This window comes from Adelges cooleyi, unplaced genomic scaffold (assembly GCF_023614345.1).
Source record: "Adelges cooleyi isolate 19-005CV unplaced genomic scaffold, UGA_ACOO_1.1 ACOO_flye_CR_arks_rails_tigmint_CR_PRNA_8, whole genome shotgun sequence".
Classification (NCBI taxonomy): domain Eukaryota; kingdom Metazoa; phylum Arthropoda; class Insecta; order Hemiptera; family Adelgidae; genus Adelges; species Adelges cooleyi.
In genome coordinates, this window is record NW_026096513.1 from 902,106 (window position 1) to 1,046,284 (window position 144,179).

General features: G+C 30.2%; 9 protein-coding genes across 21 annotated transcripts; 3 read left to right on the forward strand and 6 right to left on the reverse strand.

Moving 5' to 3' along the window:
* Positions 1-2,467: 2,467 nt before the first annotated feature.
* Positions 2,468-38,252, reverse strand: LOC126845732 (C-Maf-inducing protein-like). 3 transcript variants are annotated; one of them, XM_050584591.1, is made up of 16 exons: positions 37,999-38,252; positions 17,388-17,909; positions 9,909-10,037; positions 9,689-9,739; positions 9,543-9,614; positions 8,875-8,964; positions 8,587-8,802; positions 7,521-7,624; positions 7,238-7,414; positions 7,016-7,108; positions 6,042-6,198; positions 5,184-5,444; positions 4,719-4,913; positions 4,529-4,634; positions 4,343-4,463; positions 2,468-2,769 (listed from the first exon to the last, which is right to left on the reverse strand). In XM_050584591.1, the coding sequence occupies exons 2-16, from the start codon at positions 17,859-17,861 to the stop codon at positions 2,763-2,765; spliced, it is 2,253 nt and encodes a 750-aa protein (XP_050440548.1). In that variant the 5' UTR covers positions 17,862-17,909; positions 37,999-38,252; the 3' UTR covers positions 2,468-2,762. The 3 variants fall into 3 exon arrangements, with proteins under 3 accessions (XP_050440548.1, XP_050440547.1, XP_050440546.1); XM_050584590.1 differs by lacking the exon at positions 37,999-38,252 and adding an exon at positions 33,106-33,622; XM_050584589.1 differs by lacking the exon at positions 37,999-38,252 and adding an exon at positions 28,912-29,182.
* On the forward strand, positions 12,966-46,653 carry LOC126845733 (UDP-glucosyltransferase 2-like). 7 transcript variants are annotated; one of them, XM_050584598.1, is made up of 6 exons: positions 33,750-36,439; positions 43,005-43,848; positions 44,580-44,796; positions 44,875-45,094; positions 45,210-45,286; positions 46,105-46,218. In XM_050584598.1, exons 1-6 carry the CDS (start codon positions 36,333-36,335, stop codon positions 46,113-46,115), a joined length of 1,476 nt encoding a protein of 491 aa, XP_050440555.1. In that variant the 5' UTR covers positions 33,750-36,332; the 3' UTR covers positions 46,116-46,218. The 7 variants fall into 7 exon arrangements, with proteins under 7 accessions (XP_050440552.1, XP_050440556.1, XP_050440555.1 ...); XM_050584595.1 differs by lacking the exons at positions 33,750-36,439; positions 45,210-45,286 and adding an exon at positions 12,966-13,199 and having other exon boundaries at positions 46,105-46,649; XM_050584592.1 differs by lacking the exon at positions 45,210-45,286 and having other exon boundaries at positions 34,798-36,439; positions 46,105-46,653.
* Positions 46,497-64,052, reverse strand: LOC126845734 (xaa-Pro dipeptidase). Its single transcript, XM_050584600.1, has 11 exons — positions 63,789-64,052; positions 63,535-63,727; positions 58,241-58,432; positions 55,486-55,533; positions 51,906-51,967; positions 51,798-51,842; positions 48,232-48,501; positions 48,008-48,156; positions 47,619-47,914; positions 47,402-47,553; positions 46,497-46,797 (listed from the first exon to the last, which is right to left on the reverse strand). The coding sequence occupies exons 1-11, from the start codon at positions 63,800-63,802 to the stop codon at positions 46,749-46,751; spliced, it is 1,470 nt and encodes a 489-aa protein (XP_050440557.1). The 5' UTR covers positions 63,803-64,052; the 3' UTR covers positions 46,497-46,748.
* A 3,844-nt stretch (positions 64,053-67,896) lies between these two features.
* On the reverse strand, positions 67,897-68,265 carry LOC126845867 (uncharacterized). The gene has a single exon (XM_050584856.1). It carries the CDS (start codon positions 68,263-68,265, stop codon positions 67,897-67,899), a length of 369 nt encoding a protein of 122 aa, XP_050440813.1.
* Positions 68,266-78,727: 10,462 nt separating this feature from the next.
* On the reverse strand, positions 78,728-82,654 carry LOC126845794 (heterogeneous nuclear ribonucleoprotein L-like). Its single transcript, XM_050584694.1, has 2 exons — positions 80,852-82,654; positions 78,728-79,847 (listed from the first exon to the last, which is right to left on the reverse strand). The coding sequence occupies exons 1-2, from the start codon at positions 81,784-81,786 to the stop codon at positions 79,499-79,501; spliced, it is 1,284 nt and encodes a 427-aa protein (XP_050440651.1). The 5' UTR covers positions 81,787-82,654; the 3' UTR covers positions 78,728-79,498.
* Positions 82,655-89,461: 6,807 nt separating this feature from the next.
* LOC126845641 (PAT complex subunit CCDC47) lies at positions 89,462-92,347 on the forward strand. The gene is made up of 8 exons (XM_050584423.1): positions 89,462-89,828; positions 89,916-90,195; positions 90,530-90,654; positions 91,081-91,239; positions 91,316-91,506; positions 91,569-91,743; positions 91,817-91,951; positions 92,023-92,347. Exons 1-8 carry the CDS (start codon positions 89,634-89,636, stop codon positions 92,122-92,124), a joined length of 1,362 nt encoding a protein of 453 aa, XP_050440380.1. The 5' UTR covers positions 89,462-89,633; the 3' UTR covers positions 92,125-92,347.
* Positions 92,348-95,056: 2,709 nt separating this feature from the next.
* LOC126845699 (serine/arginine repetitive matrix protein 1-like) lies at positions 95,057-106,570 on the reverse strand. 3 transcript variants are annotated; one of them, XM_050584531.1, is made up of 12 exons: positions 106,317-106,570; positions 106,041-106,191; positions 105,200-105,289; positions 104,966-105,112; positions 103,994-104,178; positions 98,843-98,911; positions 98,568-98,760; positions 98,071-98,498; positions 97,153-97,259; positions 96,878-97,088; positions 96,046-96,079; positions 95,057-95,746 (listed from the first exon to the last, which is right to left on the reverse strand). In XM_050584531.1, the coding sequence occupies exons 2-11, from the start codon at positions 106,151-106,153 to the stop codon at positions 96,051-96,053; spliced, it is 1,572 nt and encodes a 523-aa protein (XP_050440488.1). In that variant the 5' UTR covers positions 106,154-106,191; positions 106,317-106,570; the 3' UTR covers positions 95,057-95,746; positions 96,046-96,050. The 3 variants fall into 3 exon arrangements, with proteins under 3 accessions (XP_050440488.1, XP_050440487.1, XP_050440486.1); XM_050584530.1 differs by lacking the exon at positions 95,057-95,746 and having other exon boundaries at positions 95,810-96,079; positions 106,041-106,188; XM_050584529.1 differs by lacking the exon at positions 95,057-95,746 and having other exon boundaries at positions 95,810-96,079.
* A 3,644-nt stretch (positions 106,571-110,214) lies between these two features.
* On the forward strand, positions 110,215-111,491 carry LOC126845840 (uncharacterized). The gene is made up of 4 exons (XM_050584774.1): positions 110,215-110,324; positions 110,432-110,587; positions 110,667-110,825; positions 111,224-111,491. The coding sequence occupies exons 1-4, from the start codon at positions 110,226-110,228 to the stop codon at positions 111,401-111,403; spliced, it is 594 nt and encodes a 197-aa protein (XP_050440731.1). The 5' UTR covers positions 110,215-110,225; the 3' UTR covers positions 111,404-111,491.
* A 1,579-nt stretch (positions 111,492-113,070) lies between these two features.
* On the reverse strand, positions 113,071-114,911 carry LOC126845762 (DNA-binding protein Ets97D-like). 3 transcript variants are annotated; one of them, XM_050584643.1, is made up of 3 exons: positions 114,727-114,911; positions 114,397-114,597; positions 113,071-113,915 (listed from the first exon to the last, which is right to left on the reverse strand). In XM_050584643.1, the coding sequence occupies exons 2-3, from the start codon at positions 114,568-114,570 to the stop codon at positions 113,340-113,342; spliced, it is 750 nt and encodes a 249-aa protein (XP_050440600.1). In that variant the 5' UTR covers positions 114,571-114,597; positions 114,727-114,911; the 3' UTR covers positions 113,071-113,339. The 3 variants fall into 3 exon arrangements, with proteins under 3 accessions (XP_050440600.1, XP_050440601.1, XP_050440602.1); XM_050584644.1 differs by having other exon boundaries at positions 114,708-114,911; XM_050584645.1 differs by having other exon boundaries at positions 114,692-114,911.
* Positions 114,912-144,179: the final 29,268 nt, after the last annotated feature.

The following is a 144,179-nucleotide window of genomic DNA, read 5'->3' on the forward strand; positions in this document are numbered from 1 at the left end:
AATTACTCACGACGGTCACGGCAAAGACGAGTTTTCTTTTGAACTCGCTTGTCACAACGCACAGGCATCTTTGGGGTTTAATATCCGGTCGTATGGCCTAACCACGAACGGCACGATGTCGCACTCGTCTTAAATAATTCATTTTTCAGAACGACCTAACGATCAACAACGCATCATACAACGCAACATGCAAACGTCAAAGACCGCATTGCATTTTTGCCGGTGTACCCACAACGGCCATCTGCAATCTGGAATTTGATACAGAGCTTGAAACAAAGTTAAAATTATTTTTTAACGCCGCGCCGGTTAAAGTATTTATAAAATTGAAATCGTAACTTTTACGAGAAAAAAAAAGTACAGATGGTGTTTAAATCGAACTGGAAACCAAACACTGTGTAAAAATATTAATTACGATATTATAAATTTAAAAAAAAAACCTTCGACACCTCTGTAAATACTTTTAAACAACCCTGTTTTGTAGATAGAAATTGAAATCGAAAGTAATAGGTAACGGTATCGTAGATTAAAATCAAAACCGAATAAAATGTAGACAGGTATTTTTAGTCAAAATGAAAAATGTAAAACGGTACCTATTGTAAATCAAAACTAAAATCGCGAAAACTCGTTGACCTGTTTTAAGTCTAAATCGAAAATAGTGTTGCACTTTATGGAATCGTACTCTGCGGTGGGTTTAAGAATAGATTTGTTTTTAATTTCACAAGAACAACCGTGGAATAATTTATTTATCGTTTCCCTAACCTAACCGGATCAGAATCCGGTAAAACTAAAAACTTGGAAATAAGAAAAATGTCCCATATCGAGTGCGTTGTATCCCGTAACGCACTGTAGGTATAATATTATGGTGGTTTGTACAGAAATTGTGTCCATCCGTTCTTCTGGGTTCCACCGTCGAAAATCATGACCGCGCTAACGTGTACCGTACATAAATACCAAATTGCCAATCTAATAAACGACAAAGGGTCGAACACCCACAACAAAAGGACCTAACAACGTAATACGATACACGCCAACTGTGTGTGTTTGTGAGCAATGAAGCTGCGCGTAACGGGCGCATTCAACCGAACACAAAAGAATGGGAAAAAACAATTTTGCCGTTGCCTGGACAAATAAAGAAAAAAAATTGATAATTATAATGTGTATAATGCCCGTACAGGACCGAGTACGGTATTAAAAGTTAATATTTAACAAAAGGCGACTCGATGGAACGCACACTGTAATAATAACAATATTGTTTATTTTTTTAACTGTTAATTTTTCCCGAATGCAAAGTTAGAGTATGATGAAATTAACCGTTATAGAAACGTTTTAAAAAATTGCCAATCATAACGACTTTTCATCGTTTTTAAAAGCAGTATTTTCAGCGCATATTTCAGCGCTTGCAAATTGAATATAATATTTTGATAAGTGTCATTATAACATATTATATTATTACTTGAACGTTTCACACTGTCGAACGATCATACTGTCGGTATGAGATCATTACAATATACAACATCAGGTTAGGTACATGTGAGATGTGATTATTAAATTTAGTCAAGCAAACTTCGTGCCACGCCGTTAACAATAAAAGGCAATTTAAATACCTAAACGTGTACAAAAAAAAGTGAAAAGCACTTAATTTATGTTTTTTGATTACTCACGTTTTCCTCTTATACTATGTTTTTCACGAAATATGTATTTTGATGAATTTGTACTTATTTAAAAGACTGTTTGTCAACAAGTAGCTTCCAAGTATAACGTTTAGTAATAAAATTTTAAACGACGTGGCGTAGTAAGAGAAAATACTTCAAACCAAATCTTTCAAAAAAAAAAAAAAGTATGCTGCCTAAATATTGACCCAAAATTTTATAATTTTCTTAAAATTATTTCAGCTTTTTACACCTCACACTCTCCTGTGCACCTGTACTTTCTTCGGTAATGTAATCATTCATATAAACTAAACTAAATTAATTTGATGCTTTCAAAAATGTTTAATCAAACAATTTTTAAGTCCTTAGTTGTAGGAATTGCAAACCGTACTAGCAAATTTGAACACGATTATTATCTCCCAAGCTATAAAATTGTATATAAAAGAATTTTTCCATTGAAGTTTATCAGACGAATTTGAAAATGTCTTACCTGCACATTATTTTTAAAGATATTTTTAGATTTAAACATTTGTATTTTAGGACATTTATAATCCGGATTTGAACTCATAGAATACCAATGATAAAGATGTCTATTGTTTTGCTAGACAGGTAAGAGTCGCTGTTTCAACGAGCTCTTTCTTCGGTTAAATATTCGATTAAATACACAGTAATGACAATTAATGTACCTCACTTTTTCATATTATAATATTTTCTAAATTGTTAACATGGTTTCAGAATAATTTTTAGAGGCGATTTTTAAACAACAGCGTTTCTAGTTAGGTTAAGGCAAAATAAAAACAGAAATAAAAAACAGCGTGTCAAAATCCATGAGGCAATTTATTTGTATAATAGTTATTATATGTATATACCAACTGATTTAATGTTTACACTTATATTCTATCCGTCGAGGTATGATTAAGTATACAAAAACGAAAAAAATAATACATTAAAGAAGACAAAAAATAACATAGCGATATGTACTAATTAGTTTAGCACTTAACATATAAGTCAATTTAATTTACATCATATTAAAATCTTTGTTCCGGCGTAACGCACGTGTACTACTAATTAATTACGAATATAAAGGAATTATAATTTATTTCAAATGTTCCATTACAACCTGTAATAGTATAATAATATATTATAATAATTATTTATAAAGATTATAATATTGTTATTGTACATTATACCAAAATTATTATTTCACCTACTTTGAAATGGCATTTTAATTTTGTTTTTATTTAGGACAGAGACAATCTATACGTTTTTGTTTTTTAAATATACTTTTTTTATTCGATTATTGACTATTACCCGAAATTTTGCTAGATTCGTTTTTGTTAGATAAAATATAAGTCTTTACCCTTACGTTTCGTACCCTTTATATTGTTTTTTTTTCGTTGGACTTAATGTTTCACAAAATGATAATAATGTATTAAAAATGCGTGCAAACATATTTTTTTATTTATACATAATACTATTATGATGATAACCTAACTTACTGAAAGAGAACAAAAATATATATATATATATATATCAAAGAACCAATTATAGCAATAACAAACCACACTAGCTCAGAGAATATTGATCATTGAAATTCGTTAAAATTACACAAGTTGTTTAAGCTGAGTACACTGAATAATAACATAACAAGTAAAACGATTATACTTAAAACGTTTTCGAAAAAGACAATAAATAACAAAACGTTCAAACGAAAATTACACAAATCAATCTGTGTAATTGACTCTCTAATAATAATTATATTAATATTATTAATTATTTAAAAGATTAAAATCGTAATAAAAAAAATTTTTAATATTGAGCGTTTCTATAATAATAATATATTATAATATTTTAATCGTTTATAGTTGCATAGGGCGAGTAACACTTATCTTTATTTTTTTGGCAATTTAATTGGAACAAAAGGCATTTATAAAATTTGAATTCCACACTGTGATAATATACGACTTATAGATTACTAATTTAAAAAAATTTTACGTGTCGTATTAAAAGCATTTTACTTAATATTATTACATTATACATTATTATATATAATCGTATTAAACGAAACGGCTTTTTCCCCTTAAAAATGATTTCCTTATATGTTTAGAACGTGTGGAATCATATTATCTACCGACTATATTAACTCCTCGCATTATCATTTATCACATATAATGTACAATTCATGACCTAGTTAAAAAAATTATATCGTTATTAGTAGTAAAATAATGAAGGTAATAAAAGTAAAAATGATATATAAAACGAATACAAGACACAGTCTTTTATTTTACATAATAATATTTTAATAAGGTAAACGATGCACTTTCGCTTAGGGGCAAAGCGCGCAGGCGTGATCTTGCGATAATGGAACTTTATTTTTGTCTTTTTACAGGTATACCAACACACGGTGTACAATTTAACAAATTAATATAATATTATAATGGAACCTAAGTGAAGGTAAAAATGTCACGCGCCACACTTGCGCGCAAAGCCATCGATAATATCCATATATTCTTCAAGTATATTATTTGTATTTTATTAATAATATTGTTATTATGAACGTTTGGGGTTTTCCATTTACAAGGATACGTGTAAATTATTATAATATATTATCAATCGGATTGTCAACAAAACTAGAATGTAAAACAATAGAATATTGACGCTGAACACATTGTAACAAAAAAAGTATTATCTACCATGCGTCCGTGTATCTGACGTCTACCTCGTGGAGACCGGGTATTTTCTTTTTCAAAACGTCTACTGACCTAACCGTCGCCCGAGTGCTGTTCAAGTTAAGTTTTTTCAAATTGACTAAGCCTGCAAGGTAAACCAACAAAATTTAATGTATAGCATTAAAGTTCTATAAATCTGTTTCGACTTACTTATCAACGAAACGATTCCTCTGTCGGTTACTTTTGTCTCGCATAAGTTCAACACTTGCAGATTCGTCAGATGATCCGCAATTATCAGCAGTCCGAAATCTCCAAACTAAATAGCGTTATCATAATTAAATATTAATATTATCTAAGGTATTGTAATTATTGTGAATGTGAAAAATTAAAAACAACGCACTTGAGTGCCCCACAAGTTAAGAAGCTTCAGCGAAGGCAATTTTATCAATGTTTTGGCGCATGTATCCGTCACGTTGGTAAATGACAAGTTGATCGATTCCAAATTTCCAAACGGACCGCAACCGAAAATGGCACTGAGATCCAAGTCTGTACCGCGGTAGGGTAAATCCAGTTTTTGCGGACCTCCTTTTCTTTGCTGTAATCGACAAATCACATGATTCAGATTCATTTTAAAATACTTGACAGGGAAAAACATGAGAACACATCAGAAAATCGTATACAACTAGGTTAGGTTGTGAAAAGATGGAAAAACTAGTGGTTTGATTATATTAACTTAAATCAAGTCGACGAATGATTTAAATAAGCATTTTTTACGTGTAGTTTATTACAATGCCGATTTATATAAATCAGAGTGTCATCCAGCACTATAAGGTTGATAAACGTAGATCATTCAATTTGTTCTTACCAAATCGTGTAACTGACTTTGCCTTAACATGTAATCGTCATAGACTTGACGACCAAACTCTGTGGACTTGAGCGTGTCGACGATCTGTTGTCTTTGTTGTACGTCGTCCACGACCATCCACTCGAGCATCAAGCATAGCACGTCCATTACAATCTTATTGTTTTTCAGGGCTTCTGAAACGCAGGTACCCAAGTGCTTGGCTTTGAGATTTTTCAGCAACTTCTTTTTCTTGCAACGTTCACAGTCCATCAAGGTCTTAAGCTAGAACGACAATTGAAATACATATGTAAATCGGTGTACATTATTATTGTGTCCGTTAACTATGAATAGAGTTCAGAACTCTATATTTGACAGATACAACGACGATGTAGTCGTCGAAAATAACAATAAACTCCATTATCTTATCGACACAAATCCTAATAATGTCATGTATCATTTTTAAAATTTTTTTTAACGGTACCAATTACAATAGCAAAAGATATGGTCGATTTTTTACGGATATGCTGTTGGATACACCACTGACAAAAATCGTATACTTATTATATTCATATTCGGCTCAGACGCAGAAGCTATGCTGTAGTATGATTATATTGTAACACGTTTGTCTTCATTCGATTTAAAAAAAAACCTATGCTTACTATAAGACATGGATTGAGCTACAGAAGTAGTCCAAGCTAAATTGAAGCTATAGATAATTATTTATGCGTCACAGAGATAGGACGGCTTTTTCGCGGACAATGGACGACAAATTAAAGTAAAAATCTAATTTTTCGAAGAGGCTTCTAGAGTTTTCTGTAAAACCACTAATCAAATACTGTATAGTTTGATAAATTGTACACTAATTATATTGGGTTGTACCAGTTCAGTCCAGACGTATGAACTTCCGCCGAACACAGCTCCAAGTGGGGAACACAAGTCGAACCAGCCGTCTTTTGTTTCGCGGACAGCCAATACTTGTTTGTGAATATTACAATTTTCGTGCAATCCTATTTTTAATATCACAGAGGACATGTCCCTAAAAAACACACAAAACAACAATGGTTAGTTTAATTTGCGTTAAAGTAGCACGCAGTCTGATTTTCATAAGCTGTCAACGTGAAACAATATGGGAGACAATATATATTAAATGTTTCTCATGAATTCCCATCCGGCAGTTTAAGTGTCCGGGATGGCGATGTCATACATTTTGGCAATTGTTATTTTATGTCGACAAAAAGTGGCTAATTTACACAGTTTTCATTTATTTTTGTTAATATTAATGGTAATAAACGGGTAAATCTAGGGCACGGTTTTTATAACACACAATATTGTATTTGATATTGGTATAACTATTATAGGTAAAACGTCTGCTTTGAATATAACACATTAAATAAATCAACAGGAAAGTATTCCGAAATTATATTGGTATTCTTTCCATTCAAAATATATTACATCAATTACATACATAAAAATTGCACTATAAGGTTTTTATGTTCAATTATTAAGTTATTAAGTAAATTATTGACGCTGTTTTTATAGGCAAAAGTGAAAAAGTAATCAACTGAAAGGTCGTAAACTTTTAAGAGTACCTATCTTTTAATAATGATTATCAAACGTTTTCAGCGAAATTTGTATTTCTACTTAAATATAACCAACATGGATAACACCGAAAAGTTTAAAAAACCAATAAAATAGATAATCAATACAGCGCAGCGTTCGCTTTCTAACCTTTCCAAAGGTAAGGTATAATAACTTACATTTATTGTATAGTTACTACAAATTACGACACAAATAATACAATCCGATTATAGGTATTAATAAAATGATTTTCTAAAGTAACATGTTGTACTCACTCCATAAAAACTGAACGAATTAACAGCAAAACGGGAAACGGCAACGGGCGCAACAATTGAGCAAGTCCGTATAGCCAATCGCTGTATTCTGATCTGTTGACAAAAAATAATTTAATATAAATGTATTTGTACTTGTTGGCTTTGTAATAAAAAATATCTAAAAATGTTAGATATTTAAATTATAATAGTTCTATTGTTTATAATAAAATTTGTTCGTCATACATGTTTTGAAGAACAACAATGTAGCATCTCAAGTGATTGGTGTAAAAAATATTGAATTCGGCTTCTGTGCTATTAGCTGGCAACTCTTCTGAAGCAGAGAATATGGCAGTAATGCAAATGGACACTAGATTCGGTAGTACCCTGTTATGGGGACACACAGCGCTAGCACTGTGGACTCTGGAAAATTAATAAAAATGTATTTTTATAAGCAAACAAACAAAAAAAATACATAAGCATAATAATATATGTATGTTGCTGTACCTAATATATTTTATAATATTACCTTGATAAAAACAATTTAATAACTTCGCCTTTTTGGTCATCGATGTATAGAGCTTTGATATAATCTTGGACCAGAGTTCGAGCCGTTAACGTCCTTGCAAAGTCCTAATAAAATATTAACAATTATATAGTAATGTATGTAAATAAATGTCATGAGTTTTCATATCCCAACTTTCATTAATTGTGACTTAAATGGAGTGAAATACAAAATTGTCGAAGGCTAAAGTAGAACAACTAAAATAAACAAAATAAGTCTATGTTCATGTTTGGTTAATATGTAACCGTTTTAACCTAAATCGATTTCAGATTGAGCGGAGTTATAACCTATTTAACCATGACCTCAAATTGTATAACGATGCATTAATAAATTAACAAGAGAAACCCGGTCAAGATATCCTGGTGTTGTTTAGAGAACGAAATAAAATTAACTATGGAATAGAGAATAAGATCAGAGATCAAATTAAAAGCGAAGGTAGATTTTACAAAAGTATTATTAACGGAGGCATGTGGAGTAAGCTTACATTAAAACTCGAAAAAAATTGATTTGCTTGATGCGTTGTTTTGATTTTGTTTTAATTTAACTAAGAATTCCTATACAAGAATGACAAATTCTCCAAGGATACCATAATATAGAGGCCCGATGATCATCCTGTAGGTTTTCTGATCTAGAGCTTCTTTAGATGAGCACGGTAGGTTACATTTTGTGTTCCCTTCTCTCGTTTAGGCATTTCACATGAAACCCCAATTCTACTCCCAGCATTGTAGGGATAAATACGGTTCCCTATGGTTCGGTGCCTAGGAACAAAGCACCAACTCCCAAAATACTTAAACGGCAACCCTAGTTGATCCGATAAGACTTTCTATACTGACCCCTTAAGACAACTTATGGGAAAATCGTATAGGCCATTCGGTGTCGTAAGAGGATAATGTTGATTCGTTAACAGGAAAAATTACGTCCTAAATAAATATATATTATCTCGGTTTGGGTCGTTCAAGTGTGCTTATGCTTATGCTAACGAGTATCAATAACAAATGTATTTGTAAATAACACTTAAATGGATACTTACGAAATTATGTTTTAGTATTCTAGTAATAGTATAGGACAGCGAATCTTTTATGACGGGCAGCCTACGCTGGTCTTTGCAGTGGTGCGATAAAAACGAACACATTTCGGCGGACGGGGGACTATCTTCGATCAAAGGGCCTACGGTGCTGATCATGTCTTCTTCCCACGGTTGCTGATAGTACCTGTCCTGATCTTGGACCTTGAACTCGGGTAAAAACTGAATACACAAAAAAGGTCACATTTTCATTAGTTTTATATATCTTCAATAAACCATTTAGTCAAGACGTACTTGCGTTACAATCGTGTGTACAATGTAACAAGGCACGTGAAATATTTCATCGTCGATCAACGGAATGTCTCTAGCAAATTCAACTAAATTCTAAATTCAAACAGAAAAAAAAACAACATAAAAGTCAAATGTTTTCTACTGAAGTTTTTAATTCATAGAAAAAAAGTTAGACGAATGCTCAGGTACTAGAGTACCTGTCGAATATATTTTTTCTGTGCTGATATGACCCCAAATGGGGGTCGAGACAGACACTAATTTTAAATGTAATTAAATCACTGTCAAACGATGTATATATTGTGATCGGCTTATATGTGTACTTCACAGTGCACTAGATTTATGCTGTACTGATTTGACAGTATTTAAATCACTTTCTAACTTAGTGATTATCTTATACCAAATTAAGAAACATCGTACTGCGCTGGATTTTGGATCTATGTTAAATTTCATTTTTTAAATACTGTCAATAACGTTTTTCGACATACCATACGGCATACCCTATACATTTGAAGTCAGTCATCTTTGTGGTTTCCACTTATCATTTCACACTCCTCCATACAACATACATAATATGTCCTCCACTTAAAAGTTTTTAGGGTAGAAGAATGTACCAAATGGCTTTTTAAAAATTTGACGCTTACGGAATGCTATTATAAAAAAGTCATATTTACATGTAATTCTTTTAACATGTCCTCCGGGTCGGTGAGGCCTTTTAACAGTGCTTGATAATCATAAACGTTTTTCTGTACAAACAAATAACATACACTTTATAGAAATAATATACAATATCGTATGGTAGAATAGATTAAACACTAACCTTCCACAAAATGGAGTAAAGAATTTGATCTCTCAGATGTTGAGTGGTAGTCTGTAAACAATTAAGCAAAAACATTCATTAGACGGCGTTTGGGTTATGCAAACTAATAGCGTGTACGCTACTATGGCAAAACTACTAGTGTCGCACGGAGAAAGCAAGAAAAATATTTTAAAGGAAAACCAGATAGTATTGTTATAATGTAAAAAAAAAAAAAATTTACCTGAAGCAAATACGACCCGTTGGTGACAACAACTCGAAGGCAGTACCTGAAGTTCGAATCCCACCTCTTCACCGGGTACAAATCCTTTATGGCTTCGTATCCTATGCATTTGGCTAGAAATCCGGTCGGCTAAAAAAAAAAATATTTATAATTATGTTGTATTCAACATTGTATATAAATATGAAACAAAATATTCAAACATGTACAATAACAATAATTACAATTGTTTTTTAATGAATTCACTAACAATTACTTTAGTTTTACAGGTACAAAGTATGATTCTAATCGGCTGACATTCAAATAAATATTAAATCCATCCATCATTAGTTCCCATTTACATGGTGGCGTGAAACCCTGCGATTTGCCTTAACCAATTCGAACGTTTAATCAATTTCGATGTATGTATTAGTCTTTTTGAAGTTCGGTACTACATCACAAAATAAACGAGACAATGATTTGACATTTCTATTTGCGCTGCAATCGTATAAATTATTCCACCTTTTATTAAACGCAGTCTTTCGCCTATTTATCAACGACATAATACAAAATAAATCAGATTTTATATGCTTGCTTCATTACTTTTGTAATGTGTGTACTTTCAAAATTGATTATTGTGGCGAGTGATTTCAATTAAAACCAGTAACAGGCAATGTGATTTGGAAAACAATACATTGTTACATCTATTAAAAATGTATACATTTTAAAATGTATTGAATATTAAGACAATAGTAATAATATATTTGAATTTGACTGTTGTATATTTTCTTTTATTACACCAGTGGCGTACAAATTACAAACACTTTGCAGTGACCTTTCAATACCAGTAGAAACTTTATTCGTTCATTGATACTAAAATGAGCACAATAACTACTAAAAAAATATAATTAAGACAACTTTACGTCATGTGTAACGCGTAAGAGCTTTTATATGAAACTTATTCTAATTTTATGCTGAGTTATTAAATATAAATAGAACATTTCTAAAATGTATTGCATATTTTTAGAAATTTGCCTGTTCTTATTTTACATTTCAAGGTGCGTTTTATGTTTCAAATTGAACACACCCAACTGTGTTGGAATTTTACAAAATATGTATAATATATATAAAAAAAATTAAAACAAAACGTTTTTTAACTAATTAGTAATAAGGGTCCTATCACTGGATAGTTTCCCTACTCATAGTCTCCCAGTAATTTATTTACTTTGTTAGCATATTTGCCTATTGTATATGTACAGATTGTAAATGTTATTTAAAATTAAAATAAATAAATAATAACTAATTAGTTATATTTAAAACTATTTAAATAGTTGATTTTAATAATATATTTAATAATTATTTAAATGTAATCTTTTTATTATAATTTATGCTGACTTTATTCTGTCGACGTGTATTTTGTTACATGTTATTAGATTAAATGCTATCCTTGAAAAATGTTATAATGAAACAAAAAGGTGTGCTCATATTTAGCTCATTTATGAAAGGCATTTTTTAATTAGTATAGTTTTAATTTACCAATGAAAAAACTGGTTGTAACTTTTTATTTTAGTGAAGACGTGAATGTTTGGCTTATAACATTCATAACATGAACGGAACAAGTTGTTGGTTTTATCAAAACAACCAGCACAATTCGCTTTTCACAAAAATAAATACACTTATATTTAACACATCTGATATTAAGTTATTTAAAATTAAACTGTAAAGTAACCAAAAAATTATAGACAACTATAATATATAATATAGCTAAAAATATATTATATAATAATATATATAATAGTTAAAAAAATAATATTTGTGAGAAAGTAAACTTTTTGTAGTTAAGGTTCGTTTAAAATCGTATATGTTCCTAAAGACTAATTACAGTTGATGACTTTCTAATGAAATATAATAGAAAATTGGCATTAGTCAATATTTTATGGTGTAGTTTCTTTCAAAAAATATATAATTATATAATAATATTTTTACACTTAATGATTAAAAAACAGATAACTAATTTTCCAGCGTCTGTGAAATTGCAATTTTACATTACTCATTTCAGTTTCAGAGTATGTTTAAAATCTAAATAAAATGCGCAAAAAGTATGCATACGGTCATTCCTCATGTACACAACTGTATTAAAAGTAAGATATTGCTGCTTTAGAACAAGTACGATTTTTTCTTTTAAATCATTTTTTTACATACAAAAAAATTGTTTATTCGTCTACATAATTTGGTCTTGAAATACATGATGATAAGGTTGTTTTTTCCAATTCTTGATTCTTTATTTCAATCTTATAAATTAACTTTTTCTCACACTTCCAATAAAAATCACCAATATAATATATTATACTCTTAAGAAATACATAACGAATAACTAGAATTTGTTTTATTATTTATTTTGTTTTTCCTTTTATACATTTAGATTTATTGTATGATATTGATACCTTACAAGTAAGTATTATTGATACTTTATTATTATTATTTTATTACATTTAAATTACTGATAATGAATCTTTATATGTATGAAAAAAAAAGTTATTTTGTAACTGGAATTTATTTCCGTAATAAAGAAATATTATTATTAATATTATTTTAGACGGAACTGATGACGGAATATTATTTTTGGGACAGCAAAAAATGTAAACATGAATAAAATTCTACAACTCGTATAACCGTAAAATATGTAAAAACATGATTTTTATACCCTACTAGAACGCATAAAAAATTTAATTAGAAAGCCATAATTGTGCAAACACATTTACTGTAGTGTTTATGATGAAAACATCCAACGTTTTAGTACAATTTCTAATGAGTGACATAAATTACTACAGTGGTGGTTTTGAACGGAATGACCTTATATAGTTAACTCTATACTATGAACAAATCTGTTAAACCCAGCGAGTGTCAGCAAATAACCTTGAATCGCCGTCCAATATCAAATGTGTTTTCGGCTTTTTATTTATAGGACCGTCGCGGGATGGCGGTTAAAATTAGCCAAAATAACACTGTAGTAGCGAAGGCAGTAACGTTAAAAAACTAAATAAATCATTTGAAAAGATAAAGTTCAATTGCAGAATTGTTGTCGACCGGTTAGGACGACCGCGAGCTGATGCTAGCGCTGCTCTAGTAGTTGATATTTGATACGTATATCATTTTTAACAGCTGGAAAATTATCTTTTGTATTCATATTATAAAATAGTCCGCTTTTAATACGCGCGGTCACGGTCTATAATAAACGAGCATAATATTTTTTCCGTTTTAGTTCAAACAAAAACTATAGAGCCGTTAAAGTCGACAACAAAGTTCACCGGAAAGGTAAGTAAGAAATAACATTAAATTATTTTATTCGAGACAACGCCAAACAAAAGGCGTACCAGTTACGAAGCGGGTGCTTCAATTCTTCAATTTTTGTTTCAACCACTAGCCATATAGTTATTGGCCGTTAAAACTGACATTACTGATAACACAACATTTTTACAGTTATGTGTTGATTGTACATGGGTCTTGGATCATTAACGATCTAAGGTACGAGTTAGCAAATATAATTCTATTTTGTACTCTATAATATAAAAAGTATATTTTATAGATTTTTTGTATATTATAATATAACATATTGTACAGTCGTACTTAGTACAATGATAAGCTTAGACCTTCTAGGCGGACAGTCAGTTTATCGGGGTAAACAGTTTTCATTGACGTCGTATCCATTGACAGCGTTTTTAATTGCCCAATACACTTTAATTTTATGGTATGATTCATTTTAAAACATTTATTTACTATATTTATAGCATTAATCGTTCTACTTTAGTTATTTTGTTGCAGCTGATAAACAATATTAAACAATACAAACTCGTTAATCGAATTAAAAACAGATAACATTATTGCGCCAACACTATCAGCTGAACAGAGTCGGTTATAGCTTGTATTTTATATATGCACGGTTTTTTATGTAGATGCAAGACAAAAATTAAGCTAGACTTAATATACACTGTGTATAATATATTTAATAATACTTATTAATTAAAATAAATAAGTATTAATAAATATAATATACAGATTAATTTGCATATTAACTATTTAAAAAAAATCCGTTTCCTGCATAACCTAGTAAAATATCCAAAGAAATCGTATATCTTTACAGAATTGAAATTGGACCGTCCTAATTAGTAGAAATGTTGTCAGACTTTTAGTCTAAAACGTCAAAAACAGACCACTTTCTATCCCCTTAATTCTTGTTCTGTCTTAAAAAAATAAGCCAGCACCTAATTACAAACAGCAAAAGTTAAAGTAGATAACTTTTCTGGCAATAGAGGATTTCAAAAATATTTACCCATTAAAAAGTTCAAAAATAAGGTGATATGCTACCTATAGAGGACATAAGAATACTGGGTAACTGCGAGGAGATCAATGGCATAGATCATAAATCACCATTACATAAATGAAAAGAAGAGATTAGAGATGAATCTGAATGACTCTTCAAACTGATTAAAGAACTATGAAAAAGTTAAAAAATATTTTGATCTTTAGTTGTATTAGCTTGCTCATATTTTTCAAATCTAAATTCTAAATACGGTCGTTTATGAAAACTGATATATTGGAAGCTGACCATTATTTAATTAATATTGTTATTTAAACTTTGCCTATAGGCTATATTACATTAAAAGTTTAATGGACTCCCCAACATTAAAAGACAATATTTTTAGATTCAAAGGGTTCCCGACAGAAAAAAACCTTGCACAGAACCGGTTCAATTAAATAAACTGCAACTTTTTATAAAAATGTGTAATGTAGTATGAACGCTGTCACGCAAATCATACGTCAAAAATGTTCAACTTAATGACCTTTCGAGAGTAAATTTAAATTTCATTTGACAGATAAGCGAAACCGTCCGTGGATAATCATGGCAACCGGAAAGCGATCAATTGAAATAGGAGTTGTTCTAAATCGATGAACTCTTTCTGCTCGTTTGTATTTTGTTTGTTTGTCAATATTGGCAAACGTATTGCCCGTGCATTTATATTCAGTGACAGTCTTATTGTTTATATAAATTATACTTGACATTATGTATAATTTAAGTACAATGTACATATGTATATATTTTGTTATTTTTAGATGTTTTTTTTTTTTATAGCTCAGGCGCGAGAATAAATATTCAAACGTTTATATTGTGTTGGCGAAAAATTACAATTCCGTCCAAGACCACGGACGTCTTAAAAGAATACCTTATAGAAAATGAAAATAAATATTTATCACGCGAAGCTGAAAACTTCATTAGTCTGCTTACCAACAATTTCGAGTGCTAGTTGTGTATGCTGAATGTATAATACTCTCAGACCATTTTAATTACGAGTAGGTACTTGGAATTTACCATGTATACGGATCTCACTGAAATAATAAGTACTAACATTTTTGTTTGTATTTTTTTTTATCAACAAACAATTTTTTTATTGGCAGCGTAGGTACATTTTATATAAAAAAAATACATAATTTGAATAACTAAATTCAATTGGTTACCTAGTCACCTGATAAAAAACAATAGTACTTTAGTCCTTCACCTATGTCTTATTCAATAAAAATCAAATAGGCATCGACGATTAGTTTGTGAGAATAAGGCTGTCTCAGGATGAAGGGACCCGCAGGTACTACAAAACGCAGTCTACACTGCTTGTGTCAAGGCCTATGATCTATGTGTACTCTGGTTATTACCATGTTAGGAATAACCAACAAAAACAATGAAATTTCACAGTTATTGTTTTTGTTAGATCATTATATTATTAAAAAAAACTTTGCCTTTAACACTAAATCGAATGAAACAAATAATGTTCAGCCATAATTACTGTCTATTAATTAGTGTTCACACTAACATTAACCTAATAAGAATAATTAAGTTATAATTATATATCTCCGGAAAATAAAGAAATGAAGGATTCTAGGTACATTCCTGCCGACCTCCATGATGAACTTGACCCAAATCACCCTCTATAGTCGACTTCTTTGATCCGATCAAAGTTGTGCAAATTCTTATTCGAATAAAACATTATTTGAATATTTTTTCCACAATTTATTCGAATAAAAAATTGTCTTCTTATATAATATACTGTTTTTTTTATATTTTCTAAATGTAGCTTATATTCGATTTATACGAAATAATGTTTTAAAATATAATTACTTGAAAAAACACTTACAAACTATTTAAATAATATTTTTAAAAGTTATTCGAATGATGCACAAATCTGGTTTCGATCTGCTATTAGTTTAACTACTTAATTTCAGTAATACAGTTTTCCATCTAAAATTACTCGCTAACGTTGATAATAATTGATTCGGAAGTTTGGCTGGCTTCCTAGTTCCGGCGATGAAGAAAGCAACGGTGGAGCCGGAATGAAGTAAGCAAAATCAATAACAAGGAATTTCTATTTTCATGATAAATCATGTAAGAGCTTGAAATTGGGATTTAATTGATAAATTGTAAGACGCTATTTTAAAACAATTTTCATTAACTGTACAGACTCACGTGCTACACTCTATTGAACTAAGCGCCTATAGAGTACTACTGTTGGCTTCGATGCGGAAGCGAAAAAGGTATTTTTAAAAGGATTTTTCATAATGCTTTTTAATGCACATACCTACCCTCGGACGCCTGCTAGTACCATAAAAAACATATTCAGGCTAACTTCTTGAAAATTCGTACACTTTCCCCACCGTTGTCTATCATTAGTACCAGTGGCGTAGTTATGGGGGGGGGGGTGATAGGGATATATCCCCCAAGCGCCTTTTTTTTATGTTATGATACAAGTAAAATAAAAACATAATACCTTTAACCTACCAAGTCCTTATCTTGGTTTTCACATTGTACCTATCATACAGTTCCGAAATCAGCTCTTCAAGCTCTAACTGAGTGTGATGATCAAATGTTTCCCAATTTATTTAAAATTATAAAAAATGTATGCACATTGACAGTATCAACCACCACACCTGAGCGGATGTTTTCCATTCTAAAAAGAGTAAAGATATATTTGAGAAACACCGTGTGTGAAGTAAGAACAAAAAATGCTAACATTTTATGCATTGTGATTAAATAATTGTCAATACATTTTAATAATAATTAACTATTATTTCTTTTAAAACAGGATAGATTGAATGGATTAGCTATATGCTGGCAGTTCATAAAAATATAGAACTAGATACTGAGGAAATAATAGATGAGCTAGCCAAAAAACCTAGAAAAATAGATCTAATTTTATAAATAAATTATGACCCCTCTAATAAAGTTAATTTGTTTCAAATGTTCAATGTATTTTATATTATAAAATATTTAACTGTGTACAGAAGTATATTAAAAAAAATGTAAATTTGAATAAGGGGTGTGGGGGTCGTTGCCCCCCACTTTACGTTTACTCAAAAATTCAACTACCCCCCCCCCTCCTAGAACAAAATCATAACTACGCCACTGATTAGTACCATAATATTATCGTCATCTAATAATATGAATTTGCCACTTACCGTGTTGGATGACACGCAGTCGTCTTGTATGCGAACGAGATGATTCTCCCAGCGACGCAAGTATTTCGAGCTGAGTATCTTGCTGATGATGGTGTTGGTGTGGTTGAGGTGGCAGACAGCCACGTCTACCTCGCGAACCATGCGCAACCGTTTGCGAGCTACTTTGGTCAGCTCGGTCTCGCCATTGAACAGGCTGCACGGCGGAGGGCTGTCCGTGCCGTCGGACCGGAAGTCGTACACCGAACCGGCACGCTTCAGCCCGGATGGCGAATCCGGACCTCCGAATCCGCCGCTCTCGTCCGACGAACAGTAGTCCCGGTCGGTGTGGATGTCCGAGTCAGACGCTTTCAACTGGCTGCCTCCGCCCAGTCTGCTGGCCCCTACGTCGTTGTCGTCACTTATAGAGCTGCCGCTGCTTGTGCTACTACTGCTGCTGCTCTTCCGCACCGACGGTTCGACGGGTGGGTCGTCCATCGTGGTCCGTTCACCTGATTGTTTGCAACAACATTTCCCCGTTGTCTCCTAGAAAAATCGTTTACAAACTATAAGTACCAAAATAAAAATACTGCCGCCTAAATGACCGCTGAAAGCTTGGCAGGACAAATGGTCCTCCCTACCTCCTAACTTTTCCACTTGGCATCGCTCAATCTGCCCTATCATCCCTCGCAGGCCTTGGTTTCATGGCCTCAATCTCTCACGTAAAGAAATTTCTTCCTTTTCCCGTTTAAGATTTGGACACAACCTTCTTCCCGCTTTCTCGTTTTTCATCTCCTTGAACTCCTCTCCTCATTGTACCTCGCATGATCTACCAGCCATTTGTGATTTTTCTCATCTCCTTTTTCATTGTCCCACTCTCTCTCCCCATAGAGGTATCCTTTTTAACCTCCTATCCTCTTTGGGTATTAATGACCCTAACTCCTATACTATTCTTAACTCCCGCTCTGTTCCTATCATCCAATCCATCCTCAAATTAATCCTTGATGCTGGGTTTCATATTTAAGTAAATAATTTTATGTTATATTTCTATGTAATTATGTATATAGTTTTTTTTTTTTTTTAATTTTAGTCTATATTAATGTTATTCTTATAATCGTTGAGCTATTATATTTTAAATAAAAGCTATAATAAATTTTTTTTAAAAATGATCGCTGAAATATTTCATTTAATCATAACGATCTAAACACAAATGAGCCTATGTCGGCCTCCTCTTTGTTGGTGCTCTTTCATGGGGATTGGGATTCAAAATGTTTTAACCGAGCCATTGTCTTAACGTAACGATAGTGCTAACTCGAAAAGAAAGTTGCTAATCGTTTGCCGACTTTGTCTCGCAATTTCCGCAATTTAATCGACAAATTGACGCTATTGTTGTTTGTTGTCATTGTCAATAATTTCATTAACGTTATTTGTTTAAAATGGCAACGACGACAAATCAAAATGCCAATAATCACCCGAAATTATAAATTGCGAGTTGGATTTAAATTAATGAAACGCTTCAGCTAAAGAACCATCATCTACTCAATTCTAATTACGGTTAGTAAAATGTATAGTTTTGAATTTTCCGCAGTTATTATCCAATACCCATTTGGAATTGTTTTGCTTAGCACAGACAATTCATTTGTGTTTTCAATAAAAAACAATTTCATATTTTTGTTTGATATTAACACTAATATATCCAACAACTTCCTGGTATAATTTTAATCGCAATGCACTAAGGTCATTAATGAATAACGTAGTTCGCGTGCCGTTCAACAATTATAATTATAATTACTTATGGTGTTTTGCTCATTTTAATCATTCTTGTTTATGACCTTTTGAATTTAACATTTTTATGGGGTCTTGACACCAGAACATTTATTATTAGGAAGGAGTCAGTTCTTAATTTATTTCCAGAAACTTAGTTTGAATACAAAATGATATTATTACGCGGCACGGTTAAGAGTTTATAAATAAAAATAATAATTATTAGTTTTATCTTATTCGTTTAATGACACATTGAACCAACCTGTTGATATGAGTTTTTTTGTTGCGTATGATTTATCTAATTTCTTTAAACTTTAATAAGAACCATGTTACAGCTCAACCCATTTGTACGCATAATCTAACCTTACCAAGCCTACTTATAATACCCTAAAACTGTATAGAATACACTGTAATAATTATTAACTCTTTTCGAGATAGACTTTTCTTAAAATTGTAGTACAACGAATATTGTATGAAACAAACAATTTTTTTAACGCTGCACCTCGAGTTTAAAGGGTTGTTTTTAATATTTTCGAGCTCAATGTTGCTAACAGAGTGTGTGATTTTCAATCCGTTTCACGCGCTAGCCGCCGCTTTTGCGCCGAGTGGTCGAATAATTATTATCATTGTCTTTCCCAGTCAGATTGTCAAACACAATTAACCACAAACGGGCCCGGTGTGTCGTTACGGCGTTTATTTTTCTCAAAGTCGGCGACAATAAAAACATGACCGGTATGCCGACGAACGTGCAGAACATACTTAAACAGCACTCGACGCATGTATAATAACATGGACCGTTAAAAACGTCTTAAACTGCATACCAAAAACGAACGTGTGCAACTTTAACGACACCAGTAAAAACCGTGTAATATATCGTCTGTACTCTGTAGGCACTATAGCTTTTTATAATGTATTTGCGTCCTATACCGGCACGTATATTACACGGTGTTATGCAATAACCGCAAACGGTTCCCAAAAGAAAAATAAACACCATATTATAAATTGCAATTAACCCAGATGAATTTGGTCTGTCTGAACACACTACCGAAGGCCCGAAAGAAATCTCTCGAGGCGAGTCGAATAAGCTCCAACAAATATTCCATTTTCGACGAAAAAGTCAAATGCTGAAGTATTTATTGATTTAGTGGGATAGGTTAGGTTTCTATACTAAATACGGCTAATGAGGTCTATCAGCTAGAACGTGTCCACAAAAATAGTGTAATGTAATCTGATTATTAAGAGCGTTCCAGAGACTTCATTACTTAGTTTATATAAAGTAATAATGAAGTAAGTCCAAATTGTGTACACTTCTCTATAATGCCTCTTAATTAAGAACTGCATCCGACTAGGAGCTTGTATGCATTGGCGATTAGTAACTTTGATGATGCCAATAGCATGTCACAATCCTGGATTGAATTTTGAGCTGGCTTGACTGCTGTTTGTATTTTTTTTTTTATTGGTTTTCTTGATTTTATCAACATTTTTCTACAACAATTTGGAATGTCATAAATTATAGCTAGACTCATCGTTTTGGATGTGAAATTTTGGTGGGTAAATCACAAAACAAAACACACGGATCAACAGAGTAGAGTAACAATGATGAAGGTTGTTTTAATTTTTGAAGGCACTAAGTACTAACGATAAACAGGTCAAAACTAGTTGGGGTGCAAGAAGGTTACTTCCTTTCCGTGTTAATGCTAACAACTGATTTTTAAGATGGCTTTAATATTTATTATTATTATTTTAACAAATTGTATCACTATGGAAAACTGATCTGATAAGTTGTACAACTGAAGTGTAATCATACATATATTATTATATTAACACGTTGAAAATATTAAAAATGTGTTTTTCTCTTGGTAGGCTCATGATAAATCAGATCAAACTACAAATCTTATAGCCCCCTCTCCCCCCAAGAGCACCTTTAAAGAAACAACATTCATGACTATTTTAACGACTTGTTGGTGAATCAAAGGACTGATGGTTGAAACGATAAGGAATTTGTTCAATTATCTGAATGTCGTAAAATGTGAACATTCCATTTTATCTTAGATAACTCGTGCATTTTCTTTTTATTGATCCGAACAACAACAATATTATGTTTTTTCAGAGTTTTTCGATCGTTATGGTTTATAGTCTACTCCCAGTAAAGCGGTTTGCCATACTGGATAGCGTTCATTACAAAAGAAAAAACATGTACCTACACTCATTTAATAATAACATGATGATTACAATTAATTAGATAATTAATTTTATATCATTATAATAAATAATGAAAAGGTCAGAGTACATAGAGAGAGAAAAAGATAATAATAATTTATAATTTCTATTATTAGGTCATGCTATAATGTTTTTATTTTCGGCGATTAAACCCGCGCTCGGTTTATGGATTAAACGAATTTTGGATAAGCATCGGCCGCCATAATACATTAATAAGAGCCGCCCCCGTGCGATACCCAAAGCGATGCGTGGGCGGATGTGGACATGGCGCCCTAAATTTTGTGTTGTTTTTTTCCTCTTGTCACCGACAATATAATGGCAGTTTTTTTTATGAAATTCCACGGTTTTTCTTTAGCGGGACTCCTTTGGGACTAGGCCAATGACGGTTTATCGCATGTATGAATGCAAAAACAAAATCGCCAAGTAATTATACAACCTAGAGATACCGAATTTGCCTCGGACATTTGTTGGCTCAAACACGTAATAATTATTTGTAAAAGGCACACCTGCCAGTTAAACAATAACGCATTGTGACGGTATTTTACACATTCCAACACACTCACACTCGGTCGTCGGCAATTGGACGTGTAAAACCCATTCACGATACCTAAACTTGCAGCTGTTAATTGTCAAACAATTGAATTGGTCATTTCAAAAACGACACAAGTCACAAAATTGGAATTCTTCGCTAGCCACAAAAAACTTCATAACTTCATAACTAGTTTTTGCAGTGATTCTAATTTTTTGTGCTCAACATTTGTATTAAATATGAGTCTGACAAATTTAGTTTTCACACAGAATACGTAACTAATAAACAAAGTATATAATTATCAAATTTGACAAAATTCATTTTTGAAAAATCGGTGACTCATTTCCTTTTTAAAACGACCTATTCAATTATATCGGTTGAGCGTTGGTCGAAGCGAAGATAACATTTTCGATCATTTCACTAAGAGGAGTCCACATATTTGATCTAAATAACAAATCTCGGTTGTCTTTTACAAAACACGTTGGTTCGATTAATAAATCTATATTTATAGATTGTAAATAAAGAAAAAAAAATCTATAATATGCACTTTATACTTTATCTCGGAAGGTGGTTAATTGCTCACTGGTCTATTGAACGACGATATAATTAATACATTTAATTATTGTTGTATAGCTAAGAGGATAGTTTACCTCAATATCTACATTGGATTTTCCTTTTCGCGTACCTTCAGGCATTTATTTACAACCCCGTTCACTTATAGTGGAGCTGTATATCGAAACTACTTTTGAATTCCTCTACTGTATTTTCAAATTACTCGTTTTACAATTTTATTTCTTATTTTACATTCAACTGGCTCAAACAATCTCAATATTTTGTCTACCGTTTTATCTGATATTGGCATAATTATAATTTACTCAGTGCCTACTCATTCTTACATTATTACAGTATTTAACTCATTCTAAAAAGAGATACCCGACAGGACTGTCATTTATATGACATGCGGTGAGGATAATCACTTCGTGAGCGATTGCACGAGTCCTCTAAATTGCGTGTAGTATGACAGTAAAATAAAAGGAGTATCAGATTTACCAGGATACGGACAATTTAGGTCCTATCAAAGAACCAGAAAGAAGCTAAATTGAAGCAAAACAATTAAAAGAAGAATATACTATAAAAGATGTATTGTCTTAGTATAATTTATAAATGAGGTTTTTCATTGATCAATAAATGATCATAAATAAATTATGCTTACCACAAAGAAAACAATTCGAATAAAATCGCATTCCCGGATAAAGGTTTTGTTAGGCTAGTCCCAGAAAACGCTTTTAAATCTGTGCTAAATTACTGGACTGAGGCATGAGTTCATGCTATACAGTATACTGGTAAATATTTTGTTGGATTTATTACTGTGCTAATTTATTTTGTGTCGGTTTCTTACTATCTACAGAAACGCATCAGAACGTTCGACAGTTATTAAATAACTATTAGATTTAGTGTAGACCTCAGCCATATCTATCTCAGTGGCGTCATTTGGGGGGGGGGGGCGAAAGGGCATTTACCCTACCCTTAATTTTTATAGGCTGGGTGTGTGTTCCAATCCCCTTAATGGTGAAATGATGAATACAAAAACTTAATAATCCATACATCATACATGCATATCATTGCCATTTAATTATTTAAATGAGTACTTTTGTTTTAACAAAACATTCTTGCTTGCAAATCTGTTAAAGTATCTGTTTTTTTATGCAACTACCTACCTTTACTAATAACGAACCGGCTGAACTGACTACCAAGTATAATAGGTGAAGGTTTATAATATTTGTGTTATTACTGTTTTGTATCTAAGTGTTGTGGAAAAAATATTTATATTTGTAAATGAACATTGGGCCGTTAAAAACTTTGCCCCGCCCTAAGAAAAACTGAAATGACGCCCCTGATCTATCTTCTTAGTGTACAGGTTTATGGTGAGCTTAGTGTATTTTGTGCTAATTTTTTATCGTTACACTTAACAATCGTTACGTGAACAAAAATGCGATATGAATTCTAACAGTGAAAATTATGTAAGTAATATATTAATTTTAACGAAATACTACATAACGTATGATTAAACTGGTAATATTCAGCGACCTCGAGTCAGCAGTTCGCTATAATAAAATATGATATACTGCATAATATTATAATACTGTTTTACTCGGCGCAAAGATAACAATAATAACTTGTTTTATTACGATATATAGCTATCGCGCGCTAATATTATACTGTGAGAAAAAAACCTTAAATTAATACATTTAATAAAAAAAATTGTCAAATATTATTTAGACGAAACGCGTGACTGCAAGTATTCCTTTTTCGTATAAGACATAATAGAATTTCGAATATCGGTATCACGTTAAATACGGCACGTGTTAAATATTCATTAATTGGCGGCGCCGGCACAAAGTAGTAGTTTTTTTTTATTGTCGTGAATGATAAAAAAAAAAGTACAACGTCATTGTGCATACCCATACATATTTGCACAAGACATACAGAGCGATTCAATATTACTATTAGTCGACTTTTTGGTTTTAATAACGCTTAAGATGCAATTATTCGTTTTTAATCATTATTCACGTACATACATGACTCGTCCGTGTTTAAACATTGTGTTTCTATACATATTTTTTATGTTCAAAAGATAATAATTATTGTTTCAGAAATGACAAAAAAAAAAACAGATTCATTGTATTATTTTTAATGTTAGTTAAATTGACCAAATGTGTATTAAATCAAACATTATTAACTATGCGAACTACAAGTGATACTAGGCAGGTTATTACTTATTTTTACTAACTTCATTTAATAGAACATTATCAAAATGGGTTAAAAAATTGATTTTATTTTCAGTTAATATCCTTCTTCCTTTTTTAAAAGCTTGTCACTGTCGTTGAAGCCAAATGTAGCGATCTTTAGCAGTTTATATTAGTGTTTTGTAATTCGTACAACTAGTGTGTAATGATGTTGAGGATAGATGTTCTAGGGGTTCCTCTGGTTTGTTTCAGTTTATTTAGTCGAGTTAATAATTAGTACTAAATTAACGAATTAACTGAAGTCACTATAGAGCATCAATAGTTAATTATTAAATATAATCTAAAAACTAAAAAATTGTATTCAATGGTTATTAAATTATAGCTAAAAGCTAAAAACTAGTGTAAGTCGGTCGTGGGTGTATTTTACTCACCGCACTGCACCGTAACACTAGTTATATAAACAAGTAAAAATGAACTTCAAATTATTGACTATTGATCGATTAAGTTGCAAAAGTTAATATCAACTATTAACTGTATTTTAAGATAGGTTTAAAAAAGTTTACAAAAATAATTCGTATATCGTTTTATTATATAAACGCATTATAATTTTATTTTGTATAGATTAAAGTACTTAACAGTTAATCCGAAAACGTAGAAGTCTATAATTGAAATTTATGAATTAGCTGACAACAGTTGAACAATTAGTCGAATTACAAAACAAAAACATTGACTGTAATCCTTGTCCTAACTTTAGCTCGTTAACGATATACTACTGTCGAGTATTTTTCAGTGTTTTGTTTCTTTGTTAAAGTTACGGTCAAATAGGGTTTAATTGTAAATCAATAAGACGTAGTTAAATTCTACTTCGAAAACTGGTCGGTCAAAACAGTTCTACGGTGTTTGAGCAAAACAGATAAGCCAAAATAATATATATTTAATGTAAGTTTGTGATTCTACATAACTTCTTATCGTGTCCGGAAGTTTAAACGTTGAGACATTTTATCACCATTTTTTCTAAGGATTGTTTGATGGAAGTTTATCCATCATTTATAACTCCACCATTACAGTAGCGATCAATTCTTACTTATAAATTACAATCTTCGAGTTAGGCTCCTTTAAGTTTTTGATAAGAGATACTAGCCATATAAATTAAATAAATGTAGATACATTTAACATTTTTTGTTGTTATAATTTATCTAACAGTATAATTTTTTTTTTTTATTATTATCAGAAAATATATTTACAATCTATACAACAGTGAGTACAATAAGTAAATGCGGTGAACATTATATACATGACATTAAGCAATTGTCGTTAAGGGAAGACACTCAGCAGTATCACCCGGCTAGAAATTTATTAATTTAATTTGTTTAATTTAATAGGAAGTTATTTTAGAAACCAGAAGGTCTCTGGGCCATCTTCTTTTAAGTCTTCCGGGAGCGTTTTCAGGAAGGGAGATCAAGGGTAGTTGCTTTGTTACAGGATTATAGTGGGAACTTAGATTTAAATGGAAATTTGAGTATAGAGAATTTGCTAACTGGTTGAGTGTTGGTACGTTTAGGTCTTTATGTAGGTTTTTGTTTGTGATATACCAAGGGGTATAGGTTAATAGCCGCAAGCAGATCGACTGGAACGCCTGGAGAGTTTTAGTGTTGGAGGGTTTGGCTGTGCCCCAGAGAACAGTATAACTATTGTTGTAATTAAAAACACACCACTTATAATATTTTATTTTTTTTAAATGCTTATTTCTTTTATAAATTAACAAGCTGTCCGGACCTGGCGGCTTTGCCCGGGATTTAGTTTGCCAGGGCTGAGTAAAATAATTTCCATTCCCCATTCCCACCCCCATCCCTCATCCCTAATCTCTTATCTCTTACAAGATAACAGCGTGACAGCGTTTTTGTGGCACTTTTTTCGGTTATGATGTCCTCCTCTTACTCAAGGGTCCCAGTCCCGGCCCCAGTCTCAGTCCTAGATCCAGTTCCAATCGTTAAAAGCTTGTCCAGAATCGTGGTACACAGAATCGACCTGTTCCTTTAATCATCACCTATCGAGTACCGTGGTTACCATGGTTACAAACAAAGTTTTTATTTTGGGTTAGCAACGAAAATATTTCGTATTTAAAGTAGAAAATTCGTGTTTGAGGCCATCCTTAGCGCTTAGGGGTGGAATTTTCGAAAAGTACTATGCCATTTACCTTCACAGGAGTGTACTCAACATTTTCCCAAAATGTCATGGCGATCACATGAATGGTGTACCTACTAATGCATAAAGAACATGCATACAGACATTAATTTTTATAAATATAAATTTAAGCTACATGGAATGTGACTTACATTAATATTACCTGCAGATACTTATATTTTAATTAATAGAGGTTAGCCATTTTTGGTTACCTATCCTAACTTCAATATGAATTTCGAGTAGGCTAGTTCTAGTTGTTAATTTTTTATATATTTGCGGTTAAATCACGGTTTATCATTAGTGAAAACTAAAAAGTAAGGCTAATGATTACGATAGAGTTAAATGATTACGGTAAAGTTTAGGTTAGGTTAAACTGAACTATTTTTAAACAAAAGAAAATGCATACAATTTAAACTTAACCCCCTTTACTCAAAAACCACAGAAACTTAAGGTTATTATTTAAAGATTATTGCCTGCAAACGTATCTCTACCAGCTTTTGTACTAGAAGGAAAAATAAAATGTATAGAACAGCGAGAGTTATTTAAAAATCGAATACCGTTGACGATTCAGTTATGAAGAAAATGTTATGAATACAAAAATATTTTCGAAAAGAAAATCTACGAAACACGATTATTTTTAGAAAACGAATGTCTTTCGCACTGAATCACGCGGTATACACGATAGCCTTGCTATTCGGTAGCACCAAGCACACACATACATACATACATACTACATAGTATAAATATATACACATGTACTTACTTAATTACTTACGTCATTGGAAACTCACCAAACGACGATCGCGCAGATATTATTTTCCAAATATCATTTGAATATTATATTTTGTTACACGACGTCGCATTTGTGTGTATCTCTCCATCATTACCATAGCCGGTAACGGTGGAGGGGTACTATTTTAGACGTGCATGTAAATATTTTAAGTATAAAATAATATAATAAAGTATTTTATACAACATGACGTCCGAGAATTTTCCTGATACGCATAAATTCGACGGCGTGCGCAACACCAAGTACCTTATTATATTCGATATTTTAGTTATTAATTTATAATAACGAGTTAAAATAAAATTGTAAAAACCCCAAACCATATAAACGCAGTGGTAATTATTTATACCGGCAATGCGATTAATTCGACGGATATTATTATGTTAAATATAGACTCTCAGTCTACCGAACAATAAACCATGTTAATTTAATACATTTGATAAAAGTTTTTTGTTTGTCAAAAGTTCAAACGCTTCACAATTGGACGTATTAGGTAACGGTGACGTTAAAAAGTTCTGTGTATTTTTTTTTTTTTTTTGTAAAATTCAATTATTATGTATGTACACTGCCAAACGCGCCGCAAAAATATCTAACGCTCAACACATCACCAGCAATATAATATAATAACCAGTATGAATTCCGACTAAGCTAAATGGCTGAATTTATAATTTTTTAATTATTAAAAAAACCATAAAGTATTTGGTAAATCAGACGTTAAATTTAAAAAAAAAGTTGAATTGGTCTTTTTAGAGAAATGTACCAAGTTAACCGTTTTCAACTAAAAGTTTGCTTAAGATAATTAGTTAAATCACTATGGCGTCAAAAACGAGTATGGAACCTAGTCAAAAAATCATAAACGTTTTCAGACTCAAAAAATCAAAAAACAACTTTTTCTCTACCCGAAGCATAAAAACCGAAATGCTTAGATTCGTTTAGACTCCCGTTAGTCAGCATGTAAAATTTCAAAAAAAAAAATTTTTATTGAAATCAAAATTTATATGCATTATATACATTTAAATGCATTTATTTCCAACCTTTTCAGTATCACACTTAACCACCAGGTGTGATTAGATCAAACATTCGTTTCACGCTAATGTATAAAACCAAAATCTAAACTTAACAGCCATCAAAATCAAATTTGTAAAATATATTTTAAGCGTGGGAAGACTATCTGAACACAAATAGTAGAATTCTAAAATAAAAATCAATTTTTTAAAAAATGAAGGTTAAGCATTGACGCGGTTGGCTGGCCTTTTTCCAGTAAATTTCAAAATGACATATTATGCAGAACGCTGTTAATAATTTTATTCTACTCACCACAGTTTGGATTATTTCCTTATCTTGCATAATCGATCCTATAAAGTATTGTTGCTGATCGTTGACTGTCACCAGTGCCAGGAAATGAAATAATGATATTATTACTAAATTGCCAGAGCATGTGATGGTAAGTGTCTAATCTAACAACTGAAACGTCCAGTTAATGAACCACATATAATATACACCGATTATTCACACAATCATTACTGCATTACTGACGTTGTCTATTAATATAGTCATTACATGTATTACAGGTGACGGGATTTTTGACATTATGACTCTTAACACAACACACGCAAATCGTATAATTATTATAATGATGAGTGCTTATTGTCGAATTTTAACTGTTCCCGTGATGCCGTCATTAACAATACACGAGAAGCAGATAGAATCACGAGTGCCTATCAAATACTAAATCGATTCAATTCTGAAGATCTCTTTAACCATTTACGTCAACTGCCAATAAGATTAAAAAATTATCGGTTTTTTTGTCCAAGTTTAACAATAAAATCATTAACACAACTTTTACTAAAAAAAAATAAGTCAAGAAGAATATTGCAGTTCTAATTGAAAATATACTAAATTATTTATTAAGTCGGTCAAAAAAATGAGACAGTTTTTACTAACCAACAAGTACTATTGCAAATTGATTAAGACTTGTGTCGATTAAAAAAAATATTGACAGAAATTTAAATTCATTAGACACTTTTTTTATTATAAAAGACTATCATTTTTTTTTTTTAATGTTCATAATATCAAATATGTAAAAATTACAACATAAATTATCATAAATTAAATTTGTTACGATGATGAATTGACATTTATTAAATTCCATAAAATATCTAAAAAAAAGTACTTTTTTTTTATTTATCGAGTTAGGTTAGGTTAATAAAACGTCATAGAACCTAGAGAAAAGATACAACAAAATAAGTGTAAAACTAAAGAAAATGTATTATTATAATAATTATTAGGTGTAAAAAGTCCAAATTTTAAACAAGAGAAGAACCACAGATAAAATTTAGAATTCCACAGTAAACCCTTCCAATAATAACATAAGTAGAATAAATAAACTTCGCAATAAAATATTGATGTACAACAAAATAATCATTTTGAAAAAAATTCAACTAATTCCTTAAAATTGGACGCCCACTATGGAAGGTATTATGTGACTTAAATTGTAATTATTTTTGTTCGGCGGAAATTCTTTCTTATAGCCCACATCTATTCTAAACAGCCATCGATTAGCGACGGTGTGGGTGTTAAAAGTAATTTTAAAACTCGCAGGGTATACTAGTAATGTTACTCTCCAACCCCTCGTTTGTGGAAGAATCGTCGATACCTTAAAAACATAGTAGGAGGAATTTGCCGTCCTTGCCTATCGTCTAGCGATAATAATTAGCCGCAAGAGGAGGGTGTAAAAATAAAAATGCACACTTCGTTCTTTGGTAAATCGGCTTCGAGCCTTTTATTCGTTTCCATTCAAAAAGTATATTTCTCAGAGATAGAAGTATACGATAAAAGAGATAAAATGTACAATAGACAATTCTACTGAGATGTACAAAAGCTCTTGCGAGCCCAACCTAAATGGGTACCACCGACTTTGTATGCCGGCCACGTGGGGCTAATAGAATAATTGGACAGCGTTTGCACTTAACCCTTTTGGCTTTTCTTGTGTTATTTATTACTTTTTTTTTTTCTGATAAGTACTTTGCGAGAACGGAGTACGTGCGATTTCGTCGGTCGACCGACTTACCGGTGACGACGATGAGAGTTTTTTTTTTTTTTGTCAACAAAACGAATATCAACTATCATAATTGAAAAGACTTTGCCCGGAAAGACAATATTTCAGTGTCCGGTTACTTGACGACTCCGGGTCGTTGTGTAATTTTTTTTTTTTCATTTTCATTTATTTAACATAAAAAACGTGCTACTACACAAAGACCGATGGGATGCATAAAACATACACGAGTGGTCGGTATATATACATATATATATATATAATAATTACCATTCGACAGAAATGTGGTTACTGTCTCTGACGTTAACAACAACACATGTGTAGCGAATTCCAAACGTTCGCACGCGCAGATAACGATAACGAGCCGGTACCGTATACATGTATTTAAGTATACATCCAATATCTATATATAAATATTATAATAATACTGTCTATTGGAAACGGCGAAGTCTGTTTTTGTTTTGTCAAAAGACGTAAACACACGCTTGTGCTATCGAGCGTGATTCATTAGGTCAAACGCCGCAGCCGACTGCCATATTAATAGTTTAAATATGGAAAATATTTGTTCAACGCGTTCATAGAAAATGTTAAATTTGAGTGTTAAATGAAGTGACAATGGCCACGCAAAGTTATCTACATATTAAGAATTATTGATTTGGGCATTTTAAGTGACCAACTCCTGAGAGGTATACTCGTACTTGTCATCCAATGATGTTTTTTTTTTTTTTTTATATGGACCAACTGTAACGTATTAACCATTGGATATGTTTCTTCATACGTATTACAGTCTATAAATCAAAATTAGTTCACCAGAGGTTATCCCTGCAAGCCCAAAAGTTGAAAAAGGTCATTCTTCCTAATTCCGGTTTTATATTTCCCCATTAGTAACTTACAACTTATAGCGAGTTACTTTTTCCCGGCAGTAATTAGAAAGTTGCCCAGCTCTGACTCAGCCTAGATAAAATTTAGGAAACTCTTAAAATAAAAATTACTCTGGTTTTCCAAGTTTCAATTTGGATACGCTATAATTTTCCGAAAATTACCATAATAAGAAAATGTACTTCTTTTGGAATTTTAATTAGGCATTTCTTATTTATCTAACAACGGTCTTAAAATGGATTTCTTTAACTTCGCTAAATAGATTGTTTTTAATTATTATATAAGGTATTTTGAGACCTAAAGGGTGAAATTAGACCATAGATAGTGTCATTTTAGTCGTACTGTTTAAATAAATTGAATTTACATCTAATATCGAGTTATTATAATCGAATGGCGTTACGCAGAAAGCAGCCATCCCAGAAATCTCTATTTTGGAATAATTTGATGTTTTACAACAATTCATATCATTTTGTTAGATTTAAAACATTGATAAATAGCTCCCCAATTAAACATTTTTATATGCATTTTCCAGATGTGCAAAAAGACATTTTGTATCAAGTAGTATCGAAATCTCATTTGTTATGTTTTTGAGGATTTATGCTTTTTGCATAACGCCATTCAATTATTGTTTAGGGTCCTACCTATTGGTGCCCATTAAGAAGTGGGGCAAGTGAGAGACATGTACTCTATACTAAAAACGTACAAATTTACAAATTAAACCATTCTGAAACGAATTTGGCGAACTTGAATTTATGAATATAAAATTACTTATAATCATAATTTCATAACACGATGAAAATAAAATCAAATGTTTGTTTTAAAAATTGACGATGAGATACTGACGCTACTAATTTAAAGTGTGTACGTAAAATGTAGAAAAGATAAAAATATTTTCAGATCGTTAGTTATAGGACTAACAGTTATTGAGAATTGTTCTATAGCCTGATGGGTATTTTATCTAGATATGGTTCAACTTCGGGTATGATACCTAAATACAAGAACAATTTACCCAATCCTAGTTTATTCTCACTATGGAAATCACTACAGACTTCTATCTGTGGCACGGCGATGATCAGTTAAATTGTTATTTTATTTTTATATTTGTTTAAGTTAAAATTTTTGCTGTGTAGTGTCGCAATAATGCATGGTTTTATGGTTGAACTTAGTGGAGTGAATAAAAAAAAAGATTATACAGTTGTCCCAAATAGCTAATAGTTCAATCCGTAAGGATTTTTTCGACCCCTGGATTTTGACAGATGGCCAAAGGGTGACTTTTGGAAACTTTGCAGACCCATAGACATTAAAAAGATCAGTGTGAAAAGCTAATGATAGACATTGACAGTGAGCAAGACATGGCTGGTTTGGGCAAATTCTATCTGAGTATGAGAGGAACAGAAGTGTCTCTTCAGAAGTCAAGACTGAATGTGAGATTTAAGTGTTCAATTTTTGGGTTTCGTTTTCAATTTCCTTGATGTGTTTCGACTGCAAGCCAAGTGTTGAGTGCAACGTTTGCCGCGACGCGCAATAAAATCTAACAATCTTTTGCGATTTAATGGTTTTTAAGCGGTAGGACTTACGTTCTGTAAATGGATATATGGTCAGTTAGACGGTTTGATTATCCACAAGACTTGCAGCACTCGTTTACCACCGTTTATCATTTACATTGTAATAACACATTATGTGATGTACACTTGTTACACTTCTACACGGATCGACACAGACGGAAGAGCGATCGGGGCCGACTTGGGTGACGGCGGGTGCGAGAGGGAGAGCTATGCTGCGACGGCGGTGGTGGCTGAGCGCAGGTGGTCCGAGAAATAATATCGTATTGGGGGGATTAGCGACAGCCGCGCGCCGACAACCGATTGCCTGCGGGCCGGACACAACACACCGTGGACGCGTGGATGCGGATGGCCGCTGGCTTGAGCCGTCGTACGGGCGACGGTATGGGCGCGAGAGATGCGGCTGATAGTACGGGTATTATTATTTTACACGGGTGACACGCGAACGATACGCGCGCGGCTGCGTTCGGCGGCGGCGGTCAACAAATTGTGGGAGAAAGACTTGCTCTATGCGTGCGTGGTGGTATGCCGTGCGCGCGTTTAACGTGTAAGTGGCGCCCGCGATCGGGTGTGCGCGCGCGCGCGCCCGCGCTCTGACACACGGGTCCGTACGTGTGCTAGTCTGCGTGTGACGCGGTGGAAGCAGCGGAGGCGTCGTCGTCGTCGTCGTCGGCGGCGGTGTTTCTATGCGGCTCTTTCGCGACGACCGCCGCCTACATCGACCGCGGACACCGCTCGCGCGGTCGGGCGAAAATCGATTGACGCGCATACGGCTGGCCCCCGGGGCGGCATGGGAGGTTCGCTTGGCGAGCAGATAGCGTTCCGCTGTGACCGAATGACCCCGGCACGTACGGACGCTAATTGGCCCCTGTTGTCCTTGCACCCGTGTACTAACGCGTACGGCCGCCGCCGGCGTTTTACCTCCACCGGGAACAAGCCATACCCGCCACAGCCGCCACCCCGTTAACCCAAAAATCGTCCGAGCCGCACACGAACGGGGTCAACGTACAAGAAAATGCAAAATACATGTACCGACGAAGGACGGTGGTATACCCGCAACCAGTGGCGTCGTCTCTCATCTCGCTCTTGATCCGTTGACCCCGAAAATAAATTTAAGTATTTATTTGACAATAATGGTTTTGTACTTTTGTTGTTCTACAATTTCTACCGCATAAATAGCGGTAGAAAAGAAGCGAGCCAGACAGCGAACGGTGATTATCGCTTTGTAGATGAACTCTGCAACGATTTCAAAATGTCAGCAATTATTAATCATTTTCTTATCTATGACATAACTGCAAAGTATTCGTGATTGAGTGTTCATAAATTAAAAAATAAAATATCTAACTTACCTACCCGTTTATCTTTTGTTAGTTTTGTTAATTCACGTCTGACCTTTAGTCTACGCGTTAGCTATTGCACGCACTATTTAAAGCAATACGACGTTACAAAATAATAAAAGTAATTTTCTCTCTCTCTCTCTCTCTCTCTCTCTTATCGACACGATAGGCGAGCGTGACGCCAACAAGACCGTGAGGGTTTTGATGAATACAAGGAAAATCCTATCTCCGTGGCGTATAATAGGTTAAAAGTGATACCAATCTGTAACACATAATAAAAGTAGGTAATACAGCGTTGGCCCGAGTCCATGAAAACTGCGATAAAATTTATACGCGCCAAGGTCCGTCGCGGAAAAACGAATAAAAATTAATTGAATTATTTTTGTTTAGAGTTATTTAGCAGTTGTGTGCGTTATTTTCGGATCGAATCGATTCAATTGCATTTGTAGGCATTTTAACGACTTATGCCAATAACGTTCTATTTCCGAATCGCCTATCGACAATCACTGGGCGGCACCAATTCAACTCTCCGACATTTATAATCATGTTAGATTAGCATAAATATTAGAAAGATAAAAATTCAAACAATTGTTACCACGTTACGGGTATGGTGAGTTCAAATAAAGAGAAGACATCTCTTCTTACCCATTTTACCACTTCTCCAAACCATCATAACCCTCAACTAATACCGAAATTAGTATACGATTATACTGTCATTTATACATACACCAGCCTCTCTGATATAATTTACAATTACCTCTTGACATCTCTTTCCGAGTCTGCCATCTACATTTGCTGGGTCTTGATCTTCTCTCCTCGTAGCATAGCCACACCTAATAACTACCATTCATTATATCCGCTCTAGTCGTTTTGCTCATCATTTATCAAAATAGTTTTGTTTATATTCGCTACATTCTGATACCAGCAAAAGTTATGACCAATGATCATACAATTTGAACTTAAGTCTCTACATTTCATCCATTCATTTTTTTCTTATCATTTGTGCCCTTTGAAATCCATTATTTTCTAGCAGGGTTCCTACATACTTTCACATATGAAACTCACCCTGCCATCTCCTTGTTTGCTCTATCCACAATCATGGTTGTTTCTAAACCTTTTCCGCGTGGTTCTCCTCATCTCTGGTCTATCAGTACTTCGTCATCTTAAATCGGTAGATCTAGATAAAACTGCTGGATACTGTTCAGAAGGACATATAAGGCCAGCGGACAAGATAAAAGATACCAGTGTCAAAAAGAGATATGAAAAGCTGATGCCAAAACAGTGTGGAATCTTGATGGGTATTGTATAAGCTCAGAAACAAGAATGTTAATTATAACATAAAAGCCTTGTCGTTGGTTGGAAAATAAAACACGCATTAGGTTATATTCGTACTAGATGGTAGATGGAGGACAGTCATATTATTACTTTGTTCGATGAGATCACTAGCAAAACAAAGTCGACTAACAATCGCCTGTAGGCCTTTTTGACTCCGGATTAATTACTTCAGTATTCGTTATCTCGTTGAATTTATCTTGTCTTTATTTAGAATAACAGTAACAATGGAACATTTTGCGCTCGCTAGTACTATCTCTGATCAGTCTAGTAGTCACTGCCACAATCATTCAAAAACAAAATGAAATATATTGAATGCATAGTGTATAACTAAAATATAATTAAAATATTTTTTTAAAAACGTCATCTAGAACGAGATAATATTAAACTTCACTCAAATATGCAGTTCGACAATCGAGCTGTGTTAAGTGATTGTTTATGTGATGGGTGTAATAATTTAATTGCTTGTATACAAGTTTACTAGTTTGTGATCCCAGTTTTGACATTTTTACTCTTGTACTGAATTTTGAGTGCATCTGTAATAACTGTGGCGTGGTTTAAATGTGAAAGTCAATGCCCTATTTAAGTCTTCTTCTTAAATGGTGGACACTCTTGCAAACACCAATAAGGAAATTTCAATATTTGGTTTCGTATCAAGAGCAAATCTTGGATCGAGTCAGGTAAAATTCAGTGTAATTAATATTGTCACCGTTTATGAAATCTATAAGCTTCAGTGCACATATTACTTTAAATACACCTTTATTGGCATTCTCGCGGGATCTGTTCCATCGGCCTAATTTACCAACTACAAGTTGTGCCAACAAGAGGAACCAATTGAACGCCATGACCATTCGCAACTTTGGCCGTTGTCTCGGCTCAATTCTTCAGAATTTTCTTATTTCAGAACACTAATCATTTCCACTGTAGAAACTATAGAACCATAACGTTTTCCAACACTGGTTTTCACTAACATGACTGGCCAAGCTGATATGAGCTTGTAACGGTAGTGCGCTTATCCTCTTTTCATTTTGTGTGCATGTAACACAAACACAACTGCAAACTTAACGATTATACTGTTTTACATTCTAAACTTGACTTGAGATTCTTTACTAACTACGACAAAAAACAGATAACCTGTCTAATCTATACCAAAAAGTAGAATGTTTAAATGTATTAGATTTGAGCGACGTATTAATGCCACATCACCGTTCTTCGCTAAAACGAACCAACACACTCGTTGTTAGCCTTGAAATTTTCTAAGTACCATAAATTATTTAAACCGTCAAAATAAAAAAACCAAAATCTAAATAATAATTAATGGGTATATTTTTTGACGTAAAAATAGCTTATGTTTCAGTCAGTCGAGATATATTATTTTTAAAAAATCATATTGTTGTGGTATTTTGTTGCTTAGATTTTATAAAGTGTCGAATACACAAAAAAAAAATTACAATTAGATATTAACTTACATACATCAAGTAATTTTTTTCTTATACATTTTTACTTAAATAACTTCGTTTAATCATGATTAAGTTAACGTTTTACCCGTAATAAATCTCTTAATCGTTACTAATTTAACTATTATCCATGGCATTATTTAATAAACTATAGTGCAGTATTCGGATATTTTCATCAAATTTTCTTTAATTTGTTAGTTACTATGGCATTTTGTACGTTTAAACCTTAAACATTAACGCAATATATTGGTGTAAACCCTAGAAACGGCTTTATTTGAAAACACATTTGATGAAAGATTATATAGCTTATGATTTTTTTTAATAAAAGATAATTTTTAATTTCGCAAAACATTTTTTATTTTGAAAGTAGTTATTATTTGTTTTATCATGCTACGCTGATTCATATACTTTACTAATTGTAGATTTGGCAAGAACCTGTTTTATTTTTTAACCATCGACTCGATGAAAGTATTTTTTTTATTTTTGTGTTACAACCAAACGTTTTCAAACAATAAAACCACCAACCTGTTTTTTTTATATGGGTATTTTTCCAATTGTTTTCTAGAACTAGATTTCAACAAAATTTATAAAATTTATTTTAGGACTAAAATAATGATTTTTTTTTTAAAGGATTATTAAACGTTTATTTATGATATATATATATTTCAGAGTTCAGATTTATTTTTGCCAACCCTTGGTTTACTATTGGTTATTACTATAGTGTGTATCTATTATTATGGATTTTTTTTATCGATGTAAGGTATTATCGTTGAACGACTCACCTCAAACAGCTCTTAAAGACTTCCGTGCACTCTCATACCGCGTAGTCGACTACCACACAAACGTCTAATAGTAATATGTGTTATTTTCGGATAACATACGAGTATAATAATTATATGTACATGATATGATAATAAATGTTGGCCATGTAGGAAACGTCGGTTTATCGAAGGTATGTATAGAAAAAAAACATGACCCGCCCGTCGGACGTCACACGAACAACGTAAGTGTTGTAGAATTACAGGAGGACAAGCGACTGACCGCAAATTATATTATAATATTATCGCAGACTAATAAAAATCATTTTTAAAGAAATACACTACTGTAACTTTTTTCCCGTTTAATTTCTTCAGCTTAATGACGTAGGCTATTTTATCACAAATGCGTGTGTGTGTGTATACACGCCACACGGAGTTCATCATAACACGCATTGATTTTAAAAGGCTATACGTCAGAAAAGAGGGAGGTAAAGTATAGAGGACTTGGTTCCTTAACATTTTTAAATCAGCTTTACTTCTTGGCTTATAAACATGTGATAACCATTCCCAAAAACTCGGTCAATGACGATAATTTCTAAGCCAATATGAATATAACAAAAAAAAAAAGTAACTATAAAGGCTCACAGGAGTGGGCACAGCCTTTGCTTTTGAACCGCCCTACTTATGGACTCTAAGCCCCCGGGAAGAAACCCTCCCCCCTTGAGACATAGCTCCGGGCAGCTGTGGACTAAGTAGGAGGGAGTCCCTTATTTCCTCCACTCGTATCGGGAAAAATAACGTTATACGTTTTCTTATTCATTTATTTTATCTTTGATATTTATGTATAAGGTTAAAAAATAAGTTAACTTTGATTTTTTTTTTAAATAGGTACTCATTATTACGTTTTTAATTTTTTAATATTAACCTATTTATAAGTATATCAATCACTGATCAGTTAACTGTGTCAGGACGACAACTCGTATAATAAGCAGCCTACTATCTGTATTTTTTCGAATAAATTTGTCAAATATCTCATGTCAAGTATCGAATATTCAATGCCCACCAATTTGATGAAGTAATAATGCTAAATATCTAAAACATTGACAAAAAAAAAGTTCAATATCTGTACCGATACTTTAAATTTGTTCCGAAATTTCAAAAGTACAATCTAAATTTTGATTTAAAAAACACACACATTGCATTCCTATTAACTCTTTTACTCAGATTTCCACCTTAAGTAGTTATTTTAAAACTGTATAAATTCAATTAAAAATCGATAACAATTATTTTTTATTATTTATCTTTTTTTGTCAAATTGACCAATATGTTTTTATTATCATGTTAAATTATAGGCTATAAGCACTTAGCATATATAATCAATACTTAAGTGTGTACTAAAGGCATTTTTTTTCAATTGGCTTACGATTATAAGTTTTAAAATTAGTTTATTTTTACTTTAAAAGGTAAATTAATTATAGTTTGTTTCAAATATAAACGGAATGGTTTTACGAAAAATGTAATTTTTATTTTAAGATGTTTAACATTTTTGATATTAAATGCATGACTAAATACTGGGTTTTAATGTTTGATTTTCTTGATGTAGAGCTCATCTTTTCCTAAAAAATGTAATCATTTTTTTGTCGATTCCCTTAAATAGTTCAAAAGGTATAAGCGTTTAACAGTGACTTACGCAAAGGTCATGTTTTTATCAAACATTCACCAAAATACACACAGATTTTTTTTAAATATATGTAACAAACATAAGTTAGGTAATGTTTGAAATAATTGTTCAAATAGATCAACTTCTGTCAAATACCGTCTATCATTTAACCACTTATAAAACAGCGTTCCCCTTAAGTTTAATATATTATAAATGCATTATTAATGTACTACAACAAGAATATAATAATATAATCTATGTATAGACACACTTTGTCGGTTACCAGATTAGTTTTTATTAACATTTCAATAACGTTTAAAAGTGTTGGCAGAGTTTGGGAGAGGGTGCGGTATTTATAAAATATATATTATTTTTATAAAAAATATCTGCTCGTACAACACATTCTGCCTACGTCATTGAATCCACTTACGCCCAACTCGAAAAGTAATTAATTTTAAATTTGTTAAAAACCGCGGTATTGTTATTTTTAGCACATTATATTCGTTTTAATAATTAATTTAAAGTAAAGTAGGTTGCCGTTTAAGTTTGAAATTTGAATAAAGATTATTGAAAGGTTAGGTTAGTAAAATATTCTTCAATCGGAAATATTTTAATATTTATTAAAAAGTTAACGGTAAATTAAAATGTAATAATAATAAAAGTAAGTTTTTTTTTATCTTTTAATAGGTAAGCGAAGCTATACTACAAATTATACAAAAAAAAAATACCGCCAACTCAGTAAAAGAAATAAAGACACCGTTTTCTATTTTTAATTAAATGGTAATTATAAATGCATTACACTTTGAGTGTAATAATGTTTTTTGAGTTCAATAATACATTTTATTTTGTAAACAAAACAATGGTGATATTACCCTTGATTATAAAACTATATTCATTATTATTAATAGTTATTATTGTTTAAAAAATAATGGAAGCATTAGAAGAAAGGTAGGTCATACTGGAAAGCCCAAGCATGGATTAAAGCACAAAGGCGCCTAAATTGTAATGTGACGGGGTGGTCGCATTACCAAAAAAAGATTTATTATTTATAATAAATGATATTCCATATTACTTAAAGTTTATTTCATACATTTTTTTAATTTAGAATAAAACTACACTTAAAATGTTTTTTACTTAATTTATAAACATATACCTAATTTGTAATAAGTATGCAAGGAACCTATACTTTTTAAATTACTAATTACAATGTAGTGCTACTATTAAACCAAATTACCTACACCTTTTTTGTTAAAAATTTCAAAAAAATGTTTTAAGGTAATTAGTTTTGAAATTAATGTGAATGGGAATATATTAATTTTTAATAGGAATGGTCCAAAAACCGGAACTACCAAATCATAAAACACAAAATCCTTTAAACACGCCCAATGTTCACAGCAAAGACACTTAAGGAACTTTCAGCCTTTTGATATGTGCAATATTAAGAATTTAAAATACAAACAAATTGACATGTACAACAAAAATCATAAAAAGTAAAATAAGATATTTCCAACATCTTAATTGATTACTTAACAACTATGTTTGCTGCGGTAATTTCTCGGGTAAAATTCCAAAATTAATAGGTATAAAAATTATTTTACTTAACTCTTCCCATCCCCAAAAAATAAAATTGTTTTATATATTATATATATATATATATATCCTTATACAAGAGCATCACAGAATTATCACAGAATAATTTTTGTAGCTATTTATTATTACTGCATCATCAAAAAATGTACTTCTCGTTTCATTATGACCTTGACCCTGTCAAAAAATGTTAACGACCTCTCGTCGGGTTACAGCTATTTTGCAATTGAGATTGTAAAGATATAATTGCTATAATATACTTCGGCCATACATGTTTACGAATATTGACCATAGTTGGTTTGTTTTTACGTATTAAAACAATAATTAGAAAAAGTATAATTCGTTTTTTTTTTTTTACAATACTTAAGTAAATATGAGTTAATGCGCATTTTTTAAAAAGTTATCTAGTATAATATATTTTTTTTTTAAGAAAAAAAGTTTTAAAAAAATGCAATTTTAATTTCCAGTTTAAGTTAATTTAACATTCTAATCAAGTTTAATTAAGTTTAATTATCGTTATTCCAATCAAGTCACTCTGGTTAGAGCAGTACACGGCGGTCGTCCTATGAGGATAAGTCGTTACTAATTGCAAGAGCATACATACATACATAGGTAAACAATTTGATTCAAATATAAAATAATATTAAAAAATTATAGTGGTTTTGTTTAGGGTTATCAAGAAAATATCATTAACCCTTTCCCAAGAAAAAAAACTCGAACAACTCATTTATAAATACAATAATTTGTTACCCGTTGATACATTTACCTAAATATTGTGTTTTTTGTTGATATCCATGATTATATTTACAAGATCTCCTACGACTTAATTTTTTTCAAAAATATAAATGACTTGATTCTTGAAAAAAATGCATAGTACATAAACAATATATATAAATCCGTATACACATATCAAAAACAAAACAAATCATTAGATCAGTATGACTACTTTTTACACGAGGCGAATATGTATTTTAGTTGTGTTGCTTAAAAGAGTATCGAGTTTTTGTTCAATGGTGATGGTTGAAATTAAAATGCTTATATTTTTTAGTAGTGATTATGGTTAACAAAGTAATAAGACCCCAGCTCCAGTCCCTCCCAGTAAGATTGATAAAACCATTTTAGGCCAAATATTAAGGACTTGACCTCAGTGCACTTATCCCGGGACTCAAAAATATGGTCAACACTTATTGGTTTTTAGGGTTTCTATAAAAAAAATATATATATATATATAAAACATCATCCGTGGACCTTGAACACATAATATTAATCTGAGCAATCCTGGTTGGTTGTGTTTTGTCATAGGATCCGAATGCCAATGCAACCGGGAAGTTAACGCGAAGAAGGTTACCGAGCTTCCTGAAAACCGGTTTGAACCTCATGATTCTTAACTATGTATCTTATTTGTTTAATTCAATATTAAACAGTGTGCCGGCAACGTCATGTGACAAACGTCGTAGTACTTCGCCTTGTCATCAACAACAACGGTTTTACTGAAAATAACAACGACATAGTGCACGGGCGTGATGAGTGCATTTTTAGAAATAATTTTTAAAAAATAACGTTTGAAAGTTTATAACCGTTCGACATGTTTATAACAAAAAAAACTCTACGTGGCTTCTATAAAAAAATAGGAACAAAAATTTGAATGTTTTGCGTCCAAAAATGTATACACAATGTACAAATATATTTATATTGCTTAGTAAAAAAACGTATTTACATATTGCTGTACAACATTTTATTTCTCAAAAAAATGCACATCGATAACAATTCTATATGTCCACAGACGAGCCATGACCGTTGGCAGTTGTTGTGTGGCCGCGGTGTTGCTGTTGGCGGCCGCGCGCGACGCCGGATGCGCCAACGTGTTGGCCGTGTTCCCGTTTAACGGCCACAGTCATTTCGCCATGGTCGCGCCGCTGATGGAGGCGCTGGCGGATCGCGGCCACCGGGTGACGGTGATCAGCCCGTTTCCGCGACGCAGCCCGCCGCCCAACTACGTAGACATCGACGTGTCGGACGTGCTGCCGCCGGTGATCAGCCAGCTGAACGTAACTGACATGACCAGTGTGACGGCCAACCCGGTCACCCGTTTGCGGAGCTTGTGCCACATGAACTACATGGTGTGCGACGCGGCGTTCGCGCATCCGCAAGTGTTGCGGCTGATCCGCGGCCCGTCTACCGGGTTCGACGTGGTCTTCACCGAAATATTCTCGTCCGACTGTTTCGCCGCGTTCGCCCATAAGTTCGGCGTCCCGTTGATATCGATGCGCACCGCCGAAGGATCGCCGCACGTCCACCAGCGGGCCGCCAACCCCCAGAACCCGGCCTATCTAGTCAACCACTTGCTCACGTACTGGCCGCCACTGACGTTCGTCCAGCGGTTGGTAAACGCGGCGTCCACACACTTGGGTGCCATTGGGTTCCACGCGTTCTCCGACGGCCCGTCCACCGAACTGGCACGTCGGTACTTCGGCGTCGACACGCCGCCAATGTCCGAAATCGTGGCCCGGACTTCGCTCGTACTTGTCAACAGTCATCACAGTATTTTGCAGGCCAGGCCTACCGTGCCCAACGTGGTCGAAGTCGGTGGCATACACATCAGAGACACTAAGCCTAACGCTACGAATGTAAGCCCAATTGTATTGACAACATTAATAGTTAACTAAAACAACAGAGGAAGCCTGCGATGATGATATTATGTACAAGTGAGCGTTCACGTCGAGTGACAGAGATGAAACTTGAAAGCAGATTGGTAAAACATGACATGTTATGCTTGGAGAGCAAATGATAATGACTAATGAGTAATTTAAGCATCAGTATTTCAGTAATGCGAGAGAACGAAGGAATGACCAACAATTATGGTATTTGCGTTGGAAATGTATGTACGCAAGTGTGTTGGCAAGGAGCCTTGTATCAGTTAAGCTGATATTGAATTATCGAGAGCGATAAGTGAAGTGAATGTGTATGTTATTAAAGACAGAGGTTCTAGAGTTGGGTCAATTTTAAACGAGGTCAAAGTTGTCATGAAATTAATTGTGCAACTGTTAACATAGACATACGGTCTGTGAAGTGACTAGTTAAAAATACTCAGTATAATATAAGACAGTTTGAGTGTCACCAATAGCAGGAACAACGAAACAAAATATAGATTGAGGTGGTTTGGTCACGTTAATTTCCTTCGATAGTTTGGAATCTCAATGATATACCAATTTTAATCTTTATAATGTAGGGTCATAGGGGAAAGAAACTCCTTACACGGTTTCTAGGAATAACGTGAGGACTCTTAATTGAATATTCGTGGCCCACGGCCTACCAGTCACGATTGGTGCGTGTCATGATCATTTCTTTGTCGTTAAAGGAATGGACCGAATTCTGCGACCGATGCGGCCAAGGAGTCATATACGTATCTTTTGGTTCTCTAATCAAAGGCGAATCGTTTCCTCGGGGTTTCGTGTCGTCGTTGGTCCGAGCTTTCGAAAAACTACCGTACTGCGTTTTATGGAAGTACGAGGGCGACGGTATTGACTCGGAACGCATCAGAGTGTCCAAATGGATGCCGCAACAAGACATACTGAGTAAGAACTAAGATCCACAGCTGCTGGTTAGGTTATTGATGACCGTTATCAGGCGTATCGTGTGACCCTGCTGTTTAGGCCACAACAACATCAAGGTGTTCATAACGCACGGCGGTCTGATGGGAGTCATGGAAGCCGTCCACTTCGGCGTGCCTATGATCGGCATACCGGTGTTCGGCGACCAACCGGCCAACGTGGCCAAGTGCGTGCAGAGGGGCGTGGCCATCGGATTAAACTACCGGTTGATCAACGAAAACGTGTTGATCGACAGCATACGAGCCATCGTCACCGACGACAAGTAATAATAAAAAAAAAATTGTTGATTATAAAATCAATGATTTAACATACATTCAATAGCTGATACAGATTATGTTTGATACGAAATCAACTTTGTTTGTTTTGACACAATATAGGAAAGCTGTTTCCAGAAATGTAATAATTGAGAAATTATTCAACATTTCCTGTAAACATTTTAAGGAATTTTTGAAAGGTGGATATTTTTTTTTCAAAAAATTAGAAAAAATAAATACATATTATATACTAGGTATAATATGTATAAGTAGTTTTATTGCTTAAGTGTAATTTTTGAGTATAAGGTTTTTATACATTTTTTTTTTTAATTAAGTGAATGCCATTTTGCTACATTATAATATAGTACTTAAGAATTGTACCCCCCAAATAGTTCCTATTCTTTCTTACCATTATTGAATTAATAGTAATCATACTACATAAATTATGAAAAATAATGTTTGACCAAAAAAAACAATTTTAAGTAACTAATAATATACCTAATATACTTTTTAACTAATTAAGTACATTTTTTGTAACTCAAAATATAAACATAAGAAAATTTAATAACTAATAATTATAACATTGAGTTGTAAAAAATCCATAAAAACTTGTTTCTAAAAAATCACTTTTCAACCAACAAATAGAAAAGAACTACAATATTAACAATAAATCAGACATAATGACACCACTGTATTCAGAATACAAATCTACATCAAACCTAACCTAAATTATAAGTAATAAGTTTTTACTTTCCTACCTTTTTGCCTTAATTTGCTGACATTTCACATTTATTTACACAATCTTTGACAAACAAATAATAATAATAGTAAAAAACTTTTTCTTTCTTACTAAAGAGGATTTAAGCTAGATTACAATGTTCAACATTCAAAAACATCCCATAAATTCGTTCAGTTAAAGGGCTATCAGTAAATAGGGTTGAACTTTTTTTACTTTTGGCTTCACAAAGTAGGACCATATATTGATTACAATATGCAACAATTTTTTTTTTTTTTTTAGATATCGGATAAACTCAATTGAACTGTCTGCAAGATTTCGAGACAGACCGATGAGCGCGTTGGAAACAGCCGTATTTTGGACAGAGTATGTGATTAAACACAGTGAAACGACAAGCACAATATCTTCAGCTGTAGAGATGAGCTTTTATGAACATTACTTATTGGACGTCATCACATTTTTCATATTCATCAGTTTGATTTTACTTTATATTGTCCATAAATTAAAACTAATTTTACAATCGTTTTTCTTATAATAACAGCAGTCGATTCTCAAGCCTAATACTGTATAAATTACAGGCTGTATAGTTAAGTTTTAACAGTTATCAATGTTCAATGGAATATTTGTAAAAAAAAAAAAAAGTTGAAACTTGGGTAATCAAAAACCATTGGCATTTATTAAAAACTTCACTGTTAAGATTGAATACAAGAATGAGTTTAAAATGTAGTTTTAAGGCTAGTTTTTTTTTTTAATAATTTGTTAACAAAATATTATGATTTAAGTATAATTATTCAATATGTATTTAATATGTAATGGTAAATAATTCATGTTTTTAACAATAATGTAATACAACAATTTCACAATATAAATAATGAATAATTAATGGTATAATATCAATAGAAAACGTATTTAATAGGAATCTGTGATTATACCGTTGCTTCTTTTTTACTCATCCACTCTTCAATTTCTTCAACGCTAAAAAAATAATGATATTTTTTGTTAAGAGGACGCCACACCGGCCATTTCTAAGGAGTAAAGTATAGGCAATTTTTCGAAAAATCTTAATTTAGAGTTTTAACTATAATGTATACTTATTTATACAGTAATGAGGATACTTGTTAATTGCCATTTTTTTTTGTCAGACTATCACAGTCATTTCTATAGGATAAAATACAATTTTTTTGCCATCAAAACTGCTCTGCGCAGATTAATTTTTATCAGGCTTCATACATAGTTAAGGAAAGAGAAATTCATACATATTATTTATGACAAAATTATCTGTGTTCCATCATCCGTATTTTTTCGATATACTAATACAACCAACGCTATATCATATTTAAAAAAGTCCTTTCTTTAATTAATTATTCATTAACTGTTTGAAATATTTAAAAAAGGGCGATGGTAGAACACCGACAATGTTGTTGTCTATATTATGTAAGAATTTGGTTTCTTAGTTTTGATTATAGCCTTTGTAAAATTAATCCGCACAAGGCAGGTTTTTTGAAGAAAATAACGGGTGTTTGACGTCCTCTTAATGAAACAAGTATCATCAAACACTTCACTGGTCGATTAAACTTACGTTCTTGGCACAGGCGTGTAGTTTTCAACTCCGTCTTCAGTAACGAAAACATTGTCCTCAATACGCACGCCACCAAATTGTCGAAATCGTTCAAGTACTTCCGTGTTGAAAAATTTTGCTAGATCATCATTTTTAAGTGCACGATCCAACACCTATCGGCCATCAACCAACATTCAATATTATTTCTATACACGATAATGTGTTTTTTCCGTCTTACCGGTTTGATGAAATAACATCCCGGTTCGATAGTAATTGCCATGCCGGCCTCCAACTTTCTAGCCATTCTTAAAGCTTTGAGACCAGGCATTGTTGGCCTTTCTGGACAACCGTCTAAATATCCGCCCACATCATGAACATCAAGACCTAGTAAATGACCGAGACCGTGAGGTTGAAACACAGCTCCGAGGCCCGCTTCATACATTTCATCAACGTCCCCTTGGAGTATTTTTATGTCGCGTAGTCCTTTCAACAACACTTTATTGGCCAATGTATGCATCTCCACCCAGCATACACCTAAAATGATTTACAAGACAAAACATTGAAACAATAAAATTAACGCTTTACTTGAAATATATTATATTACAGCCACAGTTGAACCAATCGTACCCGGTTTTATTGCTTTCATAACAGCCAGATTAGAAGCAAGTACGGCGTTATAGATAGCGCGTTGGTCTTCAGTAAACTTTCCGTTAGCGGGAAAGGACACTGTAACATCGGCAGTGTACCCGCAGTACGTAGCCCCCATATCAAAAAGACTACACAATAAATAATCATGGTCAAGTTAACGCCAATTATTATCTACCTAACAGTAATACAAACTACATACATACCACATATCGCCGTCGAGTATCAGTTTAGAATTTGGTTCAGTGGCATGTCCGTAGTGCAAGACGGCCCCATTTAACCCAGAACAGCATATATTGTTGTATCCCACATGTCTGCATCCGCCAACAAAATAAACATAGTGTAAGAAATTGGCTTCGCATTGGTATTCGAACAAGCCTGGTTTGCATTTGGCCATGACTGATTTGTGAGCGTTACACGTTACTTTGGTTGCATATCTCATAACTTCTTTTTCGTATTCTGTTTTAATGACGCGGCTAAAAAAATTAATAATAAATGTATAAAACAAAATAATTATTTTCAATTTTTTAACTTGTTAACGACTCTTCTTCTCTACTAAAGGCCTTGCCTTGTCGTTGCATATCTGGTTCTCCTCATTCTTATGTTTAACCTTCATTGCTTGATGTTTGGAAAAATTAACGAATGGGAATGTTAACGACTAACCAACATTTATTAATAAAAATAAAAATTGTAATTTCAAAGAAACCAATTATTGTAAACAGTGTCTGATGTCAAGCGCGTAAAGAATATCTAACACAAAATGAACGTAAACCTCGGAATTATTAAAATAAAAAATTAATTTGATTATTTAAATAAAAACTCAAATAATCAAAAACTTGAATTTATAATTGATAAATATCCAAACATTTATATCATATACTGAACGGATTAAGATACAAATAACAATCAATATTTAATTTTAACGAAATAACTTTTTTTAAATTAAAAATATAAATTAAAAAATTATTTAAAAACATTTTGTTTAAAATTATAAATAACATTTAAATAACATATTTTAAAATACAAATACATGTGTACTTAGCGTACAAATTATACTTTTATTAAAAATAAATTTGTATATGACACAAATCTTGTTATAATACATTTATTAACTATTTCAAATAAATCATTATTTATAATTTCAAATAATATTTACTAAAGTAAAGCTTTTTCTTTGCTTAGGTACACCCTGTAGTTCCGCCAATGACAATTACTTCCATTTGGATTTTAATTAAAAAAATATTTTATTTAATAATATAACACTTTTTTATTAGCTGAGAAACTAATTTTGTTATTTGAATTTGTTCAAATAAAAATACAATTTTAGTTAACTAATAGTTTTTATTTAAATATATTTTTTTTAATTTAAAAATGTATTTGAAATTGTATAAAAGTAATGCCTAATACCTAGGTTGGTTAGGTCTAAACTCAACAATAATTTATAAAATTCAAAGCTTCATACTACCAACGGTGCTAGTGGCTCCACCTACCTCTATAACATTGAACTACACATGAAAATGAGTTGTATTTTTTTTTTTATCATTATCAATAATCTTATCTAGGTGTTGCAAAATATGTGATAGTAATAATGGATCAATCAAGTCAACCATAATATCCAGATGTTAAAATAAACATTTTTTAAATTTGAAAAAAGGATATTTAATAATATAATATTTGAAATTTGTACAGCAGCGACAAAAGGGGAAATGTCTAGGATAGTACTCCGAAGTTTGCTAACCAACCGAGTGAGTTATTTTCATCTATTACAGTATATGAACATTTTGAAAACTCGACAGATCAGATGCAAATCAAATAAGTTAGGACATACTTCTGTACTTATACAAGAAGGAACCGATATCAGAGAATTACCATTGATCGTGCGTAATGTATGCGGCAGCGATATATGCTGTGATAATGATTGTACATCAGAAATCAATACGAGCACAATCAAACTAGTAGAAAAACTGAACGATATAAAAACTGAAAGTGAACGTAAGAAAGCCGAAGAAGAAATTGTTGACGTTATCCGAGGATTTAAAAAATGTTCGTCTGTAAAATCGTTAATGGACCTTCTTGAAATAGTCATGCTCGACGATGTAACACCAGCGGTTGCGCTTGTTGCATTGAAAAAAATTGTAGAACTAGAAAATTTCAAATTTCATGTGGCAACCAACAGACTTTCTTCAATTTTAGAGACTAAACCTAATATAGATTACACAAAAACGCCAATACTTAATAAGTTACTCGGTATAATTTCTAAAGGTGACGATCACTCGGCTGTCGTTGAAGCATTAGAACTAATACCTATTGATCGTGTAAGAGTTTTGCCATTGGACGTTTTCAAAAACATAATTTCTGAAGAAATATTATGCAGAGTCATCGAAAGTAAACTAGATATAAATGAGTTGTGCAGGTCAATCGATACGTTTTCCAAATTGAACGAAGTAAAAAAAGCAGATCAGCTTTGGGTTGGAATAATGGACAAGAGCGATCAAATTGACGAACAAAGCGTCATTAAAGTGTTCAGAATTTTATATCTACTCAAAAAGAGTCGCAAGACCATAATGAACATGTTGGAAAGACAATTTCAAAATTTTTGGCACAAATTAAGCGCCGACGATTTGATAGAAATTTTATACACCATGAGATTAACAAAATGCTATTCAAATACCATTTTAAAAATCACGTCTCGGTGGATCAACACTAATATACACACAATGAGCGAAACTAATTTAACTTCCACTATCAAAGAGTTAAATCAAATTAATTATGTCGACATAGGAATTATAAAGGCTGTAGAACGATACATTAAAGCGAAACATAAAGCCATTTACAGTCCATCATTAATGGTGGAAATTATGAACTACTGTTCGAAATTCAACATACGTTCAGAACCCATTTTCGAAGGCTGTGCAGAATATATAATAAACTGTGAGCCGAATTTAAGTTCATCTCAAATAAGGGATCTTTTTTGGCCTTTTGGCCAGTTAAATTACAAGCCAAAATCAGCTTATGAATTTTGGAAAAAAATTGAAGACATAATGAACAAAGAGTTTTTTAACTTTAGGTCTAAAGAAACACTGGACATGTTATTAGCTTGTGTTTATCTTGAAAAACATCCTCTGAATTTTATTCACAGAGTATTCAATGCTAGTTTCTTACAACAGTTGTATGACGATGATGGACAAAATGATCAAACCAAAATGAAATTAAAACTCATTGATCAATGCATGACGTTGGAATGTGAACACTACAATGGACCCGTTCTACCTAAAGACAATTCTGCCAAAAGCATTTGGTTAGATTTCCGAATAAAAAAAATTGTGAAACACATCAGCAAAAATATTAAGAATGTTTTCAAAGACTTGGATGTGTCTTACTCAGTCATCTTGAGCCAATTGCCAGTAATGAGTATTTATTTCATTGACGCATTAATACATCCAGAAAACTGTAAAATTGACTGTAGGTACATAAACTTCAAAGAAAACCCTGGAATGTGTACCGCCATTCTTATACATTTACCTGAACACTATTGTTGGGAAAGCAACCACCTAATTGGAATTGAAGACACGAGGATCAGACATTTTAGAAAAATCGGATTAAATGTGATGACAATGAATTATAAAAAACTAATTGAGCTACGGTATCCCGCTGAATTAACAGAGTATATAGTTGATCGATACAAAAATATGTTAAATCCTTTTTAAAAAAAAAAATAATTGTTGTCAAATGTTACAAATGTAAGAATATAATTTAAATAATAAGTACTTACCATTCTGATATTGTTTTGTATAGTATTTTGTTGTTTACTGTAAACCTTTGTAAGAAATAAAAATGTAAGTATTATTTTATTTAATACATTTTTATTGCAATAACTTACCTATCTATACCATCAAAATGGACTTCTTGACATGTTAATCCACTGTCGGAATTTTGTCCTTTCTAAAAAAAAATATGTAATTCAACAAAAAAGATTAAAATGAAAACCAAGATAATATTAGAATATAACATTATCTATAATTATTATAAAATAAAATACAAATTACAACAAATGATTTGATGTTATAAAACTAAATAAACTGGAGTATTTAAAACTTTGTTTCTCTTATTATTGATTTTTGAAAAAAAATAATTATGTTTATAACATGAGTAATGATACAGTTAAAACTAGTAAACTACCGTTTCAACAAAAAAAAATGTTATACATGAAATGAAAATATATATTGGTAAAAGTGTGAATTTATATTTTCTAAAAATGTAAGTGTCTCAAATATAATACACAAAATCGTACAGCCATAATATAAAATGTATAAATCTGTAATTTGGGCATAAAAAGACCAATCTCATTTTCTAGCCAAAATGAGTTGGATTACCTATCCATACGTATGACTAACACATACAATAATGTTTACTAAGCTTTCACTAAAAAAAACTTTAAAGCTCTGTTGTGTCTAAAGTTAATAAGTACTAAACATAAAATTGGAAATTTTAGGCTCAAGGTTTGTTGTCTGTTCTGTTTTAAGCAAAGTAAAGATGAATATTAATTACTATAATGCTTTATTGATTTATATGCATTTACAGTATTCATTAAAAAAGGATATTGTTTTAAAACAACATTTTAATAAATTCATTTATAAGCTAATTAGTATTTAATGAACAATTAATTTGAAATCTCACATGTGGTTTACGATTATATTTTGTTCACTTTAAATTAAAGCGATTGATTGTTGAGGTTTTTTTAGTTCAACCCATAAAATGCCCTTACCAGAACAATAATTATTTTCAATTATTTAGTTAAATTTGTATAGACGTATCGACTGGTGGAAATGAAGAGAGAGGTAATCGTCCTTTGGAATATATGAACTACTATTATTCTTTGATACTATGCGAGCATTTGTATTAAATATCAATGGACCAAAAATGATTAGTTTACCTAAAACAAGTTTATCTAACTATAAACAATTAACAATTATATGGCTGTATGAAAAAAAACTATATTTGCATTTAATAATAAATAATAAAATCGGCTGTTTCGTTTGTCCCAGTTTTCGTCTAGATTGTTATAGTATATTATTGACTATTGTCAGCATTTATAATCATCGGTAGTTTTAATATTTTTGTAAAACAAAACAAATACTATTGTTGAATGAGTTTTATCTATAGACGCAAACGTTCGTTTAATACATTTATATGATAGCGTTAAAACTGTTTAAATTTAAATCAGTTTTAAATTTCTTAAAACGGTTTAGCTCTATAACTATTTTATCCGTTTATACTAGTATGTCCCTAAAATTAAATAGGTTCAGTAAACATTTTTAACGAAAACTGATAATTCTGGTATGATTGTGATAATACAAATACAAAATGAAAAAGCCACGTTTATATGTTCAATTAAGAAATCGTTTTGTAAGTTTAAAACAGTTTTAATTTTGAAAACGGTTTGATGTTTGATTAAACCGTTTAAAAATGTTTACATGACATATTTGCGTTTTAATTTCAAACCGTTTTAACTTTATCATATAGACGTACTAAATAATGTTCATAATCATCTACAATTTAATTACACTATTTATATTATTATAACTACTTAAATATTTCTATATAAGCTTAACGCGTCAAAACAATAAACATCACAGACGTATCAGACGTTATAAACATAGACTAATGTGTACAAAACAGAATATTATATTATAAAAACAAAAAATACTAATTTGAATGAATCAAAACGATAGCGCAGCGTAAATAAGACAATATATAAAACGATTTATAATATTATGTATTATTGGGTTTATCTTTAGAGGAATACTATTATTATGTACTATAATTGTCTAAAGCTATAATATTATTTATATTATATAAATTGATTTCTGTGAATACTATCTAATTGCTGAATATTAAATATGCGGGTTTTCAAAAACATTGAACTAAGAATGTATAACATTATTATACAAACTATTGCCAAAGCAAATGCTCCTAGGCGGACCACATCGAGCTAACCATCAACTGCAAAACTGTCGACAATTGATAATAAGTAATAATAACAATAAAACAATATTATTATTACAATTCCATAGCCGCTAGATTATTAATTAGTGCACTTATTTGCCACCGAGTGTACTTGGTCGAATTGCGAAAGAAAAAACTAAATTAGGACACAAATGGTTCGTTTCAGTGTAAATATAATTTGTGTACACGAGTCACGAAGAAAATGTAAATAATATTTTTAAAAAATCGTTAATAGCCACTTTTGTAACTCTCAATGTTTGTTGACTGTTGTTATTATTCTTATAGTTGTTATAGCCAATAAAAAAATATGATAACGATTGTGTCATCTTATTGGTAAACAGTTTTGAAAGTAGAAAACCGAATATTTTAGTAAACAACAACAACGTCTTTATCACATGACTGGACACAATTGTTTTGGCCGCGACGCAATCGCGTCGTTACGCATAAGAAAAAATTATAATTATCACTGAGTTATTGCGAAACATACTCATACATTAGGCACATAGCATCGACTGCATAAAGAAAACAAATATAGCCCATATTTGTTTTCTTTATTGCACCTATATTGTATAGGTGTAAACAAATGACCTATCTATTGGTTTTGAAGTTATTGTTAAAAAAAAACCTTTATTATTTACAGTTTCGAATGTTTGATATAAAAATATTTTTCGCGATAACTGTTCAATTTCACTAACCTTAAGAGGATGTCATACCCTAGTCAAATAATTAAAAAAAAGTGTTTATGGAAAAGCATATGTAGATCGTTAAAATGGTCATAGAAAAAATATGTTGTACCCGTTAAAAGGAGAACTTTAAGGGGGTTGAAAGCGAACGGGTTTTAAGGACTCGTATCTCTTTACAGAATTGAAATCCAAATTTTGTCAGGCCTTTTGGTCTAAGAACAGACCGCTTTCAATCCCCTTGACTAGGTACTCTTGTCGTTTTTTTTTTAGAAAACTTAAATTTTACCTTAATACAAGCACTTAAAAAAGTAAAATAAATTGTGAATGTTAAGTTAATAAATATTAAAAAAATCCAACGATAAAGAAGCCAACAGAATAATGTTCTTATTGTTTTAAATATTTTTAAAAAATTGATCCACGATTATTATTTAATCAAATCTAGATTTAACTATAATAAACAACGACATACAATACACAGTTAACAAATTGCATAACTTAAAATTAATTTATACATTTTTAATACATAATATAGTTTTATGCTAAATAACAGACCTTGAGAACAATGCGTTTGTTGTACTAGACTGTATGAAAAACATAATATGTAAATAATAACATAAACTATTTAAGCAATTAACTGTTATTGAAGTAAATTCAATCAATTTGCCTCTTCTCTGAGTGTTGTTGTTTTGAAATTAAAATATGATGATAACTATCACATATTTATTGTAGAAGAAGCTAAATAATATTTATTTAAAAAAATGTAGTACATACCAAAGTCAATATCACGGAGGGTTTTAATAATTCCAAGGTTTCTAGCAGCTGAAAAAGAAACAATAAATTTGTATTAGCCTTCCTGTTAATTTTTTTTACAAATTTTGTTCTTTCGACTATTGAGAACAAAATTAACTTAATGAATATTATTTTTTTGATTTTATTATAACTATTAAACTGGACAATTGTTTATACGTTATTTAACCGGCAAAGGATTGACCTGTACCAGATATTACATCATGTTCGCAGACACAATAAAGATATATGTAATGTTGAAATATTACACTGTAAAACCGAAATAAATAATTTGTGACTAAAACTAATGCCTCAGGTATTTTAAAAAGGTTTAAATTCGTTAACTCTTTATAGTGAACACGTTTACAATAATAGTATTATTGCAGTGTGTTGCTTTTGTGTTAATAAAGATATGCGATTTAGATATAGTATAATGCAACGGCCAAGGTTCTCAAAACTTCCGTTGAATTAAAAACACCGAGTGTAAATGGTGGTTTGGCAACTATTCAATAATTATTATTCCGTCACGTTTGGATTTTTTAACATGGGTTCATCAAAACTTAACGCCAATCTACATTTCTATATTTTAGTAAAAAATTTAAAAAAATAATAGTTTTGCCCGACTAACAATGGATTAACAATGGAGGGATGTAGTGATGGCGGCAAAAACTCTAATAGAGTTGTAAATGCCAGTGAAGAAGAAGACTATTATAATAAACCATCAAATTCCTTAGGAAAAATTGTTATAAAACGAGCTGCAGTTTTAAAATGAGCAAAGCTTTTCGTTTTTTTAACTTCTCTAAATAATGAAAATTTGTAATAACATTTTTTTTTAAATCCCTCTTACCGCCAACGTGATTGCAAGTTGAAATCAAAATTAAATGAAAATAACAATATTTGTCAACCGTCAAACGTAACATCACAGAAAAAGCGCAACAAGAATTTGTCATCTGTCCTAAAAAAAAATTTGCACATGTTAGAACAGGTGCTATTTTTATCACATTTTTTTTTATCTTCCCCTTCCCGTGTTAACCGCCGCATTTAAACACTACTAAAACTGATTTTCGAATGTGTTCTAAATGTAACAACGTGTAAAACACCGTGACGCATACAATTAACGCTGCAATTTTAATAATAGTGTTTTAATAGGTACACACAGCATACTATGGGAAACTATAAACACAGTATGCGCTTATAGTTATTATTTATATAATATATACTCTGTTCTTATTCTGAACAGAGTATACATAGTATCATTGAGTATATATACTTATAACTATATATCATTACTATTATATAATGTTCCCTGTTCAATGTTTGAAAAATTATTTATAGAAAGTAATAATTTCGGCGTTTTGAAAAACAATTTTTCCCCATTATTTAGTTCTTTGCCAACCCAAGACTTAACACTAGCCAAATAGAAAACAACTGATAAAGCTATGTAACTTGTGAACAGAGATTATGTTCTATAATTTAAGTATTTGAAAAATCATGTGTATTTCAGAATCGTATTTTTTCTATATTCACTTTAAGCCAAGCTGTATACTTGAAGCCAACACTAACTTGTTTTGACACATGCGAGTTAAGTTCAAGCGTTTTTTTATTACTACCGGTAAGAATGCACCAAGTGTTTACCATTAAACAGCACCCAAGAAGCTACATAGTACATACGATAAATTAGTACTACATTGCCATCACTCAAATCAAATAAATATTGTATATTGGTACAATATTTAAGGTCAGAAGCCATTACACTTTTGTACTCGATGAATATTTATATTATTAGGCGTTTTATTATTTTTTAACTATTATCTATTCTTCTACTGTTCTACCTAACAAGTCACAACTATTTGTAGGCCACCTTAGTCCTCAAAACGGTCAAACCCAACCTTCGCACTTCCATCCACTTCCATTCACCTAATGTTCAATTATTTCTAGCTATTTTTTCTCCCATTGCTTTTCTTTCTACCTTTTTCACTGTTTCATTGTTGTCGCTCCTGGTTCTATGACCATCTTAAACTATTTTTTAGAGCTACTCCACCTAATCTACCTCTTATTTACTAATTTCTAATATCCCCCTCTCTCATTACACCACACCTTAACATTGATATTTTCACTACACTCCTTCGATATTTAGTTTTTTATCCATGTCCAGCACCCTGAAACCGCTGCACAACTGTCCTATCGACATTTTGATCTAATTAGGACCAGATCATCACACTAAACACTTCTTACCTCCCTCCACTACATTCGGGCACACTTTTACACATCGAGTCGTTTTCAATTCCCCCTTTTTCTTGCATGATAATTTCTCGACCATACTTACTTTCTTTTTGAGCATTAACAATTTCCCCACTTATGTTTTTAACCCTTTAATTATAAAACTCCTATAATAGACGAATGACTTTTCCAATTAATTACACGATCATTCATGGTTATCCAAGTTAATGTCTCACACTATTCACTATTCACGAGTTATTCCGAGTATAGCCGACCAATGTAGACTCAGCCAAAATAATCACTTAATGAGCGATTAACAGAGCACTTGCACTCATGGCTAGAATCTATTCCCATACAACTAGCGAGTGTCAACTAATTAATTGTCAATTAATTGAATCGTCCTTTAAACCGGCTTGAACGGGTTTTAATCGTATTTTTCTCAAGCTATATCTTTCCTACGCGTCCACACTAAGAATAAATAAAAAATAATAAAGCAAAAATATTGTTAGTGTTCATTTACCGTTTCCACGTAAGAGATGTTCTTGACTTGATAGCGTTTTTTGTATTCTTCAATGTCCAATGGCACTCCCATCCAAACGTAATGCTCTTCCGGGATTTTGGGAAAGAACAAATGCACATTCCCGGTCGACACTTGCAACAGACCGTAACAGCCGGGTTCGCAAACTCCAAATGTCCATAGAAAATAAGGTTCCTGAAATATTAGTTTCATAAATGTCATGCTAAATCAATCGATGATTGACAAGGGCAAGTTAAAATTAAATTTGTATCCTTAAAATAAAATGTTCACCCGTATAGCTCATAAAACCTACAGTAATAAAACAAAATAGAAAAGACTTTTTTATTTTGTATTAGTTCTCTCGATTAAGGGGGTTAAAATATAATTATTTTTAAACTCAAGACCGCTTAAGATACCCACTATACACGATTAGTATATTAAATTAGATTAGACATACTGTATGTATTTTGAAGGATTAAAAAGTTATGATAGACGCTAACAGCGTCAGGATAAATCTTAACAAATTTTCTGCTCTCACTGCTCTCACTAAATGGTTATTATTTTATTGAATAAAATGCTGCAATATGGAAACAAGAATGGAAATTATAAAACAATCAAACTTTAACACCAAAACTTCTAATTAATTGATTATTCTATTCTATATTTGTCATTCCTGTAGACTCCTACAATACAATCATATTATAAGGCACAAAACAACACAGTGAACACTAAAACTACATTTTTCTTCAAACATAAATTATTTTTATTATTTACACGTTTCATATCAGCTTTACTTTAGCAGTCATGAAAATAATGTTTTATTGCAGCGAAGGCAGTTTGCGTCAGAAATTAGTATAAAAACATGTTGAAAGCAACGCGAGTAATTATTATTACTCGGTGGAAACGCTTTTAAAATAATTTGTCTGAACCCAACGGGCCTAAAGGCTATATATCTATAACATTTTTGGCTGATAGCAATACTGACATTAACATAAATCACTTAGAACCTTGGATTTCAACACGTAGACAAATCAAACGTGGACTCACAATGTAATTAATAAACTCGAGTATATTGTAATCATTTATATTATTACTGTTATAATGTTGTGATTTTTATTGCTACTGTTGATGTTATTATTGTTGTTGTTGTTTTTATCTAGTGTGTTTGTGTTTTTGTACGCAATGAAAATTATAATTCACTCGCAAATATTGATAATAACACACAATATTTATTACACTACATTGACGAGCACAGCTATATTAGTAGTGTTTTGCGCTTATCCGCGGTTGATTAAGTAATTATTTATTGATTAAAGATGATAATAAACTCTATTTTATTAAGTTAACATACATAACATAATATACTATGTTAATATTATTATTTGTACACACCTTAAACATATATTATATAATTATTATAAAAATGATATAATATAATATATCATACTGTCAAAAAGCATTTGGATATTAGTTTTTTTTTTAATTTACTATCCTATGAGCTATAGCGTTTTTTAAATAAAAACAAACCCCCGCGAGAAAAACTTACGTTTTTAGTATTTAATATTTTTTTATAAAAAAAAAAAATACAAACTCTTAACAAACCACCCTGTTTTAATGATATTTTAAAGTGTCTAAGTATGGATAATTTTCTAAAAAGTATTTCAAATACCTAGTTTCTTTGCTGAATTCAATGCTATCCTCAGAATTAATGTACGATTTTTTTTAAACACAAAAAAATGAGAAAATAGTAATTTTTGGGTTATAAGTTGTTCCCGTCTATGAAATAATATAATGATTTAAAAAATAACTATACGTAGCAAAAAAAAAATGTTATACTTCGGTTCTTGTACAAAATTAATATTTTGTTATATACCTAGTGTAATTAATAAATTATAATACTGTAATACACTATTGACTAAACTATATCGTCTCCGAATCATTATTTCTGGGAAATCTTTTTTTTTAGGTGATAAAATTTCCAGTATCTTACCATAACATTTTTAGGAAATAAATGTATAGTATACCTTTAGAAAAACTATGTAAAACGTAAAAATCATAAGGTAATAGAACACGTTTTTTGTAAAAAAAAAGTTTCGTCTAAATAAAACTATCTTAACATTGATTTCGATCAATCGCTAATACTTGCCTACAAAGTACATATGTTCACTGCTGAAAACCTTGTAAATTGGAGTCATCCGCAGTGAACGTGTTACACATTCAAAAATATACAAAAATGTATACGATTAAGTAAGTGGTCACGTGTCCAACGTTATCTTAAGTAATATACAAATGTAAATGAACCCATGTGAAAACCTAACGCGAGGAAAAAAAACGTAATTATTAGACCTATTTGAAAAAAAAATTTTCATTGGATAATATTTAGAGGTGATTCAAAACTTTTTTGGCCATTTAATTGAGACGTGTAAGGATGATATATTTTTTTCTTTTGGCTATATATATCTTTTTCAATTATGAAGCTACTAATTACAATATTCGGAGTGGGCTCGCTGGAAAGATGACAAAAAAAACTTATACAAGTATATGAGAAAAACATTTTATTTATTTGGTTATTTATTAACATAAAAAAACAGATTTTTTTTTTAATGAACTTTTTAATAGTGCTAATAAATATTTTCTCATATACTTTTTTAAAGTTTTTTTTTATTATCATTCCAACTAACTCACTCATATCATATTCACACGTGTTAATCAATTGGAAAGACAAAATAACTTTGAGTAACCTCTAAATATTATCCGATCTAGTTCAAATTTCGATATTTTCTTTGTTTAACCCCAAAGAAACATTTTTCGGGTAAACAAAAAAACACTTTTTTTTGGTCGGTCTAATAGACGGTATTTATAGTAGACATAGGCGAACCTCTTATACAATTATTATGTTTTAGATATCATATACTTGAAACATGAATGTCAAACAACAAAAGTTATAATACATAAACCTGAAGCATATTAATGATACTTAAATTACGTTTAAAACTACTCAATTACTACTACCAAAAAATCATGTTAGATAGTTCATTTATTAAGCAGTAATAAATTAAATTATGCAACTTAGTCCTTTCCTGTAAAAACGAGTTATTATATAGTACCTATTTTCCCAATTTAAACAATTTTAAAAATGATCTTTTATTTTTTTTTTTACAAAAATACATCATAATTGCCAATAAATATGTTGTCTACAAGTCATACAATTCAAAAATATTTAATCAGGTTCTTAAAATATTAAATCAATAATGCATTAATGTTTAAACCATTTATATAAGTAATAAAATTGATAGAAATACTAATTATTTTATAAAATATGTACAAAATACACTTTTTAAATATTTGGCGATATTCAAAGGTTATGTCTTAATGCGTTAATACGTAATAAGGGTTATCAAAATTATTCTCACTTCTTTTAATTAAATTAACATTTAAAACGTTTTAAAATTGTTTTATTTAATAAATACATTTATTTGGATCTAAATAATGATAAATAATAAATATAGCATTAGTAATTAAGCTAATACATGATAAAACATGGACAATTTTTATAGATGATGAATTTGACCTCAAAAGTTTTAAAGCATGCTAATTATTTCATGTGCATTTTTGAAAAATTTAATACAAACATTTCTCCCGCACTTAACGTCTTTTTCTTCTAAAGTTTACGTTCCTACTGACATTTTTAACACTCTTGGTCAGAAAATGTTAACTCTTGATTATTTGTTAACAACTAGTCTTTGGCCTTACTTTTAATTCTTTAATTTCTTTTACTTTATACATAAAATAATTAATTTTTAAAACATTTTATTAACTCGCTTTCTTGTTTAATCGGTAAAAATTTTGGCAATTGATTTTAAACTAACTTCCAGATAAGCTAGAGACTTGAAACTTTAAATATAGCTCAGAACTGGATAACAATGCAATATAAACTCGTTTTCTTGCCTGTCTGTTTGTTTCTTTGTCTGTTCTGTACCATTGGTTGTACCATCTAAAGCCTTTCTACCTGTTGCTTTTGGTGACAACCAACTGCTAGAAATTATATACCTAAATCTATATGTTATACTTGTCTGAATTTATATTATATGTAATTTATTATAACATTGATGGTTTATTTGTGTAATTAACTTATGAAGTGAATAGTGCATTAGTTATAATTTTTACAATGTTCAAGAAGACTACCCAATGCAAGTCAACGCCTAGAGAAGAAGAAGCAAAAACGACAAGTTTCAACAAGAATTGGAAACAGGTAAGTCTGCAAGATTAGCCAAATGACGTAAACAAGCTTAATAAGTTCTCAAAAATCATCGCAATGTCAAACGCGCAAATGCTAAGGAACGAATGGCTCAAGCAAAATCGTTTGAGACTACCCTAACGCATATCTCTTAACTGGAATCAGATCGATTGAGACACTCTGAATTAATAGCTAAACAGACATGTCAGGAACGTGAAGCAAGACTACGACATCAACATGAGGCCTATGTTCAACAGGTAGCTGATAAGGCAGATTTTCATTCAACCATAAACACTTTTTGCGACAAGTGCAGTGATATCTGCCAAAAAAAATGCTACTCAAGCAGTAAAATATCGTTTGATCTCCCATCTTGCCACTAAAAATCATTTGCTTCTTTGCCATCAATGCAACATGCACTTCATTCCGTATATCAAAGTTATCAAAGGATCTAGTAATAATTTGTTTTATTATTGAAATAAAAATCGTATACAATTTATTTTTATTTTAATTAATTAAAATTTTCTATTTAAGATATGATCAGGTGAAGAGAAACTGAACTAAACCTGAAATTTCCCACGTGTCTCTGTCATAATTTCATCAAGATGTTTAAAATCGATTGCAAAATTATACACACACACAAAAGACTAAAAAAAGCAGAAAATTATTTTTTAATTAAATAATAATTTTTTAATCTATCGCGGACAAAAAATATAAAATAATTTCTCCTATAAATGATACATGAATAATTCATCTAAGTCAGTAACAATTTTATTGCACTGCAAATGATATAAACTGTTTTAAAAATGTGGTAAATTAAAAAATTATTTTTTAGCACCTACTTAGGCTGTATATTTTTCTAAAACCTATTTCACATTGCTTGGGTTTACTTTTCCTTGCTATGTTTTTCACAATCTGATTAGATAATTTGTTGAAACTGTATTATTTTTAACTGTATTATCACTAAAGATATTATACAATTATATTGACCCAGGACTTTTTTAATACACAGAGAAGTTAATTAAAACTATAATTATTATTTGATTTTTTAAATCACAAGTACCTGTCTAAAATCATATTCTATATCGGTAGAATAATGACTCAACGGTGTTCCGCCTTGTAATAACACGTATACATCCGAGTCGGTAAGTTCAGGAATTTTATTTAAACTTTTACACAAGCGTTCCTGATTGAGCTTGTAAAGATGTCTGGGCACTGACAGCGTGTGATCTCCCATTGAGTAATTTCCATCTTGGCTATTACAAACAACAATGAGTTTTAATAGAATTTACATAAGAACGTATTAAATATTTTTACCTAATACAAGTCATTTTAATTTTTTAAATTCAAGCGAAAAAACTGTTGATCTTTTTGCACTGTACTGAAGATATTCAACGTTATGTAACACTTATATTTAAGGAACAAAAATTTCGATATTTATTTAAGAACACAAAAATATTGTCATAATGAATATAATTACTACAACAATAGTTATTACGTTTAATTAAATCATTACAATAGGCGTAGACCGTTTATAAAAAAAAACGTTAAGTATGTCGACATAGCAGAACACTAAGCAATGACAATTATAGAAAAGACGTGACAACATTGTTTTTTATCACAAACTCAAACTTTAAAGTTTTGATAAAAAAAAAGTGATAACAATATCGAATGGTGACCTCATATCATTTTTAATTTTTATATAACTAATAGGTATACCGTATAAGTGTGCACTTTTTACTGCCTTTATTACAATAGGATTTGGGAAGGTTTAAAAAATAAAATATTTATATATATATATATACACTCCACAAGCTTTGCTTAAATTTTTTATGACTAATCGACGAATCCCAGGAAAAAAAGTTCCTAGGACAAAAGGTCGGGTGAAAATGTCCGGATAGCATACCGAAAAGAAAGTCCGAATATGAAATATAATAAAAAAATATATATCCAAGTATATTATATTATACAAAAATGAATAAATAATTATTAAACAATTTAGTCTAATTAATAATATCTTTTTCGACTTATTGATCTTTGAAATTTATTGGACAATATAATAATTATACCTATGTATATATACATTTTTTTTTTCTTAAAGTTTTAAGTGCTTAGATTAAACTTACTAATCTATGTTATTCAAGTCGCTGAGCATTTTTTTAAACTTGTGATCATTTCCATTGCACGGAAAAAAACAAGTTTATTTCGTTTAAACATATAACAATACATTGTGTACAATGTTTTTTTCAATCTTCACCATACACTGAAACTAAAAATAATGTATGCATATATAGAGTAGACGCCGCTTATTGAACTCACTGGGACCTGAGTATTTGAGTCCATTAAGTGAATGAGTCAATTAGACGAAAGGTCCATAAATACAATTTACAAGGATAAGAAAAATATACTCATTAATAATATTCAATATTATCGTTTTATTTAATTTCATATTTATACATTATATATTTTCTTTATATTATTATTATTATTATGCATTTTCGAGTTCCTGTTAGCATTCCTAAATACCTACAGACCTAACTTAAATCGATAACCTGTTCAATAATAAACACGATTTTTAACTAGACATGGATTATAAATAATTATTTATAATTAATGCTAGAGATAATAAAATATCCACCTTTTACACATTGCACAATGTGTTGACTGTTGTATGAAAGAACTACATTCGGACCGTTTTACCGTTTACTCTAATCAATATCGCCCAAAAGAACACATTTATTTATGTATTTATTTTATTTGATTGTTATTAGGTGACAAAACTTTAAAAATTAAAAATACGAAACCTAAATATTGTCTTATAATGATCTAAATATAGGGAAAATTAATTTGTTTTGTTTTAAAATATTTTTAATTTACTATATAAATAAAAACATGTTTAAACATTTTATTAAATGAGCCGCGCACAGAAATCAAACTTTTACCAAGGTGCAAGAGAGACAATAAAATTTGTTGTTAAAAAATTAGTTTATTGCCTACAACATTATCAGCTTGCCCCAACTAGTTCTGTCTCTCCTATAGCATAAGTAATGTTTGATTCATTGTATGAATATATATGTATGTTAAATATACATTGTGTCTGTTGTTAATGTTCACGGTCCAATATAATGTCGGATTTGTGGGTACAGTTGTGTAACAAGTAACAACATATTTCAATTTTTAGTGAAATATACAAAATACAAACAAGACGCCTATTATACAATATATTTACATACTTTTTACCTACAATTCTTCTTTACATTTTATCAGTTTTAAATAAATAATAATGCAATAATGACTGTTGTTTTATTTAACCATGACTCATGTCATTTGACTGTTTAGTTTTAATTTTGAAAATTGTATTAAATAAACAGTGTAAATAGCGTACCGCCAACTGTTAGCATAGTGTTACATTGAATTTTTTTTAATAAAGGCGATGTCGAATGACATTTTGTCATACTGCCATCAGCAGCCCATCACTGTTACAATTTTAAAACAATTAATGCATACCACTTTAACCAAAAAATGTTTAAACTAAAACACTCTTACCATAACCAAAAAAATTAAAATTGACTTTATCTTAAAATGTAAGCCGATGTAAACTCCGATTTAATGTTACAAACAATTGAGCTATGAAAAATCTAGCTTTTGACACATTGATTTTAATATTTACTTGTATCGACTATTGACACAAACAACCGATTATTATAAGACACTCTTCATTATTTATTATTGTACGCATATATATAAATAAGATGACAATGTATTTAATCAATTTGTTTTAATGTAGAATACAATGTCAAATTGATCTTTCATTTGAAAGATTATCAAAAACAAATTTTAATATTTAATAACAATTAAAAACATTTTATTTTCATTTTTCAATAAGTTTCCCTTACATTTGTTAAAACTAAAAAAAAATACAACTAAAACAAAAAAAAACAGTCTCCATTCATAACTAATTTTATACAAAAAAAAAATTCCTATTTTAAATCACCGTCAAAATGAAAATATAAATATTATACAGGGTTGTGTACACAAACATTAAAAAACAATACCATCCTATGACGACAACAGCATAGAAAAGGCAAATTACCATCTTAAAATTATGATAATAATATTTTGTATTATTATAATTATATAAAATTATAAATTATTAGGTATAATATTTACGTAGATATATACTCAAACAAAAACGATTAGGTAAATTTGGCATTTTATAAGTTAGTAAGTCTAATATCTAATTTTTTTTTTAAGTAAATTAATATAAATAAAAATAAAATCACAATATTATCAAGATCATATTATCAATATTGTTACAGTAGCCCTATTATTTATATACATTGTTATTATGAGAAAAAGGAGTCTGGAGTATTACAATACTTTCATTTTTACATGTTATAATGGGTTGATAAGTTAGTAGTTGAATATGTATATAACATCACAACGTTGATCTATTTACTGACTTATATACAAGAAAAAATAATTGGGCATGTGTACAATCATGAGTTTATTTAGATTATAATGAATCATATTATTTTCTAAACATAACAATTAAAGTTAACCAAAACAAAAAATAAACTATTCAACGATTTTACAACTTTACATTATTATAGAACATACAAAATTTAAGTTGCATGCAATATATAATTATTTAACATTATGTTATATTTAATTGTAGATCATATTTTCAGTAGAAAAAAAATGTACACAAATCAAAAATGAAATTATAACGAAATTTTAATTATCATTTCAACATGTTTCTTTGGATAATGAATATTAAATTTTTTTTTTTTTTACTAATTCTAATACAGATATTTTCTATAAATACCAATTTATCTACATTAATAAATAATGTCGAGGTAAATATAAGGTAACTTTATAATTCTATAAGGGAGGGTTTCTTATAGTTTTTAGGAGCATATCAAAAACATTAATAATTTAATAATTTTTGTATCGAGCATTTCAAAATTAAAAGTAGACAGATTTTTCTAAATTGCAAAACAAAAACTGAAAAAAACTATTTACACTATATGTAAATTCTAGAAATTATTCCAATCTTCTAAACAATTTTTATTGATACAAAATACACTTTTTTAAGGCAAAATTATGGATTCATATTAAAATGAATAACAAGAGCTATGTGAACATTATAATTTACCTTAACAAAACCTTACGAAAAATTGTACACAGAAAATGAATTTGATAGGTATTTAATTTGTCCTTTGAGGTAAGTTTATTGGTAAATAGTAGTAATTAAATTTCGATAATTCAAAATAGTAAATTGTTATAGACGAGTGGTATTCCCAGAACGTATTAGTTGTTTACTTAAATTATTTTCTAGTCAATAAATACTGAACATCTTATGTACACGCAAATGAATATCGTACAAAAGGAACCAAACGTATATAGATCAGGGAGAGTTTTTTCAACAGTACCGAAACTTTGGGCTTCTGGACGACTCTTCATCAGATTCATAGTAATACCTTTGTTTGGGCGAAAGACCTATTTGCAAACGTCGCACAGCTTCTTTGATGAGACTACCTTCCCGCAGCAACACTTGAAGCATCTCGTATGGGTCGTCGGGATCTTGAGTATCTTCGTCATCGTCGCATCGACATAGTCTTTTTTGTGAACACGATTCACATGCGACAGGTTTGGCGTACGGCTGAACTCGTGCAAAGTGCGAGCGGTGTCTTCGCGTTTTGAATCCGGAGAGTCTGAGGTTTTCTTTGATCTCGGACACTAAGTGCTCAACGTCCAACGATAGTAGTTTCGCTTCTTCAGCGGACGTCATCCTAGGCATCGTATCGCACATCACAAAGTCGTTGGTAAATACTTATTGATCGACACTAGTAGCATACATAAGTAAATTGTTTTAACAAAAAAAAAAAACCCCGACACAAAATTATATCACAATAATTATTGTTGTGCTGTATCTACTCGAACCACAGACAAAGTGAAACAGCAACTATAATAATATGTATTATTAAAACGAAACGAACTCGGTCGGTGTTGACGAAATGGCCAACTATCGCGTTAGCGGCAGTGATAAGTGAAAAAGCAGCACAAAAGGGCGTAGGTAGATATCGTCGTACGTATAGTGGCCAACAGCAAAGCAGATGAATACGATGAATACCGGCACAAGTGTGTTGTACGTGTGTTGTCTTTCTAAAATGAACTGTACCCGATGGTAGGGGCAACAGAAAAACGGCAATAGCGGCGGCGGCGGCGACAACAGCAGTAGCTCCGCTTGTTATTGTTTTGGTGCCAATACACACGCAGACAAAACACGGCAATTTCTACACGCGCCCGTGTGTGTGTGTGTGTGTGTATGTGTTGTATTCGTATTTGCTTACGACCAGTCGGCGACAACAAAAGGAGCGCAGCCGATTACGGATTTCCCAGGAGCGACTCGACGATTTTTCGATTTTACCGTCGTTCGGATCGGCGATGGATGTTCGTTGTGTGTAGAAAGTAGAAACCGAAAAAACTATATTATTATCAAACGTGCACCATGGACACGACACCACCGCGCAAATCGATTGGGCGACAGCTCAAGTCTTAAAACGCGCACGCGACAATAATAATAATAATAAAAATACAATAATATTATCACTTTATTAGTGGATGCGTCGGCGATAATATAATAAATATTTTATTGTAAATAATATATTATTTTGTTATTATTATTTATTATCGTGTACGCACCACCGACATTACGCTGGTGCCGCAGTGTAGTGATCGCCTGGTGGCGGACGTGCGTAAGGGGCCAAGGTTATTTCGTCAGCCTGCCAGCCAGCCAGCCAGCAGCCGCCGCGTCGACCGGGGCGGTGGCAGCAGAACTTGCCGCGACGGGTGTTGGCGACGGCGGCAGGGGAAACGTAAACACAACAGACGAACGGTATTATAATAATATATACATGCGTCGAGGGGAAGTGTGTTGTTTATAAACAAGGTATACGGCCCGGCAACGTCGCGGTTACCGGGACGCGCGCCGTTGCCGAATCGTCCGGTCGGTCACGAACCGCACGACGTCACGCGATACGCGAATAACGCGGGCGGGGTCGGTTGGGGAAAATTAGCGGAAAAAAAAACCTGTACCTGTCTGTCGGCTGTCTGCTGCTGTCAATTACGACTTGCCAGTCGCCGTCAATATAATATTGTCTATCGATTGAAATTTTATTTGTTTTTTTATTCTAAACCACCACAGTCGCTTGTTTCTCCTGGCAGCGCTCTCGCCGAATTTTGCCAGTCAGAGCCACCGCTTTGATCCCCAAAAATACATTTTTGAAACTGACAAAGCGTTTTTTATATAATAAAAATATTCCTACCGTTAGGTCTAAAAGAAAAACTTAAAACTAGATATCTTTTTTTTTTAACATTAAAAAGAGCCTATAGGACCAAATCCAGCTGAGACGGAGTTAAAAGCTATTTTCCTATTATTTCATGATGTTACCAAAATAAGTATTGGGAACGATATTAATTGTCACGCATTGCCGTCTGTCATTGCCCGGTGAAGCTCACAATCAGTGCTCTCCGGATGTAAAACTAGTTGAAAATGAATATATGTATTTATGTTAATGAATCAATTATAATGACTATCGAACAGCGGACTCTCTTAATCAGAGTATTAGCCAAGTCTGAGTATTGACGGATGCCGAGTAACCCCTTCTTCTGCCTAGTGCCTACATTGTTCTCTTCCGACCTGGTGTCCGTTCATGTAGTTGCCACGCATCAAAATTATAGTTTTAAATTATAATATTTTATAATAAGATGCATCTATATTTTAATACTGCGCGCATATTTTTTAATTGTGCTTTGGCAGGAAATTAAAATTAATAAAGCAAATGTTTTAAAAATATTCCCTTAGCATTTTAAAACATTATTTTAATAGGTACTTACGAACTATTATATAAATATTTGTTATCAGTAATATTTCCTGTCAAAATATGAATTTAAATTATTGTAATAATTATTATAAGAAATATTGTACTTTTAGAATATATTTTTGCTGTGTAGGATAAGGTTTACATATGTGACAGATTGCGGCAAGCATAAACAAGGAGAGATCAATTTATATTCAAGTTAAAGTTTTTTTTTAATCTATATATATATATATATATATATATATAAATGAATATCCTTTATGCATTAATACACCATTCATCCGATCGCCATGAAACTTTTGGAAGTTGTTGAGTCCACTCCCGCGAAGCTAACTGGCATGGTACTTTTCGAAAATTCCACCCCTAAGGATGGCCTCAAACACGAATTTTCTACTTTAAATACGATATACTTTTCGTTGCTAACCCTTAATAAACACTTTGTTTGTAACCATGGTAACCACGGTTATGAACGAGCGAATGGTAGGTGATGATTAAAGGAACAGTTCGATTCTGTGTACCACGATTCTAGGCAAGCTTTTAACTGTTGTAATGGGATCTGGGACTGGGGCCCTCGAGTAAGAGGAGGACATAATAACCGAAAAAAATTTGTGAAGTACATAATATACCTATGTGATTATTGTATACTATTTGTTTGTAAATATTCCTACACTTCTGTACTTAGCTGAACTATGTAAAAAAAAAAACAAGGTCTTCTCCTATACAATATACTTGCCAAATTTAATGGCGTATTTCAAAATTATTCTGGGTGGGTTCAGGATGTTACGAACAGTATAATAACAAAAACAATATTGTCAAATAAATATTTGTATTTAAAAGTTTGTAATTGTTTAAAAATCTTGAGTTTTTATTATCTTAACATGTTACTACTGATTTTGTATTTTTAGAATAGGATAAATATAATACACACAATTAAGAAGTTTGCAAAACATTACGGATTTTCACTTTTGTAAGTTTTTTTATGTAAATCTTGAAGACGTTTTATCGTTGGATAGATTTTGAACAATATAGTAACGTGACTGTGCAACACATAAAATAATTATGTTTTGACTCCCATAACAATAATTATAAGCGTCGAAAATGATAAAATGAAGACTATTTATTTACGTATAATATTATTTATGAAGTAAACAAATAAAATTGGTATTTAAAATGTAATTGCGATTTGCAATATATCTACTATATCGATGACTTATATGACATCAACCTACAAACGTTTTTTTTCCAATTTTGTTGAACTGCTGAGTATTCTAATCTTACAAAATACGCCCCAGTGACTTTCCAGTTAAACTGTGAAAACCCGTGGCTCGGATAACAGGCTTAAGTGCACTTGGTAAACCGAATAAGTATCGGTGATTGATAAAAATAATTAATTACTTACTATACTTCACAATCGTTATCAACTATCCTAGTGTTAAAGATAACTAAAAAACAACTAATTTTTTATCTTTTTTTTTTTAAGAATTTACTTCGAATTAGTTTTATTACAACGAATATCTACTCTATTTAGATAAATCTTATAATCATGAGGACTTAATACCTAACATATATCAGACATGCTCTTTACTGCAGTAGGCACTTTTTAAATTATTTATTAGCTTGTGTTATTTTTAAATTATAAAATTTTTATGGTACTTTATATGGTAATAATTAAACAATTTTTAACTAACAATTATAGAGTGTAAAGTTATAACTTACTCTATATTTAAAATAATAAATAATAATAATAATTTATCAACCGGTAAGCATAATCATATTTATCTAGTCTGTGGAAAATAAAAACGAAAAAATAAAAAACTGTATGCTTTTTAATCTGTTCTGTTAGAAAAATGTCTGGGCATTTGATTAAATTGATGGGATAATATGTGTGTTTATAATTAATTTATAGCTGTTGTTCGTTTATGTTATTAATATGAATTAGTAATACAAATTTTTACTATTTGCAGATTTCTATCGAAGTGTTCGATTGTAATGAAATCATTTTTAGATTTAATAATTGCTTTGATCTAACTTCTTACTGTACTCATTCGGGTTTAAAATATACTGGTGGATACAAAAGAAAAACATCATTGTAAAACTAATACATTCTCAGCTCCGCATCAAATCTAATTCTGGATTTAACTCTAAAATATTGGGTAAACTACATACTTTTGGGGTCGCTGATATCTAATTGAATATCAGATTTTAGCTTAAGTAAGTTATCTTCTAATTTTCAGCACTCAAGTTCTAAAACTGTGGCTAAAAAATACAAAAAACAAAAAACTTCGAAACCCGCCCTGTTCGGGGGACACCAAATAAATATTACTTATAAATTTCAACTAGATCTAACCATTTTACTCAATATTATAGAAAGTCAAGTTGACATTTAAAAAAACGTGTAATTTGTTTTTTGTTTTTCCCTAAGGATAGAAAATAGGTTGCCACTAAAGTTGTCACTTATTGTTTTGTTTAGGGGGTAAAGAGTAAAGACACATTATAAAACTAATACTTTTTCGGATTCGTATCAACGCTAGAAATAATAATAATAATAATAATTTAAAAAAATTCTATACTTTTACATTCTTTTGTACGGCCTCCTTTACTCGAATGAGTAAAAACAATTATAATAATTGTATTTTATACCCGTTTTAAATAATTTTTCAAAATATTTTTACTTAACCAGAACAAGACTAGAAAATGTATGTTGTATATATGTGAATACATGTGCGATTGTGTACCAAGTCTATGTAAATGGAGGAAAACAGAGTAGAAAATTTAATGTCAAATCTGATACTTTGGCCTTATAGTTTTTAATTACGCGCGCGTGTGTGTGTGTAAGTATTAAAAATAGCAAAAATTTATTAAATATATGTTATGTGACAGGAAAGCCATTATTTAAATGCTGTTTTTTTGTTAGCGGCCGTTGACATCGCGGGGCCTTCGCAGGGTCATAGTTTTGGAAGTGCTTATAAGTTATACAACTATAATTACTAATTTAAAATAATACTATTGAATATTATAATATAAGCATTAGGCATGTTTTACACATCCATTTTTTAATTTTCAAACAAATAAAAATATACATCATTTTTTTAATATTTTCAACTTTTTGTTAAAAAAAATATTATTTATTTATAATATACTGAATGTCCCGCCAATAATGCAATTACAGCCCGCTTTGTAAGAAGATATCTGTGGGTATTTAAACTTCTGGACTTTGATCTTCTTATATTAGTAAATCATAGCGATCATCTTGTACATAATATATCCAACATTTGTACTTAAGGTTTTCTCAATACTTATCACCCGCAGCTGTTTTATATATTTTTTAACGAAACTTTGATCCTATTTACGGGCTACATTGACCAACACTAGAACCTTCACGTTTGGTGGACTATTATTAAAATGTGACTCAATAATCCCGTACTACCTGAAACACTTGTACACGCGTATCCACAATATGGATTTTCACACACAGATAAATAACGAATAAATCAATCTGCTTTAATTTATTTACAGCATAAATCATTTGAATATAATCGGTTTAGAACGCACGTGGAATAATACCTAGAATTTATTTTTCCGTTATTGCTGCTGACTTACGATTTGTAAATCATATTACAAATCGTATTTGTGAAATGATTTAAATATCTTTTTTTTTTTTCGAAGGTTACTCATAATTAGTAGTTAATAGGACGACATACCCTTTAAAAAAACAATCGTAAAACGTGTTGGTCAGAGCGAAATGGTCTTAGAAAATAAATGTTCATACTGTTAAAAAGAGAAGAGCTTCAACTAGGTTCTCTTGTCAATTTTTTAGAAAACATAATTTTTACCTTAAATACAAGCACCTAATAATATAAAAAAAACCGACGAGAGACACTAGATAAAGTTCTCATTATTTTAAATATAAAAAAAAATGTATCTACGATAATTATTTTAGTCAATAATAGAGAATATGCGTAGTTATATTTAGATGAAAAACTTTTCTAAATCGCTGTCAATTAAAATTGTGTATTATTTTTTTACTTCATTAACGTCATGTTTATCAGCGGTCGTAGCAAACGGAAAAAATTATGTTTTGTATGATTTTTTGTTTTATTGTAAAAATAAATGCTGGTTTTTTAAAGATGTGTTTTTTTTTTGTGAATACTAGACTCCACTTTGGTAATTTCTTACTGTCCTGTTTTAGACTATTTGGTTTGAACTGTGCTTAGTTTTTTTATGATATTATTATTATCGTTTTAGTATTCATTATATGAATAAAAAAAATTCTAAAAAAATGTTATGGTTTGGTTATTCCATAAAAATATATACATAATTACCCAATATAAGATTTCCATTTTTTTATTTGTAAATTTGTCCTTGTTGTAAGGATTAACATAAATATATATTTTTTAAATAGTTGTTCCTATTCAAATTAATGCAAAACAAATTTATGTTTAGTATAATATGGAACGTATACAAATTGATTGATACCTTTTGCCTTGAGGACGATGAAATTCGCAAATATCATAGCAAGAATATATTTAAAAACTTATACGAAATTCGGTTGGTAAACGTCCGGTTATTGTGGTACAGCAGGAAGTGTAAACACAAAACTAGCTGTTTGTGTATTACAAAACATTACATAACATTACGTGATTATAAACAATTTTATGTATTCTTTATCTATTTGTCATAATATTTTTTTTTAATTTCAAGGGAATGTGCTTATATATTAGCTTTAATGTAATTAATGGTCCAATAATTTGAAAAGATCACCTCTTACCCTTTATATCGAGAAAAAACACCAAAGAAATGTACCTATTTTTCATCTTGAAATTATTACAGCACGTTATAAATCTTTCCTCAATAGTCAAACTAATTCTAAATTTGTATAGAATATTCTTCAGATAAAATACTATGGATATACTTAGAAAAATCAAAAAAATATTAAAATCCTTTCCTCCTAGAAGGGGTACAAACGTTTTATTTTTTTTTAAACAAATGTTTAGACTTACTGATGATGTATTTAGTTTGGGCCTAGATCTAGAACACATACAAATTTCTCAAACATTTGCAGTCGTACTTTTTTTTATTAAGGTAAAACAAAAAAAGGGGAAATTACAATTTGACCGTAGTAAATTTCTTGGTTACTATGACTGAATTGAATCAACATTTAACAGGTTTCTGAAAATAATTTTAATAAAACTATTAAATACGATTTTTAGTAATTACGACAAAAAATTATTATAGACTCAAAATCAATCCTAATTGTATCTTTACTAATACCTACTAAAAATACATTTTCAAGGACATTATTGACAATGCTTGTATATCAACAGATATGCATCGAAGCATTTATTTGAAAATGAATTTATCACTTTCAGTTATAATAATTTCTGTAGACTTATACTTTCCCCCTTCCCCAATATACTCTACTACCACTATGCCCAAACCTCACTGTATTGGCTTTGATTGAAAATTAATAAATTAAAAAAAAAATGAATAAAAGATAGTTAATAAAATCGACACTGTAAATAAATACCAACGTTATAGTAAAGTATACGTAGTCTAATGTTACTAATGTTTCTATCTATTTTATATACTTATAAGCTATATACTAAACAGTGTATTTGTCCTTCTAATGCATTCCTATGTACAAGCGTCAAGCAGAATAGCCAATAAAAAATTCTAAGTTGGAATTTTATATCATCAAAATGGATTTTTTTCTATGTATACATTTTTTTTTTTTAATTAGTGATTTTTTTAACATCTACCTATGTTTATTTTTTTAGCAGATGTACATAATTATGAGCACTTGTAGACCACCCATAACACAAAAATAAAATATACACATAATAGTATATTGGTAAAAAAAGTGTGTATTTATGTTAATGTATACCCTACCTATACTCTGTTCTTATTCCGAACAGAGTATACATATTTTCCTAAACTCTTGTCTTTTATAAAAAATTACATAATATGGGAATTGGGATTAATTTTGAATTTGTTGGCGTGACTGAAACACGTTTACATTCCACAAAGCTTCCAGCATTATAGTACAGTCGTTGCCTGATCATAGAGTAATGTATTATTTGGTTGAGGGAACCTTATACATTAAATGTATACATATTTTATCCATCAACCAGACAGTCCTAGTACTAAAGTGACTTTGGATCTGGATCAATGACCGAACGGTTTGGCTTCAAATTAGTTACACTCCTGAGATAGGCGAAACGTCGTCTCTATATTACTCTATGTGCCCGATAAATTGGTACGGTAACGACATAGAGTAATATTACTCTATGGGCGGCGGCGCGATAACGCAAAAACCAGTGGTTCACCGTATTAAATGTTATTTACTAAATAGATGATAGATTAATACAAACGAATAATTATTAGTAAATATTTATTAACTGATATTATGTTATTCATTTAAAATCAAATATTCTGCTGTCGATTTTTTTTATAAAAACATTTTTGTAGTAGATTTTATAATTTACCTATTTAGTTTGGGGTGGACTTACTGATAAATGCCGCCGACTCGGGCGTGGGGCGACGACTGTAAATATACATTCTACGTGAACCTTGGCGACAATGAACGGGTTTGTCGGCGACTCGTATTATCAATTTTTCCAACATGGCTACCGGTTGTCTTCCAATGAAACAACACAGAATAGATTAATTTATTACTCTCGTCCATGTATGAAAATATATACCAACCGTGGAAGCCGGCACCAGCTCAAGCAGTTATCACAATTAGCTATCATGCCAATTTTTTTTATCTATAATCTACTACTATACTACACATTATATTCTTTTATTGGATTTGTTATGCTAAACATAAGCATATTTCTATGATTAATGTATCATTCTTAACACATTCACTTATAAATTATTTCTTTACATACAATCTTTCTGCACGACATAAATAGTGCAGTGTCTATTGTAGAGTAAATAAATTAATTACAATAGAAGCGCTGATAGAAACCAGTAAATCAGTTAGTTTGGTATTTAGTTTCAAAAGTATATAGAGCTTTGGATAATACTAAAAAGGTATGTATTTACTATTTAGTAATTGTATGATATTGTTAAATAATATAGAATAACACCAATTATTTTCTTTACCTACATATTTTGATGTTTTCAAACAAACTTTGTATTAGACATAAACAATCAAAATAATGTAATTATTTCGAACCAAGCCAGCATAAAAATATGTTTTAATCATTTTTTGGTCAGAAAAATAATGTCAATTAAAAGATCACCTTGTACAAACTATATAATATGCTTGCTATTGCGCCAATATAGGGGAACAGTAAAAATTAAAATAAATATAAAACTGTAATATTTATTTTTTAATTTTTTAAATTTAATATGGCAAACAAAAAGTTTGATAATTTTGGGCCGACTAACATGGTCACGCTGGTTTCGGTGGAGTGCTTATCAGCTCACTATTTACTTACATCTTTAGTAATCAATCTGTTTTCATATGATATTCTGTGATTATAGTAGTAACTACTATATATTTATATATATATATATAACTAGTATTATAATTATTATTTGTATTATTGTTCAATCGCGTTTATGATAACAGCCGGATTATCAGCACTGATTCAATTGAGAATGAAAGTGACGTAAGTCTAATTTATAAAAAAATCCGTAATATCGCTAGAAGATCTCTACATCGTGCTATTAGTATACTCTAAAAGAGTCATTTAGTCAGTAGAGTAAGTCAAGTTGTGCCTTTGTCCGCGAGAGAGCGCCACCTAAAATTTCTTTAGCTAATGGACTTGTGTGAAATACAGAACGCAAACCCTTCGATTTCTCAAAAACAACATAAATGTGACTTACGCCACTTTTATTTTCACCGGCTTAATTAATAAACTGTAAACGAACAAATGAATACTTCATATTTTTTAAAGTATAGCTAGTAGTAGTATCTTTGTTTGAGAGGATGTGCAATGAAGAATTTACTCGGTGGCATAGATAAACAAGAGAAACAAAAAACTCAAATTTCGTACAATATTGGTTATTATAATAATAAAAATAAAATTGGAGAGTTTCATATAAAAGAAGATATTTGTTTTATATTTTTTATCAATAGACAATAATAAATTTAAGGTAACTTCCCTATTTATTAATTTAAACATTAACTCTTGAATAAATTTATCTATACCACAAAAAATTCTACAACAACGACATATGATAAAGTATTTCTAGGTGTAAAAAAATTAAAACATTACATAACAATAATGAAATGGTGTAACTTAATAGTCCTTTTAATCAATTTTATTCTAAATTTAACAATAAAATAAATACAACCTAATAATTGATATAATTAACTATTAATCTAATATACATTTTAAACATTCAACTAAAATAATTTATAATTGTTGCAAAAATTATAAAACATAAAACAACTATAGTTCTAGCTCTATAAAACAAATTAACTATAATATAATAAATGAACCGTCTTTACTTCATTATTAAATAGGTATTACATATATATATATATATCTATATGGTATAATAACAATCTACTATCAAGCTAATTCTCTGGAGGGAAATTATTCCCCCTGAAATAAATAGAACCAATACCATAATTAATTTATAACATTAATATTAATAATAGGAATCATATATTTCAGTATCGTTTTAAAATGTGCACGCTTCATTAGCATTTTGTGACAAAATATATAGTTTCAAAACATTTTTTTTTATAAGGACCACAGTTTTTATATTGGTAAGATTATGGTTTCGACCCACAACCCATTCACCCCGTCATTGAATATTTATTAAAACAAAAAATTAGACCGAAAACTTAAGGAAAAAAAAATGATTTATTCCTACACGGTAAAATAGGTTATAAAAGATATGGATAATTTGTTTATAATTGACAAGTCTAGATCATAAAAAAAACATTTAGAGGAAAAAGTAATCAAATAAATAAAAAATAATCAACTTTTGGCAGGCAATCGAAGGGGTGACAAGTTAATTATTATAACCCTAGTCCTTCCAAATATTTAAATAGGAAATGTGTAATATAATATAGTCAACGTCTCTTTAAAATATAAAATTAACCTGATAATATGCACTAAATTGTAATAATTGACAAACATGAGATACGGTAGTTAATTAAGCAGCAGCGTGATGTCACTGTGCAGACTCTGCGTTGCCTATTCCTTTGGGCAGCGATGAAAAGCATAGTCTTAGTAAGTACGGAAACTTGGATGACTCGCATTTGATAGGCCAATGGTTGACGGCCATGATTACTTCGACGGCTGTAGCTATATCTGAAAACTCAACGAGCCCTGATGAGCTACGGGCCTCGGATCCTTTGGGGGGAAACATTTTCACCGATATTTTAGTGTTTGAGTCTTTCAGCGCTTCAGTTATGGTCTGGCTCAAATTTACTTCTGATATGTTTGGTGGTGCGTTGAAGTAATGCAGTACACTCGACGGAGTCTGACGCCTGTTTTTACCATTGGAATTTGAATGGTATCTGCAAAAGTCATTGTTTATTTATTATTGATATTATTATTTCAATACAACATGGAAATACATATTTTTAAACAAGTACTTGTTTTGTATATCAAAATATAAAAATTTAACAGTAAATTTACCAAATTTTCACAATACATAGAGAAGAATCTTTGAGGTACCATTAAATTTTTTCGATATCTATACTTAATATTTTTTTATAAACAAATTAAAAAAAGAAAAAATAAAGAATATTTACGAATGAATAATTTTGATTGTGCTTAAGTTATCAAAAAACTAAAAACGCTATCCTGTAGACAAAGTTTTTCTCTATCCATTGTAAATATTGTATTTGGCTACTCCATGTATTTGGCTACTACGCAAAACCATTATTCATGGATAAATTACGGGTAGGTAGCGTCCTCTTAATGAAAAATAGTCAAAATTAGTTTCGGCACATTTTATTAATACACAGTGCTTGATTTGTCAGAAATTACAACTGTAATTATTATTACATATTAACAAAAAAAACTATTATTTAAACAAATAATCCTTAATTTTTATTTCAATAACATGATTAAGTAGTTAAATTTCCAATGTATTTCTTATAAATAAAGTATATTTTTAAAAAATTGTCGTGTTTTTAAATGTCAAAAAATCAAATTTCAAATTGTCTTACTAAATATTTAGTTGTTTTTCTATAGGTATTGTGATGAAAACAGACAACAAATTAAGAACACAAATATTTTTCCTTAAAAACTTGTAATGTTTTGTTTTAAAGAATTTTAGTTTTTTTTTTTTTTTTAAAGGATAATATTTTGTTTTAAGTAAAAAAAATTGTAATGTCATTTTTTTTATATTACTGTTGTTTACTTAGATAATTTTTTCATTATTTAATTTAGGTTATTATTGCAGCTATTTTAGTAATTTTTTTTTACTGATATTTTTATGGTCTTAATACCATTTCTAAATTAGTATGTTTTTTAGTGATAAATCGGAAAGTATACAAGAATTATAATGATTTACCTGTTATTTTTCGAATTGGAATAGTCTTTAAACGAAGGAGAACCATCAGGCAGATCGTACGGTACCATGATGTCTGATAGATATACCTGTTTGGACACTTGTAACGACAACATATTGCCGCTAATGAGCGTCAGCTTATTTAAGTTCTCCATGCATCTATCGACTGACATTTCGTTGTCCATCTGTACCATTGCACAACCTTCCTTGCTCTTCAAGAACTTGATTTTGACCACGTTACCGTACAGACAAAACAAATTGAACAGTCGATTACAATTGGCTTTGTCCGGGTCCAGTCCATACACCATTAGCACACAACGTCCAGAAGACGTGGGATAACTGTCCCCATAATTATTGTTGGGTAAATCGTGGGGTGTCGTCAACAGACCTGACCTACACTCATAATCGAACCTGGGGAATGTGGGTCTAGTCGATATCAACGGCGCTCTTGGTGGATCCGGCAACAAGGGCGTGGACTTTTTCTCTCCAGGAGTGGGCGTCGTGTAGTCCCATGTTTCAGAGTCGTTCTTGTAGACGTTTAGCTTTGACGGCTTAGCGTACTCCACTCTGAGCGTGCAGCACCCTTGATAAATGTCAGCGCCGTCCATGAGCTGCTTGGCACGCATCGCCTGATCCACCTCTTCGTACTCGACCATCGCCTGTACGCCGCGCTTCCTAAATATCACTATGCGCAGCACATTGCCGTAGTCCTTTGATATTGTGTGTATGACGTCCGTGTTTATGGGATACGTCACCTTGGTGACCGTCAAAAGCAGTATGTGGTTTGGCTGCGTCTCAGCGTTCTTGCGACGGCCATCTTCATACGACGAACCGGTACTGTTGGTCCGTGCGTCCTGGTTCTCGTAGTCGGTTCTCAGCCGCTTGTTAGACTGTTCGTTTCTCAAACTGCTGTACCCATAGTGGTTAAACGCCATCATTTTCTTCGATCAACGCCCGCTGCCGTGTGCGAGTAAAATTTTTTAAAATCACTCAACAATTAACAAAAAAACAACAACAAAATATAACTTTTAATTCAATGTAAATATTTTCAAAAAACCGTTTGATTAACAACAATAACAATTGACATAGTCCGGAGGGATTGCAATTAAAACATAATGGAAAAAAAAATTATACCGCACTTAAAAAACCGTTAAAGGACTACATGGCACTCTTTAGGTGGACGAAACGCGAAACGCGCCGGGGAGAAAACAATTGTTCGATTACACTAAAAAATAATTAACGATACACAGATTGATGGAACTCATTTTTTTTAAGTTTTAAACACTTATCGTTGCTAGAAGAGTAAAGAATTAAAAAAAAATTATAATAATATATATTAAGCAAATCGCTATCATCAATCTGACGCCATTTTGTCTCTCTGTATCTCTTCGGGAGTACAATACAGATATATACAATAGGTATATTTATATGTTAAAATGTATAATGTAGTTAGAGTGCGTGTGTGCGTGTATCTATCAATATTATATTATTGAACACGACGGAGTTGAACCTAGGAACAAATTATTGACGGCGGCACGGCAATAATTACTCAGGCGCCGTGCGCCGTTCGACTACCGGCACGGCCGTAAAGCACATAATATTATAGCGGCATAAAGCATTCGGCGCGCAGTACTTTTGCGGCACACACACACACACACACAGCTGTACTCGACATTTGCCGCCGTCAAGGCGGTGATGCAGATGGCGGGCCGCATTATTATTATTATAATAATATACGTATAACAATAAAAGAACAACAATATCGACCGTATTTTACGAACCCCTAGTAGCAGGCGGCGGCCGGTGATAATATAGATTATAAACCGCGGGCCATATAATTTATGAAGGAGCACATCGCGCCGCGGGCGTCCGCCGTTGACGCTTTTGAGTTTTGTGCAAGGGGAGACCCTCGCGCGCCGGGAACAAAGAGTTAATTATTTTATCGAAATTTGGCTTGAGCCCGGCACGGCATTCTCTGGACGCGTGCCACGGAGCCAAGTAGTAGCTGCCGGTCGGTATAATAATGTTATGCGGTGTAATATTATTATTATCGTTGCGGGTACCTACGCGGGCATGTCGATGGACGTCGAACGGGCGGGCGGGAGAAGATTTATTTATAGGGATATTACGGACTAACAAAGTGGATATAAGACAGCGGCCGAGGCAGCGACAATTTACGACGTCCTCCGTCAGGAATCGACGATCGTCCCGTGTATTCTCTCATTGCAGACGATCGATTGTGTCCGGCACGCTGTCTATAAATACATTTTTGAGGATAGCTCCGATACCGGCACGTGTCGCTTGCGCTTTGACCTATCGGCTCCCAATCACCGGGTCGTTCAAGGCTTTACGACAAAAACTACAGTAGGTAGAGCGTGTTTACCGGGATAGCTGAGAACAAATTTGTCGCAGTAACTTTTTTTTATAAAATATAATATAAATACCGAATCAAAACCAGCCCCTACTAATCGGGCTTGGTTTTAGCCATTTGAAGAGACGTTGGTCGATGTTCACAACATTCTTCTTAAAGATTGATCTGAAACAACTCGATTCATTTCCAAATTCCACTTCTCGACCAGGTGGATAATTATTGGAGAATGCACACAGCATAGTCACCCACCTTTACTCAGAGATTAGAGTATAGGCAAGATCCTTCGAAAAACTATTTACTAAAATCATCCACGACCAGAACATTGATTTTATAAATTTTAAATGTTTATACTTTGCTATTGTGTATTGGAGCCTGGGCTTGGGTAAATGATCGTCCCTGGCACCGCAATTATACAAGTTGGCCAACACTGTTAGCTTGTGCTAGGGGACTGTTTATACTCGGTTATAAAACCGCCTTGAAATTGACTTTCTTTAGTCAATTCTTTCTTTCTTTTCAAGTCCACTGACTTGAAACTAAAGCTTTGCGAGCTTTGTGGATTGTGTGTTCTTGCTGTATGATTGATAGAACACAACAAATAAAAATATTTAAAATAATACATTGAACGGTTAAGTTAGGTTACTCGTGATAATTGTGTAATCAGCATAAACAATGAGAATTTTGTTTACACATAGAACATGTGTAAGCAAATTTCTCATTTGAGCTACTTGCATTTTTCTTGACATAAATTATAAACTGCCTAAATTTGTCTCCTATACACTTGAACTGGCAATGGTGTCAATGGTGTACACTGTGCATCGTATATATAAATATAGTATGCATGTATTCTTGTCGTAGATTTGTCTATTATAAAAACATAAACACCTAGTAAAACATACACGCATGACTACTATTATAAAACAGACAGCAGCCAACTATAATTATCATTCATTACACCTGTTATCTAGGCAGACCACAAATAGAACTTAATTATATATATATGTTTTTATGGTGTTTATGTTTCTTTAATGGAAAAATCTAAGAAAAAAAAATACATGGAAATTATAAAATCAAGTAAAGGCGGGCAAACAATTAAAAATTTGGTAACATATCATGATATCCGTGTAAATGTACTTAAGCATATCTGATATCATGTATCAAGGCAAGGCGAAATAGCAATAAAATGTAACTAAAATTAGCAGAATTAAAGCCCACAAAAAAAAAAATGAAACAAAACGATAAAAAGCCAGTGCATTAGGTTCAGGGCATATTAAGGGCGGGGATCACAAGACTACAGAAATTATTATAACTGAAAGTAAAGAATATCTTTCAAATAATCAATTTAATTAAATTGATGCGAATCTGTAGATACTAGGTGGTACTTGGCAGAAATATAAATATAGTTAAAAATACATTGTAATAAATGACAATACAGTGCTTAAAATTATATTTTGAGTATACCGATGGATACAATGAGAATTGATCGTCATTCGCCTGTCTATAAATAATGTTTTGCCGTTGTTGCCTATAAATCGTAATCAACAATTTAATGAAAATATTTTTCGGATAATATTGTTGACTGCTGATTCAATCACACGCGACACATAGCAATCTAGAAATTTACTTAATATAAAATTAAAAGTATTACTACAGATTTTTGAGAAAACTGTGAATGCTATAGCCCACTTCAGGGCTAAGATCTAACATTTGTCTAATTTTCAGATCTTAAGTCGTTAAAATTGTATTAAAAATTGCGAAATAAGAGAAAAAGTGTTTAGGAGAAAGGGTTTTGTTATATTTTTTTGGTTTGTCAATGTACAGGGTGAATCACACTGTATATTGATAGAATAAATCTATATCTAAAAAATATTACATACAAATTTTATTATTTTTAAAAACCTTACAACGTGCCGTAGTTTTAAGTTGACAAATATGTAATTCTTCTATGTAATCTATGTATTTTTGGTTTTTCCTGATTTTGAAAGGGAAACGGTAAACTTTATACATTTTTGGTCTGCTATAGAACCTTTTAGGTATGATTTCTGATCTATAGGCTTGCAGAAATTAGGAAATATCGTTTATTAATTATTTAGATAGAAAAAAAATAAAAGATAAAAACAATATTTTTTCAGCTCCGTATCGAAGCTAATATAATAATTAATATATTATTAAATCAAAAATATATTATAACAAAAATGAGGCCCAAGTCGGAAGTCCCCACCACAAGAATATATTATGGGTGTAAAACCATTTTTTTTTTGTAGTTTAGATGTGAAACTGAGAAAGTATTGATTTTGCAATTATGGGTGTTTTTTTTTGTCATGTCCTATGTGCCTGAGGGTGCGTGGAAAATTCGGAAAATCTTTGTTAGAAATTATATATAACATGAAGAATATATATTCTTCATTTATTAGAGATGATTTCCACGTGGAGAGTTTTAGTTTCGTTTCTCAATTTGATCACTTATTGGTAATTGTACAAGAAAAATATCGTTTAATTATTATTTAGATAAAAAAAAATAAAAGATAAAAACTATATCTTCTCAGCTCCGTACCGAAGCTAATATAATAATTAATATATTATTAGATTGACGAGAAAGAATTATTATAATTTATAATCATCAAAACAGCTTTTGGTTGGAGTGAAACAGACATTAACGTCCAAACGACGGCAATTAATCAGAAAAACAAAAAGAAACCATCGCCCTGAAATTTTTGATTATATTAGATTAACGACAATTTTTATGTCTAATATAAATAAAATCTATTAAAAAAAAATAAACTTCACACATAAAACCGACCGAGCATAAAATATAATCTGTTGAGAGAAAGTTTTGTCAACATTTTTAATTGAACACGTTTCAATCAAATTGCTCGTTGAACTAATGTAACCATAATGAACTATTGTTATTAAATTATTAATGTATCGTCGCCGGCCTTGTCTTCGCGCATATTAAAGAGATAATACCCAATAATCATCAATAATGTAAAATTATTGCTCACAATAATGTACTTATTGCTATCAAGTTTACTCAAGTATATCGCTATTCGTGATACACAAAAAAAGTATTGTTTATCAGTACATACCAACACATAAATATATATATATATATATAATGTTACTCGGCGGTTCTATTTTTTAAGGAGTTGAGTATAGGCAATCTTTTGAAAGTCTTAATTTAAAGGTTTATCTGTGACGTTTAGTTATTAGTTCTGTAATTAGGACTATTTTTTTTGGTAGTTAATTTTTTTTCGGACTATCACAGTATCCTTGGCAGTGATTTAAAAAGAAAATCATCTACATATAGCTACGCAGAATGCGTTTTAATCGGTCCATAGAGGTTTTTGAGCAAAAATACCCATTACAAAATCAAAAGATAACAAAAAATGTCACATACAATGTCATATCCGATTTTAAATATAATAACGTACAAATAAGTTATAGTTATTTTAAAAAATTTAATTTAAATGTTAAATATTAGGTTTATGAAAAATAGGATATGTTATTGTCTCCAAAATCGTGGAACCTTTCATTTTTGTTATAAGTAGTTTTGCTCTTACACAGATCAAATAAAATGTAGGTATGCTTTAACGCTAGAAAATAAGAAGTACTCGTATAACATCTTCTTAACCAATATGAAATGTCCAAAGCTATTATCTATACATACATTATGTGACGATGCTCAAGAACAAAAACATACATTGTGTTTGCGCTAAAACCTAGTACCTACTTTACATTTTAGTATACAGACAAATAATAATAACTTTCATAATATTAATAATCAATAATCATACAATTTTACTGTGATCGTGTATGACATTTTTTTATATGGATTAATAAAAATAAAATGAGTAGTTTTTCTCGCAATGGCCAATGATTTATACCAACGTTATGGAGCTCATATTTATTAATAAAATGTATAACTAACAATGGCATTAATCTTTAAATTAAAGAGGATTTAGACGCATTTATAAGCATTATAGAGGCATGGATTTTGTTTGTTACACATTTTAAAATAATTCCGTTAACGGCCGGTCGGCTAGCTGTTAAAAAAAACAAATTTTATAATTTATTATTTGGAAAATTTCCAAATATTGTGTTGTTCCTAAATCCTTCTCAATTTGAGTTTGATCCAAGTTGATTATAAAATGCTATAAACGATAACGACTACAGACACGAATGGCTAGTGCCTGGTAGAATGCTTTGAGGTTTATGATAGATTAAATTATTAAAACTAAAGCTTACCAGAAGTTTAGAATGGCTGTCTGCAGTCCGTAGTCGTAGGATTTTATTTCTTTATTAGTCAACCGGTATCTGAAAAATAATTGTATTCTATTGTTAACGCGGTATTGCCTATTAGTAACCTTACCTAACAGAAAATAAATTGAAATACATTTTAAACAAATTTTGGCCTTTAAAATGATTTTTATCGATTTTTTTAACTTTTAAGCCTACGTCTCATAATGTAGGATATCAATTTGCAATAAAATTCAAAACAAAAAAAAAACGCGGCAAATAATATGGGACAATTCCTGGCCAAAACTTACATATTTTATTGCTTATATAATTTGTTTTTGTTGCTGGGGTAGGAACACTTTGATTCCTGTGCACAGTGCAAACATTTTTTCGCGATATTCCAAGACTACAAGTGTCGTTTAGCCTTCGGTGTCGCGAGATCAGTGAAAAAAAAAAACAATGGTTGTGTTATTTTTCACTTGTTTAAACAATTTTTTTCAAATGAGCTACATCGAATTATTTTTCAAATTTAATAACCAGGACACTGATTACAGAGTACAGAGTTTATTTTTTGTGGTCACATAGCACCCCAGTCATATCATTTAACCCCCATTCTCTAACTGCCATTCATCCATGTCTTTATTTATAAATAACAGCCATCCACATCCAAACCCCCCACAAACTGCGTCTATGAAGAGCACAATTCACAAGTGTTCCTCGAAGATTTGAATACCTTCTCTGTATTTGATTTTGCAACGCTTAAAATTGCCAAACAGCGATTTCTGTTTTTTTATTTCATATACCCTTAAAGACCTTACCTTCGCCTTAGGGCTGCATATCATATTTAATCTAGCAGGCGGTTAAACACGGTTACTTCTCGTCAGACTAGATCCACCTTTCCCTTCATTCTATTCTGCAAACTGTCCGTCCACTTAGCTCTCATTTGTCTAGTTTTATGCGTGTATACCAAACACATACAATTCGATATTTAGGCTAAAGTATTATACGCGGTTTTTATACTACTGATTATTTTCTAAATTAAATTATGGTTTTACAACGATGGGTTTTCTATGTGTTTATAGTGAATCTAAATATTTGATCTCGGACGAAGTCGGATAGTTAAAGCAGTAAAAGTATATCTATACAAAGAACAAAGGTCATACTTACCCCTCCCTCCCCCTCTTAAATCAGGATATCTTTTCCTGTAAAGTATTTTTTATATAATCAACCGTCGTAATTCATAAAAAAATATTAGTTTAAACTTTAAAATCATTCGAACACATAATTATTAACAATTCTAAAGCTTCTTAGCACGTAGCATGTTTGACAAATTTTGTCTGTCGTTAGCCCCTTAATAATGTTGCCGGCATTGGTATTAAGATCAATAAAAAGTTTGCCTACATTTTACTCCTTAAAATAAATAGATAAAAGGTACTTTAGTCAGACAGACCTCAGAAAGCTTATTTGTTAGTAGAGTAAAATAATTAATTTTTATTAAAAAATTAATCGATATAAATTATATAAATATAATTGATACTAAAAAAATATCAAATTTTGACTGTTTTACAAATAAAGTTTTAATTTTTTGTTATTTATTACTAAAAGTTCCGGACAAATATTTAAATTTAAATAAAAATATAAAAATCGGATTTAAACAGGTACCGATTCTAGAAAACCCTGGTACTAAAGTAATTTATTTACTATAGTTTTAAATAAAATAAACACATTTATTTAATGAAAATCCTAAATTAAACATTTATTAACAAACAAATATTTGTCCATGCTTATTACAATTAACAATATAATATCACCATAATTTAGCCTACATTTTTTATTGAATATCGAAAAAAAAAATTTTAAAACCGGTCTATGCGATTTATATGCATTTACTTTTATTTTCCATGAGATATTTTTTTAACGATAACAACTGTGATAATGAATGAGATAGAAGCTACACGCAGCACGAATCATGGATTGATAAATCATTAATTAGTACAAATCAACCGCAACACTATGATAAAAGAACAAGTTCTTCTATCATGGGCAACACCTTACAGCGAATATCAATGCAAACTGGAATGTATTAAAAATAAAAATTAAGATCCTATATATATTTATCAAATTGTAATATTAATTATAATTAGTTTCATTACATTTTACCAGTATAATATTAAATCGAAAATGAAGTATTATCTAGTCATATTTTTGTGTGTGTTAATAAGTTATTCGAATTGTAAAATTGATATTGAAGTCGAAGACGACGACGAGTTTGGAGAATTTGAAGATTCGGCTGGCATTAATAGAGACAGGATTCTCAAGGATGCTACGTTTTCAGTAGCAGACAAAGTCGAACCCGATGTTACGATTACCGTTGAAGTAAATTAAAATTAAATTTTCCCAAGTTGTTATAAACATTTTTATATGTACATTGTAATATTAATCTAATTTGTTGAAATTCTACAGGACGATGATGAATTTGAACATTTTAACGATGAAGAAGAATTTGAGGGATTCAACACAGAACGGATACGTGTTATTGATAAAGATCCAAAAATCACTATTGCTTCTGTACCTGTACCTTTCCATGCTAACTGGTCCCATTACATAATGGAAATTATACTAGTATTGGGCATCATTGGATATTTTGTTAATTTCTTCTACGGCAAATCTCAAAATGCTCGTTTGGCTGACATTTGGTTGAAAACTCACAAGTCATTGTTGGAAGATAATTTTTCATTAGTTGGTAAGTGTATTATTTATAAAATATTATAAATATTTAAATAATGACAGACTTGTGAGCTTCTTCTGAACCACTCTTCAGGTTCTTCTATTTTTTTTTAAATTTGTATTTATTTTTAGAAATTACCTCTTGAATTTTCTCTACTCATGACAGGTTTTAATGTTTTAATACTTGTATAAAATGATTAATATCCTATTTTTTTATATCGCCCGACACATTTCTTTTGTTTAACATAATATATATATTTTTTATACAACAGTAATTATATCAATTTACAATTGATAATATTTTCGAGTTGAATTCGTGACATTCAGTAGTAATTTGGTTTTAAATTTAGGTGATGATGGCAAGATTGAAGTCGAAAATAGTGGCCTAATCAAAGAAACTGAGAATTTTTATACATTATGGTGTAGTGGTCGCACATGCTGCGAGGGAATGCTTGTCGAACTAAAATTTATTAAGGTACCTATTTAAGATGTCATAGTTAATTTTAAAGTTCTTTCTTGTTCCAGAAGATATTCTAATTTAATTTTCTATTACTCCTCAACTGAGTGAATCTAACATCCTTTTATATTCCCTCCCTCGCCATTATTTAGTCTAAATACTTCTTTGGTTTCAACATGCTTATATCATCTATATTCTGTCCAGTAAGTAAATGCACCTACACAAAAGCCAAAATATGTTAATTTCATATGCGCCTGCACAGCTGGGAATGGTGTTTGGTATCTGCGAAGACACATTCTCTCCCTGGGCAGAGTATAGACTTATTTGCATAACCCTTTTTTTTTGCCGAAACTTCCTAACTACACAGTCTTATGTATTCATTCCTAGTTCTATGCTTGTACATGTTAATATTATATTTCATAATACTTTTTTAACCAAAATCAGAGACAAGACTTGGCCTCAATGTTTTGTCAGTTATTACGACCAGCTCGTGATGAAGTGCACATCAAAGTTGATATGAACAAAGAAGATATGGATACCTTTGTATTTTGTGTGGCATCTAAGAAGACGGCCACCCGATTTTCAAAAGAAATGGCTGACCTTGTAGGTTGACTTTTGTTTATTGTCAGACAATAAAAGTTTTGAAAACAAATATTAAAAATATATATGTATTTTGCAGAGTGTATTTTGTCCAGAACGTAAACCTGGTGCCAATTACGGCTTGACTGATGGATTTAGTGTTCATAGTGAATTAGGAGAAGTGGCTACTACCCTATTAGATCCTAAGACTGTTAACTATTTAAACAAGTACTCTGATGTTTTTGACTACTTGCACTTTTCCGATAGATACTCGGGACTTAAACTTCAGGAGTGAGTAAAATTATAAGTACATTCTATTTGAATATTTTACAATTTGTAATGATATTATGTAGTGAGGCCGCAGTACCAACAAAGTTACCGCCTGTAAAGAAAGTGTTAAATTTCACATTCGTTATTCCGACTGATAAATACGCGGATCCACAAGAAGCAATCGGTGCCGTGTATCCATTGCTGTCTTTTGTATTCCAGTGTATGGAACGTGTAAAGCGACTGAGAATTAGTAAAGAGGTGACAAAATTAAAAAAAAAAAATTTTAATCAAAATTTTATGTGCAACGTGTACATTTATTACATTTTCTAAGGCTAAAAGTAAAGCTGAGAAAAACAGACTACGCGTAGAAGAAGCATTTTTAAAAACGACTCATGCAGCCCGAGCCGAGGCCGCTGCAGCGAGAAAAGAAGAGAAGAGAAGACAAGAAAAAGAGAGAATTTTAAAAGTAAGAATTATATAAAGTCTGATTGTCAGTACTGTTGCTGTAATTAAGTAATTTTTTTTTGTCACAATTAGGAAGACCCAGAAAAACAGCGAAAATGGGAGGAGAAAGAAATGAAACGGCAGCAAAAAAAAAAAGCACCAAGAATGAAACAATTGAAAGTAAAATCCATGTAAAACTAAAATGGTGTTGTATAAACTATTGTGTGTTTTGATTTGATTTTTTTTTGGTTTGTAAAGTTGTGTACCAATTTTAGTTTTACTATATAATATTATTAGGGATCAAACAAAATGTAGATATACTAGAATTTTTTTTTGTTTTTCATTATGTTATACATTTTATATTTACTGCCTACTTATTTAATATATTACTTATAAAATAAATACATTTTATGTCAAAGTCAATTTGATTTAGGTTACACAAACGGAATTAAGGTCCTTTTCCCTACTTTCTTACTTAAAGTAACTGATTTTTTTTTAACAAAAAAAAAATCGGGACTACCGTTGTTTTATATTTATTGGTTAAAAATAATTGTAATGTACTAATTGTAATAATAACAGTACTTGGTCGTTGTACATGACTAATTGCAATGGAAATAAACAATAATCATTATTTTACGTCAACTCAGAACAGCATGTATCAATCAATCGTTAATAGTTATTGACTTATACATTTAAACTATAACTTCTAAAATATATCCTATTGTATTGTATTGTATTGATACACACTTAAATAATACCACACATTTTTTGGATCATTATTCTTTCAGAAGGTTTGATTATTAAATAAATGTACAACTTCAGAGTTAAAAAAAAATAATAATAGTTTATATTTTCAACAAGTGTAATAACATAAATATATATTTACATTTATATTAGAATATTAGATACACTAAGTTAATACTATGGGACTTTAAATATTATTAATACAAAAAGTTTAAATTAATATTATGAATGATGTTATTCTAATGTCATTGAAATATTCCAAGATATTTATATAGGCAGCTGCTACAATAATATATTATAAAGATTTTTTTTTGAGGATACATTTGAGAACTATCCACATAATATTTCTATTCAAAAAAGCTTAAACACGTTAAAATTAATATATTTTTTTTAAGTAATTAAAATAAATTGGTAAAAATGAACATTTCCGATTTTTAGGTCAGTTACTTTTTATTCAAAGTTAATAAATATATACTTTTGTAAAATATTCTTTGTATAAGTAGTCATATTTTAATTGATATATATTATAATATATATTTTTTTCATGAAACATCCACTTTTTTTTTGGGATTGCTTACCATCTTTATGTGGATACGATCTGAAAATCTAGACTTATTCTCTCCAGATCCGTTTGAAATGGCTGTAACTTAACTTTTATTAAAAACAAAAAATGGTGTTTAAGCTAAAAGTATGATGGAAGTGATGATAATATACATTTTTTAATGGTTTTAACAGATTGTTCTTATGATTATAGCGATAGGTAAATCGATACATTTAATATTGTTTTAGAATAAAAATTGAGCAAATTTTTGTTGTAACATCATATTTTTACTATTCCTATCATACTTTTAGTCATTTTTTAGCACACTACAATTAATTTAAACATATTTTTTTTTTTTAGTTGATCAAATCACGTTGTAATATATCACATTTATTTTTAAAAGTTGATTTTTTTTTCTTTGGACTTGTCACACAAAATAACAAGCATTTCTTCAATTGGGTTAGGCTTACTACAGTAAATTTTTTTTTCTAAGAAGAGCTAAAAATTTGAGGTCACATAACAATAGTTAAATGCATTGCAATTTCATCTTGAAATCAAATAAATTGTTATTAAAATAAATACATAATAAAAAACCATAAAATTTAAAATGTAATTTACAACTGTTTTTAAGTTTAACAAAATAATGACAGTAAATAGTAATTAGGAAAAATAGTGAGTGACTGTTTTTTTATGTTGGCCTCATGTTTTTTTTTATTCCCTATACTTGTTATATTTACCTTTTACAGTTCTATAAAAATACTTACCAAGTTTGTGGTCTCGTGTTTCACTATAAAAATTGCTGAGAAAATTTGTAATTACACTATATGAAGACAATTCCTTTTTAATTTCTTATTTTCAGTTTGAATAATAATATTTCATAAGTAATAATGATAAAGAAAATAAATACATTTATTATATAGAACTCAAACATTTTGTTTTATTATACCTTATCATGTGACAAGTAGTTGAGTTGTATAGAAAGTAGAAACAGGCATTTTATTTCCAAATAACAAAATTCAATTAATTTATTACATGAAAATACATTTTTTTTTTGTAATTGCAAATTTTATAAATAGTAAACAATTTTTTAACTAGAAAAAATTTACTAATAGTTTAACACATACTATCCATTTTACAACAAATTACCTGTAAATATTATACAACGGTAATTTTACTTGTAAATGTCACAAAATCAAATTAGAATTAAAAAATAATAATTACATTTTTTCACCACTTATTATATTTTATAAACACAAATTATATGTATTAAAATGAAAAGAAGCTGTCGTTCATTGCCGACTACGTAACAGAGTCGTTTATATAATTTTACAAGCTTGTAAATTTGAGGTTTAGTTATTTTTTGAATGTGAATCACAATAAAAATTATTTTGTTCACACAGAATCTTCAACTTTTATTACTATTTCAGGAAGTAGATCACCAAGAAGTATGTACGTCTTTATTGATTGCAATTTATATAACTGTTCATAAACAATAAGCCAAGCTTACCTTAACATGTAAAGAAAAATTTTCTTCGTTGGAGATATTGCCAACAATTTTATCTCATAACAGATTTTGTATTGTTTCTTCGAAGTTGAATTAATTTTAGAAAGACAAATAATATTTTTCATACAAGGCTATTATTATTGTTTGTAGCCAATTTCTCTTTATTTTAGATAACATTATTGGCAAAGTATAAATTATATGTTGCGTATATTTTCCAGTTTTTTTTTCAATCTTGACATGATAATTTTTATTTTGAGTTTATTAAAAAATTACTTTTTTCAGATTTTTTTGAGTTACTATTTTAAGAAATAAAAAAATTTAGTTAACAGTTTGTCATTGAAATTAATTTGTAATTTTTATTAATGTTTGTATAGTATACATAAATGAGTTCTCATTCTGGTACTTAACAAAAAGCCATCTGTAGTTAGTTAGGCAATAATGAAAAATATATAAAACAAATTAATAAATAAAAGCTAAATCAAAATAAATTATACATTTAGATAAAAAAGGAAATATTAATTTATATACTTAATAATGAAAAAAATATATTAATTAATAAAAAGTTACTAGTAGACCCAATCACGATTCACATCACTGGCTATACACTAAAAAGTTATTAAATTTATTTTCTTAAATTTTTTTTTGTTAAAAATTTAATTTTTGATGTTTTTAACTTTTTTAATTTGAGTATAGGCATGTACTTTTTATGAATTAAAAAAGAACTTGTTAAGTTAGCACACCTTAAATAAATGACATGTCGAAAGTTATTAAAAGTAAAAAATAAACTTCTTACGTAATGCCTAGTCTTGTGTTTTGCCAGGTTTAAAATGATATTAGCAAAACAGACTACTTTAAAAAATAAATGTAATCAGTATAAACAACAGTGTAGAATAAGGTCGCTAGTAGAAAGGCTTGGAAGAATTCGGCACTCTCAGATTTTATTCGCTTAGAACACATTTTGAGAAACAACAATACATTGTCGAAAAATAAATATGGTCTTCAGGAATTAAATCTAAAACAGGTACCATCTGGAATCATCATTAATGTATAATAATTAATGGCAATTAACATATTAAAACCACTGTGCCGTATCATTATGTATTGATTCATTATAATTGTTAATATTACATTATTATAATTGTATGTATAAAGTATTATTATGAAGTTTTATAAAAAAAACTTAATTTGACAATTTAATATTGTTATCTTTGCAAAGTCTCCAATAATATCAATAACATAAATTAAAACTCATTTGTAAAACTATAATTAATATATAAATATAATTAAAATAGTAATATTTTTATCATGATATATTAAGCAAACTCACTCCAATTAATAGGGGAAGTAAAATGGCCTGGGACCTGTAAAAACAACATTAGAAACTATTAAAAACACATGCAATCACGTATAGTTATCTAACTTATTGAAATTATGGCATACATTAATTTATTTACATAATAATTACATAGGTACTATCTACATTGATGTCAGAACGAACAAGGGGGACTTATATACTTAAGACATTATATCTATACTCATTTTGTAGTCCATTGTATAAAACTAGTTCAGTACACAAAACGTTTGTCTACGAGGGGATTTCTGTACAATTTGTATTAAACCAAGTTTATCAGTCAGTCAAATAAAAAAAACTGGCAACTTATTAATGTAAGTGTCTATACATTGCTGCTGTTTGTTAAATTGTTATTCCTTCTTAACCTTCCAGCAGGCGCGCAATTTGTGATAATATGAGTAGTCGTACGTTGTATAATTTAAAGGTACATTTGATTAATTTAAATAAAATATTAATGCATTTACCTTACACCTTAATTTAGTATTAGGCTGTAATAAAATAAAACTAATAAAAACAATGTATACACACAAAGATAACAATCTAAGTAAAGAATATTGATAAGTACAGAGCTGTTTTATTATTTACAAAAGCGCGCCTGTTGGTATGTAAAAAAAAATATCTATAATTTGTTTAGACCCTTTATAAAATTCTGAAATTGTGTTATGCTAGAAAGTAAAGGAAATTAAGAAAATATATGGTTACAAATAACAGAATAACTTAAATTGAAACAATAACAAATTGAAAAAAATACTTAGGGTATTTTCCAAGATACTAAATTTATAGTTAAGTATTATTTTCTAAATCTTACGTGGATATGGCCAGGCGCCACCAGGTGGTGGTGGACCTTGCATGGGTGGTCTCGGAGTCCTCCAAGCACCCATTGGAGGGGGATAAGGTGGCGGTGGTCTTAATGGCATCATCATTGGTCCTAGATATGGTCTTGGTGGTGGCAAGCGAACTCCATGTGGTGGTGCAGGATATACAGGCTGGTTTTGAGAAGGACTATAATCTTCTTGATCCTAAGAAAAAATTTAGTACATTTGTATTATTGATTAACGATTATGTTAATAGTAAAAATGTTACTTGTTGTGGGGAATTTGATTTTGAACGAGATCGTCGTCTCCTCTCTCGACCCTCTCTTTTCCTTTCGCGATTCCTAGATGTCGAACGTTTTCTACGATGGTCAATTTCTTTATATATAAAAAAAAAAATAAAACAAATTGAAGTGTTAGAGTTTGTTGTTGTTATTATTATTATTATTATTTATATAAATCCATATAATACTTCATGCTACAGCCTACTATTACCCAATTGCTTAATAAGGGCTTCGTAATATTTCTAAGAATATTACAAACAAAAAAAACGTTGAACAAATTTCGCTGGGATTTTTTTTAATACATTAACTACAAACTTGTATCTACTATTTTCAGAATATGTAATCTTTGACATTTTTATAATCAAGAAAATATATTTTGGATTGTTATGTTATTATTTGGAAAAAAAAGGTATTAAAAACATCTATAAACACAGAAGCAAAACAAAACAATTTTTTTAGATTTCCTTCCAACCAACATCAATTGTTAAATAGATAAATAAAAATAAGCGGGGGAAATTTAATAATCTAAGGCATCGGTTCCCAAACTGTGAGGCGTGCCTCCCTTGGGAGGCGCGAGGTAAATATTGATATTTTTAGATCAACAATAATTTCAAAAAGTAACGTACTAGTACGAAGAGTATTTGTAATTTATTTTTTCATGGGAGACGTGACTATTTATTTTAATTTTTAGGAATGCGTAAACAAAAAAGTTTAGGAACCACTGATCTAAGGCATTCAATTCTACAAATTTTATAGTTGTCCCTCTAGTTGCATTGATATCTGTTAATTAAGAAAGTACCTAGTGGGTGAAAAATAAAAATGTTGAATTTAATTTAACAGTAGTATGCTTTTGGCCAGTTGACGATTTACAATATTGAAAGTTAAAACTTAATTACAAGACTAACCTCTTCGTCTTGGTGACCTGGCAGTTGGTGGAGTTTTTCTTTTAGGAGAGGAGCGTCGTCTACGTTCTCTGGATCTATCACGTTTCGAAACTGGTGAACGTCTTCTCCTAGCACGTTCATCAGGTGTTTGGTCATTCAAGGGAGGAGATAGTTCACGAGGAGGAGGAGGTGAGAATGGCACTCTTCTAGATGGGCGTTCATTAGGAGGAGAAAAAGGACGATTATTAGGAGAAGGACTCCTGAATGGTGGATAGCGATTTTCCAAATATGGAGGTGATGAATTATCACCATGTCTTTGGCGATTGTCATAACGCACCAATTTGTCTTTAGAACGACGTCTGGGATGATCAGATGAACGGAAGTGTGAATTACTAGGTGATCTGGGTTCTGGCGGAGGGCCAGACGCAAAATCGTCAAATTTATTATGTCTATAACAATGTAGAAAAACATAATATTATTTATTCATTAGCTCTTTTGTTGTAAGATTGAAATCTTACTTTTTGCTATTACGATCATGAACATTTCGATCCGAAGATCTTTTAGACCTTGAATCTCTATGTGTATTAGTTTCCGCATAATGATCGATGTTAGAAGAATACGGCAATGGAGGAGAAGGCGGACGACTGCCTCTACGAGGCGATAAACTTCGATCACGTGATACTCTATGAGGACTTAACCCATATTTTGTGTCTAATGTCAATCAAACAATATTGTTATAGACAACTTACTTTTTATCAATAAAATTGTATAAAAAAATGTATCGATTGCATACCATGATCATAATGTGAAGTTGTTGGATTAAAATGTGTTTGACGGTCATCATAGTGCTGATGGTTATCACCTATTTTCACAAAAATACTCTAATAGTTATAGTTATTAGACATAGATTAGCGTAGATGTGCTTAGGCAATTGGTTTTCTTGTTTTTGTACATAATGCAGAGATGATAATTGCAAATTTAATGGAACTTGGAAGACATATCCCATCCTAAGCTTATAGCTTCAATAATTTTAACTCGCTAATTATGTATTTCGAAGAATAACGTATAATAATTAAATTGTTTAATATATCTTTAGTTAAAGCAGTAACTATTTCTTTTAATTTGTCAATTATTATTAATTGATATCGAAGTTGATTTGATCAAAACTCAAAGATTTCTAATAATAAGCAGGAATGTATTCAACAAAATAGAAGAGAAAAAAATTGATCATTTTTGTAATATCCCCGTCTAAGAAAATATATTTTGCTTAACTAAAATGCTAAGAAAATAGCACTTAATGAAAAATTTAAAGAAATTGGCTCTCCATGTTTAAGAATAATCATAAAATAGACAGAGAAATATGTTAGTGACAAGCAAAATTAACAAAAGCAAAAAGATTTTGCAATGCCAAAAATAATTCATTGGGGAGTTCAACAATATTAAAGGTATCAAAGGTGCGGTTTTTCTTACCTCAGAATTTGTACAGCAGTTTTAATATATAGAAATAATTATTATACATATATTTTTAATCAAATTTGTGTTTTTAAATAAATTGTATACTCCCAAATACATTGGTACCAGCCAAATATTAAACTTTGTCTTAATATTATATAAATAATAAATATATATATATATATATACTTCATATTTTGACAAAATTAATTAAAGATCTTTAAAAAAAATTATGAAAGATAGCTATAATTATAATAGGTTCCTCAATTAAATACAGCAATTTCTAGTTCTATTGACAATTAAATAATTAATTACCAAGTTTTACTATTGTAGTACTCTTTTTTTCCCTCTAAATTAGCAAATAAAATAATAAAGAGAAGTGTTTTCTTTGAACTGATATAATAAATTGACTGTAAATAAATTATAATTGTAAAATTGTACAGCTTTATGATTTTGTTCTGGTAAAAGGAATAACTATTTAACATTTAATATTTTTTTAAAAATAGAAGTTTAATACCCTAAACAGTGTTAGCATATTTTGACTATATTATCTTCATTATTGCTGACTATTGACACTATATTCTAATAGCATTCAAAAATTATATTTTGTTTATTTATCAAAATCCTTTTTGTAAACCAAAACAAAACCTTTTTTTTAAACTGTTAAATATTGTATATTGTAATAAAAAATTTTAATTAAGATTTCATTTGGAACGACCATTACCATATTATACTAGGTATAATATTAAAGTATACTTTGTCATAGATTTAAAAAAAATATATTTTAGAATATTTGTACATGTTTTATTTGTTCACGTAATGTTGATTACACATTTATTTGAGAATTTAAAAATAAATAATTATATTTGACTGGCAACACAAGAGTTCATAAATTACCAATACAACCTTGCCAGTAAATCCGCACCTTTGATTTATAAATATAAATATACATTTATATATATTTGTATAAACATCACAAAAACAAAATATAAATAAATGTACAGTAAAAAAAGGAAAGCTTTGTCCTGTTAACACCAAATGTCTTGATAAAAATAACAAAAAAAACCTATTTATTAAATATACCATAATTTGTACTCTAAATCCTAGCATAATTCCAGCAGTAAAGTATTTCAATTTATTATAACTTTACTCTAAACAAACAAAAAAAATGTTATTAAAAAATAATTTAATTTAAAAAAATTAATTGTTAGTAAAGAGTGTTGTAAATCTTTAATTAAAAAATATTAAATAATGTATTCATTAATATTATATAGAAGTTTTAATAAAAATGTAAAACATCAAATTTCAACAGTGTCAGTAACAGCAACAGCAGCAATGTCAGCAGGTAACCATTAAATTCATTTTAAACTTTGAACACTTGACTTTATTAACTAAAATACGAAAAGTTATAAATAAAAAAACCATTATTTAGATGTTTGTTATAAATATTTATAAAAAAAAAACTTTATACCATTTAAATTATTATTTAAATTTAAGCGTTAATAAATAAATTAAAAAATTGTATTTAAAAAAATTATCTTAAGAAAATTTGTTTTCTTCAAAGAATTGTAATATATTTAACCAGTTTAAATAATTTTTCTAAAAGAAAGTTTCTTGTTCTTCAATAAATCATCAATATTCTTGTTTTAAGTAAAAAAACAGTTCCACAGCTGTCGACTTCATTTTGTTAACTTTTCTTGAACTAATTTTAAATTATATTGTGAAGTAGAAATGTTGTCTTGCCATTGACAATGAGTAAAACTGCTTGTGTAAGTTCGAGAAGTACTCAATCGATGAATATCTTTAAATATTTTTACTATCACTATTTCATTAGCACATCAATGTTTTTAAAAGTATATCTATGGCCTAATTCTGATAATTTGTTAACAAAAGCTAATTAATTAAAATCCATTCAATTAGATACTTGTTTTAATAATTGTATTCTCTTACATTAAAACAGTGTGTAATAAAAGATACCATAAATTAATTTGTCAAAAGTAATTATTTAATCCATTCAATAATGAGTTTTATTCCTGTAATTATTGTTCTCAGTTCTCACTTTGTTATTACTTTTGGTAATTAAACATAATAATCAGTCATCAATTTTTGCTTCCGATAGTCCATATGATTTCGTCTTGGGATGAGAGGTTCTTGCAAACACGATAGTTTAATTTTAAGTTATATATTGAGTAAAGAGTAAAAGTGAAAATTAATAGATATAATAGAAATAGAACAAAATGCATAAAAATTCCACACACCATTAAAATAAGTTTTAATATTGTATGTTCATAATTAAAAAAATAAAATAAATCTTGATTAGTAAATTAAATGAGAGTATTGACTTATTCGTAAACTAATTTAGAGTATTGAAAATGTTTATTAAAAATGTAATTTATTTAAGTTAATACATAAAATATCATGTTGAACACTAGATAAACAAAGATGTTTAAAGATATTACTGGGTTAGAAACGTTCAAAATAGATTGTTTACCTCTAGTCTAAAATAAGACAAAACATGAAACTATGCTTTTTGAGAAAGGAGACGATGTTAAAATTTTTAAAAAAATACGTAGAGTTGTTAGTTGTGTTTAAAGATACATTGTAGAATTTTTTTTACATTCATAAAAACAAAATTTAAATAATTTTCATTGATAACTCTTAAATTAATAAAGTTTGATTTTAGTACTATTTTGAAGGGTGTATGTTAGTATAAAAAAGTGCTGAGTATACCTACCGTTTTTGTGATAATCTTAGAATATCACAAACATCATGTAACATCAAACATCATTCAACTCTCTTCATTTAATCCATTAATTCTCTTCTGCAATATCCCAAACAGTACTAAGTAATACAAAAAATAAAAAATAAATATATAAATAAAAATAAAAATAAAAAATAAAAAATAAAAATAATATAAAATAAATAAATAAATTAGCATTTATCTGTGTTGGTATACTGCCTTGGTATAATAATCCAATAACTCCCTTGGTATCGTCATAAAATATAAATAATAATAAAAATAATATAAAAACAGTAATGAAAATTAAAATTAAAATTAAAAAATGTATGATAATTAATAATATTAAATAAAATTTATATTTAAAAGATGTCATCTCAGAGATAAAATATATCATTTTATAGTTACAGATATGACAATCTATGTTGATATCATATTCATGAATATTTGCTTTCCACTTGTAATTAGTTGAGCAGCTGAGAAAAATAATTTTAATACAAAATTCATACACTTCTTTAAAATGAAAAACACAAAAGAGAATGATAGTTAACACATTCTGCCAAAATCATCTACATTTATTTTATTTTGATTAGCAAACAGCAGCTTAATTGGTCAGAAACTTTAAATAATCAATACTTTGAAAGAAATATAAAAAAAAAATGTTAAACTAATTAAAATATAATTTAATATCAAAAATAAAATTATTATAAACATTATTCTCTCTATAAGAAGCATGTTTATTATTTAAATTGCTTGACAAATAGGTCTGTCTTATTTGTTCTTCTCTAATCTCTACAAAGACACTAATATAAATATAAGTTACTAGTTAAATATTAATTTAAAATTTGAAAGAAAAAAATGTAAGTTAGAATATATAAGATAGTTAAATATCTTGTTTCCACAATTGACATCGCCTCAATGACATTTATTTCCATCAGATGGGATTGAAAATGGGTAAGTCAATACCTTAGCCGACTGCAAACCTAACCAAATTGATCAAACATTGTTTGAAAGTAGTCGGCTAGCTATTCCTTATTTTTGACAGGCACATGCCCGGAGAGACACTTCTGGTAACAAAGTTGAACTGGACGATCATATTTAAGATGACACTTGTTCATCCAACTCGGACACGCTGCTCACTTTTAATTGATAAAAATGATTATTTAATTTAATTTATCCAATATCTAAATTATAAAATTTGTTTGGTTTTATTTACTTAATAGGTCGATGACATTTAGTATCATTAGCTCATAATTTTTGTACAATTATTATATGAACACATAATTTGTATTTTGCTGGAATTACTCTGATTAGTTAAAATACAAATTATATAACTTACACACGTACTATAGTAACAAACCTAAAATTACAATTTGTTAAAACCTAAAACGAATATAATATCTTCTGCAATAATTATATTTTTGTGTATTATAGAATACTGTCAGATTAACTAATAGGAATATAACAATTATTTTGCCCTTACAATTTTTAAGTTATAAGTATTTTATTTAAATTCAACAGTTCAATGCATGAAAATCAAAATAGATATATATTTGAAAACGTTTCCCATATCAATCTTTTATGCCAATAATATTTCGACTGTAAGAAAAATGTAATTTTTATCAATTTAAAAATACCATTTTTTTCTTCGAAAATATACTTAATACAATTTTAGACTATTGTACTGTTAATTTATATAATACCTAGATCACAAGTATTAATTCATGTTTGTTGTCATAATATTAGAGCACCTACCTTTTGTTCTTGATGCATCATCTTCAATAGTATATGATTTATGATATGTATCACTTTGGGGCACATCAGCTCGTATCATTTGAACACGAATAATTTTTAACTTGTCTTTTACAAGATCATGTAGCACATCAGTCTCAGGACCTCTAAACATAGGCTTCTCAGGAACACTAGTTACATGGTGTCTGCTGTAAAGTAAAAAATATATTGGAACAAATCTATTAATACAAATTTTTTAATCAATAGTACATTTAATGCTAATAACAAATTTGCAAACAATTTTTGCAGGACGAAATTAGTTTGGGAGTTATAGACATTTGAAGATCGTAATGCAAAACGACGCGACAATACTTGCGGCAAGATTCCAAAATAATATCTTTTCCAGATCAGGTTTTTATTGCATTATAGTTATAGAAATATTATGCTTTACCTATTATGATTTTAATTCCATAAACTACAAATACTGGCGCCACGTATGTCGATATCAGCAATAATCAAATGTCTATTTCTCCAAACATTCGTCCGGCAACCAATTTTTACACATTCGTATTCAGCATTAAAACTACTATCAATTAAAAAAAAAAAAGGTGTCCATTGAACTATATTCAGTCTACTTCTAGAAAGGAAGAAAAAAATGCCTATGTTTATTACTTAAACAGTGTAACGATAAAAACAGCCAATTTATTTTATGGATAATAATTGTTCGACTAGAGTTGGGATGCTTTTAAAAGATAAACTAAATAATCCCAAAATCACATTACTTTAAGATGGAACACCTGCGAATTAGGCTGACGATTTTATCTATTTGACAAACATACTTATAAATCCAATTCTACAAAAACATCCCAATTTTTAGATATATTTTTTTTTCATTTCTGAAGGGCTAACACAGACATTGAATTTGTGCAATTATTTCTTAAGGTTTTTTTGTTTTCATAAATTTATAACACTAAATATTTAGTACCAGTCACAAACCTGTCAGCAGACGCAACAAAATGTTTAACAATTTGTGTACTCTCCCCGATATCTGGTTTCAAATTACTGCCATTGTCTCTAAACACGGATGAATCTACATTCTTATAGTCGTCATCGTCCTCTATAAGGATAGGACTATCTGCATGCCTACAAAAAAAATGATAGATAAAATTAATATTCACAAATCTTGATCAATGCAAATTTCCGTGTACTTCTTTATACTCGTTTACTAACATTTGATGTCTTAGGCTTCCATTAGCTTGTTTGACACCTCCACTCATTGAATGAGGTGACATCCTTCCGGAATTGTGGCTATCACTCCTACTAAAAAAATCAGAAAACAAAATAAATAACGGAAAACTAAATAAAAATGTGTTATTAATAAAATTAAGCTAAGTAGTTTTTTATATATTGTCAGCCAAAATACAAAAATGAAAGGCACTACTAGTAATGCAATATTTTTTATCCACCATGACAATTACAATGTTATGAATTTTGTTTGTTAGATATAGATCACTGAATCATTTACTAATTATTATTTTTTTACTATAAAAAATAGGCCTCGAATACAACAATAGTTGTTGGTAAAAAATTGGGGTTCACTAATTATTTTTAGTAAAAGTACTATTCTCTTTTAAAACCAATAGGTACAAAAATCTTAATTTGTAAAATACATTTTTAAATATGAATTAGGAACAAGTTAGATTTAAATGAGGTAAACTTAAATTAGGAATATATTAGGAAACTTTTAACACTTAAAAATTAATATAAGAAACACAATTTTAAAAAAAATGTTTCAATATTTATGCCTTTCAATATTGTGTGGGAAAATTTCGCATATTTTAATTTTTTTTTTTTGCAACTAGAGAATACCGGAAAGACCCGGGTGAATTTTTGGATTAAGATGTAACGCTTTTTTTCAAAAAAGGCAATTTAAATGCAAGCGGTCATAAACTAAACTGAAACTTGCATGAGATTATTTACTTGAAATTTTATGCCTTCGCCTAATTTCTAGATTACTAAAAGTAGAAAAAATAAAGATTGGTTATAAAATAATAAAAATATGTTGACTTACGTTGCTCGGGATGGTCCCATAGGATAATCTGGACCTCGGGTAGACCGCTTTGGAGAAAAATGACTACCGGAATGACGATTTGATGATCTAGATTCTTTTGTCCTTTTAGGCATCTTAATGGCTTGTACTTGATAATTGAGCACAACAACTGCTGAGGAAATTATGACATGAATTATCAAATTGCAACATAGTTGTAAACTATAAACTCTATAATATAATTAATATCCCGTCGAATTACCTATAATACATTTTAAGGAATAAAATATTAAAATTTACCAGTTCTCTGAATTGCCAGCGTATGTATACAGTGTTGTTTGCACGAACATTAACTTACGGCCTTTCCATCGACAATATTATAGGAAAAATTGAAAAACTTTTTGGAAATCGAACACGTTAACAATCGAGTTATTAAAAGCAATGATATATTATTTTTAAACAATCAGTTCTATTAACAAAAATGCTTCGCAGATACAATATTAAATATATGAAACAAACACGACGCCATTTTAGTAGTCAAAATGTTAATAATGCCGAATGTGTGTGAAAAGCAACTCTCGTGGGACACTTGGCTTACCATGGAAAACGAAGTAGGTATGCCGGTAACTTGTGTTATCAATTTATCTAATATGGCGGCTGTTTCTGTTCAGCCACAGAAGTACGTGGCCGCCACGATAACAGCGGCAGCCATTTTGTTTGGCTCACACAAATTGCTGGCATACCCGTGTACTATGTCATGCGGCTCGCCGCTCACGCTGCCGCTAAAGTGTAATATGTTTCTCCTTTCCGGTATAGGTTATCAATGATACCATAAATGAGATATCTAAAACGTGCCGAACGACATTACTTCCTTTGCCGAATAAAGCGAATAAAAAATATTCAACGGCAATGACAAGTGTTCTTTTTCAAGACTCGTCACTTAAGCCGTGTTATTCGAAGTTTCGAATTAACAGAAGTACCCATAAATCATAGTATGTAAAACCTAATCTTAAAAATCATGTTGAAGATAAAAATACTTTTACTATACATAATACAAATATTATGTACGAAATTTATACTACTTTTATTTTGTCCTGTAATCGAACTTGGTAATTTGCCGCAAAATACTGAACAATCAAAATGTTAAACATTATATGACCCATCAGTTTAGGTGATAATTTTTCGAATAGTCATGCGGTAGGTAATTATATAAATCCGGGGCGATACTTCCAAAGCACTTTTTCCAATTTTTATTAGGAATGGCGCGATTTTTTTAATTTTTGCGATTTACCTGATAAGGTAACAACAAAATGTTTAAGCAATAAAATTTAAACCGCTATCAAGGATGCTGGGATAGCCCGAAAAATAAATTAACTACCAAAAAAAAGTCCTAATTACTGAACTAATAATTAGACATCGCAGTTTAACTTTTAAATTAAGATTTTACAAATAAATCTTAAAAAATGTATTATCATGAAAATCTAATTGATTACTAATAAAAATAATTGTGATTGTAATCCCTAAAAGTACATGAAATTAAATAAAGCAATTATTATAATATATAAGCCGTAAGCGGGATAAGGCATACGAACAATAGTCACAACATAATTGTGTGTGTCCATAAGGGCACGGATTTTATTTAAGGAGCAATAGATATAGGCAATATCGGACAAAATATTTTGTTATTAATTTTCGATCATGTAAACTTGTTTTTAGATTAAATTGTATTAGCGTTATTTTTAAGGTTTTTTTAACTCGAAACCCTTCTTGTCAGAAAGGTAATTTGTCCATTAAAATAATACGCGAATTTTTATTTCTCCTGGTTTTTTCTTATTATATTCTAATTTGACGTTACCATTTTTTTTTAATCGATTTTTATTATAGGAAAAAAACTCGTTAGCATCTGGACAGATATTGTTAATTTGGTAACACTATAATGTCTGAAAAGTGAAAAGCCAATCAGGAAGGTAATTTATTTTAAAATAGTGAATTTTATACGTTTGATTCAAATCATTCGAATGTATCAAAATCACTACCGTCAAAATTGCATTAAAATCATATTATATAATATGTACTCTTATTTACGGGTTCAAGGTTTTTTTAATTATAAATTGGGATTTTAATTTTTTTGCATCAGTCATAAAGCATTTTTGGCTTTATGGTTATGTTATTGTATCGTTATCTTGAAAAGCAATCTATAATTGATTTTATATTACGTAGATTTAAAAATCGCTGTCGACGATTTTTAAATTTGTAATTTGGTCCTTATGATTATTATTTGAATAAAACCCAATTATTTTATGAGTAAGGAAATATATAGCTTCAGTTAAGCTAAAATACTATTTATTGTATCTCAGGTGTACCTTAAACATATTTATTCGAGAAATGTCTATATGTTTTTACTATTAAATCTAGTCAAAACTAGTATAATTTGTTATTCTTTAATTTCACTGTTCACTTATGGAAAAGCGTGGCTCAACTCCAAGTATATTATGTGATGGCGTACTTGCCTTTCGAAATTCGAGTTGAAACTGGAAAATTGTTTAACTAAAAGTAGATAGTTTTAAATATTGTACAAGAGTAACAACAATATTTCTATTTCAGATAAATTATGAGATGATTAAATGTAAAGAAAATTGCATCGAGTGCGTTAATGTTAGAACTTTTAATATTTTACACCAATAAATAGGTGCTAGCATACAAATGGAAAGTGAAACTTTGTAATAAATCTAATTATTTGATCGGTAATAGTGAAGTTATCATATTTGAAAGAAAAAATAGTAAATCCAATACAATTTAATAGAATTTGGACATGTTATAAAAGTTTAAATATATTATTATTATAATTATTATACTATCGTGTACTTTAATTAAATTACTAGAGAATTATTGTTAATATCTATTTCATATTATGTTAAGTAGTTAGGTAAGTTGTGTAATTTTTTCTCCATCAAAACTGCTTTGCGCGGGACAAGTATGTGAAGCCAGTATTAACAGTAGATTTGCTAATTTTTCACAATGTGTAGAGATGAACTTTATCTATGGGTAGCGTTTTTATTTTTTTGATATCTATACCTAATATTTTTTTCTTATGCTATATTTAATTTATTTAGGATCTAGGAGTTTTTTTGATGTGAAACAATTGAAGTGTGTTAGAAACACTACAACGAAAAAGTGTCGTCTTAATGATCAGGCGAATGATCCCTTCGCGTTTAGAAGAAAAAAAAACCAAAGTAGAAAAATAATGTATTTTGGTTTAAAAAATTACACAGGTCAATTTAATGCTATAAATATATTATTTTTAAATGCAGTTTTTAAATATTACTATCGAACTTATGCTAAAAAAATGCTTAGTTTTTATTTACATAAATTTTAATGACTACCCAACCACAACTACATTTAAAAAACACTATCGCTATAGTAATTATTATCATTATTATATTATCATGAATCATCATCACCGTTTGCATTGTTACCATTCATCACGGATGTATGTATGTACGTCCGTAATTATTATAGTCGTTTCTGATCAGTCCGTTTGATTTCAAAACATGTGAAGTGTGTGATAACTGATAAATAAACTATGCTTTATGAAAATGAGTGTATTTCCTGCAGTTGATTCATCAGTCATCACACTAAAGCCACATGTAAATTTAGTACGACAGGAGTGAGACTCTCCCCCTTAAATTGTTTTCTCTTTAATAAAAAAAAAAAGTTGACTACAGATTTTTGAGAAAATGTATGTCTATGTTTTCAGACGACAGACCTGAATAATGTAATCACTCCAAATCGTTTTTGTTGCGGTTATAAATGATTTTAATCAGCCGTAAGATTTCTCAGTTGTAATCGTTAACCATTAATCTGATTACAATTTGCCCAACACTGCAACATTTAATAATTGTTAATATACGCCTACAAGTATCCGCCGACAATAAACACTGCACACTGCTGCTTACCGTTTACTCACATTGTCAGGCAGCCCCAGTTGTATGAATTTACAGGACGTACCTACTGTACACGGGTGATTAACTTTTAGCTTTCGCATTAGTCCATTCGTTATGATTTTGTCGAAGGTCGATTGTTCAGGAAATCAACGGTAATGGTTACACAGACGTGCAGTGAAATGAATACAACGATATAAATCTAATTTTACAGTACCTATGAAAACCTACAGTGTGGAAACAAGCGTATCCTTTTAGTAAACTTGATATGAACACACCCACAAGAAGTTATTTTTTAAAAATGATTATTACAACTATCATATGGATAGGATCACTATGGGGTAAATCGGTCGGTGTGTCGATTTTGGTAAGCTTATATTTAACTGACTATTATAAATAACAATTAAACGTGATTATGTGGTGTACTAGCAGCACTATTTTTACTTGTTTTTATTTTACAAAATCGTTCCAAAGCCCTCGTATGTAACACATTTGGTACAAGCATCTAACTGCATAAAAGATAAACATTATTCGCTGTTAGAGGTAACTTACCATTCATCAGACTCGAACGAGCCGGGAACAAATCATTTTACCGTGTTCAAAGATATTAATAAAAATTCAAACATAACTGTAAGTCGTTGGTTTGTTCTTAGAAAAACGAAATTTAATGATATCATAGATAATTGTATGCGCTTTCATCATTCGACAGTCTCAAAATACTGTGTACTATAAAGAAAAGCAGTGGAAATTACAATCGGCATTTTCCGGACGAACAGTGGACGTCTGTGTATTTCTAAAAGAGGATATAAGTGTTATTCCGGTTGTGAGACAGTTCGTTGATTTGCCTAATGAATGCGCCGTAAAAAAGGTCTGTACGAAAACAATATTTTTAAACACGATTCCCCCTCAACTCAATTTTACACTATGCTTATTAATTTTCATCTGAAATGACTAAGTTCGTGTGTAGTGTGACCGGAACAACTTGTTTTTACCACAGAAAACCACTCTTATTTTGAATAAATATTTTTACCGGTTCTTTAAGAATTTTTAAATTATTATCCCTATTTTACAGCTTAATTAAAACGTCAAAAAAAAAAATTGTTATGATACAAATAGTTCGTCAGTGGAGGTTTTGCGACGAATTTAATTGGCTAAATAACATTGAATGTACCTACTGTTAATATTAGTATTGTTATAAATTATTTGTCTGCTTTATAAAATGTCAAATAGCGAATTTAAATTGAAGTATTAAATTGAATTTGACAGGGAATACGTCAAATACTTAAAGATGAAGTGGTTACCAAAATACCGTTGCTACCTTTTGGATGTTGGAAACTAAAACACGAATTAAAAGACTCCACTGGAACTTCAGTGGGATGCGTTAACGTCATAGCGTTTCAAACGATTTCTTCGAATGTCGATGTTGTTAAAGCGACGTGTCATTGAAGACATTTTATAAATAAAGCCTATATCGATTAAAAAAAATAATCAATTTGCCAATAGCCTCAATAACTTACTGCACACAATATCAAGATCAAACAAAACAAGATCTATTATTTCATTTGTATACAGGGATCTCTGTCTAAAATTTACCTTTTACTAAATAAATATTATTTGTGATACTACATGATAATAAACTTAACTAAATAATTAAATTTGCATTTACTTAATTTTAAAAGTTAGTAAATGGCAACGACAGTCGACAACAATTGGCTAATTAGTAATAACAAACTATAATTTTAGTTAAATGATATTTACACATAAAAGAAGATATATTTATCAATTTATGTCAATTGATTTAAATTTTTAAAAACGAAATAGTATTATCCTGGTGTAGTTCTATGAAAGTATATTTTTTTTTAATTTAATAATGTTTTTGTATGTTGGAAAATGTTGGTCGGATAACTTCTGGCCTTTGATGGTATTAACTCCAAATAAATTTATAGTAGTATATATATTTAAATACTTTTATGTAAAAATTAAAATTTGAACTATATTAATTATGTTTTAAAAAAAATATTTTTTAAAAAAAGGTATTCTAGACCTCAAAAATCTGCTTTATTTAAGTATTTTACTCCTTGAATTATCACGAAAAAATAATTTTATATTTATTCGTTCCAACATTCTTCATCTAAGCTTATAAAAATTATCAACAGACAACATGAAAAAAATAAATAATGTGTAAGTTAAGTTTTTTTAATTAATACTCTTTCGAATATTTATAAATGCAATGATTTGGTTGTACAATTGACAAGGCTGGGCTATGCGACTAGTTCAAAAACAAATACCTACAATTTTTTAGGTTTAGTTCATTATTAAATATTGAACAAAGGCATATTATTATAAAATATTTAAATAAACAAATAAACCTGGTTTTAAAAGTTTTTTTTTTTATTATTCTTTGGTGTTTGGAGCGTTTTTGGTTTCAACCGTTTTTCTGTTACTTACGATAGACAATATTTTGAGATCATTTAAGAAAGGTATTTTAAACGCTTTCAATATCATTGTTATTAATATGTTCCTATCTATTTCATTATTTTAAGTTTGACTTAAGTAATCAAATTAATTTTAAAAATCGTGGTAAACTGTGGACCAATGACCGAGGATTAAGGATGAAGTGTGTTAGCGAACACTGTACTCTTTTAAGGCAGTTGGTCAGCATTATCTTTAAATTTATACTAAACATAACATTGCCGCCCCGGTAGAACAATGAAACAACTGCGAAATTTGGTAAAATAGACTAAATATTCTCAATGTGTTTATATATAGTGAACGCATAAGGTAGAAAAACGATGTAACTGTAGTTGTAATAATAACTAATTGTGCATTCATGAATTATTAACATTTTAGTGAAAAATAATTTAATTTTTTGGTTCTCCTGTAAAATTTAAATTATTGCATTTGTGTCATTGTTCTACCGGGCGGTGTCATGATAGTTATACATTAACTTATTCCATTTTAATTTTCTTTTTATATTAACTATTATAAAAATATCATAAATAAACTTTATTTCACAAAATAGATACTTAATGATCAAACGACAAAAAAAATACAGTTTAACGATGTTAAACATCAGAATCTATGTTTTCAAGGAAGACTATGAATACATGGCAATGCTCAATTATATTTAACTTAATAAATATTGTACAAAAATGTATGGTGTTATTAAATACTACTATTTTTATTTTAGTCTATTAGTCACTGGTTATTTACTTATAAGCTTATCTTAAAATCAATATTATAAGTAAATAAAAATATGGCCAACATCTAACGAAAACACAATGGACAAGTTACACCTTAGGCCATTCTTCTTCTAAGCTTTTATGTATTTTTTTTATATAGTTTAAGTTTTTAAGAAACAAACATAACAATAATACTATATTTATTTAAACATATTTTTTATTTCCAATGGGCTATGACCGACCATATTTTTAATGTCAGCGTCAAACTTATAGACATATTTCCCTTTAGCTCTGTTTAGTACACCTTTTCCGTAATGATATCTCATTGCCGAAGCCATTTTCGCATAATCCATAGTGCAATTATTTTTCATAAGACCCCACATGATAGATATAGTCTTTGGCTTAAGTATTTTAAAAGTGCCAAGATCGTCTATCCATTCAATAACAGTTTGATAGTTGCTGTCAGTTAACAAATTCAACAAAAATTGCCAAATTTCATTACATTGATTAAAATTAATACTGTTTTTATATTTAAGTAATATAGGAACATCTATTCTCTCATCATCCTTCAGTTTTGTATACACATTGTGCATAGTTTTTAACAAGCAGAGGTGTATCCAAAAATCATCAACTGCCGATTTGTCTTCTATGTAAATATCGTTCCAACGAAAATCATCTGATGTTAACTGCTTTCCGTCAATTTTAAATTTTGAAATGTTTAGGTTATCTAATTTGTATTCATTTATTATCCATTTGATCCAAATTGAGACTTCCTCCTGATAAAAATAAAACAAAACATACAACAAATACAGTACAAAAGAATATTTTATCATCAACACACCCTTGACACACTTAGTTTTTGGTATTTCCTATAAAGAAACCAATAATTGAAATATGATAGTCGAACAAGTAGTGAAATATTTTTTAGCTATTTAAATCAAACAAATTGTAGCTAGGCTGCCAAAATTAAATACAATAAATTACTAGCAAGTGGCTATTCTCATTATTATAGCTTAAAATTTAAGAATAGTTGTTTAGCCTATAATTTTAAGTGATGTCAAACAATACTTTTTAATTAAGCCAAATCAGTGAGAATGGCCATTATATAATTATCATATTTTAGTATAGATTAAAAATAATTTTGTGAACAATAATTTCTGCTAAACATCGCCATTACAAAGTTTATCTTTTAAAACAATACAATTATGGTTTCAGTATATCTCTGGTATATTATACTAATAGTAAAACAAAATTTACTTGATTCCATTCACGTGGATCTTTAAATACGCCAAAGAATCTAGAAAATTGTTTATCCACAATCCACTGGAATCCATTTTTGTCAAATACTTTACAATTTTCACTATTGAATGTTGCTGAAACTATTTGATCGCCTATTACAAACACAGTTTCGTGCCACTCTATTAAAGTCATTTACAGCTCTCAACACATCTCAAACATCTAATTTAAACAAAAAGATATAAGAACAAGTAATTTTTAAATTTCTCATATTAACATTGATTAAATACAAATATTCATAAATCAATGATATTACTATAAAATCATCTTACTCATCTGCTATGTACCTACCACTAAAATAACAAGAATGCTATGAATAATTGATAACTTGATAATAGTATGTATTAAATTTAAAATATTATAAACTTTAAAAGAGATGTTCAATTAAATACTTTTTATAAAATATGTTCTTAATAGTTAAATTATTTGACGATTTTTTTCGTATTATTTTATTAAACTTACTTCAGAAAACATTTTATTTTGTTCTGATAACAGAATGTCTAATCAAAGCGTACAACGATAACGATACTGGCAAATGGGAGTAAACGTTTAAAATCCAAAATAAGTACATCCTGTTTTAACAAAAACCAAAAAAAATAATTTGGAAAATTCTTATAATTGTACATATTTTTTAGATTTTAAATTGACAGTAAAAAATATAAGAGGAACAATTACGTTTTTCTAGGAATATTAAAAAAAAACTGATATGTCAATTCCATTATCATGTGATCTTATTTTAAATTCATAAAATTCATTGTGAAATATTTTACTTTACAAAGAATGATATCCGAGCATCATTTTTGTTTTAAGAATCCATTTATTAAGAAGTAGAGTGTAGACTGTAGTCAATTGTTAATAACTCAGTCCACTCATTTTTAATTATTTATAGACAAATATTAAAAAAAAAAAATATGTTATTCATAAGTAAAATCTCTCTTGAAAATGAAAAAAATATACATTTAAGGATCACATTTTTAACTTTCGTTTTTATGTTATTGTAAAAATTGCAATTTTTCACATTAAAATTATTAATTATAAAAATGTGCCCAACCGATACCTAATAATGCTATGAAGAATCCAAATGTTTTTTTTTATATTGAGTACAAATACAGGCTTCAACAATTTAGTTATTAGCCTAAGTGTACATTATATATAAGAAAATTAAAAACTATTTTAACATCATGTGTAGGCTTAGTCTATTTTAAATTAATTTGTGTAGTTTTGTGTGTTGGATACATTCCAAAAAAGAAATTAAATTTTTTTCATAATGTTTTTATACAATGTGATCTCAATTTTAAAAAATTGTTTGTTTTTACCCCCCTTCCTACATTAAATAGTTAATGAAATGTAAGCGTTACGATTTAAGCTTCAATAATTGCTATAAAAAAAACTAAGTTGAGAGGGAAGTAAAAACAAAAAAAAATGTGAAAAATTGATATCACATTGTATAAAAATAATATGAGAAAGAAAATTTAATTTCTTATTAAACCCTGCGAGTCATGAGATATTGAGTGGTTCACGATAAAACGATCACCCTGTAAAAGTTTAACAAAAAAAAATTAAATATCAAAATGAATCCAATGGTGAAAATAATATTATGCTTACATATTATATCTTACTGTTAAGTTTTAGCGAAAATTGCCTTTAATGGGCCTCAATAATTGCAAGTATACAGACCAAATAGCGCTGTACCCATAAAACGCCCAACACCTAGATATAATCACAAACTGTAATGTATGTTAGGCAGTATGCTGTATGGCGTATGGTTAACAGTTAATGATTGTATAACAAATCTATATAAATAAAAATGAAACGCTGTTCGTTGATGATCGCATCACTTGAGAACGGCTGGACCGATTTGGCTCAATTTTTTTTTTTTATATTCGTAATAGTCCGAATAAGGTTTTAGCGGGAAAAAAATTGGAAAAGTTGCCTGGAAAATTGGAAAATTTTAAATTTCATTGAAAGTTTATTCCAATAGATGGCGTTGCGTGCCTAAAGCTCACAGCTGACATATGGACAGTTTAACATATTGCATAGCCCCCCCCCCCTCTGGGCGAAGCCAGGGCAACGCAACTAGTTGTCATATTTTTCAAATAATATTAAATGTGTACATTTTATTTTTGTAATAGTACTAGTAAAATCAAAGTCTTATTAAAACAACAATTCTTCTTCTTTACTCTCCAGCCACGTGAACGTGTACTGAAACAAGTATAAATTTAAAAAAGATTAATTAATTAAGTAGTTAGATCATACAATATAATATATATATTCTGGCCTTCATTATCGCTGTTATATCTAACATTGATGTTTGTAGTGCGAATAATTTGATTTGCCTACCGGAATTGAAAATGTTATAATAATAATTAATTTGTAAATGTAATCCAAGACCAGCGGGGACCAATATCGTATCGCTCCTCCCTATGCGTCGTCCTTTCACTTTGGAGCTCATAAACAATTTATCTAACTTCGAGGAAGTCATTTGCAACTCTAACCAGTTATTTTTGAATTACCCTTTTTCAATTTATATCAATCAAATCTCTTGAAATGTCTGTCTTCTGTAGTTTCTTATTTTTTGAATGTCAACTCATATGGTAAAATAATATTTCATTACTATTTACATAACTCATTTATGAATTTAGAGCTCGATTAGCTGTTGCGACTTAAGCGTTTGCTTTTTTTCGTAGGCTTTGTTTTGCATATTATGTTTTGTGCATACAATTTCACTGACATTACATTCACTCAAAACGTAAAAGGAAGTCCATATTAATTATTGTACATTTTTGTTACAAACCAATTAATGTTAGTTATTTTATCATCAATCATCTTATTTTTGTATGGAACTTGTTCTGAAGAGTCATTTTGTGCGAGGTGAGTAAATATTGATACAAATAACTCAGTTAAAATAAGTATTTCATTTCTGAAACAATTTTGGTGTTCATTAATAATTTTAATTAGAATTAACAAGTTGTTGCAGAAAATAGCAATCGGTAACAGCTTAAGCAGCTTATGTGGGACCATCGCTGCTCCATACTAGGGAAGGGGTTTCCTAATAATTAAACAGGTTGTCTAATAGAAAATACAATAATAAGAAAAATAGTAATGCTGGACACTGGAAATTGACATTGTGTCATACAGCTGCCGTGAAATTGTCTTTATTTAATTTCGAATCTTTTTAATAAAAATAATTAATGTTCGGAAAATGATTGTACACCTATTAATTGTTACTGCGCCAGCCGTTAAATGAGTTACACAATTCTACAATGGCAATTTTCTCTCTCTAGCAATAAAAAAAAATTACCATAAAATGAAAGTGCAGATACGAAATTCGAGGAAAACATTTATCACGCGATTTTTATTGGCACCCATTAAAATTTGATTAAATTTACAGTGTCACGTGCAATATACCGGTACATAATTTGATGGAAATTATTTATGTTATTACAACGCAATGAGAACTGATTACTGAAATAAGAAAAAAAAAACTTCCGACAATATGTACTTCTAAAGACTGATACAATAATAATTATTCATTAATCAAATTGTCCAATAATTGATTTATTCTAAAAACAGGCGTGGAAAATGTCGACCGGTTATCTAGCTGGCGCGGCCATCAGACGTTTTCATTTCCTCCTACTGATGCTGTAAATTACCCTTCTGACATAATAACTAAAAACAGTTTGTGTGTCCTTATTAGTTGTGGGACAATCTGTTCGTCTATGAACAGTATCTTCACGTTGACCGTTGCAGTATTTAACTCTCCATTGTTTGCATTCCGTCAAAATTCAACCGATTTATTTTAACTAAACGACTTTGAAGAAATAAAATGAATTCCCCTCTCCCCTCCCTCCAACAAAAACTTATAATTATAGGTATAGTATTTATTTATTTTGTTTACGTTGTGGAAATACCATAACAGTCATCCTAGTATATTATTATGTACAATAGGCCGGACCCGACCGGCTACGGTCTACGCGTTGTATAATTTTCTTTTTCTTATATAATAATGACTGTTGAAATTTGTTTTTACCAAAAAAAAATAAACGTTTGATCTATTAGCCACACGAGTGTATACGTGTATAAGTAAATAATATAATTTATGCTAAACTTCCGGATAACATTGGCAATGACTCGACGGCAACGTAGTTTTTTTTTTACAATGACCTTTAACAGCAGTTCACCGGCTCGATTAAATCGCGTCCGTCCGTTTTGAACGTCGCATAAACATGTGGTTTTCCGATTTCGGTTTTTTTTTTTTTGAGAATTTTTTTCTCAAAACCTCCACACCATTGGATATAATAACAATATGCGCTATCAGTATAGGTATGAACTGTTAAAATATATATTTGATTTTAATCAAATTTGCGTGTACACACACACACACACACACGAGCGGTTAATCGTTATACACAGAACCAAACTAGATTACCTTGACCTTGGCAATGCGCGCGTTCGGTGTGCCCAAACAACGTACATCGGATCGTACCTGTACAATAATAATACATATCTAATATTAATAGTCGTCCGATCAGCATTTGGCTATTCGCACACTCTAGCAGGAATTAGATATCTTACAGGTTTGGGTTTCGATTAGCAGGATTATTGACCAGATTATATTTCCCTGCTCCCTGGTCCTTGTGCCTAATGCTCAAACATATGTCATCAAAAAAATAGTTTTTAAAGCGTTCACCATAACTGATGGACAAACTAAATGAAACACTTACCCGACAAGGTTTTTTTTTTGTAATTTTATTAATAGAAAAAAAAAAATGTTACCAAATATGAATAACTATAACGCATTATTTTACAAATTGAATTGTAACTTGTACCAGTTTGACTATAACTAGTAGGTAGTTTTATATCACGAAAAACCAACTATACAGATTATAAACTCAATTATAATGACTTTAAAAAAAAATCTAAATTTTTTCAGAAAGCTGAGATTATTTTACATAGAAAATGTATTTTTAATAATTTTTTTTTTCATGTCCTAAGATACTGTGAAAAACCCATAAAACAAATAGAGTAAAGAAAAAACTAAAAAGACCATATAAGACCATAGCCAGAATGATTTAAAAAAAAAATTGAGACCATTATTTTTATCGTAACAAACATGCAGGGTAAGTTTTAAAAAAATCCGCGAGGGGGGGTGTTTCAAAAGTTCGTTCGTATTTGACGTTTCGACCCATATATATATATATATATATATATGTATATATACAATTAATGTTACTTAGTATTATTATAATAATATATCAGCTACAATTACTACTACTGTTAATAATAACAATAATGAGAGTAATGATGATGATTGTAATGATAATGATGACGAAAAACGGATTTCAAAATGACCATAAACCGTGGTGCGTCGCTATTCGGGCTACCGTGGAAATAATTAGAGAGCACTAGTCGGCGATGAGATATTATAATAGTTAATACGCACTATATTATTATATTTTGTGGTTTTGTAACAATTTCACCTTTTTTTAGATGCGGTAAAAAATCTCAACAAAAGCACTTCGCGAACTCAATGTATGTATCGTTAGGTAAAAAAAAAATACATATATATATATACAAGGTTGGGCAAAATACAGTATGTTTTCGACTAAAAACAAAATACAAAATACTTGTTAAAAATAAAAAATTTGTAACATTACATTTATATGTTTGGTAAACTTATATTACACGGTATAGCAATACTTCGAATACTTGATTATGAGCGAATTGATATCACAGATTTTTAAAGTTTTATATTATAACATTCTTTTTTAGTATACTGAGTTTGCGAAACGGTCGTGTTGGAATATCGCATTTATAAATTTCGTAAAATGTTGTAGTTATTCATAATTCAGATTTTTCACATAACGATAAGATATAGAAGCGTCGAAAAGCCAATAAGAAACATGTAGCTATGTCACCTTCATTTGAAAATTAAACTATTTTGTCACATTGAAAAGAAAACAATATTTTTGTACGTTAAGACCCTATATTTTTTTTTAACGACAAGCGTTACACCTACCACTTGTTTTAAAAACAACGCCATAATATATATATATACTTAATTAAATGAGAAAATATCAAACACTGTAATAGTTTATTGTGTTAATAACTAAAACTAATAACTAACGACGGGCGATGATTAATGGTCATGATAACGCAAGTGGCGTCTCCTGCATGCCATCAGCTGTATTTTGGTAAGTAATAACCAATGCCACCGATCGCAACCGATGTGGCCCAAAGTTGACGTGTCCATCGTTTTTATTATGTTTTGAGCACATAATTATTTTGTTATACTTTTGCATGTTTTTTTCGAGCTGTAGCCTATACGTCTCTGATCGACTTGAAAGTTTGAGAAGTATCATTTACATAATATTGTATAAGTTTTTTCTTATATCGTGTAAATTCCATTTAAATTGCTCTATTAGTTTAACCTATATAGGCGTGAACGGAAACGATTGATAAATTGTCCTGGACGAATACAGTTTGGTCCTGCAAATTTCAGTTTCCAGTAATTTATACAATTATATACTCTTTTCTTGTTTTTCTGCCACGACCGGATGGCGCTGGATTATTCACTACAGTCTACAACTATAGATTATGACTTGTATTTGCGTACAGTGTAACGCTATAAGACAATTAAACATGTTTTCTTTTTGTTAAAAAAAAAAACCAAATGATTTGCCATTTTTCGGTATTTTTTAATATATATGCGATAATCGTATGTGCCCACAATATATTTTATTATCCTGCACAATCCTATTAATTGGGTTGTTTTCGTCGGGATTCGATCACATATTGTCACGGTCATCCGGTAACATCAACATAAAACGCTTGCTGTTACCGTCTACTCTTTATCGTCGACCTGTTAGGTTTTTACAACACATTACGACCGTGTTTCCATATTGTCATAAAATAATGGCACTAACTAATTCGCCTGTTTTGGGGAAACTGCCGCATATTATTTATCAATTATCACAATTATTATTATTTAGACACGGATCTTGTGTTGTCCCAAGGAAGGTTTTAAGCCTATTTCGGACGACCCTGCAGAGCGAGCAGCTATTAGATATTATATTATATATATATATATATATATATATATTTACTACTAAGGCCTTTGGCGAGACTTATTTTTGCGCAGTGTCAATTCCTTTAGGTACTTGCTTCAAATGCGTTGTCCTTGTACAAGCCCTGTTTAACATCTGTCGACGTTTCCGCGTTAAATTATATTCTATCTGTAAGAGTTAACATTATAAGCAATACAAGTGCTAATATAATTTGAACATTTAACAAAATAAACAACAATTATCTAGCTATTATCTCGCACACTCGCACACTCGTCTAGCAGCCAATCAATCGAATAATTGTATTATTCGGGACAGATAGTGTAAACGAGAATGTGTTTAGAGTTTATGTTTTAATCTCAAGCGTACACGGAAAAAAATAACGTCAATGACGAGAATTTTATCTATAAAAAGCTACAGTGTATAATTTTTTTGTACCTTGAGAAGAAGCGATAAAGCAAAGCGTTTAATCCAGATTCTAACCGTACATTAAAAAAATATATAAAATCTTAAACGATACAAATTTACAATAATGCTCACTTCCTCTCAGTCGGCGAAGACCGTCAAAAAATGCTATTACTGTACATGAGGTGTAGTTACCAGCATAATAGTATAGTTATGCACATGAACAATAAACTACTATAATATATTTTAATGAAATATATATATTTATAAAATGTGTCAAATAAGTACAGTATCTGTAAACGCTACCGTTCTAATCGTTTTACTTTCGGCAGTTTCTTTCTAATAGCAATAACTAATAATAATATTAGTATGTTGTACATTATATTGTAACAACGGTTCAGCCTTGACAAAATATAACATTATTAATGGTTTTGTGTAATATTTGTACACCTCAAGTTATTTACGTGCGCCTATAAAAACGACCAGGAGCATGTTGTTATAGGTCATAGGCCCCAAGCAAAAAAAAAGATAACGTACTCAAGGACGGTGGCATTTTATACTATTATATTATCTCTTACAAAGGTACCCCACAATATAAAGTATATTAATACTAACATGGACGCCAAAAAAAGTGAAGTGATGATACCACATTATAGCAACGAATTCAAAATAAACAAAATACTAAGACCGTGCTTAGAGCTTACACTTGTATCTACAATTATCTAGACATGAAGTATGAACGCATTATAATCTATTTTCAAAGTAAAAAATGTTTAATCTCTAAGCTAATGTATAATTTTCTTTTTTTAATTTGTTTACACCGCAAGTAGAATAAGAAGCATATGTAAAGGTCAACCAAAAGGCGGGAGAGGAGGGACACTCACAAGTCGCTCCTTCAAATACGTCACTGATTAATTTAATCTTAACTGGTGGACCTACACTCTTACCTATAGGTTGTTATAGTATATTATTTAAATCACTATTAGTTACTACTTTAGTAAATTAACAATATTTGTATTATGTTAAAACTAAATATTTTATTATTTTATAACTATTTATGCTAAAAAAATAAATCAGTAGAGGTATCGTCAACAAAAAACAAAACATTATTCATATTCTAATCAATATTTTCTCAGTTCACTCCTTATTAATATAATTTAAATTAGTTACACAGCGTTATTTATTATAAGCATGAGCTGTTACAGAGTTATCCATCAGTACAACCTATAATGGATTTATAAAATAAATGGATGTATTATTAAAAAAATAGAAGTATTGTTAGAAATTCAAAAATGAGATTCGTTTGAAATCTATATAAAATAATTTCAATAACTAAAATAAAAAAACTATGTACAATCAATGCATTTGCAAACTGTACTAGTTCTATGAGTGTATTAATAACTGACCCATTCATTTGTATATAAGATTCGTTATATTAAAATACCATCAATTTTTGAAAAATGTATCTTTGTGGTTGAATAAAAAAATGTATTTTACTGTTTTTATTTATTACGTATATAATGATGCAACAAATGACGATATTAAAAATACTCGGCGACTACACCTATTTAAATGCTATCTTCCATTTCACTTTATAAATTTAAATTTTTCTTATAAAAAATTACCTATGAAAACTCTTTAAAAAAATAGGTGCGCGTGACGTCTTATCATATTATTACTTGAGCAAATAAACATCAATCAATCGAGTGTTGCCTTCGAACGAGACAATAAGTAATAGTAACATGCAAGTGTATATATATATATATATATATATATAAATACACTTGCACGTTACCATTATTTATTCAACATATATTAGGATACACGGTTTAAAGCTTTGTGAATACTACACGGTTTGAATAGTGTGTACTTCGAAGGTTGTTTTATTTGGTCAATCAACCCATTTTTTTTTTTAATTATTATAAAGATAATATACAATAAGGAAACGATCGTTCTACATTGGCTGATTGGCAAGTGTATAGACTATCGCCTGCAGTTACGGCGAAGACACCCAAAACGGACAACGACAGGTATTGCCCGGATAAATACGACACGGAAGTCATAACAAGAGAGTCAGTCTTAATCGCACAAGGTCACCGAATAAAATAATTATTATTGCCAAGGTTTTATTATTATTACTATTATTTTTTTTTTTTTGAAACGGTTCGACGTCATGACTGTTTTACAAGTTTTAGTTTGAATATCAACAAATATCGTTGTTGTTATTAATATTAATTATAACTATATTATTAATATTATTATGTTATAATTACAATAAATTATGGAACAATTAACGAATTCAATCCCACGCACGTTTGCAGTACCATGCACCGTGCAGTATAATGCATTTATTGAAATTACTATAATTATCATTAAATATTACATTATACACTTAATACATAAATTTGCTTATATTATTAAATAATAGGGTGTAGTGTGTACCGTGTATCATGATGATTTCATTAAGAATGCATGCACATAGGATGTGGTTCTAATCACGAAACAAATTCGATAATTTTTTCAGATTTTTATCTCGACTCCCAAGTCCCAACCGCCTCCCTAGGCCCTAGGGAATTGATTGTTTTTTCTAATTTTGATTCTACTTTTAACTATACATTTTTTTAAACTGGATTTCAGTTAAATAAAACAAGGGAACTCATTAATTACACCCTACAATAAATAAAATACTTCATTTTCTAGTGGCTTGTCCACTTTGCAAACGTCAGCAATCATGTTGGCTAACCCTTATTTCAGTCATTTGACTCATGATTCTTCTTTGCTATCTCTACACCGGGTTTTATTTTGGAGTGGTCGTTTTTTACCTTTCGAGGATCTCTCCCTAAATATGTAAGACAGCATAGTCAATAGTAGTCCTTATATTTTAAATGCGGGACTTTTGTGCTTTCGATCCATTTGAAAGGTGGTAAATAAACAATTCAATCATTTTAAAGTAAAGATCATTTTAATGTACATCAGTCAAATCATTGCGATACAATTTATGTACACAATCCATTCTATCAAGTAAAATACAACTGCAAAATTATAACAAACAAGATAACCTTTAACGTTTCGTGGTGATGCGTTTAAATTATAATAGTTTTTCTAGTTAAACCGGGTCGATTTTTTTATTTAAATAATATATGTACTTGTTTTGTTAATTTATTATAATAATTTAAACGTTAATAATCTACTCGTACACTAAAAAAAATATCATCGAAGTAGATCGTCGTTTCGAAACTTTAATTCATCGTTTAAAACCAAACTATCTAACTTCTTAGTTTTTTTTTGTTCTTAATAATTAATGTGATATTAAAAAAATATGTATTAATGCGTTACTATGGACCTTCATGAATTTCGTGATTTGTATATATGTTAACGTTTTGCAATGTATTTCATTTTCTGCCTCGTTATTAAAAAAAAAAAAATATATATATATATATATATAATAATAATAATTCACAAGTTTTGCTTGAACATTTCACAATGCTATGAACGCTTCAATGTTTCGCATGAATTTAGATATACTTGATTGTGCCAATTTTGATATTCAGTAATTATGCGTGTGGATTAAAGATTGCACTATGTACATTGTGATTTTCTTTATACGCACAAGTACTCAATACTATAAATAGTAGAATTCATAAAAATAGCTTTTTAGCGTTGGTAACAGTTTCATTGGAAACAAACCAAATTCAAACGAATTGCTTTTTGTGTCTACAGGTTTATTAATGAACAGTTTTACACATTGTGCAGGTTAACCTAATAAAATAATAGTTTAAAATATTTTAATTCAATTAAATTTACACTGAACAATAATACTATTATATTATAAATAAATACCCTTAAAGTCCTTGCACATGACTCATGACGTGGAGTGATCCAAATTCGATGGTTATTTATTTGTTCGTTAAACTTCTTACAGGGCGCATTTAATTTCAACTAAACATACACTCAACTATACATTAACTATACATAATAAAAAAAAAAAGGTTTGCAAAAATTGGTTATAATCAGTCTTAATAAGCGTTTAGAAATTAAATATTAAAAATGTAGTACTAATTTTGAAGCATTAAATACGCGCAAACCTTAAAAGTTCACACGAAACTAAAAAAAAAAAATGCTAAAATCAATAAAATTTAAAAGTCAAATTCTATAATAGAAAACTGATAAAAATGATATTAGAAAGCTTCTTATAATTATGAAAATACGAGATATTTAATGAATAAAATACAAATAAACTAACCAATAAGTCATAAGCGTTTGTAAATTATTAATTTGTGAAAACCTATTAATAATGGTATGGAACAAAATGTTTAACAATAACAATATAATTTACAAGTATGCTTACACATAGATATATGTGTACGAGTATAAACTAAATATATACTGCATTTAATTTCAGACCCATCACTGACCAAATTGCGTTTCCTACAGCCAAGTTGGCTTCCATATTCATTAGTTTCCTAGTACCGTCATTGTTTTGTATTATTATACCAAAGCCAAGGGCAAGGACATAATTTACTAAAATTATTATACTGTATAGAACAAAGCCAAATCGACGCGATTTAAAATAAGGAATATGGATATAATTGCACATTTTAATGTAATTGGTCACCACTATATGTTTCAGGGCTTTGAACCCGAACTATTTAATTGGGTTAGCGTTATTCGGGTTATATATAATCAATAATTATATTTTTCATTTCATGTTTGGCTAACCGAAATAATTAATTGGGTTAATATCGGTTTTTGGAGTTTATATGATTTAATTCGTCCCAATCGGGTTCAAAGCCCTGATAATTGATTAGACATTAAACTCGTGTGCTTTCGGTTTTAAAGATAAAAAACCAAATCTGGTTATACAACATTGATATTCTACTATGTATTATTATTATCTGTGCTTTTGGTCTAAAAGACCTATTCTCAATTATTGCCTAAAATAACAAGTTATCATATTATATACATACCTAATATTGTTCCCATCACCCACTAAATTATTTTTATTTTCATCTCTTTCTCTATATGTGTATTTTTTTTAAGAATATATCATAAATTCGATCTGCATACTCTCTTACGAGCAATTTTACAAGTATATGTTGTTGATTCATTAGGTATGGATATTTTTTTTTAAGCAGCGCGCCTTATTCCATATAATTTTTAAGCTAATCGCATTTTTTCTTAATTCCAGGTTATTCAAGTATACTAGTTAATCGAATCTAAGGTTATAATATGTTACAGTCTTGAATACAATTACAGTGTGACTACACGTTACACTGTAACGTGCCTGTTGAGATAAAAATGTGTCCATAGGTTAGTTAGGGTACGAAGAATTTTGTTTCAATAATTGGTAATTTATATTGTTGTGGAAAATTATTGCAGTGTATAGATTTTTTTTTTTATCAGATAAATAGTGTTTTGAAATGTTTCAACGCGTGCAACGCTGATATGTGTAGAGGACGAACGGTAAACGGTGTGCAAAAACGAAGGTAAAACGGAGAATTTACATTTAATATATTACTATGACCATTATAAGAGGAATACACGCTTAGGTTGCGGATATCGCGGCAATAACGAATTCGCGTATCGGCTTTACCACCTATATATTATTATGTATATAAAAAAAAAAAGTTATCAATTATGAACGAAATATCAAGGTGCCTACTTTCAATTGAGTAACATTATCATAATAGTAATTATTGTAGATTAAGGAAGGTATATCGCAATATTTATAAACCCACGGTTAACAAGCCATGTATTAACTGGAATAAAACTATTGTATGTAAACTTATTGTTAGTTTTATTATAATGCATGCCATTTAAGAGGGCGTCGCACCGCCCATTTTTAAGGCGTAAGGTATAGGCAATTTTTTACAAAATCTTAATTTAAAGGTTAAACTGTTATGTGTAATTATTAGCTCAATAACTAGGACTCTATTTTGGTAGTTGATTTTTTTTTTGGACTATCACAGCATCCTTTTTCATCTCTACATGTTTAAGCAGACTGAAACTAACTCGCTTAATTTTGGTTTTAGAGTAAAAGCGCCCATTATAAAATTAAAAGAGAACAATATTCCGGAGGGCAAGACGGTGCGTTTTTTTTATTATTCTAAGTATAACGCTCAATACATAGTTTAGAAATATCGACTATTTTAACATTTTTAAATGACTAACTTTTCAAAAAATAAATTTTTTTAAAAAACGCACCGTTTTGCCCTCCGGAATATTGTTTTTTTTTAATTTTATAATGGGCGCTTTTACTCTAAAACCAAAATTAAGCGAGTTATTTTCAGTCTGCTTAAACATGTTTTTATCACTGAAAATCACCGGTGCGACGCCCTCTTAATTTTAATTCATATTTACTTTATATGTATCTAGATGTCACAGTAGCGGTTTACTTGATAGGCTACTTAACTGTTACTGTACATGCATTTCCAATTGTACTACCTTTATTTTTATCTGGTAGTATTAAGAATGAGATAACCCAGCCCAGCAATTAATTTTTAATACCGAAACAGTCAACAAGTCGCGGTCATTAGTGACGTTTTTAAAATTGTTTTTTACTTTTGGTTCTCGCAGAATCTACATAACCTCAGAATTACAATTAAATTTAATAAATATACTATAATTTAATTCATTTCTCTTCTATATATCACGCAATAGTTTAGAAATAAAAATGTTTTCTGTATATCCTGTTGAGGATTTTAAAATAATAATTTTATTTATAATACTAACGAAATCTCGCGTACAACATTTATGATATTCATATTTCAATGGGTTTTTTTGGAAAGAAAACATTTCTAGAAATTCCAATTTTATAGGTAAAAAATTACATGCACGCTGTTACTATATACTATGTACTTTACTTCCGTAAAAATCTATCAAACAAATAGACATGTTTCCTATTTCAAGTAACCCATTCTGCATTTATTTAATTTTATGCTAAAGTATACTTTGGTGATACTAAAGTTTTAAACAACGAACTATAGTTAAAACATAAAAAAAATAAAAGTTTGATGAATCAATTAATGATTATACGTCCACGCAAATTTCAACATTTACCTTTATTTTGTGTTACAGTTTACTGCGTTTAGTATGTGAGATTATCAAAAAAAAAATAATAAAACAACGCGTTAGGTGTTCAAAACAAAAATCATCGCGTCGGTCATCTAAGGTACCTCGACACGCGTAAACCTCATGTATAATAAGAAGACCGATAATATGATAATTTTTGGCTAGATTCCAGACTGGAAACCATCCAAACACGTTTTGTTGTCACACAACACACACGACGAACAAAAAAAAATGCTACCTACCAACCAGAATCTACAGCCGTGTTTCGTTGTTATTATTCGTTATTATATATTGTATTAGTAAACCCAACGGCGTAAAACAGTGTATGTTATATTTTATTCCTACGGTTTTTTTTTATACATTTTTTGTTTATAATACATGACACTATTTTTATAATGCGCCATTGTGGCAACAAAAGTTTATACACTCGACAAAAAAAAATAAAACAAATTTAAACGATATTTATTTTCGTATTGAACTTTACGCATATAACTTGCTCGCGTGGCATATAAATAAACAACGCACTAGTCTCCTACGAACATCCTTGGAGACGAACACAAAGAGCCGTTGAGGTCGTCTTTCTTATCGTTTTTTTTCTTCTTATAGTAATCAAAATAGAATTTACAGGCGGACGTACGTTGCTCTATCGAGTAAGTACCGACCAAAGGACGGGGAGCGCCGTAGAACGTGTCCCCTGAAATCGGTGTTTTTGTTCAGCAGCTATTAGGTGTATATTGATGAAAAAACCAAGTATTATTATAACGTGAGACAAAACAAAAAAAAAAAAACAATTAATAATTGTTTTTGTTATCCATACAGACAATATCGGTTTAACGGACGTCATCAATATAGGTACATTGTACATCATTTGATCCTGACCTAATCGATTTCATTTATCATTGTACGGTAGAACCGAACTTGGTTAATTGTATTTTAGAAGCTAGCCGCTAATGACTCGGTGAATTTAGCTGCTTAATTTTATGGAAAACTAAAATATATATTATACCAAAACAACCTAGATTAAAAAAAAACTCTTACGTGAAACTTATTCTAGAAAGACGACGAAATAAATAATGTTATACTATAATATTTTGTACGTACTTGCTTGTGAAAGTTGGACTTTTACCGCTGTTGCTCGTACTCATAACATCATCTTTTTACACAACTACAGCTTAGTCAGGTCACTTAGCCACTCGTATACACACGTGTATTTCGCTCGTGGAATTCCACGGTTTATTGGTCAGCGTTGTACTGAGTCGGGTACTATATAAAGTGTTTAAATATTTTTATTTTTATTTCCCTTAATTTATTTGTTAATAAACACATCGTAACAATATGCGTGTATCGTTATTTTTTCATACATACATATACAAAGTGATAATTTTATCGCGAACCACTCAATATCGCATTGAGTTTAATTAATAATTTTTTTTTTTTTTTTAATTGTGTTAAATAAAGTGATCTCAATTTTCCACAAATGTTGTGTTTCTACCCCTCTTCCAAACGCATGCATTTCATTAACTTTTTAAATTGAGAATAATGTTCTAAACATATTAACTTGTCGATAACCAGTTTTGGAAAACTGGTTTTTGAAGTTTTAAGTTTAAGGCAGGAGAAAAGGTGGAGCGTAGTGTTTTTTTATCTGAACGCACTTCCCAACCGCACTTCCTCTCCCGTCCTTACTTTTAAACTCTTATAACTTTAAAATTAGTAGTTCAAAACTGGTTCGCAACCAGTCAAATTTTTTAGGAAAAAGTAAATTTAAAAATTTAATAAAATATATACGTTACCATTTAAGTTTCAAAAGTTCCTATCAAAAAAACTACTTTGAGAGGGGTATGGGAACATAAAAATTTGTGGAAAATTGAGATTATATTATAAAAAAAAAATTTAATTGTTAATAATAATTCGGTGAAATATTGAGTGGCCCAAGATAAAAAATGACTCAGCATTAACCATCATTATAGCTGGACCAACTATGTATTTTTTCTATGTAAAATTAGAGCCCCCGAATGGGTCAGCCCTGAGCCACTAGTTTCATTATCCCGACTCTGGTCCTGTGTGAGAACGCTCTCGTACCCAAGTGTTTTGTAATTAAGTAAAATAATTAATGTAAAACAATAGATCAATTGAACCACCGATGTCGAACACCCTATGCGCGGTCAAATTCGAAGATTGCATTAAAATTGCAATGTTGTGATTGGTAGGGCGGTTTGGCTGCGACACGTTGCGGTTAAAATATTTAAATGTGTATCATTTTTTATTTTATTTACAACCGCCTAATACGGTCCCGGTCTTACACAAGAGACCGGATTGTATAAAATACAATATTATACAATATATAATAGGCGTATTATAGTTTCTCCGGCGATCTCGAAAGAAAGTCCCCGTCGTGGTCGCCTCTCTACTTATATGGCGCTACCGTCGCCAACGCTCTCTAAAATGATATCATTATCATCGTCGAACACAAAAACAATCGCATAATAATAATAGTAGGCGATCAATAATAATAATAACGGCTATTTGTTTGTTTTTTATTTATTAATTTGTTCACATTATACAATGGCTTAAATAAAATATACCAGGCTATTAGTGAGGATTTCAACAGCATATGCCCATTTTATTATATTATCAATTCACAAAATGGCAGCGTACGGGGGCACATCGTTGTTTTTTTTTTTATATAAAATAATACCTTTATAAAATAAATGAATTTGATTAGCTGACCCTTACGTTGCCTTTTATTACATTAGAGATGCAATAACCTAGTAGGTGTATTTAAGTCGTATGCGTTATACACTGAAAGCGTGCACCGCCAATAACGCGAACGTTGCGCGTTGGTGTGTGCATTTGTGTAATAATATATCATATTGTAATCGTGATGATGTGACGTGGTGTAGTCGCAAAATGTCGACCCTGAACTTAAAAACTCAAAGTTTAGTCGAACGACCGACACAACACACACGGCAATCGACCTTGTCCGTCACCGCCAACTGTTTCCGGCCGTCGTCCCTGAGTCGGTTTGCCGATAACCTGCGAACGTTACAACCGCGTTTGCTCGTCGGTTTAAAAGTCAAGTGCGTACGCGATATTTCGTATTTCAATTTTCAAATATATATATATATATATATATACCTATATACAAAATACGTGTATCGATATATTACTTTACACGAGGTTATTAGCTTGAAGTACACGTGGTTTGTCATAATTTGTATTTACTTTTTATAATATATTATGTACCTACTATCTACATCATCATATTCCTGCGACTCGACGCCGATAAGCTACAGGAAAACGGACGTATATTAATAACTGGCGTGATCACGTCCTCGATCCTTCGAATACTATAGAGTTTTAAACTACAAACAATTTGGGTAAGTACTCGACGGACTGAGAAAAAAATATCCATCGAGAATAATACACAACTAGAAATAAAACCGTACCGTGCACCACTGCACCGTGTTTTGTGATATATTACTTACTAAAAAATATTAAAATAATGAAGTTTTAACCATTAAAAACATATAATTTAATAATTTATAATTGTTAGTATTGTCCGTGGAAATTGATGTGTATTGTTTAAGACAAAGTCACTTGATTCCATCAGCTAATTAAAAAAATGAATACACATTTCATATTTAAATGCGCTTTTATATTGTATTATTATCGCTACAGTTGAATTGTATACAAATTTATAATACTAATAATAAAATTGTAAGTGTTAGTACGTTTTAATGCAGCTAAAAATTATTTTCACTTGTTGATTAATAATTGTAAAAAAATGTACCTACCTATGATAAAATAATTATTCCCTATTCAACTTTTTAAATAACTCACATTTTCGAGAATAAATATCCCAGTATGGAATGCAACCAATTCTGGGGTATTAATCGATAATTAGCTATCGGTACTATAAGCACATTTAAGCCACCACAAAATCTCTAATCAATGCATAGTTGCTTTTGGAGGGTTAAATTAACAATTAATCGACCTTTGGTTTTATTGATTTTAAAAAATTAACATTAATTTCCTAATTGACTAAAACCACTCATCATAGTATTTAATAATTATTATTGTCCTGTTTGTTCGCCGTTAACATTATTTTAATAATATGTTTGTACCCGCTTACAATAAGTGATGCGCACAAAACTAGAAATTGATAAAATAGAAAATGTAATAATATTTATATTGTTCAGGTTAAATTGTGTTGATTACACATATCAAAAATTACCATACATAGTTAATTTTATTAAACGGTTACCGCCATTTGACATTATAGTTTATTTTTCATGTAGGGCAAATTTACTATTATTATTATTCTAATAATATTTCTATAATATTATGCAGCATGATAATAACAAATTGTTGAAATTTACATTTTTTTCAAATGTATTGTGCTGCAAGAGTTTTTATAGATGTTAATTATAATGCTTTAAAATGCTTCAACAATGTATCTCAAAACGCCAGTAAATATGTTCGTCGACTAAAATGTTAAACTATTAAATAGTGTCAACTTTTGTATCAACTGGTAATTATTGTATTTAGTTCGATAATGGTAGTCGATGATGCTATACATTCTGTCACAACAAGTTGACGCCTAAAACTTTTCGGTGATAGCCGTCTTGAGGAGAAAATAAAAAAATTACAAAATTAATTATGTCTAAAATGTGATTACAATTAGGCGGAGCAAAGTTTTTGAAAAATACAAGTAACTTCATTAACGGATGCAATTACCGAGTCTTTGAAATATTTGGTAACGACGACTAAAACATGTTAAACGAATCCCGTTTTACAGCAGTTACCTACCATTATTTATTAAATTAATAACTATGGGTATGAGCAATATAATAAATGGGTAAAAACAAGACATGGATGTTCCCCGGCAGCAAAGACGTTCATTAAAAAAAATATTAAAATTAAGTGATTTTTGCATGTCGAGGCATTATAAGAAACAATCGATTATGTCAGAGTAGTGGAAAAAGATGAGTAAAAAAAGCTCGTGGTCTGTGGATATTATTAAGAAAACGTGTAGGCAAATACAAAGGTGGGTGAAATGGGTTGAGAGATGATGACATAAGTGATTGTAATAGCCGACCATACGTTATATTATATTTGTGTGGAATGATGCTGATGAGAAAAATTAATTATAACTAAGAGACGAGGGGTCAGACTTTAATTCGATTATATTTTATAAATTATTAATTACACGTCGTTGTTTTAAAGATTATTGTCTAAACGTTTTTTCTTGTTCTAATTGCGTTGTAACTTGTAACCTGGTTTGTTTGCAACTATATCCTATAAAAATTTACTACGTTTAAATTTTAATTCCGATTTCGTGAGAAATCGAAAGGGGAACTGTTTGAACTACATACAGTCAAAATGAAGGTCGATTAAGAGAAAAACGGCCGGCACCCCTGGGCGATTTGTGTGCTACTACATTTCATTAATTTTCCATAAAGACGTCCTGTGGTTCATAACAATACATTTTCATTTTCTTCCTTTTCACTAGCCTGGAAAAATTAAAATAACACTTTTTAAACCACTTAGTTAAAAGCAATAACAGATTTCGGGTTTTAATGTTATTTTTACTCTATCCAGCGCTTCCTGCATCTCGAATATTTTTATAATTCTCATTTAATTTATCGGTAGTCTTTTGTTTAAAAATGAATACTAACACTCCAAGAACATTTCATTCGATTTACTCAGGCTTGCCACTATACTGTCATAAATTAAAAAATAATCATTATCTAATGTTTTTAAAATATTGCTATGATTATTTTCTAAAAAATGTTATTCTCCGACAAAATTTGTTGATGCATCGCAACCAAGACCACGTAATTAAATTTTATAAATATACAATAACTGTATTTTTTATAAACTCGTTTTTTTTTTTCACTAAAATTAAATTTAGCACTCGCAATTATTATCTGATATAGTCTATAGAACATAAATGTAAAATTCTAATACGCTATACACATAGGTAGACACATTATGCAAATTTACTTAATGTCATTAATTTTAATTAAAAACACATTTTACCAGTAATTGCCTCGAAACCCGAAACGTCTGAGCTGCTAATATTTTTGTTCGCGCTTTAGGTTATGGAACGAAATCTAACTGGTCTTCCTTTGTGCATATACGTTTATAATATGTATAATATGCAGAAATTATGCTATCCGCTAAAATATATATTTCCATGTATATACTTACTATACAGGAATTAATGTGGAACACAACTTGTGGTAATTATTACTTCTTGTAAAAATATACAAACTCAATAAAACTATCATAAAATACATTATTATTATTAACACAGATTTATATTCTATACTAATTGATTAATGTAAATTAGATTTATTGTGTAATTCAAAAAAATGTTTTAATATGGTGTCTATAGATTTTATTTTAATTAAATGTTTTTTTGATTGCGAACAAGATGAAAATGTTTTTGAAATAAATAAATATATGAATACACACTATAAATATGGCATACGATTATGCTTACATTTTTACTGAAAAAACCAGTTTTAAAGTTTTTTGGAGATGACTTTTGATACTTGATTTCGTTTCCATTTGTTGTTATTATGCAACTTCTCGAAAATCCGGTGCTGCAATTGCTTCTTGCGTTTGTACGTATAAACTAGTTCTCCAGAAAAATTATGAAACGCTTGAAAACATAAATCAATTCAGTTCACTAACTTTAAATATTCTTACATGAAATGATGTTAAATAATTTAATTATAACGGATGTATCAAAAATTGATTAACACATTCGAGATATTTTATGACATAAGTTAAAATAATTGTTCATTTCATTAATTGCCTACACTACACAAATAACAGAAGGTTCAATTATTTTTCATTGTATTTTTAATACTTTATTTGTTTACTTTTGTACGTGAATAACGTTTCAGAATATATTATATAAGTTATGTTGTCATTTTAATTACAACAGAATAGTAATTTATAGTATTGGATTATTATAAACTACAGTTTAAGTTTGATTTACACTACTGGCCTACAGTAACATATGTTTAGCTTTCTCTGAGCGAATTCACTAAAAAAACAAATAAGCGTTCTAGCTTACCAATGTAAGAGTAAATAACATTTATGTTAAAAAATGTAAACGCAAAATGGCCCAACTGGCTATATTGTTTGGTTGGGTGATGCGCGTGGGTTTAATATGGATCAATTATACTAATACCTACTGTACTTAACTATTATAAATATTGTAGGTACTTTTGTTTTTTATGAAATATTGTCTCTAAACGATTATGTATTTAGAACGGTAACAGTACCGATGTATACAATATAATATTTTGTGAAAGTTTGATAGCGTTAGGAGAGCGCAAACTAAACGCAACCGTACAATAGTCGAGGTTTTTTTATCTACCATCTAAACAATTACAATAAAACCTATTCCATGAAATAAATCACATCAATTGCACCATTATAGTATAATAGTTATAATATTTAGACATAAAAGAAATGCACAAGTTGCATACTAGTTTTACATTCTTTATTTCTGTTAACTATATAGTTATTTCTGGAGCTCTTGAACCACTGTTTTCATATTTTTAATGATATTATTTGGCCATTAATGTTGTCTAGATAACTCTTCCAAATGTCGAATAATATGCTTTCTTATATCTATTTAATTGGAAACGTAAAAAGTATATAACTAATTAACATAGCTGTAGACGTTAACTAAGAATACATACAGAGAATTTTTTTATTAAATATCTTGCAACTAATTGGATGCTGTATAAGTGTGATATTCTAGGTCAAAATGTATAATGATAGTTCCAAAATAGTTATTGCAAATTTGACACAGATTATAAATAAAAAAATAATCCGAATAATAAATAAAACACTATAATTTATTTAGTGTTATTTTATAACACTTTATGTAAACAAATTGTAAACCGTAAAAGTAGCTTGATGTTAAATATGTAAATACATGAATCGATAATACTCGGTAAAAACGTGCTTAATCAAACATTTTTGAAAATGAATTTATATCTTACCTAGATTCAGAAAAATCATACGATTTTTGGGTAAACAAGTACAACGATTTTACCAATCGTACTTTATACGTTTGTCAATTTTGGTTTTTACGTTATACGGTATACATTTTTTGAGCTTTAATATTTGAATACTGAACATTTTAAATTTAAGACTAAGCACGTTTTTCCCGAGCATCGTCGAATTTTTAGAAACTAGCACTTATATCATTTAATTATTAATAACTTATTTTTTATACCTATTAGATAATAAGCTGATTTTGATCTGTTTTCACTATTTGTAAGTATCGACAGTCAAATTTGTATTTTAATTATAAACATTTGACTTCACTATTAATATCTGTTACAGTTTCAAGTAATTGATTTACAATAATTGTTCAAAACGAATAAATTATACCTGATATTTAATAGTGAATTTAGTACAAATTAATTCATATAGTATATATGAACAGCTAAATAGTAATAATTTTTTAATTACTGAAAGAAGAAACATACCTACTGTATACAAACGTGTAAAGGTAATTTGTTTTGTTTTTAATTATAACTAAACGTGGATTTATTATACAGCTGTTAAATCAATCGAAAAAGCACTATAATTCATATAGACTATATTACATAGTATACATAATATATCTCTTGTTTTTTTTTTTAATTTTGCATTATAAATTCTTAGTAATTATAATAATTATTATGTAAAAGAGTGTCACATATAATCTCAACTAAATACTAATATTGTTTAGTATTTGTTATCATATTGGATTTTTTTTAACCACGAGGAAAGGGATGGTTGGCAGATTTATGATTACTCTTATGCAGTTCAGTAGTAATAATGTACAGATGTTTCACTTTTGTTTTGCCGTGCAGTGTTATAAGTATAAAAATATTAACTCGAATATTTGTCCCTTGAAGTATTTAACTATTTAAATAAAATTCAAAATGTTTTACTTAAGTACTACTCAAATACTTTTCGAAATTATTTTAAGCATATGAAAAAAAACTAATGCCCTTTCTTGCATCAAACGTTTAAACCTAGATACAGCCAGAAAACAGAGATTTTACTCGTCGTACTTATTACTTCTTGCTTGAGACGATTAAAAAAATACAAAGATATCTAATCGCAAATTAGACGGGTTGATAACGAAGTTAACGGTTTTTGAATAAAATCCTTTCACGGCTATGCTGGACTTAACAAGCGCAAAATATGAGCGATTTCAAAAACATTTTTAGAATTTTTCTGTTTCCATTTAAATATTTGAATAATAAATTTCAAAAACTTATACTTATTTATATGTATATCTTTAATGAAGAATACCGTAATAAAGCAGAGTTGAGTTTGATTTGTACGAGTAGGTACGTTGATTTCCAGCATATTTCATATTTGTACAAGTATGGTAAACTAAATATTTTACTGTAACTTAAGTTGGGTCCCGACATACCTGTACAGGTATGCTGACTTAAAGGGTGATATTTCGAGAAAAAAATTAATTCGGGACTGAAAGGGTTACGTACTCTTGAGAAAAGGTGAACGAATTAAATTCATTACCAACAAAATGTGTACTCGATTTATTCAGGAATTCCTCTAGGTAAGTAGTCTTGGTGTGCAAGTGCTACAAGGCGAACTGCAAAACCAAAAACGCTTAGTTTGTAGCTGACAGAGCCCGACAGTGATATAACAGTTGCCGACAATTGGCGATTTTTTCCGGACCGTTGACCGTTATTCTATAATTAAACGAAACTAAAAAAAAAAAAAAACACACACAACTACGACAATGGGAAATTAAATAATTTCTTTAATTTTGCTCAGTTTTATCCGCCGAGGTTCGCGCGCATAATATATAACTGACGAGCATTAGGAAAGAGTGAAATTCGGCGTCGGATAATCTTGTGCAACGAACAATGCCATTCGCCCGCGCAACTGTAATTTTATTTCACTTACAAGAAGTTATACACACACACACACACACACTTAAACTCACACTACAACAAACGTTTTCTAATCTACCGGGTTGCAGCTGCAGTTTCGTTTGGCTGAGAGACACGACGATTTCGCCTTATTATATATACACTAATACTGACCCGAGCCAACTTAAGTATATTTTATTCTAATGAGCGGCGTAACGGTGTACGAGTTGGAAAATATTATTGTAATAACGAACAATGCATTTAATACTGAAGTTAATAATTCGTAGAGAAATTGATGAAAAAATAAAAACAGAAAGAGAAAAGCCTTTGTTCGGGCATTTGTCTTTTGGCCGTAAACACCCGACATGAATATAGTGTCAAGTCATACATCCCAGACAAGTGATTAACGTGCGTCATGTAATAATTGAGATGACTTTTTCAACGAGATATTTTATTTATAGATTTTGTTCCTGTAATTTGTATACATATCGACTATTAACATCAAAAATTTTCTGCGTCGTCGTACTTAAAACTTCTCTAATTTCAGTAGTCGTAATACACGAGTGTGGTAATCTAGAAACGAGGCAATTTTGAAGTTAACAATTTTTTGTTTAACACTTTCGCCACCAAGACTTATAGATAATAAAATTAAAATAAACAGCTTTATAGGTAATATAATCCTGATATAATCGCTGGCAATCATACTTGAAAATCTCTACCTATTAAAAAATGGAGTTTAACTGTAAAATTAATTAGTAATAAAAATAAACTCGGTTGAATTTCATTTAAATGTGCACGTAGGTATGACATAAATGTTTTGATACTTGATCATTTATAAAATACCATTTCGGCAAAATAACTAAGTACACACTTGGACTAATGACTGTTTTTACAGTCAACAAAAATTAAAGGCGAAATTAAATATAATAAATAGATACTTTATATTTAAACATACTTTAGAGCAGGATACTACTGTAGAGTATGGGTTTTGTTAGTCTTGTTATGAAGTACGAATATTTTATATTTTTCTTAAACGATCCAAATGGCTTTTAGACGATTATGTCGAGTGCTTTTGAAATGCGTTAACCATAATAATTTTGCACCAGTTTTGCTTTTAAAAAATAACCTTTACTATTGGCTTAAAACAATGCACACGCGGTAAAAAAGCCTACCCGGTTTATCCGGTATCCTTGCGAAGGCCTCTTTCCGCCTTCGTGTCAAATCCAATATAATGGTATCTTCACGAGTCTCAGAACCGATTTAAAAACAAGTTTACAAAACATATCTAATAATTTAGAATGAATTTAGAAAAATAGTAGCTTGCCAAGTACGCGTAGTATATTATGTATACGTTAATATAATAGCATAATAATTGGCATTGTTTTATGTAAGTAGGTAGGTACACTGGTCTGCGGTACAAGTGTGTGGGTTTGCTAACGTTTTTTGTTTTTGTGTTTGTAAAAGTGAAACTCGTGTTTACGAGGCGACGGCAGTCACCGCGTATGTTACGTGAACTTCGAACGGTACGTTTTCGACACGATATATTATAATAATATGTAATAGTCTTATATATTTATATTATTAAAAAAGAAATTTCTTTAAAAAAAAAAAAAAAAACCTTAATCGCGTTAACACGTTAACAGTTTTTTAGTTTTAAAAATGTCCATTCGATAATGTAACAAAAAAAAAAAACCTATTTGTTGTTATACATTGTATGAGAGTCAAGGTGAAAATATGAATTTGTCATATCACGTAGGTAGACACATAATATATACCTACATGAATGTATTTATAATGGCCAGTGTACCTAATAAATTTAACTATCGAGGAAGTGTCGTATTGGAACAACACCGCGTTCCCAATGTCACTTGAATTTGGACAAACAATAATTGCGGCACACGTTGCAGGTGTATACATACAGCTAACGACACAAGAAAAGTATTTCATGTACCTACATACCAAATTGTGTAATCCAGATTATTGCGGTCATTCGCAAATAGCATCTCTCTATAGTGCCTCAACAGCAATGTATTGTACTTGAAACCAGAAGTCAATATTAATCGTTGACAGATTAAAAAAATGTTTAAAAAAATTTCAGTGCTAGACAAGATAAAATCCATTTAAGTTAACTCTTTATTTTGGTCTTGTTTCTGTAATATAAAATATTAAAATATCCATTTCTTCGTATAACGCATTAAGGGGCCTCTACACCTGCGGTTTTTTAGTCGAAAACAACTCATTCTAATTCAAACGTACTGTTCCTAAGAATACTCCGATTTAAGTTTTGAAAAAATATTTGTATTCTTCAAACAATTTTCAAGGCATCGGTCGTGGCACAATTTGAAAATTATTTTTAGTTAATTAATTATTTCAGTTTAAAAAAGTTGAAAAATTGCATTTTTTTACATTGAAATAATAAATTAACTGAAATTAATTTTAAAATTGTGCCACGACCGATGCCTTGAAAATGTTGTGAAGAATTCAAATGTTTTTTAAAAATTTAAATCGAAGTATTTTTAAGGATAGTACGTTTGAAGTAGAATGATATATTAAAGTGAAATTTCAATTTCAAATTTTGTGGTTTCAAAAAATTTATTGACTTGTGCCTGCGAGTGCGTGACATTCCTTATCGACCGCTATCGTCGTCGTCGCATGGTACCCACAAATTTCAGATAAGGATATTATTTTTAGATATTTTGTCATGTACGGTGTATAACAAAATACTATTAAAACGAGGATCATTGGCAGGGCATTGCAATTTATACTGAATTGTAAAAATGATCGTTTTTCTACAATTTAGATTTTAGTCATTCGAGTATTCGACTAGCGTTGTTGATGTTGTCCATCGTCAGGTCGTTTTATACTCACACAATTCATATTTTATATAATTTATATTTTATATAATAGTGAATAATAAGTCTACTAGGAAGTATTAACCTAAGCATAGAAAACCCTTATCTCGCAGGATAAAGAATAAAGGGAATTTAAATTCGCTGAATAAAAAAAACTGTCCAGAGAGAGGTTAGATCATGCCCCGTGAATTACATAATATTATGTCTTGATGATTAAAACGTTCTTATGTATTATATTTTTAAGAACGGCATATTTTACCAAAAAACAATTTTTATTTTAGCTTTGATGCGTAGTTGAGAAGGTATTGTTTTTACAATGATGTGTTTTTATTTTCGTTTTTTGTGTCTGGACGTATCTTCTATGCCGTTAACCGATTTATTCATGTACTTATTTTATATATTATAAATCTAATCTAAAAGTTAATTTCTTGGGGCAAAATGTTGAAAGTTCACCTCTTCCCCTTCAAAATTGGAAAAACACATAAAAATGTACATATTACATATTTATTATAACTTTTTTTTAAAATAGTCGATTTTGTTCCAAATTTCTATGGAATATTCTTCGGATAAAGTACTGTACAACGTAAACGGAAAAACGTTGACAAACCAAAAAAATATCTTTATACCTATATTAATATTGTATTAATTTATTATTATAGTTATAATTAAAATCTTCATCAATTACTGCTAGTCTGGTGTTATTATATTTGCCAAAAGTAAGTAAGTAAACTCGTAATTTTTAATGTCTAGTAATAATCATTATCTTCGTGCTTCTGTTTGTCAGTGTATATACTCCTACAGAAATAATATAAATGCGACCCCAGATACAATTAAAGTAATATAATTTACCTGTCCGCGCGTTAGGCGATAAAATTTTAGATAGTATGGAATCAATAATAGTAAGTTGTTATCTTGTTATCGCACTTTCGCGGTCGCGACTCCGTATACGGAGAATTATGATGTATATATATTATATACATAAAATTGCTTACTAACACTAATGTTCATTTACGAGTAAACCGTTACTAACACAGTGACAAAATGTTTTTTGAAATTGCCTATACAATACTCCTTAATAAATGCTGGTGTAGAGGCCTTAAGAGGACGTCACACACCCGTTATTTTCTACAAAAAACCCGCCTTGGCCTTGCGCGGATTCATTTTACAAAGGCTATAATCAAAACTAAGAAACCAAATTTTTACATAATATAGACAACAACATTGTCTGTGTTCTATCTTCGCCCTTTATTTAATATTTCAACCAGTTAATGAATAATTAATTAATTAAGAAACGACTTTTTTGACTTTTTTAAATATGATATAGCGTTGGTTGTATTAGGTATATCTAAAAAATACGGATGGTGGAACACAGATAATTTTGTCATAAATAATATGTATGAATTTCTTTCCTTAACTATATATGAAGCCTGAGAACAATTTATCCGCGCAAAGCAGTTTTGATGGGGAAAAAATTGTAATGTATCCTATAGACATGACTGTGATGGTCTGACAAAAAAAATGGCAATCAACAAAGTATCCTCATTACTGTATTAATAAGTATACATTATAGTTCAAACTCTAAGTTAAGATTTTTCGAAAAATTGCCTATAATTTACTTCTTAGAAATGGTCGGTGTGGCATCCTCTTAAGTTACTAGTACCTGGAAAAAGTACCAAGTTAATTTGTTATCTTCAATGCAAATCCTGAGGAGGTATTATCTTTTAAATTTATTTTAACTATTTAAGTTTCAACATTCTATGTTAATGTATTTCAACAGTTACATTAAAACACATTTTAAAAATACTAATAAAACTACAAGTTACTAATGGATAAAAATAAAACATAAAATTGTTTAAATTACTGGTATTTCGGTTTACTCTTTTTTAAGTGCTTTTTCTTTTGAATTTGTTCTTTGGTTATACTATAAATATATATAATATATATTGGTGTTTTAAAATACCCATATTCTTAAAAATGTTAACTTAACATAAATTACAAGTCGAGCATTAAATAGAATATACAAATTACAATAATAACATTTTTTTTTTATAGATTCTGTGCCGTATACATTTTACTCGAACGGTCTGGACAACCGCTAACTATCTCTCATTGGCTGATTCGTTGGACCATTTTTGGTTATTATGGCTGGCTAATTATTGTTTCCTGAAATCTGACACTACTGATTTTATAGGCACTACGCTGGTTACCACTGCATGGGTCCGTACCAGATGGCGGGGGTCAATCCTGGTGCCTCATATGCTGATACATGTGTTGTCATATTCATTGTCAGCAACAACTAACTATTCGTGTGTTAATCAACAATTATAGGATTAAGATTTATCAACAACTGCTTAGGAGTCAATGTATGCTTATATTGCATGTAATGTTAAGTTCATAAATTAAGAAAACATACGTTAGGTCAA

Excerpts from the sequence above, each read along its gene's own strand:
- LOC126845732 (XM_050584589.1), bottom strand. The coding sequence starts at position 28,941 with ATGCAAGATAAGGAAATAATCCAAACTGTG. Across the intron at positions 10,038-17,387 it reads ACTGCGTGTCATCCAACACG|CCGACCGGATTTCTAGCCAA; the intron begins GTAAGTGGCAAA and ends TTTTTTTTTTAG. Across the intron at positions 7,415-7,520 it reads ATTAAATTGTTTTTATCAAG|AGTCCACAGTGCTAGCGCTG; the intron begins GTAATATTATAA and ends TTAATTTTCCAG.
- LOC126845733 (XM_050584592.1), top strand. The coding sequence starts at position 36,333 with ATGCCCTATTTAAGTCTTCTTCTTAAATGGTGGACACTCTTGCAAACA. Across the intron at positions 43,849-44,579 it reads CTAAGCCTAACGCTACGAAT|GAATGGACCGAATTCTGCGA; the intron begins GTAAGCCCAATT and ends TTGTCGTTAAAG. Across the intron at positions 44,797-44,874 it reads GCCGCAACAAGACATACTGA|GCCACAACAACATCAAGGTG; the intron begins GTAAGAACTAAG and ends CCTGCTGTTTAG.
- LOC126845734 (XM_050584600.1), bottom strand. Across the intron at positions 51,843-51,905 it reads CATTTTGATGGTATAGATAG|GTTTACAGTAAACAACAAAA; the intron begins GTAAGTTATTGC and ends TTTCTTACAAAG. Across the intron at positions 46,798-47,401 it reads TACACGCCTGTGCCAAGAAC|CGTTGAAGAAATTGAAGAGT; the intron begins GTAAGTTTAATC and ends TTATTTTTTTAG.
- LOC126845867 (XM_050584856.1), bottom strand. The coding sequence starts at position 68,265 with ATGACGTCCGCTGAAGAAGCGAAACTACTATCGTTGGACGTTGAGCAC.
- LOC126845794 (XM_050584694.1), bottom strand. The coding sequence starts at position 81,786 with ATGATGGCGTTTAACCACTATGGGTACAGCAGTTTGAGAAACGAACAG. Across the intron at positions 79,848-80,851 it reads TCCAATTCGAAAAATAACAG|ATACCATTCAAATTCCAATG; the intron begins GTAAATCATTAT and ends TGACTTTTGCAG.
- LOC126845641 (XM_050584423.1), top strand. The coding sequence starts at position 89,634 with ATGAAGTATTATCTAGTCATATTTTTGTGTGTGTTAATAAGTTATTCG. Across the intron at positions 91,240-91,315 it reads CAAAAGAAATGGCTGACCTT|AGTGTATTTTGTCCAGAACG; the intron begins GTAGGTTGACTT and ends TGTATTTTGCAG. Across the intron at positions 91,952-92,022 it reads AAAAAGAGAGAATTTTAAAA|GAAGACCCAGAAAAACAGCG; the intron begins GTAAGAATTATA and ends TGTCACAATTAG.
- LOC126845699 (XM_050584531.1), bottom strand. The coding sequence starts at position 106,153 with ATGCCTAAAAGGACAAAAGAATCTAGATCATCAAATCGTCATTCCGGT. Across the intron at positions 105,113-105,199 it reads GGAAGCCTAAGACATCAAAT|GCATGCAGATAGTCCTATCC; the intron begins GTTAGTAAACGA and ends TTTTTTTTGTAG. Across the intron at positions 98,499-98,567 it reads CATGATCGTAATAGCAAAAA|ACATAATAAATTTGACGATT; the intron begins GTAAGATTTCAA and ends ACATTGTTATAG.
- LOC126845840 (XM_050584774.1), top strand. The coding sequence starts at position 110,226 with ATGAACACACCCACAAGAAGTTATTTTTTAAAAATGATTATTACAACT. Across the intron at positions 110,325-110,431 it reads CGGTCGGTGTGTCGATTTTG|CCCTCGTATGTAACACATTT; the intron begins GTAAGCTTATAT and ends ATCGTTCCAAAG. Across the intron at positions 110,826-111,223 it reads ATGAATGCGCCGTAAAAAAG|GGAATACGTCAAATACTTAA; the intron begins GTCTGTACGAAA and ends TGAATTTGACAG.
- LOC126845762 (XM_050584643.1), bottom strand. The coding sequence starts at position 114,570 with ATGACTTTAATAGAGTGGCACGAAACTGTGTTTGTAATAGGCGATCAA. Across the intron at positions 113,916-114,396 it reads ATCCACGTGAATGGAATCAA|GAGGAAGTCTCAATTTGGAT; the intron begins GTAAATTTTGTT and ends TATTTTTATCAG.